A 121896-nucleotide genomic window follows, 5' to 3' on the forward strand; every position below is an offset into this window, starting at 1 on the left:
TTGAAAATTCTAATAGTAAAATATAGGAAAAAATATCTTGTGTAAGTTCTCTTGGCCAAGCAGGTTATTACAAGCTATTGTTGAAACCAACCCCTCCTGGTGGTGGTGCAGCTCTTTAGACATCCAGCCTTCAGAGATGTTGCGGGAGACCCTTCCGTCCCTGCTATTACGCTGTCAGAATGGTACCTGGCATTTTCCCCTGATGCTCCGGGTTCTCTGCTGCCGTTGGCCAGCTCTGCTAGAGCTCTTACCAGTTTGTCTGCAGCCTCTTGTTTGCTTTCCTTGCGTTTTGGGGCTGTGTTGGTTTTACTCCGTAGGCATGGCTTGTGGTTGAGGCCGTCTTGGTGAGCTGCTGAGGATTCATTCCAGCACTGTGTGTAACAGCCATGGGCTAAGTTCTTTGAGAGGTGCATCGATTCTCATAGAATTTGGATAAAGTCTTTTGTTGCTTGTCATTGACCTGTCAAGTGGTCAGGGGCTGCCACAGAGCAGGAAGAGAATATTTCCGCAATTGCGTGCTTCTCTCCCCCTACAGCCCAGTGGGGGGATAAAAGAGTCCAAGTCACAGCTGGGTAAATTTCATCAGCAGGCAAAGAATAGCTGTTGATGAGGTGAAGGAAATGGGCCTTTGAGAGGAAGGGAGGTGAGGGTTAGGAGAGAGAGAGAGAGAGAGAGAGAGTGTGTGTGTGTGTGCACATGTACATGCACGTGTATACACGCACAGGTATTTATATATGTGTGCATGTGTACGCATGCCTGTGTGATGTACCTGCACGTGTATATGTGTGTGTATGTGTGCACACATGGGTGTATGTGTGTGTAGTTGTTAGATTGAGGGAGGGCACGTGTGTGTGTCTGTACGGGTGTGTGTGGGTGGTAGATTGAGGGAGGGTGTAATTGACCAGACTGTTGCAGCAGGAGGAGCACAGTCTTTTCTCTCCTTCAGAGAGACACGTGAGACTTCTGAATAGCCTTTAAGACTCACTTTGCTCCTGTCATCTTACCTGACAGAAGTGAGTTGGAGGAGAGGGAGAAAAGAGACAGGAGATGGAGGAAAGAAACAAAACCAGTCTGTCTCACCGAATAACCTGTTTCCTATCAGGTGGGGAAACGTGTTTATTGGCAAAAAGTAAAACAAAGAAGTCATATCTGAGAGTGACACATGGTGATTACTTAAGCATTTAAGTAGTCTCTGGGCAGTGGTTATTTCACATTTAGGGGCTGTGCAGAATCTTATTCCCCTTCTTAACACATCCTGATTTCCTTTTAGAGCGTGAGCCTCCTCGCTGGATGTGCTCTCAGGAGAGTGAATTCAGGAGCCTGCCAACACTTTACGGAAGCAGAAGAGGCCAGATCCTTTGAGCCAGGACAGCCAGGGGCACACAGGTATCCTCAATTTGGTCAATTAGACTCCTTCCTCCGGGGCTTAGAATCTTGAATGAGTAGAACATGGGCAGGAGAGGTAGATTTCATTCATCTCCGTGGGGATGGCCCAAGAGGACTCACCTGCTCTGGGTCCATTTCTGTGATTCATGTTTCCTGCTCACTCCCAGATCTATGGCTTCCAGCTTCCTTGTGAGCCCTCTGATATCTCCTCACGCCCATGTTCGTGGCAGTATTATTCACAGTCGCCAAGATGTGGATGAATGGACATCCATCAATGGATGTCCATCAATGGATGAATGGACAAAGAAAATGTGGTGTATACATACAACGGAACATTATTCAGCTTGAAAAAGGAAGCAAATCCTGCCATTTGTGGCAACATGGATGAATCTGGAGGACATTAGGCTGAGTGAAATAAGCCAGTGGCAGAGAGACAGGTACTGCATGATTCCCCTTCCATGGAGTGTCTAAAAGAACAAACTTACAGAAGCAGAGTAGAGTGGTGGTTGCCAGGGGCTGGGGCTGGATGGGAATGGAGAGTTGCTACTCAAGGGGCATGAAGATGAATAAATTCTAGAGATATTATCTTTAACCTCATGCCTGTAGTTAACAATATTGTATTATACACTTAAAACTTTGTTAAAAGGGTAGATCTTATGTTAAATGTCCTCACCACAATTTTTTTTAAAAAATCCCCCAAACATAAAGATGGTCTAGATAAGGCTCTGTAGAGATTTGAGGAGTACTTCTCAAAAAAGCCCCTAAAACCCTCCCTTTCATTTAAAGGACACGCACTGATCAGCGAAGGATTTTTTTTTTTTAGAATTCGAAGATTTTATTTTATAATTTTTGTTGGAGTCGATTTACAAAGTTGTGTTAGTTTCAGGTGTACAGCGAAGTGAATCCGTTATACATACACATATATCCGCTTTTTTGTTTTTTAGATTCTTTGTTCTCATTACAGTAACACTTCATAATTGATAGGACTTTACTTTTAACAAAGTACAGGCATACCTTGTTTTATTGTGCTTTGCAGATACTGCATTTTTAACAGATTGAAGGTTTGTGTCAACCCTGCATTGAGCAAGTCTATCGGCGCCATTTTTCCGATAACATTCGCTCACTTCGTGTCTCTGTGTCACACTGTGGTAATTCTCGAAATATTTCAAACCCTCCACTACCAAAAAGATTACGACTAGCTGAAGGCTCAGGTGTTGGTTGGCATTTTTTACCTGAAGTATTTTTTAATTAAGGTGTGTGCATTATTTTAGACATGATGCTGTTGCACACTTAATAGACTGCAGTTTCGTGTAAACATAACTTTTATGTGCACCGGGAAACAAAAACATTCGTGCGACTCACTTTATTGCAGTATCTGCTTTATTGTTATGGTCTGGAGCTGAACCCGCAATATCTCCCAGGTTTGCCTGTGTGGTCACATAAACCATCCTGTGTGAATCCTCATCATTACTGTGTGAAGGGGCCGGGGCTTAATTAGCTCGTTCTACACATGAGAAATCCGTGGCTCAGAGAGAGGAAGCAATGTGCCCATGATGACCTGGTGCTTGAGAGCTGTGGGACCCACAGAGAGAATTCTGTCCAATTCCCCCACTTTACAGTTGAGAGAATGGAGGTCCAGAGAAGTCAAGTGAGGTGTCCATGACCACACACAGTATTAGTGTCAGAGCTGGAACACAAATGCAGCTTTTAAAACTCAAAGCTGAATCCATTCTTGGCACGATGGAGAACTGGCTTCAAAAGAGACAATAACAGTAGAGTTACCATCATGTCTATGTATTGTATGAGTAAAAAGTTACCAAATGTCATTTTCATTTGATTTGCAGAGTTACAGAGGCAAAGAATTCTCACACACCATATAACACCTAGAACATTCCAGGCACTCAGGTTGTCAAACTAGAAGAGAGGGTTTGAATATCCTTTCCAGCCATCTATCATGGGAACATTCCCCTATTCCTTGAGCTTTTTTTCCTCCAATCACTGCACTATAACTGCCAAAAATTCAATTTTCTTTAAGAGCCTTAGAAATAGTCCTAAGAGGGAGGCACAGGGTATTGAGAGCAGTGAGAGTGAAGGTATTTACCAGAATCTTTCCCGCAGGGATAAAACATTGAAATGTACAGAAAGCATGACTCATCAATGTACAGATAAGGCCAGTTCCACCACGCAGCAATGGGCACAGAAGCAGAGCAGCTAGAAAGGCCAGTAGGTAGGTCATCTAATGGCTGGACCAGGCTAGGTGGGGGCAGAGGAAAGAGCTGTCCTGCTCGGGAAAGTTTCAGAGTGTCCTGAATACCTGAAATGTCTGGTTCTAGTATTGCTCTGCCTTTCTCTATAGCTGTGCTGTGGGAGGAGAAGCTGCAGCAGACTTGAAGAGAGAATTGAATGATTTGCCCAGGCTTTCCCAGGTGAGGGTTACCCAGACACCTGGCTGCTAATTTCTAAAGCCGGCAGGTCCCTGAGCTTCCTTAAGAGATGCATAGGCTTTCCCAAATTGATAACTTCTGATTCTGGAAATAAACACCATGATCTATCAGTGTTGTAAGATTTCAAACTTTGGAGCCTGAAGGAATTGTGTTGAAGAGGCTTATGTGACCTTGGCTGAATCATTTCTCCTCTCTGTGTTCCAGTTTCCAGGTAAACCAGAGATAAATAAGGCTTCTGCCTCATAGGTGTAAGATAAAAGAAATAACCTAGTGTTTCCTGAAATTTAGCAATTTGAGTACCATGTGCATGATTTTTGCTGCTTGTACTATTATTTACATAGTATTTTTCTTTAAGTTGATTCACTTAGAAATACTTCTATTTAAAAATTAGATATTTAAAATTAATTTTTAAATTAGTTTTTATCACATATAGTCAAACTAGCCTCTCTTGCTCATAAAGAAGGAAATCGTTTAAGAAATCAAAGGGGAAAAAAACTAATGTCATTAGCATTCTAGCTAGTGTTGTAGCCTGCCAAGTCTCTGAGTCTAAGGCTTAACTCATTCTTTGTTGAAAGGGGAGATTGTTAAGTGTTAGAGAGGCATTAAAGGTATGCTAGCACCCACTTGAGACTTTCCCTTGCTGCAATTGGAATGATGGGAAAGGAATGAACTCTCTCTCCTTGCGATTCAATGTCATTTAGTGTTGGGTATAGGAACCTCTAAAATTATCTTCCCCATAGTCTCTTGTCTTAGTTTGTAAGGCTGCTATAATAGAATACCACAAGTGTGGGTAGCTTATAAACCACAGAAATTTATTTCTCACAGTTCTGGAGGCTGGGAAGTCTAAGATCATGGTGCCAGCAGATTTGGTGTACTGGCTGGTGAGGGCTTACTTCCTGGTTCACAGCCAGAGCCTTCTCATTGTGTCTTTATATGATGGGATAGGGCTAGGAGGCGCTGTGGGGCCTCTTTTATAAGGGCACTAATTCCATTCATGAGGCTTCTACCCTCATGACCTAATCAACCCCAAAGCTCCCACCTTCTAACACCATCATTTTTGGGGGTTAGGATTTCAACACATGGATTTGAAGTGTGGGCACAACGGTCAGACCATAGCATTTTTGTGACTATATTTGGGGAAACATGGTGATGATGTTTGTCTTACGTAGTGCTTGGCCCATAGACTATACTTAACACGTGTTTATTCTCTTTCCCTTGTCCTTTTGTCATTGCTACTTTTTAAGTGACTGTCAGAGGGTCAAACATGGTGGCAACACATCCAATGATGAATACACTTTTTTTAAATCAGTTGCCAGGGCTGATTTGGTTTGTAGAAGGTGAAACTTTGTTCTCAGTTTAAAATGCAGGTCAGAACCCATCTGCTATAGCGTATTTTCTGGTCTAAATACAGCATTAGAGGTCAAAATGTGTTGTAGCAGGAAAGGGAAAGAAATAACAATTTTGAGGACTTCCTATGTTTTTGGTTCTTTGCACACATTGCACAATCATTTCTCACAATTCTTCAGAATAGGATGCATTGCCCCCACCTCTCTATTAGATAATACTATAGATATCAATTATGGAAATCTTGTTATGTGGTAATGTATTGGCTATATTTTCTTATCTTCTGTATTCTTGATGTTCTGACATCTAGGGCCTTGATGCTAGAGATATGGCCCCTTCCAGGGCTAGCTAATTCCTAGAAACAGCAAACAACTCTTTCTGAGTGTGCTTTTGATATACAAACCAACCAATACAGACCCCATACCCCCCAATCATTTCCTTTATCAAACTCTCACACACCAAACCAATGTTCCCCCTGCCCTAAATCACTCCAGGGCCAGGTACTAGACAACTAGGGACTGCCCCTATACTCCAGAGCCCATCAAAATTATTCAATCATCCGTTTCTAAAGTTACTCAGTATACCTACCCTGCCTCACCCTTTCTTTCCTGCTAGTACCCCAATAAAGGCTCTGGGCCATACTCTGCCATATCCCACCTCTGACTCCTGACTGACCATGGTGCTTCCCTGTGTGGCCCTGCCTCCTGTTTCAGGGATCTGTGAGTATAAACTTCTTCCCTCATGACAGTCATTTCCATGTCTGCGTGTCTAACCATACCTCATTAAAACAAACCCTGGGTATGAATTTTAGAATAGATGGCAATCTGGTAAGAAATTGCTTTATTTAAAAACCTCCTCCAGTGCTTTCCTTTCTCAAGTAAACTCCGAAATAAGAGTGATGAGGCTTCCCAGGGTCCAGCCCTTGTCTACCTCTCGCACTTCACTTTCCTTTGCTCAGTCCAGATGCAGTGGCCTTTTAATACTTTCGTCCATGATTGTGCCAAACACAGTTTTGCTTCTGGGCCTTTGTACTTGCTGTTGCCCCTGCTCCACCATTATTCAACTTTCTGTTCAAACTTCCCTCTCTGTCAAAAGCAGCTCTAGTTTGATCACTGCTTGATATTATTTTTTATTTTAATTATACGCGTATCATGTCTTACCTCACACTCCAGTGTGAGCTCCACGAGAACGAGGATCTAGTCTGTCTTGTCACCACCAGAACGTCATACAGGAGGTTCTCAGTAACTACTCACTGAATGTATGACTCATATAATTTCATCTCCACCACTCTAACAGGTAGGTAAAGCTATCTTCCCCGTCTTACAGTCGAGGAAACAGCCGAGAGAGCTTATAAGTAACTTATCTGAGGTTACACAGCCAGTAGGTGGCGGACCCAAGATTTGAATCCAGATAGTCTGACTCCAGAACAATTATACTGAGGGCCTAAGGGTCGAGCATTGTGCGTAAGATCACCTAGATCCGAAGGATTCCAGACCAGCTCTGCCTGACGCCAAATTTCCTACTGTAGCTACCTGATCATGGTTTTGTTTGTTTGTTTTTGTTTTTTTAGAATAAGATAGTTTGAGACTTCAGAGGCCCTGATTGCCCAAATACTCAAGGTCCGTTTGTGCCCAGGTTGGCTGGTGGAGAGGTGACTGAACCGTAACCATCAGCAACATCTCATGGCTTTGGGGCAACAAAAGTGCATAATATTCTGATACCCATTCCAATATGTAGGGTTTTCCCCCCCCACCAAGCAATTCTCCAACACCAGCTGGGTGTCTTACAATTCAACTCAATTCTGACACTATCTACTTGGAGATAATGTCAGGTCCCACAGGTTACAGGCTCAGTCCCACAAGGATGTCCCTCGTGCACACCCTGTCCTACTCCACATGTCTATCGCTAGTCAAGGTTGTCACCTGTGCTTCTGACCAACTGGCTATAGGTGGGAGGTTCCAACAACCCCCTCCTCGGGTTCAATTGATTTGCTAGGGTGACTCACAAAAATCAGAGAAGCATTTTGTTTACTAGATTACTAGTTTATTATAAAAGGACAGAATTCAGGAACAGCCAGGTAGAAGAGATGCGCAGGGCAAAGTATGGGGAAAGGGGGAATGGAGCTCAGCACCTCCACATGTTCACCAACCTGGAAGCACTCTGAACCCCCTCCCTCTGGGTATTTACGGAGGCTTCCTTACATAGGCATGATTGGTTAAATCATTGGCTGTTGGCTAGTGATTCAGTCTCCAGTTCTCTCCCTGGATGTCAGCAGGGTGGGACTGAAAGTTCCAATCCTTCAATCACAGGGTTCGTTTTTCTGGTAACCAGCCCTCATCTAGATGCGGTCCAGAACTCACCTCATTTACATAACAGAAGACACCTTAATCACTCCCAACACTTAGGAAATTCTAAGGGTTTCAGGAGCTCTGTGCCAGAAACAGGACAGAGACAAATACATATTTCTTATTAAAAATCACAATATCACAGTGCACAAGCAAATCTAATAATTAATGAGGCAATCCCATAGCCATCCTTGGAGAGTGTATCCCCAGAGACTGACTGCATCTCTGGAGACTGAGGGTCACCCATCTGGCAGCGCTCACCTTCTCCTGTTCTCCACTGCCAGCTCTAGACCATGCTGCCTTCTTCTCACAGTCCCACAGCCTCAGTTCAGAAATGTGTTCCCCACATTCCTTGACCAAACATGAAGAGCTCTTCACAACCAGTGCTTAGTTCATCCTTCCACTTCTCTGTCCCAGTCTCAGACCCAAACAGCCTTTGTCATGTAGCCACACCAATTTCTTTGAAACCAAAAGAAACCTAGTTAGATTTGAATCCCAGCACCCTGATTCATGCACACAATATTTGTTGATTCAATGAATTTCCTTTCATTCTAACAACACTTTGAGATGGATGCAAGTATCATCTCCATTTTAAGGATGAGGAAACAGAGGCTCAAAGATAATATTTTATAAGTACTTGCCCAAGATCACAGGGCTGGTAAGAGATAAAACTGGATTTGAATGTGGATGGTCTGACTCAGGAGTCTGCACTCTTAGCCATCTCCTCAATGTCCCAAGAGGTTAAGTATGTATGCTTGTAATCTACAAATGTTGGTTTTCTTTCTTCTGCTTTATTACATATCTGTAAAATGGAGTTAATAATAGTATTTACTTTATGAGTTTGTTGTAAGGGTGAAACATGTAATATTTCAAAGGAAATATCAAATCTAAAAAGCTTAGTACAGTATTTGAAACGTAGTAAGTGTACAATGAATCTTATTCTTAGTAGTGCAGGTATCATTATGGCTGATTTTATCGGGATGAATTTGGCCGAAAATAACAGAAAATCTGATTCAAATGGATGAAACAAAAAGGAGATTAATTTTCTCCCATGAAAACCAGTCCTAAGACAGAGCTATCCAGGGCTGTTAAATCAGTGCTTGGTTGAGTGATATCGTCAGGGCCCAGGTATCTTTATCGTCTGCTCTGCTGTCTTTGATGTTTCAACTTTCCTCTCCAGTTTGTTCTTCTCATGCTTGCAAGGTGGTGGCAGCTATTCTGTGCATATCACACCAAAGAGGGGCCATTTCTTCCCCTGTGCACCTTTATTTTTTTCAGTGAAGGAAAGCTTTTTTAAAAGCTCCCTTAGTCTTTGAGACTTTTCAGGTCTTCATGGCCAGAGTTGTGTTGCCATCCCACACTTCAACCAGTCACTAGAAGTGCAAAAGCATGAGCGGTAGGGCTTCATACTCTTAGGGAACTGTTGACCCAAACCACCCATTTTGGCCAGGTCCACTTGCCTGAGTGGTCTCACAACAGGTGGTTCCTATAAGGAACATGGTGCAGCTGCTGAAAAGTAACCTGCAGAATTCGGGAGGGGCCAAAAGAGGGAGGAGATGATCAACATCTCAGAGTCCTTCTTGCTGGAATCCATCTTGGTTGAGAGATGTGCGCCCCACCAGGAAGAACCCTGAGTCAGACAATGGGCCAAACAAGATGATCGGCCCGAGACAACCTGGAAGCTAACCCAACCCCATCACCATAAAACCCAAGACTGCAAGCCATGCGGCAAAGCAGTTCTTCTGGGTTCCCTTACCCTGCTGCTCTTCACCTGGGCGCCCCTTCCCAATAAAGTTTTTTTTTTTTGCGTTACGCGGGCCTCTCACTGCTGTGGCCCCTCCCGCTGCGGAGCACAGGCTCCGGACGCGCAGGCTCAGTGGCCATGGCTCACGGGCCCAAACGCTCTGCGGCATGTGGGGTCCCCCCGGACCGGGGCATGAACCCGTGTCCCCTGCATCAGCAGGCGGACTCCCAACCACTGCGCCACCAGGGAAGCCCCCCAGTAAAGTTTTTGCTTTGTCAGCATGTGTGACTCCTCGGACAATCATTTCCGAGTGTTAGACAAGAGCCCACTCTCAGGTTCTGAAAGGGATCCCCCTTTCTGCAACAGCTGATGACTCTGATGGGACCCATTCTTTGCTACAACTGACATCCCGACCACTCAGGGTTCTTGGGGACCAGCTCACCCACTGATGGACCAGACCCAACAGCTGCTACCGGGACCGTTTTGTCCCTGGTCTCCTCCTGACATGGACGACTGATCAGAGTGCCCCAACCGGGTAAGGAACAAGAGAGTTTGTTGCCCTCTTCCCCTACCCTCTCCCTTTCCTCTTTTCAACCCCTCCTATCTGTCCCCTCCTTTCTTCTGTCCTGGACACAGGAGTCTGGTTGAAGGGCCTCAGCCTGATCTGAGGGCCAGAGACTGATCACCTCCGATGGGCAGAGAACTCAAATTATCTGGTATCTGGTTTCTGGTTTTTGGTAGGGCTGAGTTCCCGTCCTCCCTTCCTGTAAGCCCAGGGAAAAGTCCTGTCATGCCTGGGCTTCTGCGGGTGGCAGGAGACGTCCGTAAGGCCACCCCTTTTGTGTCTCCTCCTTCCCTTCTTCTTTCAACCTGGCCTTCTTCCCTCCGTTTGAAATCATTGAAGACCCGAGATATTTCCGTTTACTCTGTCAATACTCTGATCTGAAGTTCTGTGTCTCTGTAGGAGGTTTTCTGAGAAACCGCAGCCTTGTATTTAAGGGAATCTCTGGTTAGGACAGCTGTGAGTATGTGTGTTTAATACTTTGTGTTCTGTGCTGTGATTTGTGATGGCCATTCTGCCTCGTAAAATGGGAAATTCTGGTCCTGTTCTACTGTGAAGCCCTCTTGGGCAAATTCTGCCTGACTGGAAAGATTTTAGCTATGAGCCTATGACTAAGAAAAGATGATATTTTATTATAACATTGTGTGGCCACAATATTCTTTAGACTCCAGAGAAAGTTGGTTTAGGTAAAACTCTTGAAAATTCCCAAACTGGTTCTTTTTGCATGTACAGTTAGTAAAAGCAAGCTTGATAAAACATCTTTTCAGAATTCTGACCTTGAGGGAATAAGTCCTTCTAGAAGAATTTGCTTTTCTCACCCTGTGCCTTGAGACCAGGGCACTCAGGATCACTTACCTAGATCATCCCTAATTCCTGAGACTGAGGAAAAAAAGATAGGGGAAAAAAGCCTTTAAAATTTTTACTTATTCCAACTGTTATTTATAAACTAGTGAGTTTTATATTTTAACACCCAATTCATGACTAAGTTTAGAAAATGAAGCTATGAGATCTCTAGTTGTGTTTTTCTATATGCCTGTGTGCATTATATATATGTCCTTACCTTTGGATGGTATTATCAGATTAATTTGTCAATGAGTTCTACTTAATTGGCTTAAAGGAAATTAAGCGCTTATATAAATTCTTAAAAATATGGAAGGTAACTGGCCAGAATTAATTTCAGGTTCACGTGAACTGGGAAATATTCAGTATTAAATTAATATATGGTATTAAACTTAGTTTAAGTTTGTAAATTTAATTAATATAAACATGTCTTTAGAGTCATCGACATTAAGTATAATACCTTTATTATACCTAAGTTTAATAAAAGTCAAATAAAACCTTATTATATCTGTTACAAATCTGTCAACAAGGAAAGTAACTAAAAAAAAACCTTTAAGGAAAGTAAATATAAATGATATAAGAGCTTTTAGGTAAACTCTATAGGAATAATTCTGTTTTAGGAATGTCTACTTGAGGATGATCTCTCCAGATATTTGGCAACATTAAATTTTAGAGTTGTGTTAAATTAAGTTAAATGATGGAAGTTTATTGAATAGCTGGGTCATTCCCAAATAAAATTATTAAACAGAGAAACTAAAGGTATTTTGGACTATTAATGAATATGTTTGGTGCCTCCCTGAGATGTTTTTAGAATTTATCACTGGCATTTATGTTTAAGGCTAATGTAAAAGACAGTTCATGGTTGCTTAAGGAAAGTAGGATGTACGTTTTCAGTAAAGAAGGTATGAGGAATGGAATTACATTTTATTAAGGAAAAAGAAAGTGATTCTATCTTGGAGCTGGTTGTTTTGGGATGGAAAAATGAGGGATGTGCGAGTATAGATACAGAAAGTGATGGAAGGTTTGTGGGAAGCGGACACTGAGTTTTGTGCGTGGTTGGGACTGGCTGAGTTTAGAATGAATTTAAATGAGTAAATGAATTTTAAAACTAAGCTGGTGCCAAACTTGAATTTGGTTTTTCTCTCTTTTAAAAGAACAAGTTTTCTTAAAATGTTGAAGTGACTTTGATAACAGATTTTAAGTTTCTTTACCTTTTAAGTGAAGAGTTCTGTATTTACCTTTGAAATCTTTCATTGTCACTTTGGCTAAGTGAATAACTGTTGTTTCACAGTGACCTATGATCCTGTCTGACCAAGCGTTTTAAATCCTTTTTGGTATTTTTAATTTTGGACAAAACTTCCTAAATCAAATTCTAATGAAGTCCTTTTGACTGCTAGCTAACTTTGGGATGCTTCAAAGGGCCCCTGAAACATCCCAAAGAGAGATATTAAACTCTATTAGGTTCGCTTGGTATGTTAAATTACATGGGAAGTATTGTCAAATGAGTAATAAATCTTCTTAGGCTCTATTGTATGGTAAGTGTTATTAATAGAGATATCCTAGAAATTATATGGGGTTCCTAAGAATCTGATATGTCCTGGTAAAATGTTATCAGTCATAATTATAGTTATTATCTGAAAGTGTATGTCACAGCAGTAATCAAGTTTCTTTGTCAGTTGCGTTGTAATCAGATTTTAAACGTGCCTTCTTAGGTCTTTTGTCATTTTAGATAGCTATGGTTTTACTCTGATGCTTTTGCAAAAAAAGTTTCCTCTTCAAGAAGATTTATAGAAAGAACTTTTGGATAAATACAAGTTTCTGACTTTCAGACCATAATGCTGAACTGGGTAAGAAATTAAAGAGTCCTAAATGAAAGCTTGATAGCTCATAAAAAGTTAACAGGAGGATTGTTTACTGAGTGAACTGGTGAATATGGTTATACTGGTCTTGATTTGTGTCTTCCAGATATAGGGAAGCCTTCCCCTCAAGTTACTTATGACTTAACAACAACTTGGTAAATCACACCTCTGTGAGCAAAATCACGGCATTTCTCTTTTCTCTCTCCCCGATCCCTCCAGAGATTGGAAATTCTTAGGTTCCCAGCAGCTTTATAAGGTAAATTAAATTAGGAAGGCCACCTCCTAACAGGTGCAGGAATCTGAAGGTATTTTGTGGACCTCAAAAGGGAGGAATTCACCTAAATCTGTAAGGCGGAATCTGTGAGAAGCCCTTGGCATGGTTTTCCTGGCCCTAGGGGGCCTTCTATCCATTAATCAGACTTAATTTGCAGACGAATCAGTCTTGATTTGACAAAAGTGAGGGTAATATTAGAGAGAAAGAGGTGTATCAATGGATATCAAATTCTAATTCTGTTGATTGAGGTCTGTATTCACTAAGATTCACTTCCCAGATAGTTCCTTGCTGTTAGGTTATATTGTTGTAAAGTTTAATTGAATTATTAAATGGGCACTCTGTTTGTTTCTGAAGCTTAACTCAGTAATCTGTTTTTGAATGAAGATCAGATGCTTCATGATTTGCAAACAGGAGATTAACACCAGGCTATGGTCATTTAAATTTAAAGGCTCCCTTACGTTGGGAACAATCAAACCATACTTGTGATAACCAACCTAGTAACACTAGGAAATTGGGCTGGTGCTTTATGGACAATGCCGATATAAAATTTACCTTATAGATACGGATTGGTACAGAACAGACTAAGTCAGACAACCTGAGATATACTGGGCTGCACCTAATGGAAGTTCTTGACTTAAATTCTTGCTTACGACCTCACTAATACTGCTAGCTGTACTATTTTTTACAGTGCCTGTTTTATAAACTTGTTGTCTCTTGCATTATCAAACGTGTGACTGAGCCTCTGATAAAATGATGGTATGTTCCTATGAGATCAAGGATTGTAATAGTGTAACTCCAGCTACGGGAAAAAGCAGCAAGAGGGACTATTTTCCATAAGAGACTAGTAAGACAGGTGGTCTAGAGACCTTTGGCTACTGTTAATAAGGCCTAGGCCAGTAACAGCACATTGAGGGGCCTACTAGCGAAATCTTTGCCAGACCTGGGAATGAGCATTCCTAGCACCGTGGAACAAAATGGTCATGAAATACCTGTCAAACCATGGTCGAATTTATGACCATGATGGGACCCTGCCAGCTGAAAGTTTATGACCATGATGGGACCGTGCCAGCTGAAAGTTGGCACTTGTCAACTGCCTCTGCAAGGATTAAGTCTATGGTTACTGTGGTCACTGACCTTCAACACACCCTGAAAGGAATTCAGGGTGGAGATCAGGAATGAGGTGCTCTGTGCTCTGGGAAAAACTGGCAGAACAGGCCTTCAGATAGTTAGATACTTTCAGGAGAAGATTTTATGAGCCCAAATTCTTGCATCTTCTCATATCTAGAAAAGCACTGACATCATTAACAGTGACATCTGCTTTGGCCATTAAGGAGAGAAATGCAATTGAAAGTCAAAATGGGGTAGCTGCGGTTCAGACATCCAAGGTAATATTAGGTGGCATTATGGACATGATTTCAAAGTCCTTGTATTGCTGAGAACTTGAGTTTTCTGAGCTGCATCAGACATGGGATCCACCAGCCATTCTCAAAACAATATCTGCTGGCCTCTGGTAGCTGCAACCTTATGGTTTCAAGATATCCTCCTGTAACTATTACATTTCTTAGACAATGAAATTGCTTTAGATCAGATATTAACAAAAAGAGGAGACATACGTGTAATGGCCAATAGCTCCTGTTATGTACATGTTAATGCTACATCAGAAGTTAAAACCTACTTAGGTAAAATTAGACAACTGGCTACCTGGCTATAAGTCTCCCCAAGATGCGAGGTCCAGACTGGGTTTCAAGCTTATTCTTCTGAATTCCTTGGGGAATGAGATGTATTTTGTCTATTAAAATTCCAGTTGTCACTCTTCCAACTACTTCTAACTGGGTCGGTTACACCAAAATGACAGACCAAGGAATTGAGATCTTAATCATAAAAGACTCAGATCCAGGACTTGGAATTCAGGAATATTTCCAATTTGGTGTCTATTCCCCAGATTGAGGCAGGACTATGCCCCATTTCGGCAAAAAGTGGCCAGAGTGGTTGTCGCTCCATTCCCGGAGAGACTGAGGAGTTTCAAAGAAAAGGGGGAATTGAAACTGAGCAGGACCCTGTAGAGCTCCCAGGTACAAATCCTTTCTGTGTCCCATGTTTCAGCCTCCTTGACCTTCCTTGAGTTCAAAAGAGCAGATTCAAACAGTTGCTAATCAGGGAAGGTAGGGAATGCAGAAGCAGGGGAGGAGCAGTAAGTGGTGGTGCTGCCCTGGGGCAGGGCCCTGTTTCCTCCTCAGGAGTATGCATAACAATATCTTGGAGCTCTTCTGTAGAACTGGGGGTCCCACCCAGGTGGAGGATGGTAACTTCAGGCTGAGTGCAAGATTCCTGGAGCACCGCCCTGTTACCTCACCACTAACCAATCAGAAGAAAGTCATACCCCCTGCAGCCCTCACCCCAAGTTTTGCCTTCCTTTTCTGGACTCGGCAATGAACATTCTGTTAGGCCTCCTGTTTGGTCCCTGTCTGCTTACAAGGTTTATATCTAATAGGGCCCAACAGTTTCAGGCTAAATTGTTGTTACTATGAGGGTGGAAGCCAGTTTCAGACACGGAATACCTTGATTTAGAACAGGTGGAGAGGGACTTCTCTGGTGGCGCAGTGTTTGGGAGTCTGCCTGCCAATGCAGGGGACACGGGTTTGAGCCCTGGTCCGGGAAGATCCCATATGCCACAGAGCAACTAAGCCCGTGTGCCACAACTACTGAGCCTGTGCTCTAGAGCCCACGAGCCACCAAAAAAAAAAAAAAAAAAAAAGATACAAGGATAGAACAGCTGGAGAGAGACTTCTACTCTACTAGGCAGGACGGCACCCATTCCCAGCAGGAAGTAGTTACAGAAGAAACAGACCTCCACCCCAATTCCCAAGAAGTATCTTGAGTATGAAGTCTCTCAGGGGGCAGGTTGTTAGGGAACGGTTGACTGAAACCAGCTGCCTTGGCCAGGCCCGCTTGCCTGAGTTGTCTCACAACAGGAAGTTCCTATGAGGAACGTGATTCTAAGAAGTGAAGCCTGGTTTGTGGTATTAAAAGCCCCACACTTTTAGTGCCCACGTGATAGTGTCTCTATTTCCTATACAATGGGTTGTTTCCTCATGAAAATGGGCATAACAAGACATTCCTTTGCCCACTTCGTATGGTTTAGGGGAGAATCAAATAAGATTGGGTCTGAGAAACCCCAATGAAAACTCTGAACTACAAGTGATCGCTTTTGTTAATATGATTAACAGTTGGTAGTAGACACAAGAAACATAGTCCAGCACCCTCAGTTTATGGTCACTGATGCTGAATTACCACCATCTACCAGCTCCATTAAGGAGTCTGAATCCTTAGTCCCTCCTTCCCTCCCCACACCCGCAGGCTGAAGTATTTATATGCCTCATTCTATTTCATATGCCCTGGTGCCCTAGCTCTTCTTCCAAGTTGACAGCTAGATAATATGATAAATTAATTGGTTCTAAGGTGCTAATGGAAAAATGACAGGTGCTGGAAGCACTGCCATCTCCATCCTCCCCTCCCTCCCTTCCTCCATGGCTTTCCCCTTATCTTCCCCTCACCCCACAAGATGTCCACTTTGGTAATAGCTTCTGGGAAAATGCCCTCTGTTCTCCCATCTCCCATCCCTCTACTGCAGTGACTACACTGGGAGCAGTTTTGTTCCCCAGGGGACACTTGGCAATGTCTGGAGATATTTTTGGGTTTTAAAAATGGGAGATGGAGCACTGCTACTGGCATCTAGTGGGTAGAGAGACCAGGGATACTGCTCAACATCCTACAGCGCACAGGACAGCTCCGTACAACAGACTTATTTGGCAACTAACATCAGTAGGGCTGGGGCTGAGAAACCCTGCTTTGCTATGATCAGATTCCTTAAGGATTCTTAACTAAGGAAGATGAAGTCAGTGGGAGGAGAATAGTCAAGGCTTGTTTTGATTTCATGCTTTTAAAGTATTTCACAGGCCACAGATTTTGTTTGACTGGCATCTAAGGCTCTCTTTTGCTAACAGATCCCACCCCCTAGGAATAGGTTTAGGAGATTGGTCAAAAGGGAAGAAAAGACCCAGGAGTAACCAGAGTCCTTCCTTGAGATTTTTTTTTTTTCCACACCCGGTGGCTTGCAAGATCATAGATCCCCTATCAGGGATCGAACCCGGGCCCTGGCAGTAAAAATGCCGAGTCCTAACCACTGGACTGCCAGAGAATTCCCGAGATTTTTTTTTTTTTTTTTTCAAATGGGAGGCAGAGGAGAAAAATCTTTTTCTACTCTGGGCCCAGGGCTGTTAGGAAGTAAACTCAGAGAAAGCCCAGATAGGAGATCATGAAATTGATATGCAGGAAGAGGCATACCAATTTCATGATGAGAGACAGAGATGGAGGGTAAGCTGATGGCATTGGAGACACCGATTCTAGCCATTTCTTAGCACCAGCCCTGACCTTCCTATTGTTTGGCTTAAAAAAGTTCAAACTGAGTATCTGTCATTTGCAATCAAAGAGTTCTAATTTAGCCATGTTTAAGGAAAATTTTTAGAGAGACAAAGGAGAATTTTCTGGGTGCTGGGCACATTGTGCCTTACCTGGGTGGGATCTGACTAGGGAGAAGTGATGTATCACAGATAGATCTTCTTGAGACTTGTGCTTCTTAGAGGGCAAGTGTAAAGTGAAGTAATGAAGTTTTTGGAAATTCTAAATAATGCACATATCAAGAGACATTTTTATAAAGAAATTTCCAAATTTTTATAAATTAAGTTCCAAATATTTTTCTCTTTTTATGATGATGATTTATCTATTTTTCTCCGCCCATCAAACATAGATTAGAAAACTCAAGAGGAAAAGGAAAACCTGTTGTATTTACCCGTATCTTCTTTACTGTGTTCTTTCTTCCTTCTTGATTGTTCAAGTTTCCTTTTTGAAAATTACCTTTCTGTCCAGAGAGCTTTCTTTAGCCATTCTTTAGGCTTCTGGTGACAAATTCTCTTAGTTTTCCTTCACCTGAGAATATGTTGATTTCCTCTTTATTCCTAAAGGATGTTTTCACTGGGTATAGGATTCTGGATTGACAATTTTTTTTCTTTCAGCACCTGAATATGTTGTGCCATTTCCTTTCAGCCTCCATGTTTTCTGGTAATAAATCTGATGTTATCTGAATTATTTTTTTCCCCTGTTAGTAAAGTGTCCTTTTTCTGGCTGTTTTTAAGATTTTTTATTTGTCTTTAGTTTCCAGAAGGTTGTTTATGAAGTGTGACTCTCTTTGGGTTTGGAAGTTTCTTTTTTTTTATATATATAAATTTATTTATTTATTTTTGGCTGCGTTGGGTCTTCATTTATGCACCTGGGCTTTCTCTAGTTGTGGTGAGTGGGGGCTAATCTTCGTTGTGGTGCGTGGGCTTCTCACTGGGGTGGCTTCTCTTGTTGCGGAGCACGGGCTCTAGGCGTGTGGGCTTCAGTAGTTGTGGCTCACAGGCTCTAGAGCACAGGCTCAGTTTTCGTGGCGCACGGGCTTAGTTGCTCCATGGCATGTGGGATCTTCCTGGACCAGGGACTGAACCCGTGTCCCCTGCATCGGCAGGAGGATTCTTAACCACTGTGTCACCAGGGAAGTCCCAGGGTTTGGGAGTTTCTTAACTTCTTGAATCTGAAGGTTTCTGGCTCTTGCCAAATTTGAGAAGTTTTCAGCCATTATCTCTGAGTACTTTTTTGGACTCACCTTCTTTCTCCTTTTGGGACTCTAATGACATGAATCTTAGACCTTTTACAGTCCCACAGGTCCCTAAGCCTTTTTTCACTTTTCTTTTTTCGGCCTATTTACTCTCTGTTGTTTAGATTGGGTAACTGCTATTGTTCAGTCTTCCAGTTCACTGATTATTTCCCCTCTCCCATCCATTATGCCATTGATCCCATTCACTGAGTTTTCAAATTTTGGTTATTGGCTTTTTCATTTTAAAAATATCATTTGCGGGCTTCCCTGGTGGCGCAGTGGTTGAGAGTCCGCCTGCCGATGCAGGGGACACGGGTTCGTGCCCTGGTCCGGGAAGATCCCACATGCCGTGGAGCTGCTGGGTCCGTGAGCCATGGCCGCTGAGCCTGCGCTTCCGGAGCCTGTGTTCTGCAATGGGAGAGGCCACAACAGTGAGAGGCCCGCGTACCGCAAAAAAAAAAAAAAAAAAGCAATTTTACAATGGCTACTTTAATTTCTTGTCAGATCATTTTAACATCTCTGGCATCTTGATGTTGGCATTTATTAATTGTATTTTTTCATTCAGTTTGATATAATCCTGGTTCTTGGTCTGATGAGTGAGTTTTTGTTAAAGCCTATACGTTTTTTTTTGAAGCCTATACATTTTTGTATTATGCTATGTGACTCTGTATCTGCTTTTTTTAATCTTTATTTTTTTAATTTAATTTAATTTATTTTTTTATACAGCAGGTTCTTATTAGTTATCTATTTTATACATATTAGTGTATATATGTCAATCCCAATCTCCCAATTCATCACACCACCACCACCGCCCCTTCCCCCACTTTCCCCCCTTGGTGTCCATACATTTGTTCTCTACGTCTGTGTCTCTATTTCTGCCTTGCAAACTGGCTCATCTGTACCATTTTTCTAGATTCCACATATATGTGTTAATATATGATATTTGTTTTTCTCTTTCTGACTTACTTCACTCTGTATGACAGTCTCTAGGTCCATCCATGTCTCTACAAATAACTCAATTCTATTCCTTTTTATGGCTGAGTAATAGTCCATTGTATATATGTACCACATCTTCTTTATCTATTCATCTGCCGATGGGCATTTAGGTTGCTTCCATGACCTGGCTGTTGTAAATAGTGCTGCAATGAACATTGGGGTGCATGTGTCCTTTTGAATTATGGTTTTCTCTAGGCATATGCCCAGTAGTGGGATTGCTGGGTCATAAGGTAATTCTATTTTTAGCTTTTTAAGGAACCTCCATACTGTTCTCCGTAGTGACTATATCAATTTACATTCCTACCAACAGTGCAAGAGGGTTCCCTTTTCTCCACACCCTCTCCAGCATTTGTTGTTTGTAGATTTTCTGATGATGCCCATTCTAACTGGTGTGAGGTGATACCTCATTGTAGTTTTGATTTGCATTTCTCTAATAATTAGTGATGTTGAGCAGCTTTTCATGTGCCTCTTGTTGTCCATCTGTATGTCTTCTTCGGAGAAGTGTCTATTTAGATCTTCTGCCCATTTTTTGATTGGATTATTATTTTTTAAAATATTGAGCTGCATGAGCTGTTTATATATATTGGAGATTAATCCTTTGTCCATTGATTCATTTGCAAATATTTTCTCCCATTTTGAGGGTAGTCTTTGCGTCTTGTTTATGGTTTCCTTTGCTGTGCAAAAGCTTTTAAGTTTCATTAGGCCTCATTTGTTTATTTTTTGTTTTTATTTCCATTACTCTAGGAGGTAGGTCAAAAAAGATCTTGCTGTGATTTATGTTAAAGAGTGCTCTTCCTATATTTTCCTCTAAGAGTTTTATAGTGTCTGGTCTTACATTTAGGTCTTTAATCCATTTTGAGTTTATTTTTGTGTATGGTGTTAGGGAGTGTTCTAATTTCATTCTTTTACATGTAGCTGTCCAGTTTTTCCCAGCACCACTTATTGAAGACACTGTCATTTCTCCATTGTATATCCTTGCCTCCTTTGTCATAGATTAGTTGACCATAGGTGAGTGAGTTTATCTCTGGGCTTTCTATCCTATTCCATTGATCTATATTTCTGTTTTTGTGCCAGTACCATATTATTTTGATTACTGTAGCTTTGTAGTATAGTCTGAAGTCAGGGAGTCTGATTACTCCAGCTCTGTTTTTTTCCCCCTTGAGATTGCTTTGGCTATTCGGGGTCTTTTGTGTCTCCATACAAATTTTAAGATTTTTTGTTCTAGTTCTGCAAAAAATGCTATTGGTAATTTGATAGGGATTGCATTGAATCCGTAGGTTGTTTTGGGTAGTATAGTCATTTTCACAATATTGATTCTTCCAATCCAAGAACCTGGTATATCTCTCCATCTGTTTGTGTCATCTTTGATTTCTTTCATCAGTGTCTTATAGTTTTCTGAGTAAAGGTCTTTTACCTCCTTAGGTAGCTATATTCCTAGGTATTTTATTCCATTTGTTGCAATGGTGAATGGGATTGTTTCCTTAATTTCTCTTTCTGATCTTTTGTTGTTAGTGTATAGGAATGCAAGAGATTTCTGTGCATTAATTTTGTATCCTGCAACTTTTCCAAATTCATTGATTAGTTTTAGTAGTTTTCTGGTGGCATCTTTAGGATTATCTATGTATAGTATCATATCATCTGCAAACAGTGACAGTTTCACTTCTTTTCCAATTTGTATTCCTTTTATTTCTTTTTCTTCTCTGATTGCTGTGGCTAGGACATCCAAAACTATGTTGAATAAGAGTGGCAAGCATGGACATCCTTGTCTTGTTCCTGATCCTAAAAGAAATGCTTTCAGTTTTTCACCATTGAGAATGTTTGCTGTGGGTTTGTTGTATATGGCCTTTATTATGTTGAGGTAGGTTCCCTCTATGCCCACTTTCTGGAGAGTTTTTATCATAAATAGATGTTGAATATTGTTAAAAACTTTTTCTGCATCTATTGAGATGATCATATGGTTTTTATTCTTCAATTTGTTAATATGGTGTATCACATTGATTGATTTGCATATATTGAAGAATCCTTGCATCCCTGGGATAAATCCCACTTGATCATGGTGTATGATCCTTTTAATGTGTTGTTGGATTCTGTTTGCTAGTATTATGTTGAGGATTTTTGCATCTATATTCATCAGGGATATTGGTCTGTATATATATATTTTTTGTAGTATCTTTGTCTGGTTTTGGTGTCAGGGTGATGGTGGCCTCGTAGAATGAGTTTGGGAGTGTTCCTTCCTCTGCAGTTTTTTGGAAGAGTTTGAGAAGGATGGATGTTAACTATTCTCTAAATGTTTGCTAGAATTCACCTGTGAAGCCATCTGGTCCTGGACCTTTGTTTGTTGGAAGATTTTTGATCACAGTTTCAATTTCATTGCTTGTGATTGGTCTGTTCATATTTTCTATTTCTTCCTGGTTTAGTCTTGGAAGGTTATTCCTTTCTAAGAATTTGTCCATTTCTTCCAGGTTGTCCATTTTATTGGCATAGAGTTGCTTGTAGTATTCTCCTATGATGCTTTGTATTTCTGCAGTGTCTGTTGTAACTTCTCCTTTTTCATTTCTAATTTTATTGATTTCAGTCCTCTCCCTCTTTTTCTTGATGAATCTGGCTAAAGGTTTATCAATTTTGTTTATCTTCTCAAAGAACCAGCTTTTAGTTTTATTGATCTTTGCTATTGTTTTCTTTGTTTCCATTTCATTTATTTCTGCTCTGATCTTTATGATTTCTTTCGTTCTGCTAACTTTGGGTTTTGTTTGTTCTTCTTTCTCTAGTTCTTTTAGGTGTCGGTTAGATTGTTTATTTGAGATTTTTCTTGTTTCTTGAGGTAGGATTGTATTGCTATAAACTTCCCTCTTAGATCTCCTTTTGCTGCATCCCATAGGTTTTGGATCATCATGTTTTCTTTGTCATTTGTCTCTAGGTTTTTTGATTTCCTCTTTGATTTCTTCAGTGATCTCTTGGTTATTTAGTTACATATTGTTTAGCCTCCATGTGTTTGTGCTTTTTACATTTTTTTCCCTGTAATTTATTTCTAATCTTATAACGTTATGTTTGGAAAAGATGCTTGATGTGATTTCAATTTTCTTAAATTTACTGAGGCTTGATTTGTGACCCAAGATGTGATCTATCCTGGATCATGTTCCATGTGCACTTGAGAAGAAAGTGTAATCTGCTGTTTTCAGATGGAATGTCCTGTAAATATCAGTTAAATCTATTTGGTCTATTGTGTCATTTAAAACTTGTGTTTCCTTATTAATTTTCTGTTTGGATGATCTGTCCATTGGTGTAAGTGAGTGTTAAAGTCCCCCACTATTACTATGTTACCGTCGATTTCCTCTTTTATAGCTGTTAGCATTTGCATTATGTATTGAGGTGCTGCTATGTTGGGTGCATATATATTTTTAATTGTTATATCTTCTTCTTGGATTGATCCCTTGATCATTATGTAGTGTCCTTCCTTGTCTCTTGTAACATTCTTTATTTTAAAGTCTATTTTATCTGATATGAGTATTGCTACTCCATCTTTCTTTTGATTTCCATTTTCATGGAATATCTTTTTTCCATCCCCTCACTTTCAGACTGTATGTGTCCCTAAGTCTGAAGTTGATCTCTTGTTAACAGCATATATATATATATATATATATATATATATATATATAGTTCTTGTTTTTGTATCCATTCAGCAAGCCTGTGTCTTTTGGTTGGAGCCTTTAATCCATTCACATTTAAAGTAATTATCAATATGTATGTTCCTATTACCATTTTCTTAACTGTTTTGGGTTTGTTTTTGTAGGTCCTTTTCTTCTCTTGTGTTTCACATTTAGAGAAGTTTCTTTAGCATTTGTTGTAGAGCTGGTTTGGTGGTGCTGAATTCTCTTAGCTTTTGCTTGTCTGTAAAGTTTTTGATTTCTCCGTCAAATCTGAATGAGATCCTTGCTGGGTAGAGTAATCTTGCTTGTAGGTTCTTCCCTTTCATCACTTTAAATATATCATGCCACTCCCTTCTGGTTTGTAGAGTTTCTGCTGAGAAATCAGCTGTTAACCTTATGGCAGTTCCCTTGTATGTTGTTTGTCGTTTTTCCCTTGTTGCTTTTAATAATTTTTCTTTGTCTTTAGTTTTTGTCAGTTTGATTACTATGTGTCTTGGTGTGTTTCTCCTTGGATTTATCTTGCTGGGACTCTCTGCACTTCCTGGACTTCGGTGGGTATTTCCTTTCTCATGTTAGGGAAGTTTTCAACTATAATCTCTTCAAATATTTTCTCAGGTCCTTTCTCTTTCTCTTCTCCTTCTGGGACCCCTATAATGCAAATGTTGTTTTGTTTAATTCTGTCCCAGATGTCTCTTAGGCTGCCTTCATTTCTTTTCATTCTTTTTTCTTTATTCTGTTCTGTGGCAGTGAATTCCACCATTCTGTCTTCCAGGTCACTTCTCCGTTCTTCTGCCTCAATTATTCTGCTATTGATTCCTTCTAGTGTATTTTTCATTTCAGTTATTGTATTGTTAATCTCTGTTTGTTTGTTCTTTAATTCTTCTAGGTCTTTGTTAAACATTTCTTGCATCTTCTTGATCTTTGCCTCCATTCTTTTTCCAAGGTCCTGGATCATCTTCATTATCATTATTCTGAATTCTTTTTCTGAAAGATTGCCTATCTCTACTTCATTTATTTGTTTTTCTGGGGTTTTATCTTGTTCCTTCATCTAGTACATAGCCCTCTGCCTTTTCATGTTGTCTATCTTTCTGTGAATGTGGTTTTTGTTCCACAGGCTGCAGGATTGTAGTTCTTTTTGCTTCTGCTGTCTGCCCTCTGGTGGATTAGGCTATCTAAGAGGCTTGTGCAAGTTTCCTGATTGGAGGGATTAGTGGTGGGTAGAGCTGGGTGTTGCTCTGGTGGGCAGAGCTCAGTAAAACTTTAATCCACTAGTCTGCTGATGGGTGGGGCTGGGTTCCCTCCCTGTTGGTTGTTTGGCCTGAGGCGACCCAACACTGAAGCCTACCTGGGCTCTTTGGTGGGGCTAATGGCAAACTCTGGGAGGGCTCACGCCAAGGAGTACTTCCCAGAACTTCTGCTGCCAGTGTCCTTGTCCTCGTGGTGAGCCACAGCCACCCCCTGCCTCTGCAGGAGACCTTCCAACACAAGCAGGTAGGTCTGGTTCAGTCTCCTATCAGGTCACTGCTCTTTCCCCTGGGTCCCGATGTGCACACTACTCTGTGTGTGCCCTCCAAGAGTGGAGTCTCTGTTTCCCCCAGTCCTGTCGAAGTCCTGCAATCAAATCCCACTATCCTTCAAAGTCTGATTCTCTGGGAATTCCTCCTCCTGTTGCCAGACCCCCAGTTGGGAAGCCTGACATGGGGCTCAGAACCTTCACTGCAGTGGGTGGACTTCTGTGGTATAATTGTTCTCCAGTTTGTGAGTCACCCACCCAGCAGTTCCGGGATTTGATTTTATTGTGATTGCGCCCTTCCTACCATCTCATTGCGGCTTCTCCTTTGTTTTTGGATGTGGGGTATATTTTTTGGTGAGTTCCAGTGTCTTACTGTCAATGGTTGTTCAGCAGTTGTCACCCTGTATCTTCGTAAAGCCTTTGGTTCCGGCTGATTTTCTCTGACACTGCTCTGGTAGGGGAAATGAGTGGTGCTGCACTGTTACTTTCAGGTAGAAGTAGAAGTTGTACTTATGTTTGTTTTATATATACTGTCCATGCATTTCAGTTGTACTTAGCAGGAGGAATAGGGAAAAGTACATCTACTTGACCTTCTTGGAAGCTAATTTCTTTTATTTGTTAAGCATCTACTGAGTGTCAGAAATGTAGTGTAAAGCACATACACATTGCCGTCAGATCCAGCTAAGTCTGAGTCCTGATTCCACCACTTATAGGCTGTACTGGGAATCAAAGACAATATATAGCATTTCTTGAAGTACTTTCACTTAAATTCTCTCCTTTAATCTTTACATCAAACCTGTGAAGTTTGTCTTATCAACATAATTTTACAGATGGGAAAACAGACTCAGAGAGGCAAGGCAAAGTAATTTTCTCAAGATAATTTGGCCCTCAACTTGCCTCCCCACCATGGATGAGAAAGAGATAAAGAAATACACAGAAAGAGGACTACAGAGTGGGTGTTAGGTGGCATGAGAAATTAGAGGAGTAGGCAGCATGGTAGTCTGGAAGTAACCTTGGAGTGGGCTTCACTATACCTTGTATCTGATCTCAACTGGGTCACGAGGTTAGTTGTGTGATCTCAGACAACTCACTTAACCTCTCTGGGTCTTCCCTTCTAGTGAGTGCAGAAGTGTAGGGTAGATGGTACCTAAGGTACTTTTCACTGCTGTAATTTTATGATGAATCTAAGATATATTATGCTCCAAGGACATTCTAGAAGCAATCTATGGGAGAATGAAGATCTGTTAAACTCAGAAACAGCCACAGGACACCAGCACAAAACCAGAGTGCTGAAAATACTTTGGCAAAGACCTTGGTCAAGGGGAGGAAAGAGGTGATTATTCGGAAAGTCATTTTAAATGCCTCAAGGTCATCAAGTAATTCAGGATGAATCTTCTCCTGGAAGAGGTGCCTTTTTATTAGAAAAGAAGCTGGAATCTTCATCTTTCTTGAGATGGGCCTTAATGCCTCAGGCTGACTTTAATCACCTCCCACTACTTATGGTTTCATATCATAAGTCTTAACGTATTTACCAGCGTGCCTTCCTTTGAGTTCCTCCAGGGCAGGAACTGGCTTTATAATAACAATGCCAACTGATGGTGTTTGTGCACTATGTGCTTCCTCTTGTCTCCTCACAAACAACTCGATGAGTTATGTACTACACTCCCATCCCCCCATTTTATATAGGAGGAAACTGAGGTTCAGAGAAGCTCAGGCTTGTCCAAGGGCATTCAACTTGCAAGTGACAGAACCCAGATGTTAACTGAGTTCTCTCTGCTTGCTGACCCCATTCTTGACCACTATACTACGTCATGTGCTGTGTCTTTTCTTTGTAAACCCAGAGCCCAGTACAATGCTGGGAATACAGTAGTTGGTCAATAATGTGTGGACAAAGAATGTCACCTCCCATACCAGTAAACAAAGGATGTTGTGGCCATCAAGTCAGCAGCCACTGCTGCTGCCCCAGACTGTGTACGCTGAAGAGATTCAGGATGGAGAAACCAGGATATTTGCCCTAGATAGTTGAGGTGCATATCAAAGGAATGATTTCAGTGAGCCCAGGCTCTTGCATCTTCCCATACATAGAAAGGCGCTAAATTCTTTAATTTAAGATGTCTGGTTTTATTTAATTAACAGTACTCTTTTGATGTTCTGACTACCTGGGTTTTTTTTTTTTGTTTGTTTGTTTGTTTGCAAATCCTCCTATATATCCTGGCTCCTCCTTTACCTCTTTGGAAAGGTCCCTCAGAGCTATCTGAGAGGCTGCTCCTGGGCTTAAGTCCTCAGTGTGTCTACCGAATAAGACATAATTCTCAACTTTTAGGTTGTGCGTATTTTTCAGTTGACAAATGTTTGTCGAGTGGATGGATTGAAGGAATAAAGGAAGGGGTGAATGAAGGAAGAAGGAAGGATGATGGAAGGGGACATTGGTAAAAGAATGGATAAAAGAAAGGAAAGGATGCAAGGTTGATGGATTGATAGGTAAAAAAAGAATGGGTGCATAGATGGGTGGATGGACGGAGCACTATGAAATATGTAGTGGGGACATAAGATGTGTTAGGGATCTCAGGCCACACTTGATAGAGAAATAGTAGTCTGCAGTAAGTCCTGTCTTTCTTTTTTCCAACCATTTATGCAGTGAGAAAGCAGCAGAGCACTGGAACCTGGTCTGCCTGATACGGAAGCTCCTGTTCCTGGCCTCTCTGGTATAATTCTGGGGAGTGTCCCCCGTATCTAAAAGGCCTCCTCTGGAGGTGGAGCTCCATCACAGGAATGTCTGAGCAGTGGGGTTCTTATAGTCATATGGGCGGGGGCCATGGTTTGGGATGTGGGGTGGGAAGGATTCAATCAGCTTGGAACAGCTACAGAGACTGGGTCCAGTTCTCAGAGGAGGAAGGTGGGAAGCATTAAGTCACCCAGATAGGACAAACTGAGTCTTCGATATTAGTTAGCTGGGTGACCTTAGGCAAGGTGTTGAATCTCACTGAGATCAAAATGAGGGTATTATGACACGCATTTTACAAGGCTCTTTCAAGAATTAAATGAAATAGTATAGGCATAAAAATGCCTGATGTGAGTTCTCAATAAATGATAGCTATTCTTCTTATTATTATTGAAAAGTTCTTGGATTCAAAACTCTGAGTCTCAAGTCAGGGAGCTATTAGGTACATGGCTGTGGACAGGTTATTTAAACCCTCACTCACTCTTTCTTTTCTCTGTGTGTCATCCTCCACATATGTACTGTTGGAAGTGTCAGGCATGGTACTCACTGGGGAGAGTGTTACGGCTCGGTCTTTCCCTGAAGGAGCTCATAATCTAGAGCAGACAGACATACGCATAACAAAAATAACTCAGTGTTACCCTAAGCGAAGGGGTATATAGCATGTTGGAGTCAGACAGGGGTTCAATTTCTGGCTCTACTTCTTACTATCTCATGGCTCAGAGCAACTCGCTTCATCTTTTTAGGCCTCAGAGTCCCCATTGGTGAACTGGACACAATTGTAATAGAACATGCCTCATAGAACCCTGTTGAGCTTTGAATGAAATAATGAACATAACGTCCTTAGCAGAGTGCTTGACGAATACAAAGCAAAAGTTTGAGAACTTTTTGCAACTGTGTAATGCATTCATGCTTATCCTGCCTGCGTGTTATCACACAGATGTTTGAATATTAAATGAAATAATGTAAGTGAATGAGATTTTAAAGATGTGATATAAAATATTAGTTGTTACTATTCTCAATATCTAGACAAGAAGGCATGCACAGAAGTTGCTCAGCATTCACTGTTACCTGAGCTGGTCATGTAATAAATATTTGCTGATGCACGATTCTGAAGGTAGATTCTGTTTTGTTCTTCCTCTTGTCCAATGGAACTCTTTTTTCAGGGCATTCTGCAACCAAGAGAAGGGAGCTGAATCAGGGACTGGAAGTGCAGTTTCTGGGTGAGATTTGAGTAGGAGTAGCAGGTGATTCCATGAAATTTATTTTCCAAGCAGCTTCTAACACTGCACGCCTATCTCTTCCTACCAATTCCACATGTCACCTCCTGCTGTCTTCTGCACGGGTGAAGGCCTTGAAGGCGCAGGAGATAAGGGAGATCTGAGGCCAACTGGAGAGGGTCTTATAGGAGAAAGCTCGGCTGCAAGGTTAGGGGCTGGTGATGGGCAGGGATGCTGCTGCCATTAATGAGGGTGGTGGGGTAGAGTTAGCCTGTCTCAGCTCTGATTGCAGCTTACATGGATTCTTTGTGTTCCTGTAATTCATTCATTCAGCAAACATGTTTTGAGCATCCACTATGGGCCCAGCACTGTGCCAGGCACTGCAGATAAAGGAGTGAACAAGACATCATCTCTGTTTTCCAAAAGCTTATGCAGGGATACCAAATTCAAATGCCTTATGGAGGCTGTGTTGGGGTAACATTAGCTGCTGTTAAAAATAAACCCCAACATTTCAGTGGTTTTCATACAGTGAGAATGTTTTATTCTCTAATGAAACAGTCCCATGTGGCTCTTCCTGGTGGGTAGCAGGTAGATGGGGAAGTTTCTACCCAATCTTTCAGAAACCTAGGCTTATGGGGGCTTTTCCATCTTTAACGTGTGCCTTCCAGGATTTCCCTGGCCATCAATATCCAGCTGACAGATGAGGGAAGAGAGAGAGGACCTTGCATGGAAGTCTTTTATGGGCCAGGACCAGACGTGATCCTCATTACATGTTATCAGAATTCATTGGCTAGAACTCAGTCACATGGCCTCTCCTAGCTGCAAGGAAGGCTGCCAGATGTAATATAGCTCTGAGCTCAGGGAGAAGAGGAGAAAGGTTTGGTGATGGAATATTAGTCGCGGCCATAGGAGTGTGATGGAAGGAGTGAGGCAGAGTAGATCAGGACTGTGGCAGGCAGGACAACTGAGCTCTCTCTACGAGCAGGTGTGTCTCAGCTCAGAGGGTCATTGCCATGTGGGAAATGTTGCCAAATCTTTGGCTTTTCCAAGAGAAGCCAAAAATAATGGATTTTTCAAGTGAAATTTCCCATTTCTTAAACATTGGCAGTTAATTCAAAAATTTAAAGGCATGGTATGGGCAATATTTTGCAGGACAAACTAATCAAACTGTGCGCCAAATGTAGCCCAGGGGTTGCCAGTTTTTGGCTTCCGCCTCATGGTAACTGGAGAGACCTGGATAAGTAATTACAATTCAGTGTGATCAGAGCCGACGCTCTGCCCAGTTATTTGTTTAGTCGCGTGATATTTACTGAGCAGCTGCTGTACTCCAGGTTCTCTTCCAGGTGCTAGAGAGAATGATGTGAGCAAGACAGTCCCTACCTTCAAGGAGCTTACAGTCTCCTGGGGAAAGCAGATATTGAACCAAAACATAGAAAAGAGAAGAACAGGTGCTATGGGTATGCACGATAAGGGAACCCAGTCAGGGGAACCAAGGAAGGCTTCCTAAAGGATGAGAAGTTTAAGGCGACATATAAGGTGTGAGGAGAAGTTGTCCAGGTGAAGGATACTGAGGGGAAGTATGACCCAGGTGAGGGAGCTGCATGTGCAAGGCCCTGAGGTAAGAAAGGACAGTGCACTTGAGGAACTCAAGGAATTCCATTGAGATTGGAGATGTAAAGCAGCCCCAACGGCAAAATTTTCAGAACCCAAGGGAGGCCAGTGTAACTTATGCCTAAATATTTTCAATTATTTATTAAATTTAACCAGTAAAATATGAATTATAATGCATATCAAAATCCAAATCAAAATGATTTAAGTAAAACAAATCAGTGCTTTAAGAACTTTTCAAATTCATTAACTCATTTTAACATTCAAAGTTTAGCTAGTTGTCAATGTAAAGATTAGATATCATGCTTTTTGCTTGTCATGAATAGACTCTAGACCTACATATATATAAACTTCAGAGTAATATAAATCATTTAACATTGCAGAATATTTCTCAGCTACCGTGTCCAACCATTGCAAATACTATACTAATCTGTGAGTACCTCTGGACTCATGAATTGAAACATGAAGGGAAGCAAGAAAACGGTTGCTTGGCATTACTAGGAAACACTGCTTCATTTTGTAAGAATGTGTCCCATTTGTGCTATCTGAGAGGAAGGATGTGACAAGTTAATTAATTCCCATTTTCTCTTACCTAAGTGTTTTCAATGCTGAAATCTCTGCCTTCCAAGGCATCGTTTGTTTCCAAAATCAGCAGGGGCATCAGAGACAATCCTTCATGGCATTTGAAAGCAGTTGCCTTTTCTTTTAAAGATACAGAGCAAAGGATGCAGAGAAGCATTTCCCTGGGGCTTGAATGGTGTTAGTCATGAGAGTGGATGTTTAGGGTATAGGTCCTAGTGTTCTTTTTTTTTTTTTTTTTTTTTGCGGTACGCGGGCCTCTCACTGCTGTGGCCTCTCCTATTGCGGAGCACAGGCTCCGGACGCGCAGGCTTAGCGGCCATGGCTCACGGGCCCAGCCACTCCGCGGCATGTGGGATCTTCCCGGACCGGGGCACGAACCTGTGTCCCCTGCATCGGCAGGCGGACTCTCAACCACTGCACCACCAGGGAAGCCCGCCCTAGTGTTCTTTAATAATTTATTTTTCAGTGTTTGTGGTATGTGGGCTGTGTACATTGTGAGGGCCTAGCATGAGGACCCCTCTTTTTCCAGATCCAAGGGTGGTACTTACTTATAAAGAGGCACCAGAGAATTTGCAAGAAGTAGGCAGGGACCCAATCACGTAGAACCTCACAGGCCATGTTAAGGGGTTCGGAATTTATCTTAAGTGCAATGAGAGGTCATTGAAATGTTTTAAGCAGAAGAATGACATAATCAGATTTGGATTTTTAAAAAATATCATTCTGAAAGTTGTGTGGAAGAGCGATTTGACTGAGGCAATGGTAGATGTAAATTCTCAATCAATAGAGAATTGAATGAGAAATTAGGAGGCCATCGCCACAGTTTCTTGCATCCACGATTCTGCTTTTCTGTAGATGCATCAGCTTTGACCAGGGTTCCATACGTGGGAGGACATGTTAACATTCATTCTGGATTTGTTTTCCTTTGGGAACTAGGCTTAGCAAATACAGTAGTTTTATGTGCTTAGAGAAAAGCCCTTCCTTAATATTCAAATATTTGCTCCAAAGGATTCTTCAACTTCGGAGGAGATAGGGAGTTGAGGTGGGAGGAATTTCCATATGCGTTAAGATGGATGGCCGATTTCATGAGAGGAAATGCAAGTAAAGATGGTGAGACAAGAAAAATGTGTGTGTGGATATCAGATGAGTAATAGCATGGCGGGTGGAGCCGGGTGTGGCTAGGCCTAGGCCTCTCCGGCGGGTAGGGGATGTTGCAGGCTCTCTTGGCCATGTCTTCCCCATGGACAAGGGGTATTTTGTTTGGGGGTTGTTGCCTCTGATCTCACTTATCTTCCTTCTGGAAATTACTGCAAGCATTAGGGAGAAGGACATGAAGGAAGCGGATGCCCTGTGGTTGAACAGGTCAATATCTGTCTCAAACTCTTGGGAATTCAATCCTAAGCATTTTATTTTGATAAAGACAATGAGTCTCTTGACCATGCTTAACAGTGGTCAACTTGAAATTTCAGAATGACCTGTAACATTGCCTTTGCCTCCCCATCCAAAGAAACACCCAGGCTGGCAGAATCTACTTCTGTGGAGTCTCCTCCATTTATCTCCTTTCTCGTTTCTTATGCTGCTCTCTTAGCTCAGGATTTTATCATCCTGTGTGCCATATTGGAAAACGGGCTTGGGTTCTGCTATCATACCAGACAGGATCTGAGTCTCAGCTCTCTTTGGGGAATCGCTATCACCTCTACAAACCACAGTTTACTCCTCTATATAGTGAGAACAATGACAGAGCCTATTTGAGGAAGAAGTGAGATACGTGGTTCAAGCACCCAGCATGGTTAGTTCCCTTCCTTCCTGTGCTACAGTAAGGACTGGCGATAGCTCAGAACTAGCACTTAGGGGCCCAGGCACTAGCAGAGGGCTTACTCCCTGATTTAGAGCCTCCCTTCTCTCAGACGATGACTTCTGTCTCTTGAGAGATGTGTTTCTCATTTCATGAGCCTCAGGGCTCTGTGGAAGAATTCTACTCTTGCAGTCCAGCCGCGGCTTACACCACTGGTCTCCCATCCAAGAGCTGTCTCCCTCTTCCTTGATAATAAAACCTGTGGCCCTGTGCTCTGGGAAAGTGAACCGTATCCCTTGCCCCTGGAGATGAACCATAACTGGCCCAGCTCTGTCACTTACTACATGGATGACCTTGTGCAAGTTGCTTTGAGTCTCAGTGCTGAATCTGGAGAGTGGGGAGATGGACAGATGAGAAAAATATGTGGAAGGTCCTTGGCATGCCAGGGGCCCTTGTTAAATGTCCTGATTCTTTCATAAATGTATGACTGCTTTGCCTTTAATTAAATTTAGAGTGATATGTTTCCAGCTATGTACATGGGTTCAGAGGCTGTGATTCCCCCCAAACCATGCTTCTCACACTGCAATGTGCACAGGAATTACCTGGGATCTTGTTAAAATGCAGACTTTGATTCAGCAAGTCTGCGATTTGTCCTGAGATTCTGCATTTCTAACAAGTTCCCAGGTGAGGCTGCCACTGCGGGTCCAGGACCAGGCTTTGAACAACCAAGGTCTATGAGGACCGCAAGTCATAATCCCATTGACAGAAGAGGGAAGAAGAAGCGTGAGACTCAATCTGTCTTCTCCTGACTTTTTGCTTCTCATTCTGGCTTCTCTGGCTCCTAGCCCCAGTGGATGGGGTCTCTGTCGAGTTAACGGAAATGTTGTTAGACTCTGAATCTTGGAGGCCCCATGCCTCCAGGTCATCCAAGCTAAATAGAGCAACACAGGGGCCACGGGTGATGGCCTTGAGTCTTCAAGCCCGGTCACTGCATTTCTGAGCGATGGCTCCTCACGAGTGGCAAACTGTTCTCTGAATTTGGGTTTCCATTCAACTGCTTCAGGCAAACCTAACATTTCAAACACAAGCAGTGTCTGTGCGGGTGTGCCGAGGCACTCAGGGCCCTGGGAGGAGGTCACTCCAATTGAGGGGGTTGCATTTAAGATGCCCCTTCTGATGGGTCCCTCCAAATAACATCTCTGCCAAAATGGATGTGGAGGATGTGGCTGGAGGTTCAATCTTGTTATGATTTGAGGGAGGCGTGTGCCAGCTGATGTCCCTGAGTGAAGTCACCTGGGCTGTACTCGCGGACTTGCTGAAAAATAGCTGTAGGGGTTAGGGCTGCTGGGCCTTGTGCTGGCAGGGGCTCCCTCTTCCATCTACCTGTCTGGGGCTCTCCTCTCCACGGTGTCTAACACATGCTTGTCAAAGAGTGTGTTCCAAGGTTTATGTCTGTGCCTTTTGATGTGCTATCCACCCCGACACCCCTGCCCAGTTTGGGGAATGTTCTCTGTTCTGATCTTGTGTTCCTCCCTACCTTCACAACCCATCTTAGATGTCCCTTCTTCCTGGAATCTCCTTCTTGTCCTCCTTCCTCATCACTGGTATCATCAACGACGTTATCGTAGGTGCCATTCTAGTTATTGTTATTATTATTATGATTAACACTGTTGATTGCCATTCCACCAGGCCCTGTGCACTGAGATGAGGCTATAACATTTGCCTCTCTCCACAGTTTATTGTTTCCTCCATCCTACTGAGTCTCAGAAGGGCTAAGTCACTTGCCTGAGATCACAGAGTTAGAAAGTGTTGGAACTGGGATTTGGGGTTAAGTTTCTCTCTCCCCAGAGCTCTTGCTCTTAACCTTCATGTTATCAGTTTCGCAATCTTAGAAAGAAAAAGTGAGGTCCTGGTGCCAATTCCGAGGATTGTTCCTTCACTCTATATGGCATCCACCCACCAGATAGTACATTACTTAAAAACTTAGCCTGTGGAGCCAGACCTCTTGAGTTTAAATGTTGGCTTTGCTACTTCCTGGATATGTGACTGGGAGCAAACATCTGAACCTTTCTGGCCTTGGCTTGTTCATCTGTAAAATGGGGACAATGCATCTCTTAAAGTTGTCTGGGGATTAGATGAGTTTAGTTCTAAAGCAGTTTTGGCACATGCCAGCTATTACTGTTACCCAGTTTTGTTATTTCTTTTTCTTTTTTTTTTTTTGCAGTACGCGGGCCTCTCACCGTTGTGGCCTCTCCCGTTGCGGAGCACAGGCTCCGGACGCGCAGGTTCAGCGGCCATGGCTCACGGGCCCAGCCGCTCCGGGGCATGCGGGATCCCCCTGGATCGGGGCATGAACCCGTGTCCCCTGCATCGGCAGGCGGACTCCCAACCACTGTGCCACCAGGGAAACCCTGCCATTCTTTCTTTTCTTCTCTTCCAGAATCATCAGTTACCTTTACTGGCAGATCACAGAGGGAAGGAAGATTATGATCAGACTGCTCCATGAACAGATCATTAACGTAAGTCCCATTGGATCCCTTTGTTATTCTCCCCTCCTTTTTAACATTTTGTAATGGAAATTTTCAAACATAGTCCAAAATAGAGAATAGTACAATGAACCTTGCCACCACCTAGCCCTGACAACCATTAACCTTTGCATACTCTTATGTCCTCTACACTATCCCTTTGCTGTAAATCTCTGGATTATTTTCAAGCAAAATCCTAGCCTTTATATCATTTTATCTGTAGACTCTTCTGTATGCCTGAGAGATGCACACTTTTAAAAAACATAACCACGGTACCAATCATCACACGTAAAAGAAAATTTAATATTCCCTTACTCTCATCTTATGGTCAGTCAATGGTCAAATTTCCCCAATTGTCCCACTAAGTGTCCCACTAAGTGTCCCCGGCATCGGCAGGCGGACTCTCAACCACTGCGCCACCAGGGAAGCCCCCTAGTTTTGCTATTTCAATTGGACTTTACTGAGAAGGTATCTTATTCATTCAATCAATTCAACACATATGTATTAAACACCTACTCCATGTCAGATATGTAGTTAGTGCTATAAATAGTCTTTAATCATTTCTCACTGACTGTGACCCAAAACGATTTGTTGCAACCCTTGTAGCCGCGGTTTCCTCCTCTGTCAAATGGAAGTACTGAAGCCTGTCTCACAGGATGATTTAAACAATTTGGTGTACAGAATATGAATGGAAGTCCTTAGTAAAGCCTTATAGTCCTATAAATGACATTCTGGTTCAAGAAATTTATTATTATTATTATTATTACTGAAACAAATCAAATCAATCTTCAAGGCTCATCTGCTTGGTTGATGGAGTTCGGTCTTTCTTCCTTGAGGTTGCTTTTGTGGTTTTCCTAGCTGAGTGTTGGTCCTTCAACCTCTGAGGGAGCTCCTGCTAAGGCATTAGCCATGCTCTTTCCAGGGCTAACCTGGCCTGTCCAGCCTTGCCCAAACCAAGAGGCCCTGAAGTTGTTTTTGCTGAGTGGGGTCTTGACTCCTTGGGGCGGGGTGCTAACAAGGCCCAGGACTCTTCTCCTGAGGAGATCGCCCCGCCCCCTTGGGTGCTTCCCGTCTTAGGGTACCTCCCTCTCTGTGCTCCATTCGCTCTCCTTCCACCCCCTCTAAGGTCGCTTCAGCTTGATTCCTTGATGGGGCAGCGTTTTTTCCCACAAGGCCCCTTTATTCCAGCATGGATGGGGGCAGGGAAATTACCTTTTTGTCCTTTGCTACGACAGCGTGAAGAACATGATAAATCAACATGCAAAACCCTGGTCCATTGTAAACATAACACAAATGGTAGCTTTAACTTCTCTGTGTATCTTAGTTTCTCTCCTAGAAAATCAGCTCCTACCTGTGGGCAGAGAAGGGTTCTAACATTGTTCTTAACTGAGTACCAGATATTTTTCAGGCATTATCTCATTCAGTCCTCAAAATCGTGCTGCCAGGTGGGGACACCTTTCATTTTCCTGATGAGGTTAGATAACCTGCCCAAAGTCACACGTTTAAAAAGTGGTAGAGCTGGGCTTTAAATCCAAGGCTGTCTCTCCAAGTCCACACACTGGTCACTACATTTCCTCATCTTCCATGTCTTCTATTTCTTTTGGGACCCCTACAGCACCTAGTGTAGTAGATCATAATAAATGCTGATGGAAAGAAACACTTCACAAGCAAAGGAAGTTCAAAACTCACCTGTGTTGAAGTCTTGTATTCCTTAAAGCAAACAGGCTGTGAAACATCCTCTTTTATAGACCCCTTAAACACAGCTCATGTGTTTCTCAACTTTCTTTTCAGTGACCTAACACGTAAGTCACGGGGGCATTTTCAATAAGGGAATAACATTGAGATTGGACTTTGTGGTACATCCCAGGGGGTCTGTGCATGGCCCACGCATCTGCTGTTGGGGATGGTGAAGCGCCGAGCATGCCAGGGCAGCTTAGCACCTAAAGCAGGCCCAGGCCTGGACTTTGGACCTTTATCCCTATTTCTCCAGTGTTTTAAAAGCTGTTTTAGTTCGTTTTTTCCCCTAAATACACATTACATCATAGCTATTCATACTTCTTCGGGAGAGGGGCAGGGCTTTAAAATGGAAGAAAATACTTTTCATAAGAATATCAAAAATGGAAAAATAGTTACTTTTTAAAAGATTTGCTCTACAAACCAAATGGCAGCTGTTGAAAATCTCATTAAAATGAGAATAAAATGCAAAAAAAAAACTATTTAAAAATTATTTGTTATTCTTTGGGAGCCTATCAGTTGGGAGCCCTAGACTCAGTGCTAAAACTCTTTGTATCTTCTCAAACTGTTCTTCTCTGGGAAGTAGTAGTAGTATTCCCAGCACACAGATATGAAACTTAAGTTCAGAGAAGTTAAGAAATATGCTCAGGTTCACTCAGCTAGAAAGTGACAGTGATGGGATGTATACCCAGGTCTATCTGAACCCCAAAGCTGACTTCTTAATTACTTTGTTATGCTAACCCTAAGGGCTGGATGGAAAGAAAGTTTTATGGTCCCATCCAGCTTGAAAACATCCATCTCACCTCAAATTTCCGATATTCCGTGGTGTAGCCTAGGAATCCCTCCACTCACTGGGGATCCAAACATGAGGAAGTCAGGGGTTTCGAACTTGTGCGGTATTTTTCTATAGAGACTCCATTATAAAATGTGTAATGTAAGGTCTCAGACTAACAGACTATTGCTGGGCACTTGGAATATAGGGGAAATGGCTTCTGTGATGGTTAATTTTATGTGTCAGTTTGACTGAGCCATGGGGGTGCCCAGACATTTGGTTAAACATTTCTGGGTGTGTCTTTGAAAGTGTTTCTGGATGAGATTGCATTTGAATCAGAAAACTGTAAAGCAGATTGCCCTCCCCAGAGTGAGTGGGTCTCATGTGATCTGTTGAAAGCCTGAATAAAGAGCTGAGCAGGAAAGGATCCATCCTGTCTACTTGACTGAGCTGGGACATCAGTCTTCTCCTGCCTCTGGACTCAGACTGAAAATTATACCATCAATACTGAGACTGGGACTGGAACTTACATCACTGATTCTTCTGGATCTCCAGCTTGCCAACAGTTTATCTTAAACTTTTCAGCCTTCATAATCATGTGAGCCAATTCTTTATCATTAATATCTATATCCATATCTATCTCCTATTGGTTCTATTTCTCTGAGAACCCAGACTAATACAGCTACCTCCACGTTTGCAGTATGCATTGCACATCCTGGCACTCATAGTTGCTATGGTGAGTCCTCATCTGCATGTACATTTAAGGAAACATCCCAGTTTATTACAAGTTATTTAGAAGAACTTTGGCCATGGTGTCTGTATGCAGTTAATATTGGGCAAGATGGGAAATGGCTTCGTTCTGAGTGGTTTCTAATCAGTGACAACAGATGTTCACAGATGGCAGAATTTTCTTTGAATTGGTGTTTTGATAATAACATTAAACACAAATCCTAAGGTAGAAAGAGGAGCTTTAGTTTGGCCCATAAGTGTTTTTGCAGAGAGATTCTGGGTAAATTGGTGACGGAGCTTTCTACAGTATCTGAAGAGTTAGAGCTGGCTGTCCTGAGGTCACTGGAGCTGTCTCCTGCTTCTCCATGAACTCTGAGGATTAGAGGAAGGACATTTTCTGAGATTATGAGAGACATACTTTTATTTAATAAAATACCAAAAATAAAGGGGATTAAAAAATCCCTTTCCTCTTATAATACCTTTCTCTGCAAGGGTTCTTTTCTTCTTCCTTTAGAGGATGCAGTGGTGTGGTAAAGCCGGGTCTGACGGGCTTATGAGAACACACTGTTAAATATTCAGGAATTTTGGAAGCGGTTATTAAACTGTTGGTAGCTTGAAATTAGCCATGGTGGGATTATTTACATCGATGACATCTTCAAATGTTACAAATCAGGGTCTGTTCGTTTTCTTGAGAGCCAGTTTACCTGCATTCTGGTTCATAACAACTACAGTTGATATTTGCGGGTTTTGCCTGTCCACCATCAGTTCCTTTGCCTCCTCCAGTAACAGCAGATTTTCTTTGAGGAAAAAGAATATCTGGTGAGCTGGCTCGCTCACCTCAGGCCAGTGGTTTGGGTGGGACTGACCATATTCCCCAGGTCCAAGAGTGAGCATGTGATCTAGTTTGGCCAATCAGAACACTCCATTCCCCTTGCCACAAAGATTGGTTCATAAATGAGCATGTGACTCACTTAAAACCAATCAGAGCTAATTATGGAGTTTTGGTGGCACTTCCAGGGAAGAGAATCTTGTTGCCATGAAGGCTAGAGGTTGTAGGAGCTTAGAGCATAGGAGAAGGAAGAGCGTGGAGAGGACTCAGCAGAACAAGATGCCAAGAGATGGATAGATAACCAGGGCCTGATGACATGGGTTGAACTCCTGAAAGCTACTCTGGAAGCCAAATACTCGTGAACTTTGAAATTGCTGCGCCAGTCATTCTGAGTCCACTTTCATCTTTGTTTGGCTTAAACCTGGGTATGTTGGGTTTTCCATCCCTTACAAGTTACGAGTTGTAACTGAAAAAGTCCCATTTGTTTCGGGATCCTTATAGCTTTCATGCTCTGGATCAAATTCCAGGGGACCCGGCAAGAAAATCTAATGGCGGGTAGGGTAGAGGGAAAGGAAGAAGAGCTTTTGTCTCCAGTTCTACTTTGGCTTAATGAAACGTGCCATGATTTTCAGCCCCCCTCTCCTCCACACATGCACAAACTTTCCTTCAAATACCAGTTTTAGCATTTTCTAGCTTTGTGAACTTCGGCAATTGCTAAACTTCTTTGAACGTCAGTTCCTTCATTTGAAAAGCCAATATATTAATGTCAACTTCTCACGGTTGATGTGAAAATTAAATGAGACAATTCCTAAAAATTCAGTGTTTACAGAATCAATAATATATTACTGTAATTATTAATTAAATAAATTTATGTGTGGGTAGCCTGGGGCCTTATATTTTATGTTTTATAATGGATCTTCTAAGGAAAAATAGCTTTCAAGTTACAAGACCCTGACTTTCTCGTGTTTGGACCACAAATAGAGGAATTCTAGATTGTGCAACTGAAAATTGGAGCTTTGAGGTGACATGGACATTTCAGAGATAGAAGGGATCATGCAGCGCCTTTTGGTCCAGCCCTGAGTGTGGGCTCTATTCCATTTCCTTCACCCCTGTATCCCCAGTGCCAGTCATATTGTGGAGTTCCAGAGCTGTTTGTCAAATGAACAACCTTCCTTATTTTATCACTGGGAAAACAGACTAAGAGAAGACGAACTTTTGTGCTATAGTGTCTTCACTTGGTAGTGTATGAAGGGGATGTAGATATTAAACATCATCTTAAAACTTGGCATTGGAATTTCTCCTGAGGAGACAACTGCCATTGGTGAGCTCAGTGGTTTAGATAAATGCTGTCCAGTAGAAATACAATGTGAGCTACGTACGAAGTTTAAAATTTTCTAGTAACCACATTAAAAGTTGGAAAGAAACAGTGAAATAATTTAATTTAATATATCTGAATATTATCATATTACAATTACTAATAAGATTTTTGCATTCTTTTTGTGTACAAAGTTTTTGAAACTCAGTGCGTATTTTACGTTTATGGCAAATCGCCATTTGGACTAGCCACATTTCAAGTGCTCAGTAGCTGTATGTGGCTACTGGCTACCATATTGGTTGAGCGGTTTGCTAAGCTGTTTTGCAGGAGATAAGGAGGGGGAGTGTGAAGGGCATCTAAATGGAGAATGTTCCAGTAAAATGGCAAAAGGATATGTGCTTCTCCACAACATCTTGAGATACCTCTCTGAGAACCTCCAGACATTATAGGTCAAACAATCTCCTTTGTATCAGTGAGAGTAGTTTTCTAATGTGACAGTTGGAGAAGAGCTTGAGTTTTCCCATTGGGCACAATGTGGTCTGCCAGAGGAACCCATGAAGTTCCTCTATTGCCCTGGAATTCACAGAGTCTTTGGAAGGGCTTTGGGCAAGAGTGGAAATCATTGGGAAATGGTGGCTCAATGCAATCTTACTTAGCTCTCATGGCTGGTGATGGGAGCATGCAAAAAACAACGTGTGTTGGATTCATGAATACGGAGATTGCAAGAGCAAGGGAGAGTTCCTTGAGTCTGAGATGTTTAGGATGATTTTTGGAGAATAGAAGGGTATAGAGAGGAGGCAGGTCTTGGAGAACAGAAGGATATGGAGAAGAGGGGACAATGTGTGTGAAGGGTCAGAGGCCAGAGAGAGCAGGGAGCACTCTAGAAATTTCAAGGACTTCTCTGTGGTGGGAATGTGAGTTTGAGATGATGGTGGCCAGAGGGGAAGTCAGGAGGGCAGAGGGCACATCTTGAAGGGCTGGTGGGTCATGGTGAAGAGTTTGGATTCTATTCCAAGACTATGAAATAGAATGTATATGGTTAAAAGATCACTTAGGATGTGGGGAATGGTCAGAGGGACTGGGATGGAAGCAAAGTAGTCAATCAGGAAATTGAAGTCATCCACTTGGGAAGTGATGGTGACCCCATCTACGATGGGAGTAATAGAGATGAGCAAAGAGGTTCTAGAGATGATTTGGAGGAAGAATGGACAAAACTTGGTGACTGGTTTGTGAATGCACGTGCCTCAGTGGGAAAGAGTGTGGGGTATGGGTTAGAGAGGGATGAGACACAGAGAAGAACCCAGGATAATTTCCAAATTTCTAGATTGGACAATGGTGTAGAAGGTGATGCCATTTAGCTAGCAGAGCAAATATCTAACTTGGAATGAACTCTGAGGGACACCGACAATGAGGGCATTTCTCCAGATCCCTAAATCAAGATGCCAGATTTCTGAGGAGGGGAAAGAATAACTGAAATCAAGTTTATCCTAGAAACTCCAGACAGGCCACTGGCTTGCAGAGTTGGAAAAATTGCATTTCCTCTCTCGGTCTCAATTTTTTTTTTCCATTTGCAAAATGAAAATAATAACTCACTTTTATAAGGGTGCTGACAGAATAAAATGCAATGGTAGATGTAAAGGCCTTTTGAAAGTAAAGCATTCAATTATTATTATTGTTATGCTGATTGGAAAGGGTTAGAAAGGCCTCATCACTGTATCAAAAATCAAGCTGGAAGTCCTGGGCCAGTGGATTATATAGATGATTATTCCAAGAGAAATTTGCATCAGAGACAAAAACCCTGAGTTCTGGAAGCTTAAAACAGTCCCAGACATTCAACCCATTCTTTCATATATTTGTTCTTTCACTCAGTTGTTCAGCATTTCTTGAGCACCTACTGTGTGCCAGTCATTGTGTTGGGTACTGGGGGACTAACAAAGCAAACTCTGCTTCCTGTTAACAAGAAGAATAAAGGTCATGTCCCCAAATAACTCTATTTACATCCATTTAAAAGTTTATTACCATCTACAGAATATTTTTATATACTATTCAATGCTTAAAAAAAAATCCTCTGCGGTGACCTTCATTATCCCTATGTTGTTGACATAAAGACTAAGGCATGGACAGATGAGCTGCCCTGGCCGAGGCTGCCACCCGGGAGACCCAGAACTCAAATCAGGAACTTCTTCATCCCAGTTCAGTGCTAATGGCGGATGGCTTGAAATAATAACACCAGCTAAGGTTCTTTGACTGTTTTCTTTGTGCAAGGTGCTGTCATGACTGGAAATATGTTATTTTAGTCAATTCTCTTGGTACCAAAGGAGTTAATATTATCTCTATTTTAGGCAGGTACTCAGCAAGTCTGTGCACGCGTATACACACATGCATACACCCAACTGACTGAGCATTTACTGTCTGCCGAGTCAAACACTTTACATGTATCACATTGTTTGATCTTTATGACAACCCAAGGGAGTTGGCACTATTATTATCTCTATACTGTTGATGGGACCAGTGATGCTCAGAGAGGTTAAGTAACTTGCCTGAGTTCACACAGTGAGAGATACAAATGAAGTGCAATGAGAGTTCAAAAGACAACCATTTAATGGTTGGCCTAAAAAGGTAGGGGAAGGCTTCCAAAACCACAGATGTGAATATGCTTCTGGTGGACACTGGTAATAGACAAATATAATATCTACATCAAGCATGAGACAGAGGGCACGGCTGACCTGGGGTAAATATTTCAACGTATGAACATTGGTTTTTCCCTGCCATCTGGAAATGGCAGCATTCTCTTCCTTCTGTACTCAGGGACCTGGGGACCCTCCTGTTCCCTGGTGGCTCCCAGAGGACTCCAGGGCACACCTTTTCCTCCCCCTTCTCTGGACAAAATGGAACCATCAGTGTCTCATGACATAGAACCAGTTCTCTGCTGTGAAAAAGAGAAAATGTTCCTTAATTTCTGTGATGCTCAGTTCCCTCCACTGTAAAATGGGCTTAATAATATTTATTGCATATGGTTATTATGAGAAGTATCTGAGATAAGGGCTGTGCAACACTTAACACAGTGCCTGGCACAAAGCAGGCTCTCAAAAGTGTTGGGTATTATTGTGGGCAGTACCTCCTAGGTTAATCCCCCACGAGCTTTTCCTTTATGGCAGTTTTGAAGTTAAGATAGTTCATATTTGCTGGTGGAATATCTAGCTCTCAAATCCCTGGAGCAGCCAAGTTCATTTTATTCATTAGGTCCACTTTATAGTGGGAACTTGGAGCGGGATTCTCCAGATGCTGAAACAAAGCCCTAAATCCAGTAGCTTCACATTACAAAAGTATATTTCTTGCTTATGTACTGGTCCAACGTAGGTATTCCTGGTCACCGGGGTGGTTGTTCACGGGATGATTCCTGGGCCGAGGTTCTTTCCATCTTCTGGCTCTTCTCCCCCATCTAGGACTTTGGACTCTTCTGCATCCACCCAGGGGATGGGGGAGAGAACATGGAGGAACAGTGAAGGAGGTCTTCAAGGGCAAGGCATCACTTCTGTCCACATCCTTTGCTTGGAATTCAGTCACCTGGCCACATATAACTTAAAGAGAGGCTGGGAAGTGTGGTCCAATCATGCACCCAAGAAGGAGAGCAAACAGGTGTGATGACCAACTAGCCAGTCTCTGCCTCAGTGATCATGTCAAAGGATCTTTAAATTTGGTCAGGAAGCCCTAGAGAAATTTATCATTCTTCTTCTGATTAGCCTGGGAAGACTCTCTGGAGAAGAGATTTTAGGAACTGCTAGAAAGAATGGAATTCACCTACTTGAGGACCTACTGTGTGCAGTGTGCCTGATACTGTGCTTCTGTTACCTTGTTTCATCCTCCTAGCAATGACTTGAAGGCAGTTTTATTATCCCCATGGAGCAAACCCTGGTAAATGTCTAGCTACTATTTATTGAGGGCCTACTGTGTGCTAGGTGCCTTGCTTTACATGTGTGATCTTGATTTAGCCTCACAAAATCCTGCCAGGTAGGCATCAGTTTGCACCATTTTATGTTGAGAAAAATGAGGCCTAGATGTGTAAAGTGACTTGCCCAAGGGCACACAGCCAGTATGTGGCTGAACTGAGGCTGGAATTGAGCTGTGTTTTGACCCTGGAGTTCTAGTTCTTTCCACTGGGGTTTGGCTGATACCTTTAAACACAGGATTGATTTCATCTTGGACTCCCTATCCCCTGCCTGCCTCCCCTAAAGTGGGGGCAGCTCTGGAGCAAGCAGGGATTTCTACTGACCAGGGAGAGATGGAACGGTTGAGGTCTTTCCCAGCAAGCCTCTGCTTCTGGGTTCAGTTCCTCTCCTAATCTGACCTCTGCTACATGCCAAGCAGTGACTAAGCCATTGACTCACTTCTATTATGGCCTGAGAAGTCCAGTTCCGATGAAATGTGCAGCACCTGGAAGTCAGCCATCTGCCAGCATCTGGGCCCAATGTCGGGGTACACCTTTGGGTGTTTGAGGTGGGGATACCCAGGAGTACCATTTGGGGTGATTTTCCATGCCTTGTACGATCAACATTCATCGATGTCCTTTACAGGTCATTGCATTGGCAGGTTTTTTGTTTTTGTTTGTTTTCTTATTTCAAACCTCTGTTTAGTCTTTAAACCGTTACTTTAGGTAACAGAAATTCTTATAGTTTTTCTTTTTTTAATTTTTGCAGTTAGCCTTTTACTACTAATTCTAACAATAATACCACAATAGCCAATGTTTATTAAGTACTAATTATGTGTCAGGCTCTTATGCTCGTCATTATTCTGTGTCATCTGTACAACTCTCTGAGGTAGGTACTAATATTACCCTCATTTTGAAGAAGAGGAGACTGAGTCTCAGAGAGTTTATAATATATTCAAGGTCATGCAGTTAGAGTTGGGTTACAGACCTGAACAGACTGGCTCAGATCCCATTCTTGACTGAAAGGTCTAAACTGAGGGACATTCAGTGTTTTAATGATGTGTCCTTTTATTGTCTACTTCTTGAAAAAAATTCATGAGGAAGCTGAGGGTCAGGGAGCCTCAGAGACAGGCTTGACTTGAAGAATAGTCACTAGATGTATTAGTTATCTATTGCTGTGTAACAAGTTACCCCAAAACTTTGCAGCTTAAAACAACAAACATTTATCATCTCACAGTTTCAGTGTGTCAGGAATTGGGGGTCACCTAGTTGGTGGTTCTGGCTCAGGGTCTCTTGTGGTGCTGGGGGCTGCACTCAGCTGAAGGCTTAAGTGGGGAGGCTTTGCTTCCCTGCTCACTCCTGTGGTTGTTGGCAGGCTCAGTTCCCGGCTGGCTGTTGAATGGGGGCCTCACTCCTTTGCCATGTGGGCCTCTGTATAGGGTGCCCAAGTGTCCTCACAATACGCCATCCAGACTCCTCCAGAGTGAGTGACCCAAGAGAAAGAGTAAGCCCAGACAAAAGCCATGGTATCTCTTACAATCTAATCTTGGAAGTGATTAGGTTACCATCACTTACCATCACTTCTATCATTATTCTGTCGTTATATAGGTTGCACTGGTACGGTATCAGAGGGGACTGCAGAAGGGTGTGAATACCAGGAGGTGGGGATCATTGGGTACCATCTTGGAAGTTAGCTGCCACCCCAGGAATTGAACTCCTACCATGTGCCAGACACTTTGTGCCAGATACTTTACCAAGTGTACTTTCCTTGAAGGTCAGAAGAAAATGGTTTAGGTTCTGAGTCCCTCACTCTGGGTGAGTCATGGCTCATTCTTGGCTCTCTGTTTTCTCCTTGAGCCCTACCCAGGCAGTATAGTGAAGAGGCTAGGACCATGGGCATTGGTGCTTAACTGGATGTGAATCCTGGCTCTACCCCTGATTAGTCCTGTGACCCTTTAAGATATTTACCCCTCTAAGTGTCAATTTCCCCTTCCTTAAAACAAAGATTATTAGAGTAGTTCCCAGGGGTGTTGTGGGGATTAAATGAGGTAACGTGGAAAAGATAGTGGATGAAAAGAACATGCTTGTCACAGAGCTTAACATATGAAGGTGTCCATTATAAGTTTACGCTGTTACATTTTAAATAAGAGTGTTGAACTCAGATCTCTCTGGCCATAACCTGAATCTCATGGTCACCCAGAATTGTTCCATCACTAAAATCATAAATGTGAACACTTTGCACTCAGGTCACACCCTCCTGTCCTTCAAACTTTTCACTCAGTTACTCCCTCTAAAGCTGGCCATTGCCTCTTCAATTTACTTTATGCCAGTCAGCTTCCACATGTCTGCACATCCTCCCCTGTCAAGTCTATGAATAACAGTCCATCATTTGAGCTACTTTCTTAGGAATGTCTTCAACTTCCTTGTTTCACTGTCCCACTCTTGTACCACTAGTGAATTCCCCATCTTTCTTACTACCTGCACTTATGTCTGTTCTGGTGAGCTCTCCTGGACTAAATCCTAGAAAGCTCTTAATGGTACCACTATAATTCAAGGGATCCATTCTCAATGTAGCCTAGAATTCCTTTTGTGTTACCATAGCCAACACTCTTATTTCCAACTTTCTTAACTTGCCTTAAATCTCCTCGCATACCGTCCTTTCTTTCCTTTTGTCCTTTTTTTCACCAAATACTTATGAGCATCTAGTATGTGGCAGATATATTTACAGGCATTGGAGAATCAGCAGTGACTAAACAACAGGGGGTATGGCTCCTGCCTTCTGGAAGTTTCACAGAGAAAATACAAGCCATCAGTTGGGGACTATCTTTACTCACTGTTTTAATGGGAAGTTGTGGTTATACCCACCTTCAGATTTAGCAACCTCTTCGTCCGCTTCCTTCTCCTCTTCTTCATCATCAATATCATCTTCACAATCTCTTTTATTAATGCTGATTATGTGCCAGGGACTGTTCTAAGCAATGTACATACATTAACCCATTTAATACATTACATATATTAACTCACCGGAACCCTAGGAGGTGTGTATTCTTATCATCTCCTTTTTATACAGGAGGAAACAAAGCCCAGAGAGAGATTAAGTAACTTGAACAAGTCACACTACACTTAGTATAAATTTCATCCTCTCCTCTTACAACGGAAGACATGTTATGTCCCCTGTTGGAGGTTAATTTGTCCATACTTGTGGATCAATGGTTGCCTGGTGTAGCAAATAAAAATATAGAACGCCCATTTAAGCTTGAATTTCGGATGTCCCATGATGTAAAATTTGGGACGTCATGTATTGCTTATTTGAAATTCAAATTTACCTGGGGTACATTTTATCTGGAAACCCTATCTGGACCCTAGAACCTCTCCTCAAGGGACTTCACTCCATTAATTACTTGCCACTCCCACCCCGCTTGGGAGTGTCTCGGTGGCTTTGCACCTCCGTGTAAAGTGGTGATAATACTTTTGGAGTGACGTGATGGGACCCGAACAAAACACTCTGAGGCTGCCCTTTGGGGCGGTGCCCCTGAAGAGGGAAGAGTTTAGAGGCAAAGAGATCTGGTATGGTGATGATACGGGTATCTGGTGATCCTGGTTTACAGAATCAAGGTTTGCCTACCCAGCAGGACCCCTGGAGCTGGAGGAGAGAGGAGCCTGGAGTCTTCCTTATCAGTTAGTTACAAACAAGGCCTTCCATCTCCTCTCTAGTCTTCCTGGGCAGAAAGCTGTACCTCCAATGAGAAATGAGGTCAGCAGGGTGGAGGGAAGAACTTCCTGGCTCTTTATCGAATCCAATCATTTACGTCTCATTGAACCCAATCAAATTAGCCACTTATTACATTAAAATGGCAAAAGAGGGATTGTGTCAAGCATGCTAATTCAATAGGAAAGAGGGGCTGACTGAGAGTAGTGTCATGACTCTGACACGCACTTTCAAGAGGTAGAGGTCTTATGGCCTCCTCTGCCCACAGCAATCATGATGACCTTCCTCAGAGAGCTTTGCCGGATGCCAGGCATTGGTAAAGGAAAGGAAGATGGAAGTCCTGAGCCCTGCAGAGGCACAGGCTGGGAAGGGTGGGACAGAAGGGGAATGGTGAGATGGTACTTCAGGGACAAGTAATTTCAAGACAGGGTGTTGCCTGAGATTTGGAGTCAGAATCCAGACCTTACCAACTCTGTGACTTTGGGCCAGTTACTTGACTTTTCTGATGCTTAGTGTCCTTATTCATTAAGTGGAGGTTGATAATATTTGCCAAGGCAATGTTTCCCACAAATGATATTTCAGGGAAAGTCATTCCCTTTTCAAATCTCTTTCAATCCTTTTCATTGCATTGAGGAGAAAGACTCAGTTGGGTACTAGGCTGTCGTTAACACCTCTTTTTTTGTTCATAGCAGTTTTATTTATAATAGCCCAAAACTGGCAACTACCCAAATGTCTTTCAATGGATGAATGTTGAAACAAATTGTGATAAAATCTTATGATAGAATACTACTGAGCAACATAAAGGAACAAATTATGAATATATGCAAAAATTGAAATGAACTTCAAGGGAATGATGCCGAGGGAAAAATTTTAAAAAGCCAGTCTCCGAAGATTAAGTAATTCATGATTATGTTTACGTATTATTCTTAAAATAACAAAACTGTGGAGATGGAGAACAGATTAGAAGTTGCCAAGGGTTAGAGTTGGGGGTAGAAGGTACAGCGGGGGAACTTTGTGAGGTTTTTGATACTTGCAACAACTCTCTGATCCTTTCTTCGGAGCTAGGGTGTTAGGGTATGGTTGAAAGTTAGAATCATCCAGGCTTGCATTTGAATCCCCCTGCCATCCTTAAGAGTTGTGTGATCTTGGATAAAGAGGCTTAATCACTCTGTGCCTCAATTTCCTCATATGTAAAACAGGAGTAATCATACCCACCTAAGGAGTTTGTTATTGAGTATAAATGAGTTCATGAACATAAAATGCTTAGTATAGAGCCTGGCTCACAGGAAACCATGCATGCTAGGGATTATCCTCCTCCTTCTTCTCCTTTTCTTCTTGTCTTCTTCTCCTCCACCTCCTTCCCCCCACCCCTTCTCTTCTTCATTTCAGTCTCTTCTCTGCCACTTCCTCTCGCAGACCTAATGCTCCCTGTACTCTACCCATGGCGGCAATTTGTACTTCCCGACTGTGCCGTGCTTTCTCTTGCCTCAGGGCCTTTGCACATTCTTTCTTTCTGACTGGAACATTCTTCACCCAGGCTCTTTACTGGACAACTCTTACTCAGCTGATACGTTCCTTCTTCCAAGAAGCCTGCACTGCCTTATATTCTCCCTTCCCTGTGGTCCTTTCCTATTGTAATATTTTGGAATTTGCTTCTTTTCTCTCCTGAGAAGCCTGAAAGCCTCATGAGGGCAGGATTCAAGACCCTGGTCTGTCCTGTGTTCTCTTGTACTCCCAGCATCTAGCACCGAATCTGACATCTACTAATGTTTGCCTGAGCGAGCTGGCCAGGCGCCTAATATGGTTCTATGTACTTTACAGGTATCAACTTGTTTAATTCTCACAACATTCTGAGATAAGTTTTACTTTATTTTTAACAGCTTTATTGAAATATAATTGGCATTCAATAAAGAACACATATTTAAAGTGTACACTTTGATAAATTTTGACATGTACACACCTGTGAGAAAAAAACCACAATCAAGATAATGAACATGTCCATCAACCCCAAACTTTCCTCGTCCCCCTTGATAATCCTTCCATCCCACCTCTCCTGGTTACCCCCCCTCACTAGGCAAATGCTGTGTGCTCTCTGCCACTATAGATATGTCTGCATTTTCTAAAATTTTATGTAAATAGAATCGTACAATATGAACTCTTTTTGGGTCTGGGTAATTTACAGAGCATAATTATTTTGGGCTTCATCCATTTTGTTGCATATATCAGTGTTTATTCCTTTTTAGTTCTGAGTAGTATTCCACTGTATGGATACCCCACAGTTTATCCGCTTACCTGTTGATGGTTGTTTCTGGTTTTGAACTATTTCAAAGAAAGCTGCTATGGACAGGTTTTATTTTGTCCCATTTTTACAGATGAGGAAGCTGAGGCGGGAGTATATAAACGGCTTAAGTCCACAAAGCTAATAAATGGGAGAGCCATATGCAGACAGAGGTGCTGTAGGTCCAGAGCCCACCTCTGTATTAAGGAGAGTTTCAAACACAAACAAAAGCAGAGAGAACAGAATAACGCACAACCATGGATCCATCACTCAACTCCAGCAATTAAGTCATGGCCATATTATTTAATCCTTCTTCCTACATTTAAAATCTTTTTGTTGGAATATTTTAAAGTGAATCCCAGACATAACGTTATCTCACAAATATGTCAGTTTGTATCTCTGACTTATGCGAACATATAAAAAAACTTCCCTGTGGATATTTCAAACCTAGGCAAAAGTAGAGACCATAATATAACAACTTCCGTTGTATACATCACCAGCTTCGACAGTTATTCTTGGTTGGTCTTGCTGCATTGCGCCCTCATCTATATTCCCCTTAATCTCCCCTGCCAATTATTTTGAAGCAACTATTGGGCACTTTATTATTTTATCTGTAAATATTTCAGCATATATCTATAAGAGATAAGGACTCTTGAAAAAAACATAGCCATGATACCATTATCACACCTAAACATTTTACAATCATTTCCTTTATACCATCAAACATTCAGTTGACATTCACATTTCTCTGATCATCTCGTACTGTTTTATTGTTTTTCTCCTCTCTCCTTCTCTTTCTTCCTCCTTCTCTCCCTCTCTCTTTGCCTTTTTTCTTTTTACAGTCTGTCTGAGTCAGTGTAGCAACAAGGACCGTATGTCACAGTTGGTTGAGATGTCTCTAAAGTGTTTTAACCTATGGATTCTCCCTTTCTCTCTTTTTCTCCCTTACAATTTATTTGTTAGAGAAACCAGGCCATCAAGGCCATGTTTTACATATCCGTCATGCCATTATCACTTTCACAAAATTAACAATAATCCTGGACTTCCCTGTTGGCACAGTGGTTAAGAGTCCTCCTGCCAATGCAAGGGACACGGGTTCAATCCCTGGTCCGGGAAGATCCCACATGCTGTGGAGCAGCTAAGCCTGTGCTCCGCAACTACTGAACCTGTATCACTTGCCAGAAGTAGAAAGCAAAATAAATATAAATAAAATAAGACAATACCATTAAAATCTAAATAGATACTGTGGTTTGCTAAAGGCACCAAATTGAATTAAGGAAATGTACTATATTTTGTTTTTGGTGGTGTGTATACTTGTCAAAATTCATTTAATTGAACACTGAACATTTTAGCATATGTAAACTGTACCACAAAGAAAAAGAAAAATTCCATTGGTTAAGATTTCCTTCAAGATGGACAGTGCTGGGCGGAGTGTGACAGTAGTTTCTCTCCCTTCTCTTGTCTCCATGGCTGCCCAATCACCTGCCCATCTCTTTTTGATTGACACTTTCTGTATTTGGCTCTGTTAATTCATTCAATCAGGTTACATTAACATTCTACAGGCCTAATATCTACTCAGTCTTTCTGAGGTGATTTTTGTTTTTGTTTTTGTTTTTGTTTTTTGTGGTACGTGGGCCTCTCACTGTTGTGGCCTCTCCGGTTGCGGAGCACAGGCTCCGGACGCGCAGGCTCAGTGGCCATGGCTCACGGGCCCAGTCGCTCCGCGGCACGCGGGATCCTCCCGGACCGGGGCACGAACCCGTGTCCCCTGCATCGGCAGGCGGACTCTCAACCACTGCGCCACCAGGGAAGGCCCCCTGGGAACTCTTGAAGGATGTAATGCCTCAGTCTGTGCAAAGTGCTTAGGACTGTGCTCGGCAGAGTGTGAGTCCTCGATAAATGTTGGCCCCGATCATCATGATAATCAATGCTATTAAAAGGGAGGTTGGGGGGCCTGACAGGGCCTGTGGACCCCCTTCCAGAGCTCTGCGAAGTACAGTTTGACAGCCTCTGCTCTTAATGACACCCGAAGTCTTCTCCCTCAGTTCTTACTATATTTGGGGCTCACTGCAGCCGCCAGAGCCCTCCCCCTCCCATCCTGTGGTCTGTGTCTAGGTCACTAGGTGGGCAGGACGCAGAGGGGTCACACTCCTAGGCACGTCCTAATTAAGCCAGAAAAGACCGTTCCCCACCTCCCACCCCCAGCCCTGCTCATATCACTTCCAGAGACCGTCTTGCAAACGTGAAACAACTCGGTGCCAATGTCGTGTTTTGAAACCCGAACGCTGAAACCAATCTCCTGCAACTTGGCTGGCAAACCAAGTACATCTGCTTTAAAGCAATTAAGAAATTGCAGTCCAATGAAGGAAAACATGCTGTTGGAACAGGCTTCTGTGTTTCATTAAATATTCACGGCTCACTGATGGGGTGTGACAACAGACCCGGAGGGAAGCTTGGTGGTGAGTCTGGGGACACAGAGCCATCAATACCCCCAGGCCTTGTTATTAGTAATGACATGGCTGTAGCCAACCTCCACTGAGGTCCTACTGTACGCCCGGCACTGTGCTAAGCTGAAGTTGGCTTTCCCTTATTTGATCTCCACAGCTCCTCTAGCAGGTAGAATATAATTGTTCCCATTTTACAGATGAGGAAAATGAGGCGTAGCGAGGTTAAGTCATTTGTGCAAGATTTCCACAGAAGCAGAATTGGGACTTGTGTTTAGAGCTTTCAGCCACGCCACTAAACTTCCTCTTGGCCAGGAAATACGTCAGTTGATAGGATGCCTTATGCCTCAAGCTCAGAATTCTTGGTCAGCTGTGGTTAGAGGACATTATTTTTCTTTCTGTGATAGGACATGCCTGTGTCTATCAAAATGCTTTAGTTCCAAAGATAATTTCAGTATACTGCAAAAGAGCATTGCAAATCTATAGGGGGAGAAACCTAACTTAATGGTTAATGGGTTAATGTCTAAAGATGTTTTCCTAGAGACAAGTGTTTAATGTTTGTGTGTGTGTGCGTGTGAGTGTGTGTACATTAGTAGATTTGAGTTGGATGTTTTTGTTTGAAATTCCTCTTTCTCAGTACCCGACTGCTTGTTAATTTGCTATCTTAAATCCATAGGTCTAACTTCTCTTGTCCCAGCTCTGCTTTTCTTTCTACTTCTTTCTTACTCCCCAGTTTTCTCCTGATTTCAGCATACTCTGAAAAACAGTGTATATTAAAGACGCACAGGCACACATCCACACACACTCCTAGTCGGTAGCACTGGTGTGAGTTAACAGATCTTTGACTAATTGGCTGACAGTATTTAAGCACTGTATTGGAATTTTGCCTGGGACAGTAAGCCAGAAAAATACGTTTTTACTTGAACTTGGCTCTCAGGAAAATAACATCTTTGCGTGTCTGGGGCAGGGGCTGGGCAAGCAGTGAGAGAAGATCTTATTAGTGGTCTGAAAGTACAGAGGGCATCTTTTAGGGAGGAGAGGCACTATTTTTACCTGCAGAGATCCTTTGGAGTTTTAAAGTTATAAACAAATTGCCTTTAAGCTGGCCTTGTTAAAGAAAAAGAAAATATATAACAGGAAAGAAAAAGTCCTCTTCAGGCTGCAGGCATGGCCAACTTAGAGGTGACTTGAGCTGTATTCTGTTTCACTTGGAAGTTTTAAAGTTTGAAGGACTCGCTCAGGCCACACCTGGGAGTTGCCTGGACACTTCTCTTTCTCCTACATCCCACATCAGTTTTGTCACTTCTACCTTTGTGAGGAAGGAAGATAAATATATCCACCTCCACTGCCACCACCCGGGTTCAGACCGCAGCAGCTCCTACTGGATTATTGCAACAGCCTCCTAACTGGTTTCCTGGCTTCCTTGCTGGCTGTCTCTTTGCTGCACCACAGCCAGAGTGATGCTGTGAACACATAAGTCAGGTCATGTCACTCTTCTGCTGGCTCTGGCCTCACCCACAGTAAAGGTCAAAGTCTTCACCTTGGCCATCAAGGCCCCACAGCACTGGCTCAGGGCTCTCTCACCTCCACTGCTCTGCCTCTCCTCTCTTCTCCCCACCCTGACCTTCTCACTGTGCCTTGAGCACCCTGCAGTCAGGCTCCTACCTCAGGGCCTTTGCACGTGCTGTTCCTTCTGCCTGGAATGTTATCCCTCAGATAGTGACATACTACTTCACTTCCTTTTGTACTTTATTCAAATGACTCTTCCATGGACCTCCTCCTGCCCAATCTAAAATTTTAACTCCTTGCCTTCAACATTTTATATTCATCTTCCCTTTTAATTTTTTTCCCCAAAGAGCTCATCATTATCTAATATATCATATATTTACTTGTCTTTCCTGTTTTCTGCCTGTCTCACTGCTCCACGCTGCCTCCAGCATTTTATCTGTTAACTACTCTACTGCCCATGTCTAAAACAGTTCTTAACAGATATTTCTCACATGATCAAATGAGCATCTTAGCCCATTTGGGCTTCTATAAGAGAACACTATAAACAGGTAGCTTATAAACAGCAGAAATTGATTTCTCACATTTCTGGAAGCTGGGAAGTCCAAGATCAAGGTGCTGGCAGTTTCAGTGTCTGGTGAGGGTCCACTTCCTGCTTCACAGATTGCCTTCTTGCTGTGCCTCGCATGGAAGAGGGATGAAAGAGCTCTCTGGGATCTCTTTTATAAGGGCACTAATCCCATTCATGAGAGCTCCACCCTCATGACCTAATCACCTCCCAAAGGGCTCACCTCCTTCTACTGTCACATTGGGGATTAGGTTTCAACATATGAGTTTGTATTTTTCTGATAGTCACAAAAGCCCACAATATCTACACTAATTGGTACAAGTTTTATGATGAGGCTTTGTTTGTTTGTTATGATAACTTGACTCCCTTGCATGGGACCACAGTAGACAGTTTGGCTCTTGGATTCTATTTTGTGGTTAGTGCGTGGACGCTGACTTTAAAATCAGGTGGCTCGCTAAGAGATAACTTCAGAAGGGAGATACTTAGATGAAACTAGAGAGACAGTCACCTTCATTAGATTCTATGGCTACAGGACAGGGGAAGACTCAAGTGCTCCCAGATGCTGGTGAGGCAAGATGGTGTCCAGTTGAAGAGCACAGGTCTCTGCTTTAAACCATCTAGGTTCAAATCCTGGCTCTACCTCTTACCAGTAGGGTGATGAAATTAATGTCTCCAAACCTTAGTTTCTCCATCAGAAAAATGAGGACGAAGACAATAGTGTCCACCACAGGAGGCATCAAGTATTCAGAGAAACAAGACACGTACGATGGGTAGCAAGGTGATGGGCCTGCAGTGAGGACTCTGTAAATGTGCACTGTGGTTGTTAGCTGAAGAAAGAGGGATCAGTAACTGATGTCACTGAGACAAGAGGCCAGGTAGGCTTGTAGAGGACTTAGGGTGTGATCTTTGGAGCTCCACCTATTGGGAACTGCAGAAAGGGGTCTTTTATGATCCCAGAATGCAAAGCCTCCAAAGTTTGGATCATCATCCAGTTCTCAACTCTGGCTCTAGGCAGAGGGTGTCTTTTTGGGGGTGTTGGCTCGGGCAGGTCTCCCTTTCTTTGAGACCTGTTTTCTCTGTTCAGTGGGGAGGCCCTGTGGGCAGGTGTGTATTGCATGATCCTGCCCTTAGGCTAAATTATACTTGACTCAGATTGGAACAATCAGACCAAAGCTTCTGGAAATTTAGAATTGGGACTCGATACCTACTGCACTTGAGCTGGGAGGATGTGTGAACTCAGGGACTGTTGGGCTGTATGTGCCAAGAAAGTGTAAAGGGGGAGAGAGGTATGGGGGCATCTGGCATTTGGGGGGCTGTCGTCTAACCCTCCTCCCCGTGTTTGGGGAATTTCCCTTTCTGTCAGCTTGGTGGGAGCAAAGAAGCCCATTACAGAAGCCCCCGAATCCAAATCCTTGATTCCTCGACCTCCTGGCCGCTGGTGCAGGGGTGAGTGGTGCTCAGCCAGGTGGGAACAGCAGCTCGGGGCTGGAGTCTGGAGCCAGGGTTACCGGGAAGCGGGGACACACTAGAAGGAGCTAAGGCTCCTTTGAGAAACGACTGATTCCTGGTCGGGGGCAGGAAATGTACATGATGAATCTGGAATGTTTCTTCATATCAGGAAGCAAGGAAAAGCCCAAAACTGGAGTCCGCCAAAGGACTCAGGAGCCAACTTGAAGGGGTTCCCACCGGCCAGAGTTGGAACAATTGTGCATCAAAAGGAATATAACTGATATATATTCCTTTCAGCAAGGGACTGAAAACATTTCTATTATGTTTTATTTCATGAATTCAAGATTATACCCATCACAACAAAACTCACAGGTTTCCTTCGGAAGATGCTGGTTTCCGAATGTATTATTTTGAAAACTGATAAATAAAGGAAACAAATCAAGCATTCTACTTTTCCTTTACAAACTGTCAAGGTAACCCTACAATTGAAAGGCAAGTTTATCTTTAGAAGTATCCCAGCTAATAAATGAAGAAGGAATGATAGAAGTTCACTATTGTTAATACCTAATGAAATACCTAATGAAATAAAGGATTTAGGAAGTGATTGCCAGTGACTGCTGGTATCTAACAAAAGAGGCAAATGGGCATCATGGGCTCCTGATGGAAGTGTGCTCCATGACCATGAGACAGGGAATAATAGAACCTGAATTGGATCAGACCTCTAGATCTAACTACTAATTTCCAGGACATACAGGAGACAGAGGAGAATGGTGAATTAAACCATGGGGACATAATCAGTAAAATTCAGACTGTGGGAAACTCTACAGGACCTGATGTCTTAAACAAATAAGTTGCAAAGCGAAAAAAAGAGAAGGGGGAAATGGAAGCCTATAATTTAAAGAGGCTTGTGAGACATATTAATCAATTGCAAGGTATGGGCCTTATTGCAATCTAGAATTTAACAAATAAATATTGTAAAAATATTTTTGAAACAATCAGACAACTTTGAAATCTGACTTGACATTTAATGATATTGAGGAATTATTTTAACATTTTAAAGTGTGATAAGTTTTGTGGATGTACATATATATTTCTCAGTCGGGGCCATTTTGCTCTAGGAGACATTTGGCAACGTCTAGAGACATATTTGGGGGTGAGGAGGGTACTGGCACCTAGTGTATAGAGACCAGGGATGCCGCTTAACATCCTATTACACAGAGGACAGGCCCGACAACAAAGAATGATCTGGTCGAGGATGTCGATAGTGCCGAGGTTGTAAAACCCTCTTCTAGAGTTACATGTTGACATAGTTATACTTTGATCCTATAAAGTTATAGGATCAAGGTATTTGCTTCAAGATACTATTAGGAGGAGACGGTGGGAAGACGTATGTAGGGTGCAGATGAAACAAGATGGGCTACGAGTTGAGAATTATTTAAGTTGGTGAAGGGAATTCATTATACTAGTCTCTACTTGGGAGTATGTCTCTATCTATCTATCTATCTATCTATCTATCTATCTATCTATCTCTATCTACCGCCTATCTATCTATCCATCTATCTATCTCCTATCTATCTACCTATCTATCCATCTATCTCCTATCTATCTATCTATCATCTATTTGTGTGAGTGTGTATATATGTATTTTCATAACAAAAGCTTATATACACGATGCAGGCATAGTGGAGATGGTACTCTGGCAGACGTGCCCCAGCGGTACACAGCACCCGGGCCAGTGGGGGAGGGGTGCCAGCTGAGACATTTGGTTTTCCGAAATGGCAGCAGTGATGTCATCACCCGGCTTGGGCTGTAGCATGATTTTGGCTGGGTCTGGCTGTCTAACCTTTCCTTGTTCTTGCTTTTCTTTTTGTCTTGTTCTTTGGGCTTCCTGGAGATTCTGAGTCTTCTGATATCCTTTCAATACATCTCTTTCTGTTTAAATTGGCCAGAGTCGGTTTCTGTGCAGCCAGAATTTCTGGCTGATACGAGAAAAGAATAAAGCTGATGCAGAGAAGCTGAGACAACAGACCATGGGAGGAAAGAGACAGAGAGACAGAGAGTGGGAGAGAGAAATTATATATATTTAATATTTCCTGTTCTTAATTTCTATATCTCTTGAGACCAAAGTTTAATTCCTGTCATTGGATTCCATGAGACTCCTGTATTATTTTGGGGGTGGGGGTGGGGAATAAATGGTTCTTTCCATTTAAGCAAATACAAATGGTCTCTGTCACCTACAACCCAAAGACTCTCAGTGTCAGTTCGTTGATTACATGCTCACCAAACCACCTTTTTGCTATGTCTGATTCTGTTCACCCCACAGCATCTGTTCCATCAATGTTTGTTTAATGAATAAATGATTAGAGGGAATGAATGTGCTGCTCATGGCAGCAGAGGCATTCTGATCCTCTTGGCACTTCTAGTAATCATTGAAATGAAGGCATTTACTATACGTTCATTCTGGTGTATACGTCTGTCTCTTGTGAGTTTTGCCAGCATGTGTCAGTCTCCCTGAGCACCATTGACTCTAGGATGCTGCATCCTTGTACCTCACCAAGAATAAATGAATCCACCAAGATAAGGTCATCCCGCAGGGGCCCTTGAGAGGCAGCTTTCTGTCTTCTCCCAGTGATAGACACTCGCAGTGATTGATAATGATGGACACAGCCCATTCAAACTTCACTGATGAATGTGGCATGTAGGAAGAATGCATGGGCAGGGTAGCCTAGGCTTTCAGAGAACAAACTTTGAGTCAAACAGACTTGGGTTATAACCTTAACTCTGTCACTTGCTAGTGTGTTATCTCAGCCAATTTATTTAACCTCCCTGTGCCTCAGTTTCCTCATATGTAAAATGGACTATTAAGGATTAAATAACATATATATATATATATATATACACACACACTCATACATACATACAAACAGCCGGTGGTACACAAGGAGCACTCCATAAATGGTACTTTTATTATTACTAAACATTTTTATTATCATAAGGAAGTTCTACTGGTATAAAGACCATCAACCAGGAGATGCTCAAAGTAGAAGATGGTAAAGCTTTTGGCCCATTTCAAGGCCTCATGATTCCCAATATACCACTTACTCAGTGACCTCATATTTGATTGAGCCAGTTTGGGCCACCACACTAATTACGCAGCTCTGGCAATGCCCAAGGATGTTGTCTGGTAGGGAGGGTTGTGTGTGTGGGCTCTGGGGTCCTGCCAACCTGGACTCCCCCACCTTCTGCCTGTGTGAACTCAGGCACAGCACCTAATTGCTCTGAGGAGCATTTTACTTGTGATGGGAAGGTAATTCTGCCTAGGACATGAAGTTGTTGGTGAGAATTATATGCAATAAAACACATCAAATGCCTGACAGATGATGGGAGGTGTGTCAACAGATGTGTCGCTTCCTTCCATTTATTTTTTCCCAGCTCTCAGGATCGGTGATGACTCATTTCCACCAAAGAGGTCTTTTGTCTGGTTCTCATTGTTTCCTGTTCTGGGGAGGGGATCTCAAAAGTTCCTTCAAGTTTGCCCAATCTGAAGGAATGAGGGACAGACCCCTTGCTCTGTTATCACAAACCCTGCTTTACATCATTTATCAGGAGTCAACAAATGAAAATCCATGGGTGTTCAGACTTGCCCACTTTGGCTCATATAGTGTTTTTAAAATTGGGCAACTCTGCTAAAAATTCCACGTTTCACTTGAGCTGAATTATGGTCCCTCCAGACAGGGCAAAAGGCTCCGTTCCCCTACAGTTCCCACCACTCCTGTTAATCACTCACCCACATCTGCCTCACTGACTTCTTAGACCTGGCTACTCCCTGTAGCTATCCGAGATCGTACCTGTGGAGGCTTTAAAACGTGGTCTCAAATTCTTTAATGCTCCTCCCATCAAGAGATAGGATCCATGTTCCCTCTTCTTGTACCTGGGTGGGCAATGTGACTACTTTGACTAATACAGTGTGGCAGAAGTGACACTATGTGACATGAGTTAGGTCAATAAAATGCAAAGCTTCTGCCTTGTCATCTTGGGGTGCTTACTCTGGGGGAAGCCAGCTGCCATGTAAGAAATCTAACTACCCTGAGACTGCCATGCTGGAGAGGGCATGGTAGGTATGCCTGGGGACAGCCCCAGCTGAGCTTCTAGCTGCCAGCCAGCGCCAGCTGGCAGCCACATGTGCATAATCTGGGAACTGGATCTCCAGCCCCAGTTGAGCCTTCAGGTGATTGCAGCCCAGCCAACAACTGATGGTAACTGCTTGTGAGACCAGAATTCCTGGCTGGCAAATTCTGAGAAAAACAAACTGGTTGCTGTGTTAGGTCATTAAGCTTGGGGGTGGTTTATTTCACAGCAAACTATCTAGAACCAGTGTCCTGGTTTGGTCTATTTGATAGTCATAGAACTTGCAGAGGGTACACCAGAAGAAGATGTGAGTTCTCCCTTTTCTAATAGCTACAGTGAGAACTAGAGATCAGAGTGCAGTATGGGTTCATTTATTCATCCATCCAGCAAGTATTTATTGAGTATCTACTATGTGCCATGATTTGATAAGTGATGGAAATTTGGCAGCTTTTTGAAAAAGTAGACCTAGATGTTTGCCCCCAGGAGTTTACATTCCCCATGAGGAAAGATGATAACAACAAATAAGGAAACATATATTTTATATTAGGTGTGATAAGGGCTATGGAGAAAAACCAAGCAGGGGAGGGAAATGAGAGGGCTGAGGCACAGATGGGGGTCCTAGGACTCTTACTGGTGGCTACTGGAGTATTTTAAGTATATTCAAGTGTAATAACAACAACAGCAACAATATCAGCCATTGGTTGAGTGCCTACCACACATTGCCTGTCATATGTATACCTCCACTTAAACTTCATAACAGTCCTGAGTGGTAGGCAGATTATACCCATTTTACAGATGAGGAAGCTGTGGTTTGGAAAGGTTAACATGTCACCAGAAGATGCGTTGCTGGAGAATTGGTGAAGTGGGGATGGGCACCGGCTGCTTCTCCTACCTTCTGCTTTCCTTGAACATCTCCTCTCTTTTCCACTGTTGGCGTGCTGAGTCAGAAATCAAACTGGTGATCTCTGACTCTTCCACGCAGTGCCAGATGAGAAAGAAAAAAAGAAAGAAAAGAGAAAATGATTTCATTCAGAGGACAGTCAGGAAATGAAGGGACACTCTTGAATGATTATGAATTTAATGTTTATGCCACTTCTTCTTGTTTCTCAAGTGCAGTTTAGCATTTGACTGTTGAAGCTGACAATTTATGAGAATCTTGCAAAAGACCTGTATGCAGAAAACTATAAGACACTGATGAAAGAAATCAAAGACGATACAAACAGATGGAGAGATACACCATGTTCTTGGACTGGAAGAATCAACATTGTAAAAATGACTATACTACCCAAAGCAATCTACAGATTCAGTGCAATCCCTATCAAATTACCAACGGCATTTTTTACAGAAATAGAACAAAAAATTTCACTATTTGTATTGAAACACAAAAGACCCTGAATAGCCAAAGCAATCTTGAGAAAGAAAAGCAGAACTGGAGGAATCAGGCTCTTGGCTCAGGCTCTTCAGACTATACTACAAAGCTGCAGTAATCAAGACAGTATGGTACTGGCACAAAAACAGAGATGGATCAATGGAACGGGATAGAAAGCTCAGAGATAGAGAGCCATACACATATGGTCACCTTATCTTTGACAAAGGAGGCAAGAATATACAATGGAGAAAAGACAACTACTTCAATAAGTTGTGCTGGGAAAACTGGACAGCCACATGTGAAAGAATGAAATTAGAACACTTCCTAACACCATACACAAAACTAAACTCAAAATGGACTAAAGACCTAAATGTAAGACCAGACACTATAAAACTCTTAGAGGAAAACATAACCAGAACACTCTATGACATAAATCACAGCAAGATCCTTTTTGACCCACCTCCTAGAGTAATGGAAATAAAAACAAGAATAAACAAATGAGACCTAATGTAACTTAAAAGCTTCTGCACAGCAAAGGAAACCATAAACAAGACAAAAAGACAACCCTCAGAATGGGAGAAAATATTTGCAAACGAAGCAACTGACAAAGGATTAATCTCCAAAATATACAAGCAGCTCATGCAGCTCAATATCAAAAAGACAAACAACCCAACCCAAAAATGGGCAGAAGACCTAAATAGACGTTTCTCCAAAGAAGACATACAGATTGCCAACAAACACATGAAAAGATGCTCAACATTGCTAACCATCAGAGAAATGCAAATCAAAACCACAGTGAGGTATCACCTCACACTGGTCAGAATGACCATCATCAAAAAATGTAGAAACAGTAAATGCTGGAGAAGGTTTGGAAAAAAAGGGAATCCTCCTGCATTGTTGGTGGGAATGTAAATTGATACAGCCACTATGGAGAACAGTATGGAGGTTCCTTAAAAAACTACAAATAGAACTACCATATGACCCAGCAATCCCACTACTGGGCATATACCCTGAGAAAACCATAATTCAAAAAGAGACATGTACCACGATGTTCATTGCAGCACTATTTACAATAGCCAGGACATGGAAGCAACCTAAATGTCCAGTGACAAATGAATGGATAAAGAAGATGTTGTACATATATACAATGGAATATTACTCAGCCATAAAACGGAACAAAATTGAGTTATTTGTAATGAGGTGGATGGACCTAGAGTCTGTCTTACAGAGTGAAGTAAGTCAGAAAGAGAAAAACAAATACCATATGCTAACTCATATATGTGGGATCTAAGAAAATGGTACAGATGAACCTAGTGGCAGGGCAGGAATAAAGACGCAGACGTAGAGAATGGACTTGAGGACACAGTGGGGGAAGGGGAAGCTGTGAAGAAGTGAGAGAGTAGCACTGACATATATACACTACCAAATATAAAATCGTTGGCTAGTGGGAAGCTGCTGCATAGCACAGGGAGATCAGCTCGATGCTTTGTGACTTAGAGGGGTAGGATAGGGAGGGTGGTAGGGAGGCTCAAGAGGGAGGGGATATGGGGATATATGTATACCTATAGCTGATTGACTTTGTTGTACAGCAGAAGCTAACACGACATTGTAAAGCAATTATACTCCAATAAAGATATACATCTAAAAAAAAGAATAAATTGGGTGCAATAAGCTGGAAAAAAAAAAAAAAAGAGAATCTTGGGCAAGTAACTGCTCAAAACCTCCCTGTGGCTCTAGTCATGGCAGGCAATTTATCCAGAAGACTGTTGAGCTTTTAGGGTAAAATACTCCTCTAATATTTTTCCCCTTCTGCTCATGCTTTTCTCAAAGCATGACAAATGCTAGTGGTTTGACAAGAAAGCACTGTCTATGGTCTTGAATGAGACTGCTCTTATGTATCAAGTCATTCTCGAAGAGAAAGGGATGTGATCAGTCCCCTGTTGCCCATCCCCCAGCTTGACCCTGAGTCTCTAGCACTCCAGAGACCAGCCCGAAGTTCTCTCCTCCCGGGCTCTCTGTCCCTCCCTCTCCCTTCTCCCTTGGCCACAGGAGAGAAAAAAGTACCACTTTTCTTTGTTCCGTGTTAGGTTTTCATCAGTGTTAGGTTTTCTGGGGGAAAATGGCTTCAGTTGAGGTAAGGATGGTGCGAGAAGCTTCCTTGGCAGTGTGTAATTGCCTAAGGGGATATTGGCAAGGAGGATTTTGGCCAAGGAGTAGACTCCTCCCACCATAGCTGGGTGAGCTAGTTAATGGCTGCCAGGCCCTGTTCTGGGCATTCTCCCATCTTGTCTTCCTTAATCGTCCAGCCATTTGTGAGGCAGGCATCATTATTAGCTCACTGTAGTGAGGTATCAGTTGAATTTCAGAGAGGGACGGTGACTTGCCAAAGGCCACAGCGCTAAGTTGGTATGTTGAGGAGAGGACAGTTCAGGAAACAGAATGAGTAAAAGTGAGGAGGTGAGGACCAGCCTGTGATTGCTGCCAGTAACTGGGCGTTGCTGGAGAGCTGGCTGTGGGTGAGGGAAGGCAGGAGATGAGTTTGGGAAGGACTTTGGATGCTCTGACCCGAAAGACAGTGGGAGCCCCTGAGGGATAGTTAAGCTGAGAGTAACATCATTTAATTTGCACCAATTAATTAATTGCGTAAATTAATTAATTTCAGAGGTCATTGCAGAGGGTAAGCTGGAGGAGTCCAGTGCAGACAGAGTGACCACAGAGGAGGATCTTGTCCCAGGGACCCTGATAAGGTCTGGGTCCTCAAAGAAGACACTGCCCAGTGCGGAAGAGGGGCCTACCTGGGAGGGAAGATGGTACGGCACATGCCAAGCCTCATCTGCACGGAGCATCCGAGTATTCGGGGCCAGGTCTCACACCTCATGGAACCGTGATTCATATTAGATCCACGGATCCCTCCAATTCTGCCTTGGTCAATAGCACCGCACACAAGTTTGCTTCCTAAATTCCTGCTTCATTCATACTGCTCTCTTTTTCCCAAGAGGTGCGTGCGCGTGTGTGTGCATGTGCGTGTTTGAACAGAACCGGGGAAGAAACCTTGTTTTTATATGTGAGATGCTATCCCCCTCCGATCCCAGCCAGATTCCATCAGCTCTCTTAAATCATTTCAGCACAGTCTTCGTCATTAGGCAGATCTGAATTCAAGTTGGAGCCCTGCCACTTCACTGTGTGACCTTGAGCAAACACCTCATCTCTGTGTACCTCAGTTTCCTTATCTGTAAAGTGGGGATTATCATGCTGTCTTCTTTCTAGGGTTGTTGTAAGGGTGAGATAATGCATATTTATACATTTGTCTTAGAACACAGCATGGAGCAAGTGCATAACGAGCATTAGCCATTGTTTCTTACCTTGTTATCTGTAGCCTTATTCCCAGGTCTGACAGCTTTGGTTCACATCTTGACATAATTCCAAAGTCTTGAGAGCCATTCGTATTCTACACAGATCTCAACGAATACGAGGAAGTCCAAGAATGTGACCAGACAGACTTGAGCTGTCCTCAGTGGTCCAGAGTATTTGATTCCCAAGCATTGTCCAAGGACCCCTACCCTGTGGGGGTCAGGCCAAGTGGAACCAGCTCAGAAGTCTTCTGGGACTCAGCGCCTGATACATAACTCTTCTCATCATCAGAAGCCCACAGCAGAATTTCCCAGGAGGGGTCATCAATCGTGCCAGCCACTGATACCACAAACAATACGGCTGATGCTGTTTGCCTGGCATCTAGGACAAATACGGTTCACAGTTCTCTCCTTGGTTCCAACCCACTGGGGGAAAAGGAGAAGCAAACTCCTGCCTCGCTATGGAGCAGTCATTGGTAGAGGCAGACCATGAGTTAGCTTCAAAACTCGATTAATTCAGAAGCTCAGTCCTTGCTTGTTTCCATCCACCCTATCCTTCCACCAAATAGCAGCAAATGCTGACCACCCGGAAAGTGTTTGATGACACTGAGCGGGAGGAAAGGCATACTTCCCATGTCCTCTCACATAGTCACCATCGGTTAGTTCCAGGTTTCACCAATGTTCACAACCACCCGACGGCGTAGGTACCGTCATTCCCATTCTCACTTTAATTTTAAGTGAAGAAACTAAAGCTCAGTAAGGGAAAGTTAAGTGTCCCAAGACACACAGCTAGTAAGAGACTCAAAGAGACTCAAATGCTGCTATATTGTACTTCTTCCTATTGGTTGTCACAGTTGTCCCACAATTCCATTTTAACAGATGGGGAAACTGAGGCTAGAGGTTGTTCGGTAATTTACTCAAGGACCCACAACAAAAAAGTGGTAGAGATGGGTTTTGAATTTAGGTCTGTGATCCTAAGCCTTAGGCTACTTCTACGGTATAATCTACGTCCTTGCTACTCAGAGTGTGATCTGTGAACCGCCAGCATCAGCAATCATGTGAAACGTGTTAAAAATGTGGCCTCTTGGGGCTTCCCTGGTGGCGCAGTGGTTGAGAGTCCGCCTGCCAATGCAGGGGACACGGGTTCGTGCCCCGGTCCGGGAAGATCCCACGTGCCCCGGAGCGGCTGGGCCCGTGAGCCATGGCCGCTGAGCCTGCGCATCCAGAGCCTGTGCTCCGCAACGGGAGAGGCCACAACAGTGAGAGGCCCGCGTACCGCAAAAAAAAAAAAAAAGTGGCCTCTTATGAACTGCTTAGCTTTACTGAATCAGAGTCTGCAGGGGATTGTGGGAATCCTGAAGTTTGAGAAGCAATGGTCTGCGTAGCCCATCTTTGCTGTGGAAAGACACTCTCTAAGGGCAGCTAGTCTCCAAAGATATCCCCAGGAATCCATCCCCTCCCTCAGTGCACAAGCCACTCCTTCCATCAAGGGGTGGAACTTGTTTCCCTCGAAACTGTGCTGTTCTTACGACTGGCTTTAGCCACTAGAATGCACCAGACATGATGTTCTGGGATTTCCAAGCAGCTTCTACTTCTTGCCTCTTGGAACCTAGCTTGAGCTACATGGAGTTACATGGAGAAGACACATGGGTAAGAATTGAGGCTGTGATTCATAGCCTCATCTGAGCATCTAGCTGACCCCAACTGCCAGCCAAATGAGTAAACCAGCCTGGAGGTTCCATCCCAGCTGAGACAAGTGTATCCCCAGCCAACACACACAGAGCAGAAGAACTGCCCAACTGAACCCACAGAATCAGGAAAGATAGTAAAATCGTTGTTGATTTAAGTCACTAAATCTCAGGTAGTTACGCAGCAGTACACAACTGAGAGAGACATGGTACTGCTGAGAAGTAGGGTGCTGCTGAAACATAAACCTAAAACCCCTGGTGATGGCCTTGAAACCAGGCAGCAGGTGGAAGCCTGAAGCACCTTGCGGAGACTGTTAATGGAGGCTGGAAGGGCAATGAGAAAACTATTGGAGGCCAGAGAAAATGAGACTCAAATAATGAACTTCCAGAACAATGAGCACAATGTTGCTTCTGCAGTAACACGTAGATAGAGATGGTACCTAACGAACCTGACAATGTGGCTAAGGACATTTCCAGGTAGAATGCTGAAACTGCCAACTTTTATTAGTTCAGAGCTAATTATCTGTATTAATTAAAATTCAATAAAATTAAAAATCCAGCTCCTCAGTGCACTAAGTGCATTTCAAGTTCTCACAAGCCACGTGTGGCTACCCCACTGGAGAGTGCAGAATATTATAGAACGTTTCCACGATCGCAGAAACTTCTATTGAACTGCCCTCATCAAGTATTGGTAGGGAGCTTTTAGGAAGTTGAGGACACGCCCAAGGCATTACCCAAGAGACTGCCACTCAAAGCAGGTTCCCCGGACCACCAGTACATGCATCCCCTGAGAGCTTGTTAGAAATGAAACTTCTCAGCCTTTGCCCCAGACCTACTGAAGCAGACTCTCGGGGTGGGAATGAGGGTGGGAGGATGGGCAAAAATCTGTGTTTTAACAAGCCCTGCAGGGGACTCTTATGCACATTGAACTTTAATAAGTACTAAAAAGAGTTTAATAAAGGAACTAGAGCAACAGAGTTGAGGGCAGGGTTAAGAGAAGCAGCAAAGGACAGTGAAACAGCAAGACCTAGCAGAGGGGAAACCGAACAGTATTAATGGGACACGAGGTGCCCTAAGAGAGCCCCCATAGGCCCTCAGGCACCGAGGGACACAGCTGGTCCAGAGCTGGGGCAAGGCCACAGGGGTTAGGGGAAGGGCAGTGAATACCCTCACCCCTCTCTCCTCCACCCTCTGTGTTTTAACTGAAGTGCCTGTTGGCCCCAACCAACCCAAAGCCAGAGGACAAAGGAGACTCCTCTGCACAGAGCAGGGCAGAGGCCGGGGAAGAATGGATCCGGGCAAATGAAATTGAACCAGCACATACAGTTTTAATGTGTTCGTTCTATTTCAAAAAATACACACTTGATCTATGAAGGCATAACCATTAACGCTAAGAAGACATTAGTACCCTTGAAGATCATCTTATTTACAACATCTTGGGGGAAATTGTGCTGTTCGCCGTGAGGTCTCTCCTTACAGTTTTAAGGAGGCAAATAAGTACTGCAAATATTTCCTTCCACTTTATTTTTCCCTCCCGGCCTCTCTTATCCCCTCTCCTCCTCTCTCCTCTCTTGCTCCTGGTCTTTCTTCCCTCTTCCCTCTCCCCTCCCCCATCCATCTTTATATTATGTGACAGTATTATAGTAAATAAAGTGTCCTGTCTTGTCTTTTTCATTTAAAGTTACATTTGGAGAATTTCCTTGTGCCATTAAGGATTCTCTGAAAACATGTTTTTTTGTGGCTCTGCAGATGGTTTAAAGATGATTGTTATTGTAAAGCTGTCTCAAATCCTTTTGGGAAGTAGGTGGTGTATAATGCATAAATTATAAATGAAAAGCAAGTTGTTCTTAATTTTACCCTGACCTCTAAAGTGCAGTAGCTCTTTGTGGATCTGCTTCTCCAAAGCCACAGAGACTGAAGGGATAATGACAATGACCAAAAAAGGAGGCATGAGGTGGAAGAGTGTTGAAATGGGGGTTCCTGCCCAGGGTCTGTTCAGTTTCTGCCTGTGCAGCCCTGGAGAAATCTCATCTTGGAATCAGGGCTCTTGGACCAGCCATGATGTCAATCTCTCTGTCACTCATCTTTCCATTCCCTCAGGCCACCTCCTAAAGACTCCTCGCTGTATCTCTTCCAGCTCTTTGCCTGAGCTCTGATTCTCCTCTTTCTCATCCCTGCCCCACCCAGTGGTCTGTGATCCCCTCTGCACCTCACAGACTACAGCAACAACTGCTTTTCCTGTTTCCACAGCATTTAATGGCTTATCATGCCTTCTACTGCACGCCGTCTCCTTATTTCCAGTTCCTGGAGGTAGGCGCTAATGTCTTCATTTAGTCATTCGCTCAAGCTGCACAATTTATTGAGCACCCACCCTGATGGGGACTTGGGGAGAGTGATGAACAGGCAGAGATAGTTCCTGCTGTCATCCGTCTCAAAATCCAGCAGGGGAGAGAGACAGGAGACACAAAATAGATGAATGTTTCCAAAAATTACAACTATCCTAACTTCTATGAAGGAGAAACAGGTACCACTGCTTGAGTATCTCGCATCTTAACAGAGTTAGTCTCACTTTATCCTCACATCAACCCTCTGACGTGAGGGCTATATATGTCTATATTGTATGTATATACGATATACATAGAGACATGTGGCTTTATACGTATCATATGTATGTATATACATTTATAGACATGTACAGTTGTCCTTCGATATCCTTAAGGGATTGGTTCCAGGACCCCTGCGGATACCAAACTCTATGGATGCTTAAGTCCTTTAGTCAGCCCTCTGTACCCGCATCCGCAGACACAGAGGGCCAATTGTATACATATAAAAATATACAATTTATATATAATATAAATATTATACATAGTATACTGTATACGTATTATATAATATGTCATATATATTTATATCTATTATTTCTATATTTCTATACTGATGAGGGTGCGAAAGCTGCACCCCAGGATAATGGGGTAGTTTGCCCAAGGTCTTGTCGCTCGTATGTGAACGAATTTGGGATTAGAGTTCAGGTTTCTGACTCCAGAGAAGGTGCTGCTTTTATTCTACTGCAGCTGCGTCCAGCCCTGGCACCCCCAGCCCCTGCCCTCATGTCCGGAAGAGGAGAAAATCCTTCCTAGGATTAATGGGAGAAGAGCTGCGCTGATCTCTCACCAGGCACCAAAGTGCACACACTGTCCCAGTGTTACCAGCATTAATTTGTTAATTGAGAAAAACTTGACCCCAGAGCAACTGACCCTCCGGTTGGCACTATTGCGCCCATCACTCAACACACCGTACAGCACTTGTCTCCTCCCAGATCCCTGCCTGAATGCTGGGCAAGAGGAGGAAGCTCCAGCTGCCCAGTCTGTGCCAACCCCCGCTCTTATCTGTGTCTGGTCGGGTCCATGCTCAGCTCTGTTGTCTTCCGTCCACACTGTGGGCTGAGCATGGCGTCTCCCTCAGGTCAAAGTGATTGGAATTGCCAGCAGAGTCGATTATTCTGAACTCCACAGAGCCTCCATCAGAAGGCTGTGCTGTGCTGAGGGTAGAATTCAGCACCCGACTGCCAGGCTGGGAACCAGAGAGGAAGGGGCTGGTGTTTTGAGAGCCTACTGTGAATCAGGAAGTAAGAAGGAGTGTTGAGCCCAATGAGTCAAGGTGGTAGAAAACATACTTTGATTTTCATGCACTCCTCCAAGCACCTAGACACTGGGTGATGGATTATGTGATTTTATCTTATATGACATATGTATACTGTGTACACATGTTACTTTTCTTTACACACACGTATATAGAGATGTATGCATACACGTTTTTTCTAGGGTGATTAAGTTATTAAAGTAACGTGCACTGAATATGCATAAAGGGCAATGGATGAACTGGCAAGAGGATTTAGAGTTTGAGGACCAGTCATAGAATCCTGGCTCTGCCACCTACTCTCTATATTCAAGACGTTTTAGCGTTGTGGGCCTCTGTTTTCCCTTCTACAAAGTGGGAATTCCACAAACTGTATAATACAGCAATACCAGCTGTTGCTCTTTGGGTGTGTGTAATTGGATGCAAAGGTTTCTGAGTAACTGGACCCTCACCCTCACCTCTGCTTTCCTGCATACGGTCATCATACAGCGTGCCTTTCCACACACCGAACAAAAGCCAGTTGGGAAGGAGAGAGGTGGGTAGGAGTGGGTCACAGAACACAGCAGGGAAGGGACTAGTGGGCCTATCTTCCACAGTGGGTGCAGGAAGGCTGGCTTTGACTTTGTCTGTTGGCTGTCCACATGGAGGCACAGGGAACAAAAAAATCAAAAAGGAATAGGAAACGCCTGTGCTTCCCTCCACTGAGGCTAGCCTGTAATCCAGCCTACCCTGAGAAGTCAGACCCTTCATCCGCCTTGCAGAGGGAGCAGAAGAAAATGCAAGAAAGCACCGCTAGGACCAGCCGAGCTGCGGCTGTCACACACAGCGGAAGAAAGAGGGTTTTCCATTCCGTGTTGTGATCTGCAGCAAAGCTTGTCCCAGTAAAGGTTGGGTTAGCGATTTCTCCACCCATGGGATTGGGTGACAGGCAGATAATGGGATAAAGGACAGGAATTCTCTTCTCCCTTGAGGAAAAGTCTAGAAATGTGAGTAGAGAGGAGGAAACACACCTTCTCTGAAACATTTTCTAGGTTGGTCTTGTCTACCCTTGGCTTAAAAGGCTTAGCCGATGGTCAACCAGAGTAGAGTTTCCCTCCTTGTGGGAGAAGCAGAAGCATAAGTGGGCAATTCTGCTTCTACTTTCTGGAGAATTCCCTCCTAACACAACCTGGGCTGTTTTCCTGGAACCCGGGGGACGGATGGTTCAGCTCTTGCCTACGAGAATTCTTTGACATGGATCCATAACAACTCATTCATGAAGTGAGGCCTCCTTGTACCACCAAGGATGAAAATTCACTCTGTGTTCCAATGACCATCTCAGATTATACCCTGTGATGTTGTCCAACATAGCTTCCTAGTGATCATGCCTTGTCCCAAATGGAAACCATATAACTCCTCTCCAGTTAACTCCCCTTCTCCTTCTAAATTAGAGTTCAATGAAGTTAAAGTCTGCAATTATCCTCTTCCCAGTTTTTACTCTGATTTGTCTTAGACTGAGTAATTTCATTCAACAGTGTAAATAATGGTAATGATAACAGTAGCAGTAGTCATGGGAACAGTAATCATTACTATCGTGTGTTGATCACTTACTATGAGTCAAGAACTGTTCTAAGCACTTTCAATATTAATTCGATACTCACAACCATCCTATGAGGTTAGTGCTCTTATTACCTTATCTACATTTTATAGATGAGGAAATTGAGGCACAGAGGGGTGAAGTGATTTAGCCAAGGTCACACGGCAGGTGTTCCCTGAGTCCACATTCTTGATCACTAAGTTACATGTATCTGTATCTTTGGGGGTCAGTTAAAATCTTAGTGTTATCTGGGGAAGGTGGAGACACAGAAAATAGGAGGAAAAAGAAGACAACTTCCATAGCTTATGCTTCCCTGGGGTGCCAGTCACTTTATACCAGTTGTGTGGAATTAAAGAACCATGAATTTAAATGCAGCTGGGGAAAAAATCCCCCATGTAGAAGTTGAGTCCCTCTGCTTCCCTTATTCCAGGGGAGAACGCACCTCTGTGTTGTAGCCCACCTCCTCTTTCAGAGCGTGGGACTTGTCTAATTCACGCTGCTCTTCCTGCTGCATTTGGATGGACTCTGAGGTGGCATCTGGTCTCCAGGTTTTGCTTGAGGATTTCTTTTTCCCTTAAGCATTCTTCCTAAATATTTAAAGCCTCCAATGTCCATTTCCCTTTGGGTCTATTGAGGGCAAATCCCCCCAGTGCCTCTCAGTCACGGGTACCTCATACTGAACAACTCTCTAAACAGTGTTTGATGCCTTGTTCTCTCCAAGGGCCCAACTGCCTGTGCTTGTCTCTCCTTTTCTATCTTCAGCTGTACCTCAAGGATTTTGGTAAATTCAGGGAAAGTCAATTGCTGAGTGGGAAACTTCAAAAACTGGCATTCAGGGAATTGACTGTTTTGGAATTGGTGTTTAGTGTACTGGTTTGTCTGTGTATTGGCCTGAGTCATATCTTATAGTTCTTTAACCCTTGGTCTTTCTTGCATGGAAGGAAGGAAAGAAATAGAGAAAGAAAGAAAGGAGGGAAGGAGAGAGGGAGGGAAAAAGGTAGAAAGGAAGGAAGGAAGGACCATCAGTCCTAAAGTAAAACTAGCTGACTAACTGACTTATTGACTAACAAACTCCTAGCTCCAATTTAAAAATAAAAGGGTGTAGTATGAACACATCTCATTCCCTGACACACCGAAAACCTCAGCTCTGTGCTCAGGAAGACCTTCTCTCTCAGTTCATTCTTTCTCCTTTGCTTTGCTATCCTCCATATTCAACCGCCAAGGCCAAAATCTTCTTGTAAAAGTGATCCTCGAGTTTCTGAGCAAAATTGGTCCCTGACGCATGTCCTTAGATCCTAGAACTTTCCCTTCACCACAACCCAAGAAACTCAAGTGTCTATAAGCTGCTTGGCCAAGAAGTGGACACTGTAAAGGCTCGATGATTACGATGATGAAGATAATGGCGATGACATCAAATTCTATTAAACAACTATTCATTGAACTCCTGTGCTGGGCTATATACTCAGCTCTGTGGATGCAGAATTGAATAATAATAACTACAGTTAATTTGTATTGAGTACTTAGTACATGCCAAACACTGCTCTACGTGCTTTCCATGGCTTAACTCACTCAATGTCACAAGCACCCTGTGAGGAGACACTATGAGTGTCACTCCACCTGCCTGTGGTCACGCGGCTAGCAAGTGGGAGAGTGGCTTTTCCTACAGGTCTCTGCCACCCCTTCCCAGCTCTTCCAGAGCCCGTGATCTAGCCCAGTGTAGCAGTAGTGGGGAGCAGGGCTGAGTAGCGAGGGGTGTGTGAAGCCACAGCAAAGGGGGACTGTCCACATCTTCTCCGAATCACGCGTCTGAGAAAGTGCTTGAGACATCACTAAACTGAATCGTGCCTCCCCAGCTTCCACTTGTTCAGCCTCCATCAGAAAATTTACAACCCAAACAGCCAAGCCAGGAACGGGGTGGCTTGTTTTTACTGCTGCACCATCTGTTTTCCTCCATTAGGCTTAATGTGTCTTCCTGGGAAACTCGAGAAGGACCTGTCCCCCTACCCACTCTCTGGGCAAGGCTGAAAACTGGGCCCTGGAAACCTCATCCTATGGTCGCTGGAGACACGGACAGTCCCACCGACACATCAAAGCCATGCCTCACTCTGCACCGTTACCTGCACGGTTGCCATTTTGCTATCTCTGCTTCCCTGTGCCCTCTCCATCCTTCAGTGCAGAATGCCCAGTGTTCAGTACCCTGCCTCTTTAAATAACCCCAGGTGAAATGCCCTGCAGGCGCTTAGGCCCCAGGATTCCTGCAGACCACCGCTTGCTCATCCTTTCTGAATAATCCTCATCCCTTGTTCTTCTTTTTTTTTTTTTTGCGGTACGCGGGGCTCTCACTGTTGCAGCCTCTCCCGTTGCGGAGCACAGGCTCTGGACGCGCAGGCTCAGCGGCCATGGCTCACGGGCCCAGCCGCTCCGCGGCATGTGGGATCTTCCCGGACCGGGGCACGAACCCGTGTCCCCTGCATCGGCAGGCGGACTCTCAACCACTGCGCCACCAGAGAAGCCCCCTTGTTTTTTATTTAGCCCTGTTTCCAGCCTTGACCTGATCCAACTCAGTTTATGTATCTCTAGAGGGTGAGAAGACCCTTTCATTCTCCTTCCGCCACCCTCTAGGTCCCTCCCCGGTATCAGGAGAGATACTTCGCTCTCCTGCAGTTCGTTCTCTCTCTCTCCCCCTCTTTCTCCCCTTGGTTAAAGACAGCTCCCTCCTTGTGGCTGTTGAGACCAAACACCTCGGTGCTCTCCTGTTAACTCACATTCGATCTGTCAGCAAGTCTTATTGGCTTCCCCTTCAAATACATCCAGAATCAGACTGTTTCTCATCCTCCCTGCTGTCGTCTCCCGGTTCAAGCCATTATGAATCCCCGGACTGTTACAACAGCCTTCTAAAGTGTCTCTCTGCTTGCACCCTCGCTCCTTAAAGGCACATTCTATCATTCCTCTGCTCACTGCCCCTGGGGTTCCTCATCTATGCAAAGGACAATCCGAGGACCCCACCTTGATTTACAAGGCTGTGCATCGTCTGACTCCTTCAGACCACAGCTCCCACAGCATCCCTTCGCTCCTCCAAGGTCAGTGCCTTCTGGGAAGGGCCTTGAATTTAGTAGGACCTTTCCTACCTCAAGGCCTGGATGCTGTCATCGCTTCCTGGGATAATCTTCTCCTATCTGCTCTCAAGGCTTCATTACATCTCTGCTGAAATTTTACCTTATCCAAGAGACCCCAGTGTCCAGCGCATTCTTACGGGGCTTTATCAATGTTTTCTTTTATTATTTTTGAAATCCAGCCTCACCATGGGTGAGTGCATTGGGGAAAATCACTTTAACTTCTTTGGACTGCAGTTTCCTTACTCGTTTAAGCCCCAAGTCCTTGAAATGGTTAAAAACTTCTTGTGTGATCTACCCCTGCTTCATCTCACACCACTCTCACCTTCACTCTTGAAGGTCCAGCTACACCAGCCTTACAGTTTCTAGGCTGCACCATGCATCTCCCACCTCAGGAACTCTGCACGCACAGGTTCCTCTGCCTCTGGCCCCTGCTAATCACTGACATTTCTTCAAGGAGACTTCCCTGATTCCTAGACTATGTCGAGTCCCTTTGCTTATGCCCTCCTCTATGGTCTGAATAACTGACATGATGAATCCTAAATCCCCAGTGAGGTGGGGCTTTGGGAGGTGATTAGGTCATGAGGATGGAGCCTTCTTAAATGGGATTAGTGCCCTTATAAAAGAGACTCCACAGAGCTCCCTAGTCTCTTCCACTGTGTGCTGATACAACCCAGAAGATGGCCCTCACCCAACCATGGTGGCACCCTGGTCTTAGATATCCAGTCTCTAGAACTGTGAGACATAAGTTTCTGTTGATAAGCCAGCTCGTCTGTGGTATTTTGTTATAGCAGCCCAAAATGGATTAAGACACCCTCCTCAAGTTTTGCATTTCTCCCTCATAGCACTTATTATGCTGTATCATGCTGGACAATACTGATTACTGTATTGTGGACTTAGTTGTTGAGGATTTCTGACTTCCCAGCTGGGCTACAAGTCTCATAAGGCCAGTGCCCTTCTCTGTCCCCTACAACTATATATCCTTTATGGCTGGCACAGTGCTTGCCATTGAGTAGATACTGAATAAACATATAGTGAATGAATGTTGAAGGCAGGGAAGGCTAGGCTCAATTATTTAAAATTCCCTTTCACTGCTAAAATGCTCTGTTTAGGAACAGTTGGGGAGGAATTCAAATCATCTTCTCACTCAGATGGTGGCAGGTTGTTGAGAGCAGTGAAAACAAGCCAGTGGCATCACTGGTTGTTGGAGAATTTTGCTTTCCACTTGGGAATTCTGCATCCTTCCTGGGGATGGGTGACTTTCCTTAAGCGGGTCACATTTGAAACCACTCAATGCCACTTGAAGCCCACTGCCACGTCTTCCTTCACTCTGGCCCTAACAATCATCTCTCTAGGCTCAGGCACCAGTTAATTTAAGGTAGCAATGAAATGGAACCAAATTGCTCTTTGAATACCGAAAATCATTGAATAGAATAGCTTTTGTCTGCCAAACAGAATTAATCCTCAAAGTTGGAAAAATGCTCCAAGTGCATATGTGTGTGCTTGTGTGCACTTTTTCCCTTCTGAAAATAAATGGAAAGATTTTATGTTAACCTTCTTTTTTTTCAATAAAAACTTTCCAGCACACTTGGTAGTGGAGAGAACCATCCAGGGAACTCCCGTGCACCCAACAACTATAAACAGTTTGCCCAGCTTGTTTCCTCTCAATCCCCAAATTCCTGTCATATTTTCCTGGCTGGAGTTGGCCAAGGTAAATCCCAGATATGATATCATTCTATTGCAAGCATCGAAGACAAAGACCTTTCTTTCACTACTGTGCTACAGGGCTGTCAGCACACCCAGGAGACCAACAATCCTTCTCCAGTAGCTTTTAGTACCCAGTCCATAATCATTCCTCTGCAGTGGGAAGTTACGAAGGCCTGGTGTGGGTTTACATGGGTACCCTCTGGAGAGAGGAGCAGCCTCTTCCAATCACCCTCAGGGATGGAGAGGATTTGTCAGGGATGCCTGTGGCCCAGCCTGGGAGGGAGATGAAATGCCTGCCTCGTGGGCCAGATGTGCACGATCAACAGTCAATTATTCTAGCAGCAGAGGCTATTGTCAGAGCACTTGAATTACCATTAGTGTCCGTCTGTTTAGGTCTGTCTGTCTGCCTGACTCTCGAATTCATCCATCTGTCACTCTATTTGTCTACCCATCATACTGATCTATACAGGCGTTCACCCATCTAGCTAGGGCTCACACTCTCTTAAATCTGATTTAAGTGATTGCTCTAAGCTGCCCATTGGTGCATGTAGTTCATCCCATTGCCAATAATAACTCAAAGTTGATTGGTTTTTGCCCTACCTGCTCATGCAGAATCTCAGCCTTCTGAAATTCTCCCTATCTTCAAACATACTCTACAATGTACTTCCTTAATTTATTGCCTCTTATTCTCTCTAGAATGTAAACTCCACGAGGGCAGGGACTTTGGTCTATTTTGTTCACTGTTGTATCCCACCACCTTGCCCAAGGCCTGGAATAGAGAAGGTGCTCAATTCATATTTGATGAATGAATGAATGAATAATTTATTATCATCCCCATTTTACAGAGGAGTTATTGAAGCTCAAGGAGGTTAAAGAGTTTGCTCAAAGTAACACTTCCAGAAAAGGGAAAAGCTGAGCTTTGAAAACAGATTTGTCTAATTCATAAGCTTCATGCTCTTAGCAGATTGTCATATTGTCTCCAGCAAATTAAATATTCCATAGCAGAAGATATACTCTGGTTGCATTCTACCATCTTTTCTGGAAGTTCATGTTATTGTCAAACCTAAAATCCTCTGAGCTGGTTTTTATTCTGTCTCATAGAGGACATGATTTTTAAAACTTGGATTATTGATACCCCCATCTTTTTCCTTTTGACTCGTGCACTGTTGTATGTCTTGGTTAGAAGCAGGAAAGTTGATTTGGGTATGATGTAAACACGGAAAAATGCAGCAAAAATAATCTGGAACTTCTTTTAGAAGTAAAAGAATTTGGGAATATATGTTTTGAGAATGGGGTGATCTATTTGCCAAAAGTCCTGATCATTTGCTTATTTTAGCAGTTTTTTTTTTTTTTTTTTTTGGCTGTATGCGGGCCTCTCGTTGTTGTGGCCTCTGCCGCTGCGGAGCACAGGCTCTGGACGCACAGGCTCAGCGGCCATGGCTCACAGGCCCAGCCGCTCCGCGGCATGTGGGATCTTCCCGGACCGGGGCACGAACCCATGTCCCCTGCATCGGCAGGCGGGCTCTCAACCACTGCGCCATCAGGGAAGCCCTAGCAGATATTCCTTGAGCACTTACTATATTTCCAGCACTCTACTGGCTATTGGAAATATACCCATGAACAAGACATAAAGGCTCATCTCTGTGGTTGTGAGATGACTTTCAGCAAAATATTGGGCCACCTTGAGCATGTACGTATATACATACACTAATTTAGTTAAAATCTTTTGCATACTTGACTAATCATTTTAACCAATTACTTATTTAACTAATTTTAATGTATTTAATTAAATTATTTAATTAATGATTTGTGCTTGTCGATTAAGTTTTTCTAATTTTTTAAAGAAATACTCATCTTACTTTATAGTAACTGTACAGAATGTTGAGGTAGGTGTGAAATTGTCCAGTTTTACTTTCTGAGCTGTATATAATTGCCGTTTTGTTGGTAAAAATAAATGAGTGTTGGCAACTTCATATGGTTCAGTTTATTAATTTTATCTAACTGTAAGCTAAACTACTGAACTATCCTGCTTAATCCAGGGGATCCTATACTGGAAATAATATCATAGTCTAGTATTGAAGCTATTAGTGAAGCATGTCCTTAAAATTTGATCATTGTGGTAGAGTTGCCTTTTGGAGGCTATTATGGGTAAGACATATAACCTCATAAAGGGTCATAAAAGTGATGGAAAAAATCACCTCAGAGGGCTTCCCTGGTGGCGCAGCGGTTGAGAGTCCACCTGCCGATGCAGGGGACGCGGGTTCGTGCCCCGGTCCGGGAAGATCCCACATGCCGCGGAGCGGCTGGGCCCGTGAGCCATGGCCGCTGAGCCTGCGCGTCCGGAGCCTGTGCTCCACAATGGGAGAGGCCACAACAGTGAGAGGCCCGCGTACCGCAAAAAAAAAAAAAAAAAAAAAAAAAAAAATCTGCTAAAATAAGCAAATGATCAGGACTTTTGGCAAAAAAACAAAAACAAAAACAAAAATCACCTCAGAAAGACTGAGTAGATATTAGGCCTGTAGAATGTTAATGTAACCTGATTGAATGAATTAACAGAGCCAAATACAGAAAGTGTCAATCAAAAAGAGATGGGCAGGTGATTGAGCAGCCATGGAGACAAGAGAAGGGAGAGAAACTACTGTCACACTCTGCCCAGCACTGTCCATCTTGAAGGAAATCTTAACCAATGGAAATTTTCTTTTTCTTTGTGGCACAGTTTACATATGCTAAAATCTTGAGTGTTCAATTAAATGAATTTTGACAAGTATACACAACCACCAAAAACAAGATATAGTACATTTCCTTCATTCAATTTGGTGCCTTTAGCAAACCACAGTATCTATTTAGATTTTAATGGTATTGTCTTATTTTATTTATATTTATTTTGCTTTCTACTTCTGGCAAGTGATACAGATTTTCCACTTATTTATATCTGTAAAATAATCATAGAATAGAAATATAACACTTTATTTGAAAAATAAGTGTATTTAAGTAATATAAAAGAGAGTTGACCTTTAAAAAGTGATATAAATGTATCAGTTTGATTAAAAACTAACTTTCTGGTACCAAACGAGGAGTTAGAAGAGGAGGTGGTTCTTCTCCCACCAAATGAATGGGGCTTTGCATGGGGAATGCAGATAGGCAAGGTGTAGATTTAATAGATGTGAACTTCGATGATACTCCAACTTCCCTAAACCCAGTGAGGAGAAAGTGTGGTCCTTAGTCAAAGAGGAGAGGAGGGGATTCCCTGGTGGTCCAGGGGTTGAGAATCCATCACGCAATGCAGGGGATGCGAGTTCGATCCCTGGTCGGGGAACTAAGATCCCACATGCCTCAGGGCAGCTAACCCCGTGTGCCACAACTGGAGAGCCCAAGCGCCACAAGTAGAGAAAAGCCCACATGTTGCAACTGGAGAGAAGCCCGTGCACTGCAAGGAAGAGACCGCATGTTGCAACTGAGACCCAATGAGGCCGAATAAATAAATAAATAAATATTTAAAAAGAGGGGCGTAAAGAGCTACAATTTTTTAATCTTCAGAGTCCAACAACTTGTGAGTTCCTAAGGAAACTTGTGTTTTATCTGTACCCAGTCAGTTAAGATCAGAATTTCTACCAGTGGTTCTCAGCAGAACAATAGTAGTGAAACGGACTGGGTGGGAATCCCACTGTTTCTGGCTGCCCTGGAGTGCTGGTCATCTAAGCATACCTAACCTTATTAATGGTGGCGAGATTTCCAGAGTGGGACTGCCCAGGCATATTAGAAACACCAATCCTTAAAATTCCATAATTCTGAAAAGCAAGAACATTCTTACATTTCGAGATACAACTGTTATCTCCTGTCAGTCACCGTTTGATTAAAAAAAAAATTGCAAAGCCAGTTTTACATTTAAGGAAGAACTATAGGCTTTAACTATATTAGGAACTATCTGGTAACAAGAGAGAAAAACTCTTGATATAAAGAAGTATTTGTTTGAGGACTCCTAGCCCCACCCAACAAAGAGATTGTCCAGGAGCTCCTTATAAGATAGTAGCTAATAGTACCAGTAGATACAGCGAAAAGTCATGCAGGTGGTACCGGAATGCCTGAAGTTTAAGAACTATGAGGCAAGGCCACCTGTTACTGTGAGATGAACGCATCAGTTCATCTTATTCTGATGCCGCTGAACTTTTGATTCATCCAGCTCCTCTAGCTCTGAGTGTCTAATCATCGGATGACCTTTGAATATTACTTGGCTGTTGACAGGGAGAGAAAATACTGGTCACATGGAGTTAGAGGAATCCAATCTGTGTGATAATGATTTTGCATTGAAAACTATTCAATTAAGTTTTTGGTTTTAAACATTAATCTTGAGAACTTGCATAATGTGAATGTGCAACTGAAAACAGATTCATTGTTGGTGTGTTGGCAAAATTGGGGATTCAGTCTGCAAAGCTGAGGTTTACACGTGGGACTGCAGGATGAGCACTGAGGCGATGACTGGCTTTCCATGGGCTGAGGACACTGGCTGAGACTGAGATGTGATCACAAGCTCTCTGAAGGACCAGCTGGATCCTGGTCCAATGTAGACAGTCGTTCTGTGCTGGTCAATGCACCTTTCAAGTAAGAGCTAATGTGTCCTAGTTCCTCTCTCTAAAGTAACAAATAATGAACTGAATATAAGGAATTATGAAATATGTGACGGTTGAGAATAATTACATGATTTTGGCAAACTGAAAAAGCATGGTTTGGCTCCACTTGGGTGGAAATGGATTTATCTGGTTTTCTTCAATTCTGGATAATTTTCTACCTATAACATTATATGTTGCACTTAACTTTCAAGGCTTTCCTCCCCTCCCCTCCCCTCTCCTCCCCTCTCCTCTTCTCTCCTCTTCTCTTTTCCTCTCCTTCTCTCTCTTCCTTCCACACATATTTACTGAGTACCTGCTTTGGGTTATATCCTGTGCTGGGGGCAAAGTATAAACAGTGCCAGTAACCCCTATTCTCTTTCACCTTACAACCCAGAGGGGAGGGGGGAGGGAGATTCAGATTAATAGTCATACTAACCATTCCTAGTGCTTACTGAACTAGTTCTGTGTACCAGGCACTATTCCCAGAGCAGTACAAGTGTTGATTCATTTAGCCCTCACAACAACACTATGAGAAAAGTGTTAGTATTATCCACTGCACAGATGGGGAAACTGAAGTACAGAGAGGTTAAGTAACATGCCCGGCATCACACAGCTATTAAATGGAAAATGTGGGTTTGAACTCAGGCAGTCTGGTTCTTGAATCCGTAATCTTCAATACTAACCATGTAAGCCTGAGAAGGACCGTAAGAGGGGAAATACAAGGGCAGCACAGGACTTAGAAGAGATGCTATAATGGAGGTGACAGTGATGCGTTTGGAGGAAAGAATGCCAGACGTCACGGGTAAAGGATACAAGATCTTACTGAACAAGAAAAAAACTGCACAGAACATGTAGCTTCCAAGTCCCCATGATGACACCCATCTACCGATAAAACTGAGAGGAGGGCTTCCCTGGTGGCGCAGTGGTTGAGAGTCCGCCTGCCGATGCAGGGGACACGGGTTCGTGCCCCGGTCTGGGAAGATCCCACATACCGCGGGGCGGCTGGGCCCGTGAGCCATGGCCGCTGAGCCTGCGTGTCCAGAGCTTGTGCTCCACAATGGGAGAGGCCACAACAGTGAGAGGCCCGCGTACCGCAAAAAAAAAAAAAAAAAAAAAAAAAAAAAAAAAAAAAAAAAACTGAGAGGAGAGAGGGGAGAGGATCTCTTCTGATTCTCAGAGTAACTTCCTTTGGCCGTCATCATGGACACCCAGTTCCTTCCTGACAGTTTGCATGATGCTGACCCTTGCCTGCCTGCCCACCAAGGGTGAGTCTCCAGTGACAGCCAGCACATTTCTGTGTGTGTACAGTAGGGTGAGGGGAACTGAAGGGCAGTTTCCCTGGAGTGTCATCCCCTGTAGGACCAAGCCTCGTGTCTGTGTGGATATTCCACCTGCAGCCCTAATCCAGTCTTCCTGCCTGATGGGGAGGTAGGAGAGGGTTTTGGAGAGGGGTGACCTCTGAAGGGTGTGTGGGAATTTGTATGTGACAGCAGTGGTGGGGAAGGGAAGAGAGAGGGGGACATCTGGGTGATTGTAGGCAGTTGAACAGGGATGCGGAGCAGATGGGGCCAAAAGCAAGAGACGAGGCTGGAGGGATTATCAGAGGCCAGAGTGTGCAAGGCCTTGCAAGTATGATTGAGTATCATGAGCTGTGTCCTGTGAACAACAGAATATTCTGGACACTTTTAGAAAGGTCCTACATAATAATTCTAACTTCGATTACTAAGCATTTCCTATATACCAGGGGCTGCACTAACTACATGCTTATTTATTCCTCACAACAACTAATAGTATGTGTTCTATCATTCACCCCATTATACAGATGAGAAAACTGAGGAACAGTGAGATTAAGAAACTTGCTCAAGGATACTCATCTAGCAAGTGGGGGAGCTGGGTTTGAAGCTAGTGATTCCAATTCCAGAGTCTGCATGTCTACCCATTATGCCATGTCCCTGTATGGGTCAGGCTGGCTTTTGGCAGTTAGAAGCCCCTATCTTCCAGTGGGCAGATTTCTGCATGTTTGTCCAGGTCTCCCTCACCTTCGTCTTGAACCAGCTGAGCAGCTGAAAATTCTACTCCCTGCAATTCGATTTCAGGGCGCGTCTGGCTGAGCCGAGATGAATTCGAGTTTAATCTTCATACCTAACGAACTCGCCAAGGTATCTCAGAAATAGTCCTGCTTCTATTAGTGAGATAGTGTGTGAGGCTTATTTCCAATGACAGGCAGTTTTATCCTTATGTTTAAAGCAGGGGCTTGTCTCGAATAGTTCAGATGGTGTCAAAAGGAGAGATAACAAACCTCCTAGAATAAAATGTCAGCGCAGGAAAGGAGCTAAACGTCAGCTGGTCCAACCCCCTCAATATACAGAGAAGACTGGGATTGTCCTGCGGCCCCTCCCGCCACCCCCTCTGCTGGCTGTGGCAGTTGCCCTGTGGCTGCCCGGAGAGCAGTGTGAGAAGACGAGGGGGCTTTGGTTGGGGACAATGGGGGGCAGGCCGAGTTTGAGTTCTGGTTCTGCCTAAGTTTTGCTAGTTGTGGGACAAGTCACTTCACCTTTCTGGAATTCAGAATCCCCATTTGTAAAACGAGGTAAGAGAAATGCTTTTCCGGGGTGGCTGTGAAGATTAAGTGCTCATTGCAATGCCTGGGGCAGAGTAGGCACCCAAAAAATAGTGGTTTCCTGCCCCCAGTGCAGCTGAAGGATAGGAAGGAGGATAAGGCCCGACCTTGGGGAACTGACTGTCTAGCAAGGGAGACAGATCTGCAAACTAATGTACTCCTTGCTGGGACAGAGAGACATAGAGAGTGCTGTAGGAGCAGAGAGGAGGGAGAGTCTAGCTGTTCTAGGGAAGTGAGGGAAAGCTCTGAATAGATAACATTTATCTGGGGCTTTCAAGGATGGGTAGGAGTTCACCATGTCAGTGCCAGAGAAAAGATTTCCAAGAAGAGGAGGCAGGGTGACGACCGTGACGATGACGATGACAATAATGAAGAAAAGGAAGAGTTGCAAACTCCTCAGCAGATTCAATCCTGTCCACAGATGATTGCATAGAGTCTCTCCAGTTCCCCACAAGCCCACCACTCCTTGGGTCTTAAGCCTGCCCGGGTTCCCTCCTTCCTTCTTTCCTTCCTTCCTTCCTTCTGGCCAATGTCTCAGGCATTTGCGTTTGCAACCCTCAAGAACTTAGTGGTGATGAGCACAGACTACGGGGCAAAAGAGATCTAGGTTTGAGTTCCAACTCCTCCATGTAGCTATGTAAGATCCGTAAAATGATGAGTGTGTTTATACCTTAATTTTGTGGTTGTGAGAGTGAAGTGACACCATGGCGCCTGGCCATGAAGGGAGCCCTCCCTTGTTGGATTTTGCAGCAAATGATTTTGTGCTTTGGGGTGGTTTTGGTGAATCCCAGGTTTTTTTAGGATAATTTTGTGTTTCATTCCAAGTTCTCATCATGGCACATGTGTCAGTTCGGATCTTCTGAGAACTGGATACCAAGATGAGATAAGAGATGCAAGATTTATTTGGGGAAATGCCTGTGAAGGAGAAAGGGCGAGAGCAGGAGTCCAGAGGGAGAGAGTTCAGCCTGAGTCAGGTCTGACATCTGTGAAAGGAGAGAGGAAAAGATGAGCCTCAGGTCACAGTGCAGCCCTGGGTGAGTCTTGGCCAGCTGCCGGGGAGACTCAGAGCCAAAGCTGCCGGTTAGAGCAGCCCCGCCACGGCAATGGCTGGGATCTAGTGCCCCTGCCATCTTCCCTCCCTGGCTGGGAGCAGCAGCCCAGGGAACGTGGCCCGGCAGGGATGCTGTGACAGGTACAAAGGTGCTAAGTTTGAAGGATGTCAAACAGCCAGCAGGTCCTCTTGAAGGAAGATCTGACAAGGGCACCTCCATGGTTGCTACAGGAAGCCTCAGTAGTAAGTTCTTGTTCAGTATAATCGAATTGTCTGTAAGTTGAAGGTCAAGACTCTGATGCTTCAGTAAAATAAGCATTTATCAACATTGTTATGGGTGACATTGTGTCCCCTCAAAATTCATACGTTGAAATCTTAACCCCCAGTACTTCAAAGAGGGATTGTATTTGGAGATAGGGTCTTAAGTGACATAAATAAATAAGTTAAAATGAGGCCATGCGGGTGGGTCCTAATCCAATATGATGGGTACCTTTATAAGAAGAGGAAATTTGGGCACAGACAGATGCAAAAGATGACGTGAAGACACAGGGAGAAGTCAGCCATCTACAGGCTAAGGAGAGATACCTCAGAAGAAATCAACCCTACCAATACCTTGATCTTGGACTTCTAACCTCCAGAATTGTGAGAAAATAAACGTCTGTTGTTTAGGCCACCCAGTCTGTGACACTTCATTATGGAGCCCCAGGAAACTAATACAAACATCTAGCTAGATACTACATGGGACCCCCAGGTATACAGGGCAAGGGCTTTGCTCTTTAATAACAGGAAAAACCATTTACTAATAAAAAAAATCCATTTATCCAGCATGGGCCCTTACCATATATGTATTTGTTTCCTAGGGCTGCCATAACAAATTACCACAAACTGGGTGGCTTAAAGCAATAGAAATTTATCCTTTCACAGCTAGGAAGCCAGGAGTCTGAAATCAAGGTGTCTGTAGGGTTGATTCCTTTTGGAGGCTCTGAGAGACCAACCGTGCCATGACTGTCCTCTGGCTTGTGGAGGTTGCTGGCTATGCCTGGTGTTCTTTGGCTTGTGTGCCCATCACTCCAACATCTACCTTCATCATCACATCACTTCTTTGTGTCTCTGTCTTTTTCTGTCTCTTCTAAGGACATTCTCATTGGCTTTAGGGCCCACCCGAACCCTGTATGATTTCATCTTAATCCTTGCCCTAATTATACCCGCAAAGACCATATTTCCAAATAAGATCACATTCCAGGGTCTGGGTGAACTTTTCTGGGGACACTATCCAACCTACTACACCATATTTTATTTATCTTATTTTAAAAATTTACCTTATTATTATTATTTTTAATAGTGTGCTCGGGGCACACTATCACCTATTCTGCCTTTTATTAATTTTTATTTATTTATTTTTGCTGTGTTGGGTCTTCGTTTCTGTGTGAGGGCTTTCTCTAGTTGTGGCAAGCGGGGGCCACTCTTCATCGTGGTGCGCGGGCCTCTCACTATCGTGGCCTCTCTTGTTGCGGGGCACAGGCTCCAGACGCGCAGGCTCAGTAGCTGTGGCTCACGGGCCTAGCTGCTCCGCGGCATGTGGGATCCTCCCAGACCAGGGCTCGAACCTGTGTCCGCTGCATTAGTAGGCAGATTCTCAACCACTGTGCCACCAGGGAAGCCCTACCTTATTTTTTTAAACGTTATTTAAGTTTTGAACATTCATGAAGAATGTACAGGTGAAGAAATGGAAGTTCAGAGAGGTTAAGTTATGTGCCCAAGGTCACACCTCTGGTACGTCATGGACCAGGATTTGAGCTGGGCATTCTAGTTCCAAGTCTCCATGCTTATACTGTTACTCCGCTGTATTCTGCTGTTGTGCCGTATACTGTTATATGCTGTGTATCTGTTATACTTCTTCAGGAAGAAAGGAAGAGTAGAGGGTCACCCTCTACTCTCGCCCAAGCACCCACTGGTCTGATCTCTATTACCATAGCTTAGTTTTGCCTGTATTAGAAGTTCACATAAACGGAATCAGACAACATGCAGTCTTTTGTGTCTGGGCTTCTTTCACTCAACATAACCTTTTTGAGATTCATCTATGTTATTGAATGTATTAGTTCTTTGTTCATTTTTATTGATGAATATTATTCCCTTGTAGGAATATACCATGATTTGTTTTCGATGAACATTTGGGTCATTTCCAGGTTTTGGTTGTTCTTGATAGAACTGCTGTGAACATTCTTATGAAAGTCCTTTTGTGGGCACAAGTTTTGATTTCTCTTCCATACCTAGGAGTGAAATGGTTGGATCATTTCAAGTGTGTTGAACTAACTGCCAAACTGTTTTCCACAGTGGTTGTTAACATTTTCCCAGCAAAGTATGAGAGTTCCAGTGGTTTATCGTACTCAACAGTGGAGTTACCAGTCTTCAATTCTAGCCTTTCTGGTAGCTATGAAGTGGCATCTCATTGCAAGTTTAACTTGCATTTCCCAGAAAATTCATACTATAGGGCATCTTTTCATACGGTCTGTTGGCTATTTGAGTATCTTCTTTGTGAAACATCTGTCTAAGCATTTTGCCATTAAAATGTTTTATTATGGGTTGTATGACTTGTTTATTCTGGGTACCATTTCTTTGTCAGATATATGTACTGTGAATATGTTCTCCCAGCCTGTGACTTGCCTTTTCATTTTCTTAATGATGTCTTTTGAAGAATAGAAGTTTTTAGTTTCGATAAAGTTTAATCTGTCATTTAAAACTTCTTATTGTTAATGCTTTTCTATCCTGTCTGTGGAATCTTTGTCTAAACTGAGATTTCAAATATATTGTCCTATGTTTTGTTTAAGAAGTTTTTATATTTTTAGCTTTTAGGTTTAGTTAGGTTTGTGATCCATCTGGAGTTAAGTTTTGTGTTTGGTGTGAGGTAAAGTTTGAGGGCCCTCTAAACCCACAGTTAAACGATTTATTCATGTGCTATAAAATAATGATATTAATAATGGAGAGAAAAAGAGCAACAACAATAGAAAACGAATAGGTACTCAGGACACTGGCAGGTGCAAATGACAGAAAATCCAACTCAGTTTAATAAGGAAAGGAAGATGTATTGGCTCATGTAACTAAAAAAGTTCAGGAGAAGAATTAACAGTTCATAATTGATTTTTATAAGTACCAGGACATGGAAGAATTGGACAGCGATTGATTCAAGTAATTTTAGAAAAGTGGTGAACATACAGTTATGGCTGGATCCAGGGGCTTGAATGGTGAGATCAGCATTTAGTTTCTCTCTCCTCATCTCAGATCTTCTCTCTTCTGTGTGGTCTGCATTTTCTGGCAAGCTCTTCCCTCACGGTGATAAGAAGGTTACGAGCAATTCTAGGTTTATGTCTCATCCTATCAGCAGCTGCAACTTCTCAATAGTTTGATGGATTACATTTTACTGATTTTTAAAAACTGAGCTTCTAAAATGCTTTGGTCTAGGGTAATAGCATCTTTCAGCTTGTGGCCAATGCCCCAGAGGGCATGGAGGACCTTGCTCTCAGGTTATCCAGGTATGAGTTTGGATTCTCTCCAACTCTCTAGCACACGTCTTTTTCCACATTGAAAAGCCCTGAGTTTTTGGTAGGTCCCTGTAAAGCAGTGATTCAGAACTATGGAGTCAGATATATTCAGTTTCTACTTTCACATTGTACTAGCTGTGTGACTTTGGGCAAGCTGTTTGACCTCTCTGAGATTCAGTTTCCTTATCTGAAAAAAGGGGAATAATAAATAGCACTGCCTTTTAGGATTATTATAGAAGGAAAATGGGATTTCCACAGGGGAGATAAACATACAGGCTCAAGCTTTAATACTTCAGACTAATCACGGTAAAGAGAATTTGGAAATATCTAAGTTATAGACTTCAAGAGAGGTTCAAGGAGCCACGCTTCCACTAGCTCTTGTGTGTTCTGTCCAGCAGATACTGTGCTCAAGCATCACTAACCAAATGAGAAATGATGCTTTGATTATATAAAACACTGTGCCCATCGCCTCCCCCAGATTCAGGGCTCTCAGGTAAAAACTGGAATGAGAACTGGGGGCTCCTAGTTCCTTAATCCCTAACTTGAAGGCAGCTAGTTGGTCAAGGCGAGGTTGGTCAGACTTACCACCCAGACACGAGCATGCAGGCAAGGAGCACAGAGAGAAATTCTGGCCGGTGGGGATGGGTGTTTCCTACTTGCAGATAGAAAAGGAGAGATGGGTCTGCAGCGCTGACGCGCTGATACTTGAAAAACAAACCAAGAGGGAAAGAGGCAAAGAGGGTGGGCTGTGCATCGCGCGCTGGCAGCAGAGGCTAATGCCGTTTCCCTGCCCACTAGGGAAACCGGCTCTCACCCATCTGAGAAGCAAGTCTGGGCACTGAGAAAGGACCAGATCTCTACCCAGAACTTCCTTGCAATGGGTGAAGGAGAGAAGGGAAAACAACTCTCTCTTTAAGAAACGTTTTCATTCAAAGCAGTTTTATGACCTTTGAAAGCCAAACTCAAATTAACATAGTGTTGCTAAGTAGACAGACTTTCCTGCTGGGTCTTCTATCATGAATAAACACCATTCATTTGTAATTAGCAGCACACAGCTGCATAAGGGCAATTAATATGCTAACATGGATTAAAACTGTAGGTCTTCTTAAGAAGGCAAAACATCAAGGCTTTCTTGGCTTCAAGCCTTCTTACTCCGGTTTTGTGATTCTGAAATAGAAGGAGCTTTTTCCTCGGCTCTTTTGTGATCTTATGTGTACCCGTGTGCGGAATATCAAAGTTTCCTTAATGCAGGGGCATTGCCAGGGAGCGCAGTGCCGTCGGCCACCTTCCCTTCTGGCCCCTCAGGTTTTTTTTCTCTATCCGGAGGCGCTATTGGCTCATGTAATTGGAACGTCCAGGAGAAGATTTATCTCACTGCAAATTTTACTTTGGTTTCATTAACTATTTGTGATTTGTACTTGCCTCTTTGCAGAAAGGGTTCTAAGGAATCTATTATGTGGGTAAGCTCGGATTTCCAAAAGTCTTTTATAGCCCTTGCTGGGAATGCTTTGAGAAGCTAACCTCCCCCAGGGCAGCAGAAAAAAAAGCAGGCTGGGAGTTAGCTTTGCCATCCTTCCAAAGGGGACACGGCGTTTGGGGTTGGCAGCATCTTTTATCTGTGGGGTAGAGCCGGACCACCCTCACCAGCTTCTGATGTCAGCAGCTTATAGGTCATTAATCAGCTACTGAAGCTGGGCCCCGGAAGACCTTTCCCAATAGTTCTGTGGGACGGTTTCTTTAAAAAGATGCAATTTTCAGATGTATGAGCTTTTGTAAGAACACATGCCTTGCATATGTAAACAAGAGCCTACAATCTTACTTCCCCCTCTCATTTCCTGGGCCAATCCTTTTTCACCGCATGCAGGGAAACCTCAGTTTTGGTCAAAGTATCAAGAATTCTGAATTACAGGAAAAGCATCCAACTCCACAAGCCACTATGGGACAGCCACGATGTGGCCTGTGAGGTGATGGTGGGAATTTCATCAGTGTGGGAGGCCTTTAGCCTCTGCAGCTTGATGTCATCGGGAAAGAACAAACACTGTGGAGATTGCAGATCCGAGTTCCAGTCCTACCTCTGTCACTTAGGAGCTGTGCGCACGTGGACAACAAATTTAGCTCCTCCGGCCTCAGTTTCCTGAGGATGACATGCTCTGCGCAAAGGATGCTATGTCAGTTGTACTTTGCCTGGGACATAAACGAAAGCTCAACAAATAGTTTTAATTACCACAAGAGGTAGCCAGGAACAGTGGAGTGAGCTTTTGGAGTCAAACTGACCTCGTTTTAAAGCCCAATTGCTCTTTTTTTTTTTTTTTTTTTTGCGGTACGCGAGCCTCTCACTGTTGTGGCCTCTCCCATTGTCAATAAATGGCATTAAAAATTCTCTAGAAGGAATCAATAGCAGAATAACTGAGGCAGAAGAACAGATAAGTGACCTGGAAGATAAAATAGTGGAAATAACTACTGCAGAGCTGAATAAAGAGAAAAGAATGAAAAGAACTGAAGACAGTCTCAGAGACCTCTGGGACAACATTAAACGCACCAACATTCGAATTATAGGGGTCCCAGAAGAAGAAGAGAAAAAGAAAGGGACTGAGAAAATATTTGAAGAGATTATAGTTGAAAACTTCCCTAACATGGGAAAAGAAATAGTCAATCAAGTCCAGGAAGCGCAGAGAGCCCCGTACAGGATAAGTCCAAGGAAAAACATGCCAAGACACATATTAATCAAACTATCAAAAATTAAATACAAAGAAAAAACATTAAAAGCAGCAAGGAAAAAACAACAAATAACATACAAGGGAATCCCCATAAGGTTAACAGCTGATCTTTCAGTAGAAACTCTGCAAGCCAGAAGGGAGTGGCAGGACATATTTAAAGTGATGAAAGGGAAAAACCTACAACCAAGATTACTCTACCCAGCAAGGATCTCATTCAGATTCGACGCAGAAATTAAAACCTTTACAGACAAGCAAAAGCTAAGAGAATCAGGACGTGGAAGCAACCTAAGTGTCCTTCGACAGTTGAATGGATAAAGAAGATGTGGCACATATATACAATGGAATATTACTCAGCCATAAAAAGAAACGAAATTGAGTTATTTGTAGTGAGGTGGATGGACCTAGAGTCTGTCATACCGAGTGAAGTAAGTCAGAAAGAGAAAAACAAATACTGTATGCTAACACATATATATGGAATCTATAAAGAAAAAATTGGTTCTGGAGAACATAGGGGCAGGACAGGAATAAAGACACAGACGTAGAGAATGGACTTGAGGACACAGGAAGGGGGAAGGGTAAGCTGGGACGAAGTGAGAGAGTGGCATGGACATATATACACTACTAATGTAAAATAGATAGCTATTGGGAAGCAGCCGCATGGCACAGGGAGATCAACTCAGTGCTTTGTGAACACCTAGAGGGGTGGGATAGGGAGGGTGGGAGGGAGGGAGACGCAAGAGGGAGGGGATATGGGGATATGTGTATATGTATAGCTGGTTCACTTCGTTATAAAGCAGAAACTAACACACCATTGTAAAGCAATTGTACCCCAATAAAGATGTTAAAAAAAAAAAGGCAATCTGGCTCCAGATCCCAAATCCTTAACCATTGGGTTGTATGAGTTTGTTCCCATCTTGCAACTTTTAAATGTTTGTAAATGGATTCAGAAGGAAATTGACAAAAAAGAGCACTCTGGCCATATTGAATCACTGTGTCAAGGGCTGGATGCAGGCATGGACTTCCTGGTGTGACCAGGGCACCTTTTAAGGGCCAGTGTCGGAGACTGGGCTCTGAGTGGTCTGGGGAAAAGAGGCTTCCTATCTGAGGTCACACAGGGTGCAGAATCTCTAGGTTTGGAAGACAGGGAAATGGTAGGGAGACCAAGTTTTGGGAGTAAGTCCCAGGGGTCAGAGTAGGATCAAAGTTGGGACAGTGCGGGGAAGAATTCATTCAGAGTCGTGTGGCCCAGGCTTTCAAAGAGCAGGATCCAGATTCCCTCAGAGGTTCCAGAAAGCAGGAACTACTGGGCACTGTCTTCAGGGAGCCTCTGCTGGATGAATCTGAACTAAGGCTTTGCTATTTCTCTCCATCCTGAGAGAGTCCCATTGGCTTGGATTAAATGGGAGGAACAGCCTGCTATTATTGGCGTTTGCACTGTAATAATCAGGAAAGGCTAGCTGTGCTACAGTAACACCCCAAAATCTCAGTTTCTTAAACAATAAAGGCTTCTTTCTTTTTTTTTTTTTTTGTGGTACGCGGGCCTCTCACTGTTGTGGCCTCTCCCGTTGCAGAGCACAGGCTCCGGACGCACAGGCTCAGCGGCCATGGCTCACGGGCCCAGCCGCTCTGCGGCATGTGGGATCTTCCCGGACCCGGGCACGAACTTGCGTCCCCTGCATCGGCAGGCGGACTCTCAACCACTGCGCCACCAGGGAAGCCCATAAGGCTTATTTCTTACTCCTGTCACAGTCTGGGCAGCTCTCCTGGTGGTTCTCTTCTAAGCAGTGACTCAGGGATCCTGCCTCCCTCCATCACGTGACCCTGCCATCTTCAACACAAAGCCTTAATGGTTGCCACAGAAGGGGAAAAGAGAATGTGGGTGGCCACTTGGGTTTTGGGGGGCCATACCCGGAGGTGGCATTCATCACTGCTGTATACCTCCCGCTGACAGATCATGAAGGGCTGAGTAGATCCTGTAAGGAGATGGGTTTTACTGCAAGAGCAATAGGGGGCTAATGGGAGGACTCAGGAATGGGGGAGCATGACCGTTTTTGCAGTTCAGAGCCTTTGGCTCCAGTGAGTTGCACAAGGGGTAGGGTGGGAGGAGGCCGACAAAACTCTCACCTTTCCTCGTCCTAACTGAGAGATGCTGGATGAGCACAGGTGATCTAAAGTGGGATATGAATCCTTCTTTGAGTACATGACTTCTAGGAAGCCTGACATCACAAGCTAGGGGCACATGTCCAATATCTGGCTCGTAGACATGCCCTGTTTGGCCCTCAGAAAGGTCTTTTAAGTTTATTTTTAAATTTTGAAACAGTGGACAGCGTTTATGAATCAGGGGATTTCACACAAAAATCCAGATGTCCAGATGTATTCGTTTGCCTGGACCGCCATAACAAAATACCACAGACTGAGGGGTTTAAACAACAGAAGTTTATTTTCTGTAAGTCCAAGAGCAAGGTGCCAGCATGGTTGGTTTCTGATGAGGCCTTTGCCTTTGCAGGAGGCTGCCTTCTTGCTGTGTCCTCATGTGGCCTTTTCTCTGTACATGTGTGTTCCTGGTGTCTCTTCCTCTTCTTATAGGGACACCAGTCCTTTTGGATTAAGGTCACCCTTATGGCCTCATTAAACCTTAACTACTGCCTTAAATAGCCCTGTATCCAAATATGGTCACATTGAAGGTTAGGGTCTCAACATATGAATTTCACCATAATTTCAGTTCATAACAGCAGATTTCAGTTATCCATTGAACAAATGTTTATTGAGCACTTATTACCTGCCAGGCATGGTTCCAGGTGCTTAGGATATAGCAGTAAATAAAGTAAAACCTGTAAATAAAGTAAAAGACTTTTGGGGTAATATAGGTGAGAGGTGATAAATGCTGTACGAAAGAATAAAAAGCAGAGTAAGGAGGGCTGGGGTGTGGGGAGGGCAGATGGCAGAGGGTAGTTAGTTGGAGTGAATCTCATTGAGAGAGCGTAGATTAGAGCAAAGACCTGGAGGTGGTGAGGGAATGAGCCATGGGGATGCCTGGGAAAAGAGCCTGCCAGGCAGCACGTGCAAAGGCCCTGAGACGAGAGTGTGGCTGGTGAGTTTCAGGATCAGCAGGGAAGTCAGAGTGACTGGGGTGGGAGCAAGCAGGGTGGGAGTGATAGGAAAAGAGGACACAGAAATGGTGGCAGTGGGAGAGGAAGAGCAGATCATGACGGGCTGACAAGCTTTTGTCAGGACTTTAGCTTTTACTCAGAGTGAAATGGGAAGACTGCTCCCCTAAAAGAATCAGAAGACTAGGCTACACGGGACCCAGTTGGACCCACTGGACCCAGAGCTCAGAAGCAGCTTTCTCCTTGGCATTTCCCCTCCTGTTTGCCGCAGTCTCTGCTACTCCCTGCTGCACCCACCCTGGCCTGCTTCACTCACAGATGTTTCTCATATGGCCCCTAAAGGTATTTAAAGATGCAGTCCCTGTTGTGCAGATTCATGTGTCTCAGGCAATGGCATTCTTGGGAATTCCTTTGAGCGAAAACTTCTTTCTGGTTTGCAGAGAAAACACGTGCGTCACGGGGCCGCTGCTAGTCTGGACCGATGCCGGCTGTATCACAAGTCGTTAGAGGCATATTGAATCTGGTGTGGAAGGATCCATCATGACCCCCCCTTGTCAACTTGTCTCACACTTCAGAGACTCCTCCCACACTCTGTCTTGGAAGCACTTGGCACTGATGTGGGGCTTAATTAAAAGAACCAGCTTCCCTCCACTGAGAATGGATGGGCTGGGAAGAGGACACGGGACTCCCCAGTGTCCTCAGCAAGGCTGGTTGAATTGGAATGTTGCCAGGGCTGGGGCTGCATCGGGCACTTGGAAAGCTGCACGTCTTAGGAGGGTCAGCTTACAAGTGGACATGCCTTCACATGGGGTAGCTTTGCTGTAATCTCCATGGGGGCAGAGGACCCTGCAGGACTTTTAAGTGCTATGATCCTGGCCCTGAGCCCAGCCCTGGGCATTGGAATGAAGGTTAGGGAGGGGACATGATCATAGAAGAGATGAACCTGAACTACAAATATTGGTCAGATCCCCTGTCCTCAGCAATGGCGTGAGGTAGAGATTTTTGTCACCATCCTCAGAGTAATGACATACCGGTGATGATTTAAACGAGATAATGGGATATTTTCAAGACTTTAGCCAGCGGTTCTCAGCTGTGGTTGCTTTTTAGAATCATTTCAAGAGCTTAAAAAAATTGTTGCATTGGCCCCATCTCAGGCCCATCAAACCAGAGTCTGTGGAGCAGCTTGGACATTAGGATTTTTAAACTCCCAGATGATTCTAAAGTGCAGCCAGGATGGAAAACCAGCACTTTGGTCACTTGGGCACCATTTTTGTGATTTTTGTCATATCCGACCCCAATACAAAAACAAAAACAAGATAATGTTCTCAGTGCTAGCTATTTACCATCGCCCGCCAAAGACTGTGGGCCGGAGGCCACTCTGTTAGAGAGGAAGATTAGCAAGCATCAGGGGACACCAAACCAACACTCCCTTTCAACACAAACAGGAACGAACACATTTAAAGGGGGACACCCTTCTTACTACCAGCTCTGGCGTTACTTAATCCCATGGCCAGGCGCCCCTCGTGTCATCTCCGTGTGTGCCCATCACCGGACGCGTGAGCCCTACACTCGGGAAACGCTGAGAGAACGCGTGTGCCTGGCGCCCGGGCCAGAATCAGGTCTTTCCCTCCCTTTTCCCTTTCCCTCCTTCTTTCTTCCTCTCCTTGCTTTTCTTTACCTTGCTCCCCTTTTCTTTTCCTTGGGTTTCATCCTTCTCCTCCCTTTCCCCCTTTCTTCCTCAAATTTTACATAATCACCTGTAAGTGACTGCACCCTCCTCTCCAGCCCTCTTCTCGGGGCTCAGCCCCTCCATTGCTTCCTGGCACATGTTACCGCCGCAGCCCCCAAAGCACGAATCTGAGCAGGTCTCTCTCCTGTTCTAGAACCTCGGTGGCCTCAGACCTTCTCTTGCTCTCATGCTTGAGCCCCCTCCTACCAACCTTCTCCTCCAGGACCTTCCCACCGGCTGGTGAGGTCCACTTTCCAAGCCCGCAGGGTATCCTCTGTCTGTTTACTCATGCTGTTTCATCTGCCCGAATGCCCACCCTCCTGCATCCCTTTCGGTCCAAACCATATGGGATCTGGGAAGCCTTCCAGGGCTCCCTTTGTGCACTGCCTTGAACACTTTACCCCGAAGCCTGAATGGCCCTACTGCTTCCAGTCCTGTGTGGACTGGAGTGGAGGGGTTGAAGGCGGAGGCTCGAAGCTATACCGCCTGGTTTCTATTCCTGCCACTGCCACTTGCTGACGGTGATCTTGGGCAAGTCACTGAACTGTCGTGTCTCACTTTCTGTGTTTGTGAAATGTGAATCATAACTGCACTGACGCCACAGAGCGGTGGTGTAGATGAAGTGAATGAACGCCCAGCGCCTAGCACGGTGATGATTAGGTGCGACAGTTGGTGCACATGTCTACCCTCTCTGAGCACTCTTCCTGGGCAGGATTCTGATCCATTCCGCTCCATGCCACCCATGCTCTGTGCCAGGCCCCGTACAGACGTACACTCGAGTGAAACACCCAAGGAGGAGGAGAGAGACTCAACCCTCGTGACAGTGGCAAAGGCTGATGTGACAGCTGACTCCTCTCGCCATTGCGGACCTGTCCGGGCTGCCTCACTCAGATCCCCTGTTGTGAGGTGACACAGGTGTCCCGGGGACCTTCGGGCGTTATTTAGATGGCACGGCCAACTAGTAAATTGTCTCACTGGCCCCCCAAAGCCTCCTCTCACATGTCATTTTTCCAGGAATCCCAGCGACCCTTGTTTCTCCGTGATGCCAACTGGATGATAGACTGTGATGCTCCCTGCTTCCCCGGAGCCCTGATGATTCATCCAGGGCCCCAAATCTTTCTTCGTCTGTGCTGCCTAGGGAAGTGATTTCTGTATCTGAAGATTGTCTGCCCAAGGCAGGAGCCGGCCTGCTCTTTCTCCCTTGCTGTTTGGAGAGAAATTAAATAACCAGGAGGAAGTTATCCCATAGCCGAGGAGCAGAAGCCAGCAGGTCTTGGAGCCTGGTGGGAAGGAGAGAACTGTAATCCCCTGTGGGGAGAAGTGGCTGGGGAACCTTCGTCCTAAGGAAGCAGCTGTGGATTTCACGGGAGCTGGGGCTGTTGGCTGTCACTGCAAAACCCTAAAGGCCCCGGGAAATGGGAAAGAAAGAAGAATGTTTATGTCCCCCTTCCTGTGTGCCTGCCTTCGTTTAATTTGATGCTTGCAACAGAAGTTAGCAAATAGTCTACACTTAAGTAAGTAGAAATGGAAGCTGAGAGAGGTAAAGTGACTTGCCCAGGGTCACTCAGCTAGTAAGTAGCTGAGTTGACATTCTAATTCACATCTGTCTAATGCTCTCTTTACCATCTCATGCTGCCAGAAGAGACAAAGCACCTAATGGGGCCAGAGAACTAGGACCTTCTGGGGCTTCCTCCACTGCTACTACTGCCACCCGACGTTCAGTGACTATTTATTATACGCGCTGTGTGCGGAGCACGCATTGTTTCCTGTCACCCACCCGCCACCCTGTGAAGGTGGCAACATTACACCCACTTCACATCTGAGGAAATGAAGCTCACAGCGGTGAGGCGACAAAGCCCGGGGCCACCTGGATTTTTTTCCCATTGTGTCCCATTTCCCTTAACTGCTTTTCCCCCTATCGGTGGGAAGCTTTGGGGGATGTAATTTTATCTCTACTTGCGGTAGCCTGGGAGGCCTCTTAGCACAGGGCCAGGAAGAGCCCTGGAGCGTCCTACAGAGCAGCAGCTTCCCCACCATGCTTCATGGGGCTCCAGGGGTCCACAGAGTTGTCCTAGGCAGTAAGGAGAGGGGACGGGAGCAGCGGAGCTCCGGGATCATGATTCAAAACAGGCAGAGCTGCCTTTCCCTCATCTGTTACGTGAACTGGGCTCCCACAGCCCATTGCAGTTGGGGAAAGCTCTCTACAGTACGGCATGGTTGCAAGCTAGAGTCAGACAGCCCTGGTTCAAATTCTTGCTCTCCACTCACTAGCTTGAGCAAGTGACCTCGGGCAAAGTACTTAATCTCTCTGTGTCTCAAGTTTATCAACTGTAAAATGGAGAAGATAATAATAGAACCTGCCTTACAGGCTTCTTTTGAGAATTAAACGTGCCAGCACGTGCAACTGTTCTGTCTGGAACATAGTAAATGCCAGTAAGTGGTAGCTCTGTTCCTCCCCATGCCTCAATTTACTTAATCCAAAATGTCACTTTGGGCAAACACTCATTTTCCAAAAAGGATGGAAAAGATCTAAACCATTTATTCTTCCATCCAATCAGCCAGCCAACTGGCTTAACTGTTGTTTGTGTACCTACTATGTGACTACTGCTGTGTCAGGGGATCGAGTTACAGGAGTGAAATGAGGGCAGGGTGCAGAATAGTCTATGCTCTCTGCCCATGAATCTGCTCATCCACTGTCCATCTGTCCACTTGTCCATCCATCCATCCATCCATCCATCCATCCAAGTATTCACTAAGTGCTGTGTGTCAGGTGTATGCAGTGACCTGCTTGGGTATTTCACCGTATCTCATACTTGCTTCTAAGTCTGCATCCCTTCCCACACCACTTGGCCTTACAGGTATTCTTAATCTTGGCTCTAGCACCTTATATGTCCTCCTAGTCAGCTGGGTAGCCCCAAACATGCGGCGGGCAGACTGCCAATAGAGAGGGTGAGATGTCAGTTACCCCAGGGGTTATGGGTGCGGAGTATGGGGTGGACCTCTTTACAGGCACTTCCACGCTATTTTATTTTGTTTTACATTGTGGTGTGTTGCATAATCCCTCATCTTGTTCTAAATGTCCTTCTGAATATAGGAAAAAAGAATGTGTCCTAAACACAGGACAAGGGGCATCCCCAATGAGAGGGGACATACGAAGATTGGGAATCGATCCCCACATTGCACAGCAGGTTGACAGAGTGACAGGTTTTGCAGTCCCTCCTCTCCCTCCGTCTCTGTTTCTCTCCACGTGTACACGCATTTGTGTGTGTGTGTTAGTGACACAGCCACACTGGTATGTGCGCTTTGTGTGGAGATATATGAACATGTGAATGGATGAACAAGCATGCATAGGGTTGGAACACGTGCATATCTGAGTGTGTGTGAAAGTACACATAGGAACATGGGTGCCAGGTGCATTCATTGACGTGTAGGTGTGTGTTTCTATATGAGCCAGCATGCTGATGTGTGAGTATGGGTACATGGGCAGCTGTATCCACGAGCAGCTAATTTTCCCCACATCTATTACTCTATTCTTCTGTGGTGATAGACTTTTTGCCAGGTGTGTGGCTTCTCAGAACAAAGGCTGCTCTCCAGTCTCCCCTGCAGTGAGGCATGGCCATGTGACTGAGTTCTGATCAATAGGGTGTGAGCAGAAGTGATATTAGCAGCTTCCAGTCATGACTCTCCCCGTTCCTCTCTTTTGCCCACCCCTGCCCCACACTGGTCAGAATGAAGGTATGAAGATGAGCCCTCTTGGACCACACAGTGAAGGAAAGACCGTATGTGTGGAAGAACAGCAACACAGTGGGAGATCCTGGGCCTCAGGCACCTGGAGCCTTCTTACTGGCTCTGAACTACTTATGTCCAGATTGTTTCATGAGACAATGATGAGCTTCTTATTTAAGCCACCCTCTTTCGGTTATAGCAGCTACAGAAGCTGTACTAGGCTGTATCTGATGACAATGTGTGTATATGTGCATAGTTCTAGTAAAAGTAGTTTCCTCCTTGTAGAGTTTGAATGTCTCAAATCCGATACCTGCATGTTATCTGGTTAGAAGGCTCTGCCTGGAATCTTGTAAATTGTTTGGCATTTTTGAAAAGGGAAGGATGTGAGGCCCCAGTGTTGAGGACCCAGCTCTAGGGCCGTTTGAGATGCCCAGGAGAGTAAAAAAGGCATCCGCCTTCTAGTTAGAGATCTGACCACTGCCTGTGTGACCACAAGCAAATCCTCCGTTCTTCCCACCCAGGCTATGGTTTCTTTCTGCTAGAACGAAGGAGTTGGACTGTGTCATCTCTATGGATTCTTTCCAGCTCAGAGGTTATATGACGGCAGCTTTGACGTTATTCGGAATTCTCTTGGCTTCTGGTTCCCAGTAGTTCTCGGTATATTCCTAAGAAGATGTATCTAACTGGAAGGCATATGGGTCCTGATACTTCAGGTCAGCGGCTACGAGAGAGAAGTCCTGCAGCCAGCCACGTGCACAGAGGCCCATGGACTTTCGACTTCACATGCCCTGAAGACCCGCAGAATCTGGCTGTCTTAGCCCAAGATTATTGGTGAAACAGGCATGAACTTGTTCCATTGTGCTGGGGTGCAGAAAACCTCACCTCTCTTCATTTTTCTAAGTCAAATAAAATCGGACTCCGAGGCCCCACCCACATGACTGATGAAATGTGCCGTATCTGTCAGCACTAGGCTGCCCCCCACCCCGCCCCATGGCATTTTATCAAATCCTGGAGTTTATTTTGATGCCAGTGGGGGCTTGGTCCTCACCCATCTGTTTTGGGAGATGCTTTCCATAGTTGAGCTGTGGCTCAGATACAGGGACCTCCCTATAGCCTTTGCAGTCATGGTTCTTGGCCATCACCCCTAGGATCCAGGAGTCACCCGGTCAGAGGGTTGTCTCATCTAGGGCACTGCAGGTCTCTGGCGCTCATGGTCTGCCTCCCTCCACCCTCTGTGTCCTAGGATCTCCAGTTCTCCCCAGGGTGACACTATTCCCTCCTCCATTCACAGCGCCCTTCTCCTCTGGCTCCTCTATGACAACTCTAGCTTAATTCCATGGTCAGTCTGACCTACCCACTAAAGACAACAGTGGAACTTTCTTCTGAAGGACTCCTGGAATGCAAAGAAGTTCTGGACACTCCTTTTCCCCCCCGACTAGCCTAGACCTTCAACTGACATTGTCCCAGAGAAATATAATTTGAGCCGCATGTATAATTTAAAAATTTCTAGTGGCCACATTAAAATAGGAAAGCAAAATGGATGAATTTATTTTAATAATATATTTTATTTAACCCAAGATAGCCAAAACACTACCATTTTGAACATGTAACCAATGTAAAATGATTAATGGGCTATTTGACATTTGATTTTAGGGCTACGCCATTGCAACAGTGTGTATCTTATGCTTACAGTGTCCCTAATTGGGACTAACCACATGTCAAAAGCACACAACAGTCACGTGTGGCTAGTGGCTACCTTAGAAGAATGAGTGGAATCTTAGAACAATAAAGCAAAAACAGAAATGTGGCTGTTCTTTCAGGACGTGGGGAGAAAGAGAAAATTACTTCTCATCTTTCTCTCCTTGAGCAGAGAAACAAGACAAAAATTAATATCTCAATAGATTATCTTGACACATTAGGTTACCGAGAACAGAAATCCCTCAAAATAACTTAAGCAAAATGGGAACTTTTTTGGAAGGATACACGAGCATCTCAAGGAACACAGGAATGGGAAATACAGCATTTCAGAAACAGAAAGGCCAGTGGCGCCAAAGGCAGGTTCTTTCTATTTCTGTCTCTGTTCCTTTCTCTGGGTGTATAACTTTCTCTGCTGCAGGTTGTCTCTTGTCCTCTCTGTAGTAAGACTTTACTCTTTTCTCTCAGGGATTGGCTTTCTCCATTTTCCACCTCAGAGAGCGGGCTGACTGACCCTGTGGCCCTGAATTTACGTATTGCACAAGTCCAGTACTTGTGGACTTGTGCTAACTGACCCAGTCTCTTCATGAGTGTCAAGTCCAAATTTGTGAGAGGAGGAATTTGATGGGCTGATCTCAGCCAATGGTTTGGCTTCCCCTGGTCAGAGTTTTCCCTTATCCAATCAGATGTGTCCAGGGAAGGGTGGAATCACTCCCAGTGTTGGGATGACATCAGTGGCATCCCAACTGATGGACGAGGAGGCAGTTGTTAGAGAACAGGGATATGGGTTGGCAAATGCCCACAGAGCATCTACTTCAATGATGAGTAAGGAGTTGAAGCACTAAATGTTCAAGGCTGCTCATTTTCTACCCAGTAAAAATCCAACAGAAACAAAACAGCCTCCAGACTTTTGTATTGGACAAAAAAGGCAGCTTGAATACACCCACGTTCATAGCAGCATTATTCTCAATAGCCGAAAGGTGGAGGCAACCCAAATGTCTACCAATGGATGAATGGATAAACAAATCTAAGGAAATTCTGACACATGCTACAACATGGATGAACCTTGAGGACTTTATGCTGTGTGAGCTAAGCCAGTCACAAAAGGCAAACACTGTATGATTTCACTTATGAGATATCTAGAGTAGCCAATCGCAGAGGGAGAAAGTAGAATGCTGGTGGCCAGGGGCTGAGTGGGGGGGAGGGGGAAATGGGGAGTTGCTTAATGGCTACAGTTTCAGTTTGGGAAGATGAAAAAATTCTAGAGATGGATAGCGGTGATGGTTATATAACCGTATCAATGTACATAATGCCATTTAACTGTACAGTTAAAAATGGCAAATTTTATATTATGTGTATTTTACCCAATTCTAAAAACTATTGTCTTGACACCTAGGTTTATTTTAAAGACGTGGTCGTTGGTTAAGGGAATTAGGAAAAAGCAGATCTGCTTCCTCTGGGATTTTCTCTACTCTTACAAAGGAGTTGTTCCTGTATCACACTTGAGGTAATTAAATCTTTTTTGCTCACATTAAATTATACGCAGTTCTCTTCTTCTTTGGCCCAATTCTAAGGGTCAAAATTGTTCATTCTAAACAAACGGGAAGTCCAGGTGATAACATAGTCTTTTACACGTAGGTTTAACTAAAACAACTGTTCTCAGAATGGGCACTCCTTGAAGGGAGAATTTATGACAGGTTATAAAAGAAAATATATTAAGTTATAAATCTTTGCAATGTGTTTCTGCCTCGGGCCCACCTTGCTTGCTTTCTTTTCTGGTACAGTATCTAGGTGAGGGTAGAAAAGAAAAACCGGCCAAAGCCAGAGAGCTGAGCCTGAAGAGGGGAAGGAAGAAAAGCAGAAAGGCTGCCAGGGGTTGATTTATGAGGGAGTTTTAGGGAGGGCGGAAGGAGAGAAGAGAGACAGGCTGGGGAAAGGATTTTTGAGTTTTGCTGTGCACTATGAAGGTCTTTTCGCCTTGGCATTTTTAGCAAAAACTGCAGCAAAGATGTAAATTGCCTTTCAATTACCATTTATTTGAATGTCATAAGGAGATGAGGTAAGGCACAAGGTGACAAGGCTGCATCTGGGTCATGTCTGCATCCCGAGGACCTAGGAAACTGTCTCTGGCTGTGCTTGGGTCGGTTGGATTTGACAGAGGGGTGAGTCCTGTGCCCCTTCGTTAGGCTCCTGTCCTTATCGGCTCCTTTCCTCTCCTTACGCCACCCAGCATCTTGTGAAAGTCCCTTCTGAAGTGATCAACTGGAAGAAGCAAAAGCAGTCCCCTCTGTGAGGGAAAGACTGCGGCAATTATCACTTATGTCACCCCGGAGCTCTGTGAAAGAGCTGAAGCGAGGAAAGATAATGGTGGTGACAGAAATTATGTCGAGAATAGCTGTATATCACTTCATTTAGTACAGGGGGAAGTCAGAACGTTCATAAAGTCGATTTGATCTGAAAGCAAATACCTTAAGTCATTCAGACTCAGTCTTGTTGGACCGTAAAGCCACTGGCAATATTGTGTATAAAGGACGCTATAGAAAAATAAATTTTATTTATTGAATTGGACTTCAAGTAATAACCCTGCCACCTACTCTTGTTTTTCCTGGCCCTCCATGTCCTATGAATTTTAATGAATTACAAAAAGTTCTATGGCAACATAATCACTTAAACAAAAAGCTATCCAGGTAATAATACAAGCACCTTTATTAAGAAAAACTCATTCGCCTTTTAGGTTTGATCATTATTTTCTCACTGCTCCGATTGCCTTTCTCCAAAATCATGTTCAGAATAATACCGTTTTGTTTAAGGCTCCAGGTTTTCCTTGGAACCTACCGTTTGATTCTACAGGGAACTCACTCTTGGATGCTGTTGGTCAGATTCCTTCCACCTCCAAGCTCTGCATCTTGGCTTTTGGTGGTCAAGCCTGATGCTGTACCTGTCCAACCCAGCGCCTCCTTCTTACAGAAAAGATGCAGGGAGCTTGGCTGATCCCAGAATCCTGGCAAACCATAAAACAACACATTCTTGGAATCCCACATAACTGTTTAAGTCTTGCTTTCTCGATCCTGATTTGCCTGCATTGCCCCTTCTGAAGACTCAGCTCAGGTTGCACTTCCTCCAGGAAGCTCTCTCTGATTTATCCCCAGGCCTTTCCCAAAGGCTCTGTGCAGTGAGCGTTTGTTGAAATTGGGATCCTTGGGGTCTTTGATCTCCCTTTGTTTGAAGAATCCATCCATTCATTCGTTTATTCAACAATGTTTATTGAGAGTCTACTATGCTTCAGACACTGTGCTTGGCACTGCGGACTCAGCAGTGAATAAACTGGACACAGATTCCTTCCAAATGGAGCTTACATTTGAGAAGGGAGGCATAGACAAGTATATAAAGAAATAGACATATAGTATATGAGATAATAATAAGAGCTATGGGGGAAAATATAGCATGGAAGGGTGGTAACAAGTGCTGTGGGAGGGAGGTATTAGAGGGTTTTTTTCCCTTTTCTTCCAGCTTTATTGAGATATAGTTGACATATAAAGTTGTATAAGTTTAAGGTGTACAATGGGTTGATTTGATACACTTTGGTCTCACTGAGAAGGTGACATTTGAGCAAAGCCTAGGAGGACTTGTTCTTACGCATGAGTTTTGGTGGTGGGAGACAGAGCTGGCCTCTATCTGCGGAAACTCAACAGGTGAGATGCTTACTTTCCCAGCATGCCTTGCAGCCAGAGTGAGCCAAAGACTTTGCTTTAGAATCTGGAAAGTTAAAAAAGCTGGGACACTGGGGAAGCCATCCTGCCATAGCTGTGCCAGCAAAATGCTGGCTCCAGGGTCATGGGGCAGGAGTCCAGTGCAACTTATAGTGTCCAGTGCTGGAGTAGTGCTGTTAAACTTTAACAGCCAGTGTTCCCTGACTGCAGTCGCAGAGTCCTCATCATGGTAGATTTGAGGCTGAGATACCAGCTATAGCTGAGCCTCCCTTTTCCTGTCTGTTTTCTGAGCCTTGTTCTTTAGGCTCTCTGGTGCTTCTGTGGGCTCCCTGGTATTTTTCCAGTAAATTTCTTTTCTGCTCAAATAAGCCAAAATTGGTTTCTGTTGCTTGCAACCAATAACTCTGACCGCCTGCCACATCCCATTCCATCCTGTCCTGCCTCCATCAGTGTTTCTATCTCAATGTATTGTAATGCCTTGTTCATCTCTGTGTCTCTTGTTTACCACGAGCTCTTGAAAAAAGGGACCACATATTGATTATCCATTGTCATGCCTCTGGTTTCTAGCCTATGTTTGCCACATAGTAGGGGCTCAGTATTTTTTGTTTTGAATCTAGGAATGAACAAGAAAAGGAAAGAATGCATAAATGGAACTTCCAAGTCTGTGCGTTTCTTCACAGTATCCTTACTTTCAAAGTCCAGAAGCCATATCCAACCATGCCAAGGCAGCTCTGTTACTCAACTCTCGAGCCCGTCTCCTGCAGCAATCATGCAGATCAAAGGTGATTGCTTCTCCATTACTGGCTAAAACAGCCTTCCATTAGGGTGCAACTGCAGAACCCATTGCTTTTAGGAAAGGGAGAACAAATGTCAAAATGAGTCCTCAGTATCAGTTCAAAGAAGGGAAGGTGAAAGTTTATTGAACGCAGTATGCAACCAGGACTTCTGGACTCCATTTCTGTAGAGCCGATGATCTTGGGTGCATCATTACATAGGCCTCAGTTTATTCTTCTGTAAAATGGGGAGATTGAGTTTCTTTGTTTCTTTGTTCTGGGGATAGTCCTGTATATTTTAGAATGTTTAGCTGCAACCCTGGCCTATTCAATAGATGCCAGTAGCATTCCCCTAATTGTGACAAAGTCCCCAGATACTGCCAAATGCCCCCCAGGATGTAAAATTGCCCCCAGTTGAGAACCATTGAATTAGATGATATCCAAGCAGATTACAAGTTCTAGGGTTGAAGCAAGAGTTGGAGCTTGTTCTCTGCCATATTCTAGCACCTAGCCCCCTGTGTGGCATCATAGCAAAGCATTCAACACAAGCTGAGCAAATGAGAAGAAATATGTAGTTCCTTTCAGCTAGATAACTTCTTTAGCATCAAAAGAATCATGTAGATGGTAATGATACTGATTACTCATGTGAACACCCCTACTTGGGTACTATTTAGCATTCCTGGACAGAAATGGGCTAAGGCACTATTATAAAATGGATCCATCTTCCCACTTTGGCAAAAAATAGTGATTATAATTGTCAGAGATGATCCACCCAATCCTGAGAGCTTTCTCAACCATATCCCCCCCATATTAATTCTGAATTTTATGAATATGACAAAAAGGTTAGTTGAGAAGAATGAGTCTAAATTTTGGAATGAGACTTGTATACAGTTTATTGTTCAGTTAGCATAAAATATATATGATTATGAATATTAATTTCCAATTCCAAAATTGTTCATTATCTTTTGCTATGTGTGACTAAGAAAGTGGTTTCTATCCAGTCCATCCAGGACTTTCCTTCTTTTATTTTGCATCTTATACTTTTCTACTTTTGGCATTCGACATTGTCTGATAGGAATTGTGTTGACTTTATAGATCAATTTGGGGTCCATTGACATCTTAACAATATTAGGTCTTCTAATCCAGGAACATGAGATGTCTTTCTATTTATTTAGGTTTTTAATTTCTTTCAACAACGTTTTGTAAAATTTTGCACTTCTGTTGTTAAATTTATTCCTAAATGTTTTATTGATGGTATCGTAAATGGAATTGTTTTCTTAATTTCGTTTTTGGAGTGTTTGTTGCTGGTATATAGAAATGCAATAGATTTTTTGTATATTGATCTTATATCCTGCAACCTTGTTGAACTCATTTATTCATTCTAACAGTTTCTTACATGCAAAAAATTCTTTAGTGGATTTCTTTATATGCAAGGTTTTCTATATGCAAGATCGCAACATCTGCAATAGGGATTGTTTACCTCTTTTTTTCCTAGTGCCTTTTATTTCATTTTCTTGCCTAATTGCCCTGGCTAGAGCCTCCAGTACAATGTTGAATAGAAAAGGTAAGAGTGGATGTCCTTGTCTTGTTCCTCATCTGAGAGGGAAAAGATTCAGTCTTTCACCTTTAGGGATGATGTGAGCAGTAATTTTTTTGTAGCTGCCCTTTATCAGCTTAAGGAAGTTCCCTTCCATATCTAATTTGTTGAATGTTCTTACCATAAAGGGGTGTTGAATTTTGTCAAGTGCTTTTCCGTGTCTATTCAGTTAATCATGTGGTTTTGTACATTGTTCTATTTATGTGCTGTATTCCATAACTTGATTTTCAGTTGTTAAACCTACCTTGCATTCCTGGGATAAATCCCACTTGGTCATGATGTATAATCCTTTTTATATATTGCTGGGTTCAACTTGAAGTATTTTTTTAGTATTTTTACATCTGTATTCTTAAGAGATATTGGTCTGTAGATTTTTTTCTTTTGATGCCTTTGTTTTTTTGCATCAAGGTAATACTGGCCTCATAGAAGGAACTGGAAAGTATTCTCTCCTCTCCTATTTTCTGGAAGTGTTCATGAAGAAATGGTATTAATTCTTAAATGTTTAGTAGAATTCACCAGTGTATCCATCTGGTCCTGAGCTTTTCTTTGTGAGCAGTTTCTTGATTGATTATTCAATCTCTTTACTTGTTATAGAGCTATGCAGATTTTCTGTTTCCTCATGAGTCCATCCTGTTTTTATAAACGGTGTTTTACTGGAACACAGCCATACTTATTCATTTATAGATTGTCTATGACTGCTCTGATAAAAAAATTGGCAAAGCTGAATAGTTGGGACAGAGGCTATAAGGCACACAAAGTCTAAAATATTTACTACGTGGCCTTTTACAGAAAAAGCTTACTGAGCTCTCTTGCAGAACATGAGGTTTTAAAGGAAGGCATGTATTGCACAACAGTAAATATCCCATATTTAATGAGTATCTGTTAGGTTAAACCATATGAAATTGCCATTTGTGCAGGTCAAAAATGGTCAAATATTGGCAGTTACATATGGTCGATCTAATATAATTTGCCAAGCATATGAAAATTAATGGAATACAGGCTGTGCCCTCAAGGAGCTCCTGTTCGGTGGGGAACACACACACCCACACACACCCACACACACACACACACACACACACACACACACACACACACACACACACACACGCTTACCCCTAATGTCAGTGAATACCGTAATTGCTGATATAGAGGCACGAACTAAGTATCGCAGGAGCGCAGAGAAGTGTTGTGTAATTCTTCCCAGTAGTGACGAGAGGAAGCCGCTGGGAGCTGGAGGGGTCTCCGGAGAAGTGACTGTGTTTCTGGCTGCTGTGCATTTGAGCTGCACCTCAGAGGACATGCCGGGTTTCATCGGGTACAGAGGCATTTTCCAGAGTTTTCCTCGGGGTGGGGGTGGAGTTGACCTTGAGCCATAAGAAACATGCTGCATTTCTCCTCTTCAAACAGAATTGTGGCAGACAATTCAGTACCGGAAAATAGTTGCTTAGAATTACAGGATATTAAAGAGCAAGTGAGTATGACTCCCTAATTTTTTAAATGAAGCATGGAGGCAAAGTGATTTGCCCAAGGTCACTCAGCTGTTGACCAATTATTTTCTTGGCAGGACTAGAACCTGTTTCTCCTGACCATCAACTCAAGGCTGTTTCCGTTAGGCCATTTGGATGTGCAAGACGGCAGGGTCAGAAAAATCACTACTGGGGACACTGGTGACAGACAGCCCTGGGTTTGAGTTCTGGCTCTGTCACTTACTGACTCTGTCACTCATCACAGGGGTTTAAGAGCCTGAATTGCCTCATACATGGACCTCCCAGAGTAGAGGTTCAGAGCTCAGAGTCTGAAACCAGACTCTCTGTGTTTCATTCCAGCACCACTAACTATTTACTAGCTGTGTGACCTTGGGCACATTACTTAACCTCTCTGGGCCAGTGCTATGGGGATAATTATAGTACTTACTTCACAGAGCTGTAGAACTGAGTTTAGGACTAAATGCATAAGCCACATAGAATAATGCCTGGGACGTATAAAGTACTATATGTTAACATTATTACAATCAAAACAGTGGATTGTATGACTGTTATAAGGATGAATGAGGGTGATTAAGGTGAAAGCGTTTTCTAAACTTGTAAAACAATACAAGTAGAATTTATTATTATTCTCTATGTGAATTAAAAGACTGGCAGCCTGGAGAATGAAGTTGATGACTGTCATTTATTAAAGACTTACTATGTGCCAGGGACTTTATTTCTATTATTTAAGCAGCACAATAACCCAGAGACGGTGGTTATTTTTTTGCTGACAAGCGTGACAGGGTAGCAGAGCATAGGAAGAAAGAAAGTACACAGACTATGGGGCGGACTGCCTGGGTCTGAATCCTCACTCAGCCACTTACTGGCTATGTGAACACAGGTGAGTTTGTTAAACTCCCCATGCCTCAGTTTCCCAGTCTGGAAATGAGAATGATGAAAATAGTAGTTTCTGCTTTATAGTTTGCTCTGGGGATTAAATGACTTAGTTTCGTAAAGTGCTTAGGACAGTGTTTAACACAAAGTATTTGCTTAATAGGGTCTCTGAGGCCACTTAGTGGACAGGTCCTTGCATTCCTTGTCAAGGGCTTGCTATGCTGGAGCTCACAGCCCTGTCTTTGCTCTTCATTTGGCAATACTTTGGGAGCTCAGGCAGGGGCTCTGGGGCTTAGGGTCCAGATCGAGAAGTTGCAGACCACAGGCAAAAACTGGCATTCCTCCTTCCCTGACATCTCATTTTTCCATTCTTCAGCTGCTGTTTCTCAGTTGGCGAGGGTCTTGGTGTGCAGCATGTGGTATTGATCTTAAGATGTACCACTACTTTGTATCTCACTAAGAAAAAACATCACACTACCAATTAAGCTCTGACACATGCTAATCATTTAGAATTTTACTTTTATATTCATGAAAAACGCCTGCTAGCCTTTTTGAGACATAGATTTGAACACGTATCACTCTAATGGATATATCAAACAGAAAATGTTAGCAAAAGATGGTTTAGGATGGTCCTAAAATCTCCTCACGTTCAATGCACGACTCTTGTGAATCACTTTTCAACTCAGAGCCATCGGTGGTCAACAGTATCTGTGTTTTTCCACACAGTGTCAGCCTCTGTGCTGTTTGGAGTGCTGGTGATGTGGCATTTCCTACAAGAGAGCTCCATCGTTGTCACTGGGATCTTCTTCAAGCCGCTGACACTCATTCTACAAGGTTTGATGTTGACATTTTCTAGATCTTATCAGGTCGTTGTAATGAAAGTTTTCAGATAACAACCAAGACTCATATCCCTTCCTTAGATGGTCCTCAATAGTTTGTTGACTGACAGGTCAAGGGGTTGTTAGGTGTCCCGTCCTGCCATCTGGAGTGACAACCAAATTTGGACACACACAGAAAATAATACCTATGTCTTGAAGGCCACTGACCAACGGCCATGGTAAGATGCCATCAATAGTGATGCCTCAGACTGTCAGAGATGTTAAGAGGCAGGAAAAGATTTATATCCTAGAATAGATAAAATAAGGTGTTTTCCAAGAAGGTAACCACTCCTTTGTCTTTGCCTGGAAGGTGAACCCCCTTCCTAGTTTTATTGCAGAGTTTATTGGGAAGATAATACTAGGTGGGCCCTGAAAAAGTGAGGATAGGGGGGCAAGTTCTTTTGGGGGGGCGGCAGAAATGAGAAGGACAGAGAGAAGAGTAAATCCCAAGCATAGGAAGTTGGACAGCCTCTGTGAGAGGCTGATCCCTTCACAAGGCTTTGGGGAGTCAAGACCTCAGGGTGATGGTCAAGGTGCACCCACGGAGGTGTGCTTAGTCTCTGGGCTTCCAGCATCCTCTGGGGCCCATGGCCAAGCAAGACCCATCATAGTAGAGCTGCCTGACTCGAAAGAGTGAAGTGGCTCCCAGAATATTCCGCTCTTGCTAAGAACTTTGAGGTCCTTCCCTAGTCCTGGAGAGTGAGAAGAAGCTCTGATAATAACTGGAACTGAATTTCCCACCCGGCCAATGGGATGAGGCTGGGATTCAAATTTGATTTAGAGAAAATAAAGTACTGTGACAGTTTTTATCCACTTAATTTATAGAATAAGAGCTAAATTCATATCTGTTGCATGTCTGTTAAATATGTTAAAGAACGTTTTTGAATTGAAGAGCTGCTCTGGATGGAAATGATCCTTGAGTCTAGCCCCAGTTCCCCCAGAATTTCTCTCTGCGGCTTCATTGTGCTTTATATGGTATTTCTCAATGGGTAACTAATAGGCCTTTGGGGCTGGACAAATTCTGCACATTGCAGATTATTTTGCAATCAGCTACTTACGCTGTCAATCGTGTCTGCTTAGTCACTATGACAGCCCCAAATGCTCCCCACATTTCCAACCAACTGCATAAAAACATCAAATTCTCTGAGAGCAAACATGGGAGAAATCAACTACGCGTTATTCTTAGCGCCGCGATGGTTATTCTTAGAATTGCTAAAAATGCAAGAAACTCTAAACAAGTGCTTCTTATCTGCTTTCTGCCCAACATAATCTGGGAAACTGAGAAAAGAAAACACAATCATAATGGTTACCTAATTTCAGACTAGTGGCCATGAGAAAAGCGCTCCTTTTGGTGAGGGGAAAGAAAACAAAAGGACACTGTCCTTCTCTAGCATTCTTTTTATATGCCAGGTACTGAAGTAAAGGTATTGCATGGATTCCCATTTGATCTTCACTCCAGTGCTGACATAGCCATTGTTGTTCCCATTTCATGGGTGAGGGAGGCAAGGCTCAGGGAGGTTATCACCTGCTCAAGGTCATACAGCTAAGGAGGGATCCGAGAGCCATAATCTTTTCATCACAAAACACTCTCCAGGTTAAACCGGGAAAGAGTGTATCAAGGCAGCTTTTAAGACAGCCTAGTTGGAAGAAGAAGTCAAATCATGATTGAAAAGGGAGGATGAGGCAAAGCTGGGGAGGTGGTGCTGAGTGTGGACCGTCAGGTGAGCTGAAAACAGGAGAACCAGAAGCCAGGAGGGCTGAGCACAGGGCTCGGTGGGAGGAATGAGAGAGAACAAGACATTTATAACGGGGCTTGTGGGCATTTTTGTGTGTGTGTGTGTGTGTGTGTGTGTGTGTGTGTGTCTGTCTGTGTGTATGGGTCCCTGAACCTACCTCTCCGGTGTCTCCTTTGCCTGGATCAGATTCAAGAATGGGAAGGGAGACTAAAAGGAATCATACGGTATTGACGGGCTAGACGATCAGCTGTGTTCCCGATGTGCTTGGTTTAAGGACGCGATCTGTGCTGTGTGCTTCTAAACGGAGACTCCTGCAGTAAGGAGAACTGTGCTCAGGCTCCTCTTGCAAGGCCACTGAAAGCTTTTCCTTCCTTAGATGCTCCTCCGGCGTGAAGCTGGGACAGCGATTTCATTCCAGCCCTATCGGATTCGCCGTTTATTCCTGCTGGTTTAGCTCAATTACAGCCAGTGAGCTGACACGGAAGCCGCTTGCCCAGTTCTGGGCACTGGATGGTCGCTGCTCCATCCTTGGGACAGTCCGTGCCAGGTCTCTCTGCCCTTCCAAGATTTCAGCTGATGTTGCTTCCTTGCTTTCCTTTAGTACAGGGCCACCACTTTCAGAATCAGTCATTTCATTTTCTGTGCTCCGGCCGTGCTGAACACATTTCAGTTCTCCGAATGTGTCTGGCCCTCACATGGCTTTTCACCTATGGGTCCCTCCACCTGTAGCTCTCTTCCCTCTCCCTGGCCTCTGTGCCTGGCCACCTCGTCCTTCAGATCTCAGCTAACACAGCACTTCCGTCAAGAAGATTTTCTGATGCCCGCAGGCTGGGCAGGGATCCATGCTGACGCTTCCTTTTCACTCTGTGTCCACACACCTCCTTCCCCCGCTCCTCAAATCGGGGCACTTACTTATCGCCCCTAAATAGTAATTATGGTTGTCTGGTTACCTGTTAGTCTGCTCTGTGAGGTGGTTCGCATTATGAGGGCAGAGACTCTATTTCTTTTATTTGATGTGGGCCAGATTTCAGTTCTTGAGATTCAATTTTGCAACTATCTAGTTAGTTACTGACAGTATTGGCATTCTTCGTTTAAATGCAAGTTCCAAAACCCCCTTAAGAAAGATTTGACTATGATTATATGAAATGAGTGGTGCCCACCTGGTTTAGTTTGATGAAAAGAGAAAGCTTTCTTCTCCTGTCTTATTCTGGCATTAGACAATCTACTCTTTTGAGGAAATTGTCTTCTGTTGAGATGTACACATTCCTGGGAGGATTCATTAAGTCATTTGTTATGAATTAGTTTTTCTCGGTGGTCTCAAATCAGGCTGATCAGAGGGGTTACCAAAAAAGTTTAAAAAATACAGATTCCTGGTCCCTACCCACAAACATTCTGATTCGGTTGAATTCCAGAATGAATGGGTCATCAGCACACATTTGCTCAGCCAGCTCTTTAAAGGGAAAGCTTTTAACACCTGTAGAACAGTGTATTCTGATGGTAACTTAGAGGGTTAGATTTACAGAACCTACTTTATCACTGATTTACACCTAAATTAATCCCCTATGAGGAAGACTGTGGATTGGCTCAATCTACTTTCATTCCATCTTCCTTCCAAAATGCTTTTGTTCCTGGAAAGATAGAAACTACATCTCCCAGAGAGGGCTTCTGAAAATCAGACAATCTTGCTTGAAACTCAGATTCAGAACTGAGTTAAGTCTGGGGCAAGGTAAGAGGCACCCTTGCTGGTGCAGTGCACAGCAGAGCTGGCTCGGATCTCCAGCTGCAGATTAGTATGGTGGGAGCAGAAGTTCTTTGGGGCTCAATTCTGCCCTTTAGCTTTAGGAGTCACTCCAAGAAGCTCAGTCTAGAAGCTGTTCCTTCAGTTTTCCCAATGATTCTAAAATCCATCGCTGTACAAGCAATGAACAGAGCCCAAAACCCAAGAGATACTATGCTTTAGTAGCTGAAGTGGATTATGTTCTCTGCAACCAAGCCCTAGAAAATCACCTAACAATTCTAATTTAGACCTCAGACTTTACCATTCACGTCTATATCATTGACAACCTGGGATCTTGGGAAAATGAGCTTCTGCCTACTAGCTGCTGTGGAGGGTCTTCTCTCCACAAAGTTTTGACCACTAAGCGGGTTGTACCATGATTCCATAAAGTCCAGAATTTTTTGCTTCCCTTGTGGTTTCCCCATCCTAGATGAAGGTCCATCAATGACCTGTCTCTTCCCTTTCTAGAGCTTTCAGTCTTTTATCAGCAGTTAACCTAGTGTCTGGTATAGCATAGGTTCTTATAAACAATTGTTGAATGAGTTAATTAAATAATGAATTAATGAGGGAGTGGGTAAGTGAGTGAGGGAGGGAGCAGTGCATGTGAAATGGTAACACAATGCCTGGGACAGAGTGGGCACTCAGTGAATAACTACAGAATAAATAAATAAAGATATGAACAAATGGGTGGTGTGTTAGTACAGTGCTAAGTACATAGTGCTTAGTACATAGTAGGTGTTCACTAAATTTTTATTGAATGAATAAATGAATCATGTCTATGATTCTAGCATAGAGCCTGGCCTACAACATTTTTAAATAAATGAGTGAATGATAATTTCCTACATGCATGGATTCTTTCCCCTACTACTTCTGCCTCCACTCCCTCCCATTCACCTTGCCCAGGTTCCCATCTCTTGCCTTGGAGCCTTCCTTGGCCCTGAGTAATCCATCAACATCCATTAATCTGTCTTCTGTCAGCCAACTTCTGGCTCATCCCCAACCAAACTTTGCAAGAATACATATTTACATACCTTACAAAAATGAGGAGGTAAATAATAATGGACATTGTCTACTACCTATTATGTCTTAAGCACCTACGATGTGTTTTCTGTGTAGCCTCATACAGCTTCACTACAGCATAAATATCTCCAGTTTTCAGATGAGGAAACTGGAAGTTACGTATCACGTCCAAAGTCATACAGCTAGTAAGTGGATGAGCTAAAATTTAAACCCTGGTCTCTTTAATGCCAAAGCTACCTGCTGATTGTGTAGCTACGAAACAGATGTGAAGCATCTGAACGCACATGCTCTGACATTAGGGTCTTTCAACAGCGGCTCAGTGACGTTCTGGACTGAATACTTCTTTGTTGTAAGGGACTGGCCTGTGCCTTGTAGGGTGTTTAGCAACATCTCTGGCCTCTACCCATTAGAAACCAGTAGCACCCTTCACCCCAATTTTGATAACTAAAGATGTCTCCAGATATTGTCAAATGTCCTCTGGGGGCAAAATTTGATTTTGCCCTGATTGAGACAAACCGTTCTATACAATTGAAGACGAAGTAGTTCAGCATATTTGGGATGTTGCAAGCAGGGAAGGTGCTCAGAGATGATGGGGCCCTAAGCTGGCCAAGACCCTGGTTTGACTGACAATCAGATTGCCTGAGAAGTCCTCCCCAGGAATTAGGGGTCAACCTGTGCCCTGTTGGGACATGGGAACACCATGTGAGTTCCACACCCCATGTGAGTTCAGGAACTAGGGTAAGGCGCATGTGGAAGCAGTGGGGTGTGATGGGGAAGGTGATAGACTGGGAAGAGCACATGGCCCCAGCTTCAGTCTCACTATGACTTCATTATGTGCCTTTGGGCCCATCTCAATCATCCTATAACAGTACTGATACTTATTGATGGTTATTATGTGCCAGACACTGGCCTTAACGCTACATATGTATTTACTCATTGAATCCTTATGACCACCCAATAGCCACTCCATTTTCTTGTGGGTAAGGAAACACATGATGGAGTCAGAAGTCTCTCTTTCCTCCGTGTATAAAATGAGGTGTTGGAATAGCTGTTTTCTTAGGTATCTCTCAGTCTGAAAATCTAGGATTCTAGGCAGTCATTGATGTAACATACATTTATTGAGCATAAATATATGCTAGACAGTATGGGGCATGAATCTACTCCAGAAACTTATAGTTCTAGAGCAGGAGATGAAAGACAAGCACAATATTTATTTAAGAAATTAATTGTAATGGCCACTGTTAACTAAGTACCTTTTAGATGTCAATCATGGTTAGGTGTCTGACCTACATTAACTTTAACCCTCATAATAATCCTGAGGGGCCATTATCACCTTTTCTCAGATGAACAACTGAGGCTCAGAGAGGAGAAAGACCTGCTTGTGGCTAGCAGAGCAAACTGAAATCAGAGAGGCTTAGAAAATGTTCTATTATGTGCAGGAGGTGGGAAGCGAATGTCTCATTCCAGGCTCAGAGAGGCCACCCTACCCCTCTGTCATTTGGGGGAGGGAGTGGAAGAGGTCATGCAGACTCCAGACTCTGAAGACTTGGTTTCTTTGACTCAAGACTGTTGGAAACTTCGTGTCTTTCCCTCTCTCCTGAGAAAATCCATGGAGGGAGAGAGACTCTGGGTGGATGTCCTGAGGAGCTGGTGGCTCCATGAGTACAACATAAAGTGGTTTTCTCTTCCCAGCTTATTCCTGAGAACAGCCAAAAGGCCCAGGTGTGACTGGGGCTCCCCTTCTCAGAACACCGGGTGATGCTGTTCCCACCTGGTATCCATGGTCATATTGTCCCTATAACTGCTCTCTGTTGCAGCTACAAGCCTAGCAAGGTCCTTTCCCCATGCCTTGTTCATGCTCTTTCCTTAATATGGCCTTGTCTTTCTAGTTCCCCCTCCCTATCTAACACCACTTGGCAAACTCCTACTCATCCTTTGTGACACTCAAAATCACCTCCTCCCAGAAGCTGTCCGTAATTCTCCCAGTTTAAGTGGCAGCTCCCTTTGTTCTTCCTTAGCCCTTGGATTACATCTTTATTTTTGTAACCAGTATTCATATTAATGTCTTCCTTAGTCACTTGGAGGTTCCTAAAGGACAGAGACTTGTGCTTTATTTGTAAACTGTGTATCCCATTGTGCCCAGGTGATAACATGCATTCATTCATTATTCCACAAATAGTTTTGAGTACAAAGCAAGCACTGTGCTAGACTTTGGGATAGGTAAGGTGAATTTTCTCTAATAACCTGGAACCCAGAGTCTACTGCAAGAGAAAAGCAATATAACAAAAATTGTGACTGAGTGTTCTAAGGGCTATAAAAGAGGAACATACAGGCACAGAATGAAATAAAAGAGGGAGGCTGACTCTGAAGGAAGTCAGAAAAGATTTTCCAAAGGGAATGCTTCAGTTGGGCTTTGAAATATAAATATAAGTGAGAGCTTGTCAGGTAGACAAAGGGAGTGGAGAGGGAAGGCTCGTTAGATGGAGGGAACAGCCTGAGTGAAGGCCTGGAGGTAGGAAACAGTGAGGTGAGGTCAGGGCATTGTACCTTTAGCACAGATGAAGGGCAGAATTTGTGCAGGGGTCGCAGGGCATGGGGCAGAGAGGTAGCAATTAAGGGGGTAGGGAGTAAAGGATTCTGTGTGCCCTACTGAAGAGTTTGAGTTTATTCTGATAGGTGATGTGGAGTGTCTGTCAAGGCCACAGGCCAATAGCTTGCTGCCAGCATCCATTGGCAGAGTCTTGGCAGCCATATTTGTTCTGGATGAGCCCACATACTTGGGCTTAGCTGATTGGACCAGGGATGGACATCTGTCCCAAACTGGACCCACCCCAAATCCTCTCTCCCAAAATTTGTAATTAGAGATGAGAAAGAGTTTAGTCAGTCTCTCCTTGAGGCTTTGACATGTGAAATTACAAAGTAAGCTCCCTTTTTGGTTCATCACGGTTGATGTTATGAGCTGAAGTGTCTCTCCAAAATTCATATGTTGAAGTCCTTAACTCCCCAGCCCTCACTTCGGGATGTGACTATCTCTGGAGGTAGTCTTTAAAGAGGTAATTAAGGTTAAATAAGCTCATTGTAGTGGGTCCTAATCCAATATGACTGGTGTCCTTATAAGAGGAGGATATTAGGACACAGATACACAGAGGAAAGACCATGTGAGGACACAGGGAGAAGAAGGCCATCTACAAGGCAAGGAGAGAGATCTCAGAAGAAACCAACCTTACTGACACCTCGATCATGGTCCTCTAGAACTATGAGCAAATAAACGTCTGTTGTCTAAGTTACCCAGTCTGAGTGGTTTGTCACGGCAGCCCTAGCAAACTCATACAGTGGGTCTCTAGCTAACTTAACCATTTGGGCATCTGGCTTGTGGGCTGCAGGTGGATCCCATCTCTTCTCAGTAGTCCCCAAATGGTGGGCCCTCCCTCAACCTCACAGTCTACAGTGGGAATATTCTGATGCCTGGTGATGCAAGAGGGGGCTCTTTCCCTCCTTATTTTGGAAACACACTTGCTTGCTGTTCCCAAACTGAATGCATGTACACTGGACTCTGATGGAAATTTGAGCAGCTCTTTGCTCAAGGATACAGGTTCAGGTGCTAAGTACCAAACTATGTAGCGTCTGGGGCAGCTGGACCTTAGCCTAACCACGCTGACCAAAGGTACCATTCAGAATGCCCCAGGGCCTAGAATTTGAAGCACTACTATGTGGATGCTCTCCCCAGTCCCAATGCCCTCCTTTCTCTCCTGCCCCTCCCTGGCCCTCTCCTTTTATCCACTTCTCTCTAGAGTACACCAACCCTCCCATTCTTGAATCCAGTCCTCACTCCACCCAAAATCTTCAAGTCTCCATACTCACCAGTCCCTTCTGATGTCTGGCAGGTTTCCAGCTTCAGGCTCTGACTGTCAAGGGCTCTTCTCTTATGCCTTGGTTACTGATGTCTGTAGAGGGCAGTTCCAACTCAGGGCCCGTTGGCTGGGCTGTGGGGATGGCTTTTTTCCTGTCGATAGATTGGAGCATCTCCTTCTACTCTGCATTTCTACAGCTGGCTGCTCCCTAGAGTGTTTAAAATGAAACTGATCTCATCACCCCAAGAATTAATTTATTTCGAAAACATACCCCTGCCACATACAGCTCCTTCAGATCTTCACAAGGATTTAATATTCCCCTTATTAACATAACTTAACATTCATTCCTCAGAAGCTAATAGCCTAGCCTCATTATGTTATTATTTGTCCCTTTCTGGCCCAGAGTTAAACCATAAATCCACTTAACTTGGCAGTAAATGCTCATCCCAATTTCCATGTGTGTTCAAGCCTGACTGGTCTTATTTTCCTTCACTGGATGTGGAAGCCTAGAAATGGCGAGGTGGCCATAGTCTACCTGCCCTGGGCATGAAGGGGCTCAAAGCTGAGGAGGGAGAGGGTAATGAAGCAGACATCCAAGAGAAGCAGAGAAGAGTGATGGAGATGAGAATACATTCTTAGTTCCAGGTCATATTCTGGTTTCTGTTTCCAGAACCCTCCTGCCTTTGTGCAACTGTGGCAGAAATGGAGGTCATCGTGGATGTATAACCTCCCTTTTATAGTAATGGTAGAACCCCTAGTTTTTGGTGTAGTACATGGCTGCCCAGATTAAAGACTACATTTCTCAGCTTCCCTTGCAGCTATGTGTGGCCATGTGGCTATATTCTGGCCAATAAGATGTCAGTGGAACTGATATATATATATAACTTCTGAGTTGTGCTCTTTAAGCCAAGTACTGCTTCCTTCACTCACCTTTTCCTTCTTTCTGCTCCCCAGATGGTAGATGTGGTGGTGAGCATTCTTAGGCCATGCAGAATGATACCTAAGCACAGCAGAGCGAAAAAATGGAAAGAGCCTGGGTCCTGGACAAAATGGAGTCACCTTGCAGGCCCTGACCAGCTTACATCTGAACTATTACATGGGAGAAAAATAGCTAACTTGTTTAAACCACTGTCATGTTGGGGCTCTATTACATCAGTGAGATCTATAGCCATCCTGATTATTGCTCATGGCTTTTTTTTTTTTTTTTTTTTTTTGATCTGTTTTTTCCTGCAAATTCTTCAACTCAACCTGAAGTAAGAGAACCCACCATTCCTTTCTTGGTCACTCAAAGAAGCAGTAAAACTGGGGTTGTCACAGCCATGCTCCCTTTGGGTGAAGACCTATGTGAACAGGAACAGTAAAGCCAAATTTTAGAAAGAAACAGACACGAGAGCTAGAGAAGCCTGACAGCACTTGAGCCCCTGGTTCCAGGGGTGCCCGTCTTTACCATGCTTTCTGTTGTTTCCTTATGTGGCCCACTAAATTGCTCTTTTGGGACTAGGCTCCCTGAAGTTCAATTTCTCGCTTTTCTCAAGCTACCAGTTCTTACTAATTCCCGTAAGCCATCATACATTCCCTCTGCCCTCTCTTTTCCCCTCTCAAGTTTGCTGACTTTCTTTTTTATGGCTGGCTACCCATGAGCTCTGTAATAGAAAGGGAGACAGTGGTGGAGTTTTCAACCAGATGACAGATGGGTCAGATATGACTTTTAGGATTTTCACCTGGGGGGTGGTATAGGTGTTTATCTAACGCAGAATTGAATTCCCAGCAGCCAGACTTGGGCAGAGAGGATTCTGCAGGACCCTGTGTTTTTGCCTAAGCCTCAAACCTTCATCATTTCCAGACTGGGACAGTTCCTCTCGCTTTCCCAGGGTTCTCGCAGGCCCAGTCCACAGCTGCTGCCCCATCCCAGAGAATGGTCTATGAGTCACCCTGAGGGTGGGTAGGAGACCCGGAGGTAAGGATGGGGGCTGTACTCAGAGAGAGACTTTTGTACGCAGCTGCATTCAGGGATGTCACTGAGGCGGAAAGGCTAAGCAAGTAACGTGCTCAGTATCACAATGCTTTTAACTGGGAGTCCAGGACTTGAAAGTAGATGGAAGCCTTAGCTCCCTCATCTGTCAAATGGTGATAATAATCTCCATCTCACCAGGTTATTGAGGGGCTTAATCAAGATCGTGTGTGTTAAGCAGGTTGCCCTGGTAAATTCTTGATAAATGGTATCTGCAATTATTTTTGACAATTTTGATTCTTACCAGACGACTCTCTGGGCCCACTGGGCCCAGCCACAGGAGGTTGGATGCAAGAGATGGAAGGTGGGGTTGCCAGGCCGCACAACTCCGTGGCTCTCCCTTGAAACGAGCGCTCTGTGGAAGGGCCACTGACTGCAGGCTTCAGTCCTCAAAGGAGATCAGAGAGAATCCTCTGGGCGATTCCACTTTATAGGTTTTTCCCAAGGAAACAACCATTTCCCTCTTCTGTGG

The 121896-nt window shown here is 43.7% G+C and overlaps 2 long non-coding RNA genes across 2 annotated transcripts; both read left to right on the top strand.

Annotated features, from left to right (window-relative positions):
* Positions 1 to 9235: 9235 nt before the first annotated feature.
* On the top strand, positions 9236 to 103208 carry LOC307198706. Its single transcript, XR_013831674.1, has 3 exons — positions 9236 to 9798; positions 35008 to 35086; positions 103108 to 103208. It is a non-coding gene; the product is annotated as an uncharacterized lncRNA (long non-coding RNA).
* Positions 103209 to 109077: 5869 nt separating this feature from the next.
* LOC307198705 lies at positions 109078 to 111274 on the top strand. The gene is made up of 3 exons (XR_013831673.1): positions 109078 to 109106; positions 109199 to 109262; positions 110878 to 111274. It is a non-coding gene; the product is annotated as an uncharacterized lncRNA (long non-coding RNA).
* The last annotated feature ends 10622 nt before the right edge of the window (positions 111275 to 121896 follow it).

This window comes from Stenella coeruleoalba (genome assembly GCF_951394435.1).
Source record: "Stenella coeruleoalba genome assembly, chromosome: 15".
NCBI classification, from domain to species: Eukaryota; Metazoa; Chordata; class Mammalia; order Artiodactyla; family Delphinidae; genus Stenella; species Stenella coeruleoalba.